This window comes from Centruroides vittatus, unplaced genomic scaffold, assembly GCF_030686945.1.
Source record: "Centruroides vittatus isolate TY-2023 unplaced genomic scaffold, ASM3068694v2 scaffold_1152, whole genome shotgun sequence".
Lineage (NCBI taxonomy): Eukaryota > Metazoa > Arthropoda > Arachnida > Scorpiones > Buthidae > Centruroides > Centruroides vittatus.
Window position 1 is genome coordinate 848,070 of NW_027122670.1, and position 121,896 is coordinate 969,965.

General features: G+C 29.9%; 2 protein-coding genes across 2 annotated transcripts; one reads left to right on the top strand and one right to left on the bottom strand.

Moving 5' to 3' along the window:
* Positions 1 to 7,330: 7,330 nt before the first annotated feature.
* LOC136986564 (vacuolar protein sorting-associated protein 26B-like) lies at positions 7,331 to 49,984 on the top strand. The gene is made up of 8 exons (XM_067284138.1): positions 7,331 to 7,417; positions 27,583 to 27,726; positions 30,517 to 30,592; positions 32,790 to 32,946; positions 39,558 to 39,722; positions 39,813 to 39,988; positions 43,340 to 43,482; positions 49,142 to 49,984. Exons 1-8 carry the CDS (start codon positions 7,415 to 7,417, stop codon positions 49,223 to 49,225), a joined length of 948 nt encoding a protein of 315 aa, XP_067140239.1. The 5' UTR covers positions 7,331 to 7,414; the 3' UTR covers positions 49,226 to 49,984.
* LOC136986557 (deubiquitinating protein VCPIP1-like) lies at positions 49,982 to 117,570 on the bottom strand. Its single transcript, XM_067284123.1, has 16 exons — positions 117,428 to 117,570; positions 106,223 to 106,876; positions 86,865 to 87,060; positions 84,543 to 84,674; positions 79,034 to 79,273; positions 75,775 to 75,984; positions 72,592 to 72,676; positions 70,320 to 70,472; positions 67,124 to 67,257; positions 66,225 to 66,388; positions 60,807 to 60,959; positions 59,834 to 59,965; positions 58,951 to 59,188; positions 56,640 to 56,836; positions 55,831 to 56,184; positions 49,982 to 50,475 (listed from the first exon to the last, which is right to left on the bottom strand). Exons 2-16 carry the CDS (start codon positions 106,865 to 106,867, stop codon positions 50,410 to 50,412), a joined length of 3,099 nt encoding a protein of 1,032 aa, XP_067140224.1. The 5' UTR covers positions 106,868 to 106,876; positions 117,428 to 117,570; the 3' UTR covers positions 49,982 to 50,409.
* Positions 117,571 to 121,896: the final 4,326 nt, after the last annotated feature.

Sequence of the window (121,896 nt, forward strand, 5' to 3'; positions counted from 1 at the left end):
TACAGAATGATGTAGATCCATTGAAATGTGCAAAAAATGATTAAAAAAAAGTATACACGGTCTGTCCGGAAAGTTCGTGAACTTTCAAAATTACGCACCAATCGATAATTGAATCTGAGTGCAGTTTGCACAGCTCTCTAGCGGCAAGTTTTTTGTACTATCTGCCGAAAACAGTTTGTTCTATCTTTATCTGTTGCGTTACGTTCATTTGTGTAAATACCTGTTGATTGTATTTTGCGATTTTTTTCAGTGAGTGCAACTGAGTGAAGAGCTTCTGGGATCGGCTAGGTTCGGTGAAAATTTCATGAAAAACATCATCACTGAGGATGAGACATGAGTCGATGAGCTACGACGTGGAAACAAATCACCAGAGTGGGTGAGAAAATCTTCACTGCGACCCAAAACTGCGCGACAAGTTCGGTCCAATGTGAAGATCAAGTGAATTGCTCACTGTTTTGTTCGATTCCGAAGGTGTCTTACCATGAATATTAACTGGATGTGATGAAACGTCTTCGTGAAGCAGTGGGAAAGAAAAGACCGACTGTTCGGAGAGAACGGCATCATGACAATGCACTGCTGATGACAGAATTTTTGGCCAAGAACTCGACGCCACTTGTTCCCACACCTTTACATTCATTGGACTAAGCCCCGGCATACTTAGTTTTGTTTCCCAAATTTCAGTTCTCAAATGTCGCCGTTTTGAATCCATTGACGTCATTAAGGAAAATTCGCTGAACGGAGTGCGCATCATCCCAAAAGAAGCGTTTCAGGAAGCGTTTTTTCGTGGCAGAAACGCTGGATTCGGTGCTTAGACTGAGGAGGAGACTACTTCGAAGGCGATAAACTGACTAGCTTCTAAGTAAATGCAAACAACTTCTATTTGCAAAGTTCGTGAACTTTCCGGACTCGTAAGTTCAGACATAATGAATGAACAATGTATATCTGAATATACGGTGTTATATTAAATTATTGATAATTGTCACCTAAATTTCTTCGGTCATAATTTTATTATTAATATACAGTACTTAATTTTCTACTATTGTTCCCCTTTTTTCTGGTTGTCGATTTGTTTTTCATTGAGCATTTCAAAATGTGATAACCTTAAGGAATTTTTATTAATTATAAATTCTTTTAATTATTTATTGTATATTTATTTACCTAATTGAATTTTAAAGAATGCATTTCAAATACTTAAAATTATTGTTGTTTCAGAAAAAATATTAATTTCTCAGATTCGTTTTGCTAAATAATTTTTTAATTATTACAAAAATTTCAACGTTTGACGTTATACCATTTTCAAAAATTCAGCAACGATTTGCTTAACATTCGCGGCTTCACCAGGAAAGTTTGCAACATGCTCCATTCGCCAAAACTTATGTTGCTTCGTATGTCGCCCATTCTTTGTAGAAAAATTTTCCAGAAGAAAATATGTAAAAGTGTAGTTAATCCTCTAAAAACCGGAAGCAGGCCCAGTGCCTAAAAATCGGTCACTGCTGAAACAATAGAACAAGTGTGGAACAAAGGAAGAAAGGAACAGAAGTTTCGAGAATGCAAGAAGAGAGAACCTCTAGTTAGCGACTGAATTCGAATAACGGAAAAATAAAAGTTTACAAAATATAAATCTACTAGATGCATATTTTTATTTAGTTTTTTAAAATTTTTTTGGCTAGTAATTATTTAAAATAAAATCATATGTGGCACCATATATTATGTAATTTAAAAAAATAAATGATATATTATTAATCATAAAAAGGCAACAAGCTTGATTTTGAGGATAAAAAAAAAAGAGTTTTTCAAGACATTGTAAATGCCAATAACGAGTAAAATTTTCATTAAGTCCAACTCCACTCGAAATATAACACAAGACCCCCTCTACCTCCTACCCTCTCGACCATTAGCCACCAAAATTTAATAGTATCAATGCTCCTTATATACAAGTTACCATGCCAAATTTCATTTTTTAATCTTTACCTCATCTAGAGATATTACACGAAATAGACACCAACACACGCGCGCACACATCCACGAAATTCCCCTCGTTTTTGACTTTTTGGGATTCAGAGGATCTCAAAATGTATATATATGCAAAATAAAAAAAAAAAAAAAAACCCGAAGGGTCAAATGATTCAAACATTTTCCATAACAGCCGGGAAGGTAAAGCAGATATTTAATTGTAAATATTTATATTTTTAATAATATTCTGGGATTATAAATCCAATTTTTAAAATAATTCAGATGTAAATCATTTCAATGGGTCTCCTCTTCGTATAACAAACCATAATATCTGTATTAAACTTTTTTAATCGCCTTACAAATTAATGAGACTCTTCAAATTAATGAGAAGCTTTGACTTGCATAAAATATATTTTAATTTTGTATTGATACAATCGAAGTTTCAGTTACTATTTACTTATAAATACATTTTTACGTTCTTAAGTATAACAGCATAGAAGGTCAATACTAATTAGTTATTAATAATAATAACCTCACATCTAAATGAATTGTAGTAGTGAATATAACAAAATATGTTGTAGATAAAAATTCATCTTAGAGTATAAATATTTTATTATCTAATTGTTGAAACTGTATAAAGAAAATCAATATTGATAGGTAAGCACTAGCGAGCTGAAAATATAAAAATAATGAAGATACATTCAAAAGGAAAAAACGATTTAATAAGAAAAATTACTTTGAATGCTGCTTCATTGTTCAATAATGTATTATTAATACACTCCCGCAAAGGTTTCTGGCATATGTGAAGACCACCATTTCCCCCCTTTCAAAAATATATTTATATATGGATTAAGGCTTTTATGTCCAACAGATGGCGCTAACTTCCGACGACCTAAGTTTGCTTTTCTGTCAGGCATTCTGCTTTTCTGTGAGAATGGACTGAAGCAGATCATTTTCTATCTATCTATATAAATAAAATATAACGTTCGTTTGTTCCTACCGATTCCTTTGAAATTTTGACACAACGTTGCATTCGAATACGCACGTGTTTTTATATAATACACATATCAAAATTCCCCCCACTGGGGGGAGATGGACAGGATTATGGCTTACCGTGAACAACTTGGCTTCTATTATACTATTTTACATGCGGTTTTTTGCGTTTTTAATTGTGTTTTAATAGGTTACGTCAACAGACTATATACTAAAAAGGGATTTTTCGATATTTCCTTGCGGGGGAGAGGAACAGGATTAAGGCTTACTGTGAAGAACTCTGCTTTTATTATACTATTTTAGATGCGTTTTTATAGGGTACGTCAAGATAATGTACTGTACACTAAGAAGGGATTTTTTGAAATTCACCCCACGGGGGTAATGTTATACATTTATAATAAATACATTTTGAGCCACAACAACGCGTGGCCGGGTCAGCTAGTCTGTTATAAAAATTTATTTATTAACAAATTAATTTTCATAATTTTCATTTATGAAATTAGTTTGAAATTTAACTTTGATGATTGAAAAATCTTAGATGACAATTTATTTTAGATAAAATGGTAACGAGACGATTACAATAAATTAATTCGTAATTTTGTAAATTGTGCCGGCGATTTTAAAAATCAATATTTAAGTTTCCATTGTAATTATTGATATAACTACTGTCGTAATATTTTTCTGCTTTAATGCAATATGAGGACTGTAAATTACAATTGATAATCCTTTCACAATCTTAAATATACAATAAACAGAAAATGTCGTTGTTTTATGCATTTAGTACAGAAAAAAATTTCACTAGAAAATTCTTCAAAGTGTATCTTTTTTGAAAGGAAGTGTGTCTTCCTATAAAACTTACACACATAACAAGTAGATAGAAAAACTGATTACATTCTTATTCCTAAAGGATTTTTAATTAGAGTGGAATGGCAAGGTAATAATTTATATGGCATATGTTAATATGTAGTAAAAACTCTTCTGGTGACTATACAAGTCGATATACGACGCGAATTGATGCAAAGAAATCCAATGTTGTCCTGTAACAGATTCTGCCCTTTATTCTGCAATTGTTGAGCTAATTCGCTCACATTCTTAATGTCTGCAACTGCCTGCATCGCATATTCGACACATATTTGTCAAGAGGTTTGAGACTTAGCTAGCCAGAGAAAGGTGTGAACCTCACAGAGACATTGTTCAAAGATTCTCGCAGTATGAGGTCTGGCTTTATCACACTTGAAAACAGCCCCAGGAAGTCTTTATTTCATAAGTAATACAATTGGCTGAAATCTCGTTTTTTACTCCTCGATTGCTCTATTGTTTAGCTGGCCGAAATCACGATGGGTTTTAATAAAACCTAAGTTTCCGCGGGTTGGAAAAAGTAAAAAATTAGCTGCAGGATGTTGTCAACATACTGTACCATATGGCTTTTCAGACTGTAATGTAATGTGCGATGGCGACCAGAGAGAAGTAAAATTTGTAACTTAACCTCTATATACTAGGTTTTCATTACATTAAAGAGTTTTCTTATATTTAACAGCATTCCCGACGATAATAGATATATATCATATTTTGTCTAAAACAATTCTTTTCACACAAGGGCCCATAAGTAGCCGAGTGAATAAAACTACTGAACAGTAATAAACGACGCTTTTAGCCTTCGACTATAAATTAGATAGAGTTAGATAACCTAATAAATGAGATTTAACAATTTGAAGGGCTTATCACACAAAAGCCGACAGAAAGAAGGACCAGATCTTTTACAAAAAAGTTAGTCTTTAATAATCACATTTCAAATTTAGGTAAGGATGCATTTCGGGTACAAGGACCCCTCACTGTATTTAGCACTGTATTTACAATTTTTAATGTAACCCATATACTAACGAACTAAAACTATCGAGCATAAAGTTTTTCAATACAATGACAATGTGATATATCATATTATTTGGGACCAGTAAATGTCTTATTTTCTCCCACATTTTCCAAATTCTGGTAGACTGTTCCACTATTAATAATAAATATTGTGAGTTTTCCTCCATTTTTGGTTTTTAATATACTTAACAATATTTATTATTAATAGTGGAACCATCTACCAGGATTTGGAAAATGTGGGAGAAAATAAGACATTTACTAGTCCCAAACAATATGATATATCACATTGTCATTGTTCAGTGGTGCCTCGTATAACGTACTGTACGTCTCGAATAACGGACGCTGCGAACAACAGACTTTCTGTTTAGCCGTTACGTGACTCGAGCAAAGGACTGGCTGCGAACAACGGACTTTCCAGCATAATTGGTGACTGTTTCATCGGTGCGTTCTTTAATAGCGATCGCTCTGCGTCTCCGCTACTACGGGAGTGCGCTGCTGTTTGTAGGCATTTAGGAACGACGGTGAAAGAAAGAAAGATGGCGACGCTCCCACTATCGATAATATCGTGATGGAGGAATCTATAATTCTAAAATATGAGCTTTAAAAGGCAAAAGAAGGGTCCCAACTGTAAAATTCAACCATAAAATGAATTATTTGTTGTAAAAGCATTCAAAATAGCCTCGAAAAACAAATTCGTAAAGACACTTACATCACCGCGTGCGCTAACTCGCGCTTTCACGATTTCTAAATTCTCACTCATAAAACTACATAATGGACCCGAAAAGGAAACTATCTGAGTCATGGAGGACGCCATGTTGCTTTCCACCGTAAACTACTGCTACAAGGGGCCGTTTTTGCCGTTCGACGGCGCGCGCTCCCACCGGAATTTAGGAACGCATTCCGCAGGAATTTTTAAACGGATGTCGCTCGCGCAGAGTTACGCGGAGGAATAAAAAACGCACCCCATGTTCATTTTTTTACGATACAGTACGGTTATTTTATGCTGCGGAACAAATTAGATATTTTAACATGTATTTCTATGGGAAAATGCGTTTCGTATAACGGACGTTTCACTTAACGGACGTGCACATGGAACGGATTAAGTACGTTATATGAGGCACCACTGTATTTAAAAACTTTATGCTCGATAGTTTTAGTTCTTTAGTATATGGGTTACATTAAAAATTGTAAACACAGCGCACTGTATATATTAGATATTCCTTTGTGTTGGTTAACTATTGATGTTATAATTATTATGTTGGTGCCATGTGTTTGTAAGCTGATGAGGGGTCCTTGAACCCGAAGTGCATCCTTACCTAAATTTGAAATGTGATTATTAAAGACTAACTTTTTTGTAAAAGATCTGGTCCTTCTTTCTGTCGGCCTTGGTGTGATAAGCCCTTCGAATTGTTAAATCCTATTTATTAGGTTTTCTAACTCTATCTAATTTACTGAATAGTAGTTGAACGTGGGTTTGCGTCTCACCAACGAACTGTGAATAATAAAATGCATTTAAACTCATTAAAATTAAATGTTTAACATACACCTTAAAATATAATACACGATAAATGTTAATATTTATTTACATTGATATCGTCACTTTATATCATTTAAAAATTTAGTTAATATTTATTCAAGCTATTTCCGGCATTATTATCTACGATGAAGTCTGTTTTATATTCTAAGATAAAGGTGAAAACATAAAACATTTATGCCGACATTTTACAAAGAACCGAATGATTATTGCTTAAAGCTTGAATATATGTTATTTTAAAATTAAAATAAAATATATTTAATTTTTTATAATCATTCAAAGCGAACAAGGAAAAAAGTACAAAAATACATATACTTTTCCAATTTTATTTATTTTTTCATTCTTATACTGTATATCTACAAAAAATCTGCCCGGACAAATACTTTGCTGTTTGTTTCATTGGTTTGCTTCATTTTTTTAAAACTCTTTCCGCCCTGTGAGAATTAAGAGGGCCTCTTGTAGCAAGCCCTTTATGGGTTCGGCCAAACCCACAATGGGGCGGCCGGGTGGTTAGGGACGGAAGCTGACATATCCAGTCGGACCAACCCCCAAAGAATTCCTGGGGATTTTTCGATCTCGGGTCTTTCAGAGCGGTAGATTGCCACCTTGACCGCTCGGCCATCCGGCTGTCCATTTGTTTGTTCCTTATTATATTGCGTTTTTTTGGGGGGGTTTGTTATTTGCAAATATGTGATCTCTTCCCTTTGGCATTGAGTATTGAAAAAAATAAAAATAAAAATAAAAACTTTACATTTAGTAAGAAGACATGTTCGGAGAAAAGAGGACATACGGTGACATACATGTAAAAAATTAAGAAAAATTTAAAAAAAAAGCACGGAGAAATTATTATCTGTAAAAATATTAATTAATTATATTTATTTTTATTTTATTTCAGCTTATTTACAGATGATATATTTTAAAATCAAACAATTATATTAAATAAAACTTATAAAAATAAAAATATTTTATATTTATAAATAGAAATAAGTGACATCTATTGGCGGTTTTCCATGCAGGAACTTGTGACTCGAAGTTGGCAGTAGAGTCTTCATTTCACTCACGAAAATGGTAAGAAAATGTCACTTTATAATACTTTACAATACGTTAATTACATTTTATAACGTTTATAATAAAACCTTCGGTCGTTTTATAAGAGTTTAGAAGAATTAAATAATATATATTTATACATATAATATATATATAAACATATATTAATTAATATAAGTATTAAAAATGCAACACGCCCACTTGGTTTATCCTAATTCATGTCAACCCTTTTAATGTTAGTGGATGATACATTTAAACATACGTTCTTATCAAATTTTCCCTTTCACTTTTGTTTAAATTGAATTATTACGCTTTAATTTTTTTATATGAGAATTTCTAATTCTTCCTGTTAAAATCTAGTGTTGGGTAGAAGTAACCTTTACATGTTTTGCATATAGATGTACACATAGAGAAATGACTTTGTATCCTTTATAGGTTTATAACTGAAATTAATTTACTGTGGATTGTTGATTACACGGTTTTCATATCACTTATTACATTATGATTAAAGAAATTGTTACATTTATATTATTAACACGAGTTTTTTTCAATAGGGTTTGTGGTGGTTCTCTTCTATATATATATATATATATATATATATAAAATTAAAATATTTTTATGAGAAAAATCCCTAACTATTCGATCCAAATGACTTTCGAGGATTAAAATACTAAGACGTTAAAATTCTCGACGAGGAGTTTTTATTTAGATTTTAAAACTTTAAAATATAATTTCCTAATGTGTTTTGCCTTGCGTGTTGAGGCCTCTCGGTGGAAAATACCGCCGTGACTTTGGCACTTTATACTGTTTTAATTTCCAAAACTTGGTATAGATTGAATGGTTTAGCTTGAGAGGGATTTTTCTTGTAAAAATTTATTATATGCAAATACATTATTTGAAAGATGATGAATCAAATGTATAAATGCAAAAGTTAACATTTTATAATTAAAATTGCATTTAAAAAAGAAATCTTGTACATCCTCTTTCTTGACTTGATAAAATAGAATTTGTAATTTATTATTATTGCTGGATAAATGTTACAAAATATAAACTATATTAATTCAATACAAAATTTTTATTAAAGATTCATGTAGAACTACTGCCAATATTTCATCATTTATATTTCATAAGAATTAATTTAAATATTAAGTGTGAATAATATATCGCTTGAATATTTATTTTTGTACCCTGTCGTATTTGAATTTTGTTATAAATAGCATATTCTAGAATGAAACATTGAAATTTTATGTATAGTTTTTGTAATTTAGATTTCTTTTTTATATCAATCATACTGTGTTAAGTTTTGGATTTTAATGTAAATTTAAAATTATTAGAGATTTGTAAATACGTATATTATGTTAAATATACTTTATCTATAAAAGAATAAAGTTTTTGTTCTTGAACATTTAACAGATATTTATATTGCATATCTTATTACTGATTATTAATAATTCTTATAAATAATAATCAGTAAACTTTATTCATTTGTAATTGATTACAGTGTGGATAAGAATTTTATAAGAAGCATATTCTATGGAATTTACTGATAGTTCATTTCTTTCAAAATCTGAATATATTATGTTATAATGTTACAGATAACATAATGAAAAATTTGTAGAGAAATGTAAGGTTAAAAATCATCAAATTAAAAGATTCAGAATGTCTTTATATTTGATATACTATGATTGCAGTAATTGATACTTTTGCAACACTTAAAAGTAAGAATATAAGAAGGATACAATTTATGACAATTTTCTAATTTGGCAAATACACTGATAGAAATAATAGTTTAGTTTTAAAGCCTCAAAGGCAATTAGTTATACTTTTTTATTACATGCATTCTTTCATATATTCTCCATTTTATTTTAAACAAAAAATGGAATTGTTTTTCTATATCTTATGTTCTAAATTAAAATTAAATAGAAAGTATAAAACACGATGAATTTATTCCCTACTGAGCAAATACCAAATTATTTTTTTTCTAAATTTTCAAGTTTTTTAACATGGGAACAATTCAAATAATAACAATTCTGGTGACTAGTCTTCCTGCAGTTGACATAGAATTGGATTGCATTATTACATCTTACAAACTTCTTAACATAGCCCAGAGTTGGCTAATCTTAGACTTATCACACCACACACCTTGTAGAATAAGTGGTGAAAGAGAGTCATAGATCAAGGAGAAAGTATAAGCATTTCTAATATCAATAAAATCTGTATCTTTTCACTTGATCTCTGACTGTTTTCCACCACATAATGTACAAAGTATGATAAGTCTGTAAAATTAGTTGACACTGTTAAGAATTACTTGTTAGTGGAAAGAAAATAAATATATGTGCAGAATATAAAGTGACAACACTGTAAACCCCAAAAACAAATGGATAAAGAGACAAAAGACATTGTCAGAAAACCTCTGTGTTTGACTACCAACATGTATACACGTGTGTTCATCTTGTCCTATAGTGTACCATAGTGTATATAGTCAAGTTAGTCTTAATGTTATAGACACACAAATATAACAGAAGATTGGAGACTTTCATCATTATTCTACCAACAACAACAGTTATGGGCCAGGAACTACAAACTAAATATTGAAGATTAAGGAAGATTGAAATATGAACTTTTCAACAAAGAGAAAGTACACATGCAAGATGGCCAATCAACTAGCAATATGAATCAAGCCATTGTGTAAAGAGAACTTCAATATATGGAAGATACACATAAAGTCACTACTGATTAAAAATGATTCCTGGGAATATGTCAGCAGATAAAAGAAGAAAACTAGAAATTATACCCGACAATGACAGTACACAAAAAGCAGCAGAACAAAGGGACTTGGCAGACTCGAAAGCAATGATGATATAATTCTCGCTATAAGCCCAGCAGAATTAAAACAGACAAAAGGATGTGAATTCTCAAACGAAATATGAAATAAGTTACATGTAATTTTTGGATTGAAAGGTTCTGCCAGGAAAGCTATGCTGCTAAAGAAATTAATACTCAAGAAAATGAGAGGAGGAGACTTTTGACTTAGTAGATAAGTTAAAGGAAATGGAAATTTTTCTAAACAAAGAGTTATTAACAGTGCTATTGCTATATAGTAGTCCGAACTTGTTCGACACAAAAGAAACTCCTTTCTCTGGATATGCTCAAAATAAAGCTAGCAGAAGAATATAAAGTGAGAAAATGAAATGACAGCACCAACGATTCAAAGACTTCCAGTACATTATATATAAGCAAACAAAAAGTAAAGCAATCAGAGAACAAAGGGCCACTTAAACTCAAATGCTATATTTGTGAAAAATTTGGTCATAAAGTGAGAGAGCATTGGGATAGAAATAAGCAAAAACCTATGCAGAGACAAGAATCATATAATGTGAACATCACAACAAAAGAATGGAGAGAAAACCAGAGATGGTGTTTAGATTCAGGTGCTTCTTCACATGTGTGCTATATGAAAGAGAGGTTTATCAACATTGAAACATTTTACACAAGAGACTTTAACTCTACCAACTCTTCTACACCAGAAATTAAGGGAAGAGGTAATGTAGTGATTGAGACAAAGGACAGATTTAAAGCAAAATTAGAGAACACACTTTTTATACTGGAGAAAAAAAACCTATTGTCAGTAGGAATGATAACTGATCATGGCTTTAGTGTATTATTCCAAAAGAATGAGGTGGCTATCATGGACTCAAAAACCAAGAAAATTCACATACAGAGATGGGCTATATTATATGAAAGAAAGGTGGGAAGAATCTAAATTTTCTAGAACAAATATTAGCCAAATGAAATTATGGCACTAATGTTTAGGTCACTTGAATGAAAGAGATGTATGGCACCTGGCTAATAACCTGAAGACTAATGGAGTAACCATTGATCAAAAAGGGCTTGATTCACGCAACAGACCAGATCACCATTCCAGAAAAAGAACAAGAAGAGTGTAAAGAAATATTGGAGCTCATATACACTGATATTTACAGACCAATGAGAACTGCATCATTAAATGTGTCAAAGTATTTTATTTATTCTATTGATGATTACTCTAGATGGTGTGAAATATTCTTAATGAAAAACAAAAGTGAGCTCTTGAAAAACTCAAAACATACCTAACCTTTACCAAAAAGATATGATGAAAAATTAAAGCTATAAGAAGTGACAATGGGAACGAATTTACAAGCAAAGAATTTGAAACCTTCCTAAAACAAAAGGGAATAAGACATGAAAAAAAAATTTGTTATACACCCCCAACAAAACAGCATTGCAGAGAGAAGAAACAACACTAGTGGAAATGGGAAGGTGCATGTTTCAGTCCAGGTAGGACAAAGAAAACTTTTGGGCAGAGGCAGTCTACACTGCATAGTACATTAGAAATAGATGCCCATTGAAGAGCCTAGAATAAAAAATACCCTTCGAACAATGGACAGGGAGAATGCCAGCTAAAAAATATTTCAAGACATTCAGTCAAGTAGTGTTGCTTTAGACAAGAAACCAGGAAAGGGAAAGTTTCATGAATAAAACTATCAAATGTATACTAATAGGATATTCAAGTGAGTTCAAGGTCTATTGTCCATGGCAGCAATTCTCGACCTTCTTAGCTCTGCGATCCCCAAATAGTAAACATAAATAAAATTAATATTTCGCAACCCCCACTCAATGGAATAATAACAGTAAGCCTTACTATTACTAATTGAATTTTGGCTGTAATTATAAATGTAAATTTTTTAAAATATTATATAATCACATTGCACTAATTTTATACATTAAGAAAATACCGACAGTATAAAAAATGTAATACAACTATTTCTATTATTTTATGTTGCTGTGTTTATAGCGACGGGTATGAACGTGCATGTATGACGTGTACATACATGAGCAATTTACAAGATCCAACTTGATGTGTACGTGCTCTTTGTAATTTGATCCACATATGGAGAAAATTTTAAATGAAAAGCAAATGCAACCATCGCATTAATTTCTTTTCTCTACATGTGTACTTATTGTAAATATAAAACGTTTATAAGTTTATAATAAATGATTTTTTCTCTTAAAATGATTTCATTATTGTCTTGCGACCCCCAGGTTGAGAAATGCTGGTCTATGGAATATGAGAGCAATAAGCAGAGTTGTAAAATCTATCAACAAATTCCCAAACGAAACAATGACATTAAAATAATCAAAAATGACCAAACCCACAAAAAAGAGAGAGGTGATTACAAAGAAATACATTTAGAAATCCCCGAAGCTGCCAAGGATGAAGTAGAACTTGAAGAACACACCTCATCCAAGAATGGAGATGAAACAAACAAAAAATGAGCAGATCAGAACTGACGAGCAAGACCGCAAAACACTCGGACCAGACGGGGAAGACCTACGAAGGAATATAGAATGAAATTATGGAAGAATCTGCCACACTCAGCAAAAAGAAAACAGGACAATATAGAACCTTCGACATACAATAGAGCCACGGAATAAAATGACTCAGCCAAATGGCAAGCAGCCTTGGAAGAGGAAATGGAATCTTTAAGAAAACATAAAGTATGGAACTTAATGGATCTACCCAAAGGCATAACACCTATCAAGTGCAAATGGGTTTACAAGGCTACAGAGAATAGGAAATACAAGACATGCATAGCTTAGGGCTTTTTGCAGCAAAGATTCTTCAACTATAATAAGATATGTCAAAATCTCATACAGAAGAGTATAAGACTACTAACAGCTGTAGCAATAAAGAATAATTGATTTTTGGACCAATATGATGTTAAATCAGCATACTTACACAGCAAACTGAATGAAGAAATGTATCTGGAGCAATCAGATGGATTTTGAAAGAAGGGTGAAGAGCATCTACATTGCAAACTTAATAAAGCAACCTATGGCCTAAAGCAGGGGTCCACAGGCCAAATTGGTCCAATCTGATTTTTGTATCTGACAGTAATATAATAAACAACTAAAGTGCCTTTGACCGATGTGCTTCTTCTCTCAGTAAATCGCAAACGTTTTCAAACCTTGTCGGGTTCTTCTTCAGGCATAACGGAATTCTGTGTTCTAAAAATTTAAATATCCCGTCGAAGTTTTAGAACACAGAATTCTGTTACGCCTGAAGAAGAACCCGACGGGGTTTGAAAATGTTTGCAATTTACTCAGAGAAGAAGCACACCGGTCAAAGGCACTTTAGTTGTTTATTTTAGTTGTTTTTTGCTCCGGTGTTTATCCTTTATACTTTAGTAATATATTTAGTAAAATCAGTGAAATAAAAAATTTGTCAATTTTTTGTGACATTGGATATCATAGTGCTTTTTGTGTAAGTACTTTTTCAATAAAGTTTCTAAGAAAAGCAATTATGAGCTTGCTGCAGCAATCATGCTTGTGCACTGGTAAATAAATATGTTGGTTGTCTTAATTTTTGTGTATTCAGTATACTGTATTGAACAACAAGGTTATGCAGCCCACGCTTGTCATTCTCTGTTATCTGGCTCGCTGTGAAGAAAGTTTGGTGACCCCTGGCCTAAAGCAAAGTGGGTGGTGCTGGAATAATTACTTAGAGAAGTGTTTAAATGAATCAAACTATTAGGACACGTTGCAAATGAAAAGTACAAAAATACATCATGCAAAATAAAGATATTTTATTAAAGTGTAACAGTTCTTTGGAATACCAGCTCTTCTCAGTCCCAGTATACAATTTTACAATATATGCTGTACAAATTTTGAGAGAGTAAACAATTATTAGTACTACTGTTGCAACACCAATAAACAATGAATATTTTTACAACAAATTTACGACTAAGCACTTACAACTAACTAAATCTAAGAAAGAAGGAAATTAGTAGATGGAAAAGAACAATAGAAGTAAGTATAGGTGAATGTGGGTATCCAATTTTTGATGGTAATCATGGGGTGATGAAAATTCTAGATTTTTTCCTTTCCTTGGGATGATGGATAAATTCTGGTTTTCACTTAATCTGCTTCAATGGTGGTTGGGAGTCTCTATGATTTCTCTTTACCAGCCTTGATTCTTGCTTAGGTCTCCTTTCATCTCTAGTCACTGCCAAAAATGACCTAGCATGCGCTCCAATCTCTCTGACATACCAGCAAAGAATGTTTGTTGTTTTCCTAACATAGCCCGCAGGGCTTCCTTCATCTCTCTTGTTCAAAGGATTAGTCATCACTACCCAAAAAGAAAGAGTTAAGAAAGAACATTCTGGAAAGGATAGATAATGAAACAAGGAAGAAAGAAAGAAAACTATACAAAATTATTAATAAAATATATATAAAATATGGCATATTGCCACAAAACTTTAAAAGAACTATGGCCAATCCCTGTGTACACTAATAAGAAATGAAAGGATGATGATAATGGCAGTATATATGGACGGCATCCTAGTCATCTCACAAAACAGAAATGTCACGTTAAAATCATTTACAAAATATAAAATAATGTAATTCACTATTTTGAAAGGAAAATTTTCATATATAAAATATTTTTTTAAAATTGTCTTTTGAGTCTAACTCTAATTCTTATAAATATGTAATAAGATCAAATATTGAAAATTTAAAATAAATAAATTACAACAGGGAAAGTCTTTTTAAGACTATAGATTTCCTCTTCCTAATTAACAGTAAAATACTGATTAAAATACATATAGTACAATGACTAAAGTACAACAAAACAAAATACAAGTATAAAGTATAAAATATAAAATAGGGACTGATGTTTAACTAACAATGTTATATTACAACAAGAAATTACAAAAAGTTACAAAATTAGTTTTCCATTCAAAGAACAGTAATTGCATCATTAACATACAGTATATCATCATGATTTTTAACAATTTTCCCTTCAGCAGATTGTGCAATTAAAAAATTGATTATTATTGATTCATTATTAGATTATTCAAGAGAGCAAGTCTAGATTAGTGTAGTAAAAATTATGTAGAATTTCTGCAAACTTTTGAATTTCATTTTAAAAAAAACAATTATTTTTTAATTTTTTCATAAAACTTACTTATTAACTAATTCAATATAAAATAATTTAAAAAATTATGCAGTATTTTGCATATGCTGATTGTTTTACTTATTATTTTTTTAATATATATATGACAAAGTTGATACATTGAGATTTTGTATCTATAAGTTAGTAAGTGACCTGAGTGATAGCTAAACTGCATGTATTATATATAATGTATTTTTTAAACTAATAGTTTTAATATTATTAATGAATAATAAATTTTGATTTAGATTGTTTAATTTTTATTGTGATGTAACAAATTTCTAAATGTATATTACAGTGGTGGCTACTATTAGTCAAACAAAACTGTAAAATGAGCTTGTCATTGATGATTCATTGCTTTTTGCTCAACAATTTTGACCACCTCAAAAACATCTTATTTTATGAATGATGTAGTTTCTAGAAAGCCTTAGAAGCTTGAGAGCTTTTTTGGCTTTCCTGTATGTAGGGGAAGCAGGATATTTGTCTTCAACAAGGTTTCTTCCCCTCATTGCTTATTTGTTGCATTTGGTTCTCTGCTTCAGCAATGATATTTGCTTCAGTTAGCCTAGATTTCAGGCAGCTAGGTCATTGTCACACATTGAGAAAATCTTTGAATGATATCTTTTCATCACTTGTAATGAAATAAGCTTAGTTGTTTTTTGATATAGTCAATGGATTTTGATGGAAATTCTGCTTTATTTTGAAGCATCAACAAATTGTTGATCAAAACCTGCTTTTGTAAAGCAATTTAAATGATGCTTTGTGAAACTTTATTCTAAGCTGTTAATCATTCACATTTTGTTTAGCAGGTACATTCGAACTTGTAATCCATCTTCAGTAACATATAACATTTTTTATATGAGCTTTCTGTTTCATATAACATTTTTTATATGAGCTTGTTGTTGAGTTAATTGTCAATATAAAGTTTTTTCAGTGTCTAAATTTCACCTTTACAATCTGATGTAATACAAATGATATTTTCAATGAAGACAAAAACGGGCTTATTTTGAAAATGTCTGATAGATGGCGTTCAAAGGTGGCTTGTATCATGGAGGAAAAAAGCAAAGAATTTGTAGCTCTTCTTTTGAAAGCAAGTATTGTCTCATTGAATTGAACATTGGCAATATGGTTCTGTAGGGCAAAAAATAGATGGTAGTCAGTTTGCAAAATCTGGGATGTAAAGTGGACAAAGCAGAATCCCCATCCCAGACTGACCAGCTTCTTTAAGGTTATGTTTGCTGTAGTTAGTATGTTGTGGTATTGGACTCTGTCAATTGTTGGATTGTTTGGAACACTCAAGTTGTGCTAATTCTCTGGTGTTCAACCATGGGTTTCCTTTTATCGATTGCAAGAGAACATTGTCATCAATGGTGGAATTGCTGCATGATGAGTTTCATCTCAAAACAAGAAATCTCCCTCCTTGAATTTCTTGATCCAATTATAGCAGGTTTTTCTGTTGACTATGTCTTTGCCAAATGTCTTGCAGATGAGATCATGAGCCTTTGTTGTTGTGTTGTTGATTTCTGCATTCATTCCTCCTCCACTTGCTACATATAATCCAAGATATGTAAATTTGGAATCTGTTGTTAACTTTTCACCCTAGAGATGTATATAACTTTCATTCCCTCCATCAAATGCCATATATACTGATTTTGCTCTACCAATCTTCATGCCTCTCTCCCCCAGCACTTTTTTCCATTCCTCCAGCTTCTTATCTACTTTATCTCATGTTTTTTGCACAGCTCAATTTTATCTTTAAACAGTATACTTTGAGGTGCTTTGCTCTCACATCTTTCACCAAATTGAACAGAAATGGGCTAAGATGCAGTCCAACTCTCACAGTGAATCTGAACTACTCTTTTCTTGGGTCATTGCTCCCTTATACATTTACTTTAAAAGTCTTGCATATTTTCTTGGTACAGTAGTGAACCGAAAATCGGAATCAATTGGAGACTGGGGTTGTTCAGATTAGGGATTTGTTTTGATTACGGATTATGTACGAAAAAATATATTAACCTGCCTGATGTTCAAATTTTTCTCCGTTGCGTGTCGCTTTGTGTTGAATTTTCGTCGATTTTAAGCCTAACGAAAATTTTTATAATAATAATCGAGGCTATCGTATCGTTAAAAATTATTTCTGCATTTTGTACAAACAAAATAAATATATTGAAGAATATAAAAACATGAAAATTATACTTTAGAAGTAAATTTAGTATCAAAAACGTTCGATTCAGCATGACACAGTCCGACTGAAAATCGTGCCGATTACCGGCGATTCCGATTACCGGGGTTCCGATTTACGAGTCTCTACTGTATTTCCTTTACCCTTATACATTTCCATATATCCTGTCATGCTTTCTACAGGGACTGTATTCTGGTCACTGTCTACATCACAAGCCAGTTGCTGATTGGCTAATCATTTGTTTACATCTTGAGATCTTTGCATCCTCTCCAAATGTGATTCTGGACAACTTTTTCTCTCAAAGATTCTCTCATCTCTTAGACACTAGCAGGTAGTTGTTCTTTCAACCAATCTTTCATCTGTTGCCTTGATTTTGATTTTGTTGTATCCAATATGGACAACTGGATGCTACTCGTGCTGTACAATTGTACTAGAGAATGTTCTCTATCTCCGGGAAGAATATTTCAGATAGAAAATGCTTCTGATTTTTTTTCGATGCCCACTCAGGAATGCCACTGATTCTGTCTTTTTTAATTATCTTACATCAAATACTGAATTATTGAATATGATGATGATCTTATTTGTTTCTCCAAAATTTTTTCCGGAATATTACCATCTAATTTCTTCTTAACTAAGTATGTACGCTTTTCTAACTTAGGTTATTAAAGTTTTTATCTGTTAAGGGACAATTTGAACATTACAATCTGTAAAAATGTTATAAAACAAAATTCATCTCTTTGTCAAAATTATGTGCTTTATTTGAACTCTTGCTTTCTTTACCACATCTATAATTACATACTCTGCATTTTTGAAAATTTTAGAATTTTATTGGTTAAAATTCTATATTGTGTTGCAAGTGCAGATACCCCAAACACATAAAATCAACCTAATAGAATCGTGGCGTCAACAACAAAAGATGAGATTACTGGCAGTCCTCTACTTACGAACATTTGGCTAACGAACTTTTGCAGTTACGAACAAAGCCAACAGATGGCGGGCTAAAGTGCAGTTGGTTATTTTTTATGTATAGTCAAGTTTATTTGTGAAGTTTTATGTTAAAACATTTACAGTACACACACATGTACATTTGTAGTTGTTTTAAATGAGTAATTTTAATAAATAATGTAGTGTACATGTGATTGATTTGAATTTATACTTCCCTTTAACAATCTTAATTCAACATTATTCAAGTAGCCTAAACATTACATAATTGTAAAAACAACGTTGTATTTGAGTTTTTGCGCCAAACATCGTCTTTTCAAGTTATGAACTTTTCAACTTGCAAACAACTGCTACAAACGGATTAAGTTCGTAAGTAGAGGACTTACTGTATTGCAATCGACCAGAATCGCCTCTATCTGAGAGATGAATTTTGTCTCTTGTTTGATGTCATTTGTCTTTGAAAGAAGAGATAAGTGACCAGAATATGGCCCCAGGTCTATGAATATCATATGCAGTTCTGCCTGCATCTCTCTGTACCTTTTCATCAGCTGCTTTAGAGAAAAGATTGTATCTATTGTTCCTCTTTGTGGCATGAAATCAAATGTTCCTCACTATACCTGTCTCTTGCCTTAACCTTACTTCCACAATTTTCTCCCAGGTCTTCATTGAGTGTGACATCAATTTAATTCCTTTGTAATTCTTATATTCCTGCACATCTTTTCCTTCATAAATTGGCACCAAAATACTTTTCCTCTACTTATCTGATATCCTGTTGATGCCACAGCTTTTTCATAAAATCCCATACAATATTAATGCCATCTTTGCCCAAACAACTCCATACCTCAGCTCCCTGTTACTTTCCTATTTTTCATTTTTCTAAATGCCCTTTCCACCACCACCTTACTTATATCTGCTGCCACTCCTTCATTTACCTCCCCATCCTCACATAATACTCTTGGATTTTCCTCATTTGGTAGCTTCCTAAAATAATTCTTCCATCTTTATCTTCTCTCAGTCTTGTAACACTACCATTCTCATCTTTTATCTGTTTTATTGATGTAAAATCCTTTGATGCTTTATCACTCACTCTCACAATTCTTATCAGCTGCCTATCCCCATCTTTTCTTTCCAGTTTCTCACAGGCCTTATCCACTGCCTTTGTTATTATCACAGCCCTTTCTGCCTTTTTGCTTATCATCTTATATGTTTCTTTACCTTCCCTATTACATGACATTTCCCATCTTTTCTTCATTTCCTTCTTTTGTTTTATTGCAAATTGTACCTCCTTGTTCCACCACCAAGCCTCTTCCATAGGATGACCCTTTTTCTGATATTTTCCCCAATACTTCCTCTCTAACTTGACTTATAATATGAATATTAAACTCCTACCATTCATGCACATCTTCCAGTAACTTTATTTTTAAGCACTTTTAAACTCTATGCAGGTTTCCCCCTTTCAATTTCCATCACTTTATCCTTTGTTCTTTCTTTCCTGGATGTCTTCAGATTTTTTGTCCACTGTTATTACCCAATCAACTACTACCAATCTGTGTTGTACAGTTACACTTTCTCCATTAATCACCTTACAATTCCTCATTTTTTTAAGATGTTTTCTACAATACATAAAATAGTCAATCTGGCTTGTTCTATCTCCACTCTTGTATGTTATAAGCTGATTCTCCTTCTTTTTGAAGTAAGTGTTGACTATTGCCATGTCAAATGCTACTGTGTATTCCACTATTCTATCTCCTCCTAATTCTCTCACCTATACTCCATCTATTATACACTCTTCTTTCCTCTCTTTACATCTTTACATATATCCATTTAAATCTTTCCCAATGATCAATCTTTCTCTCTCTGGTATTTCTATTATTATTTCATCTAATTCTGTCCAGAAATTATCATTTTTTTCTCTTCGAATCCTGTTTGGTGAGCATGTGCACACATTATTGTGGCAAAACTTCCTCCTATCTCCAGCTTAACACTCATAATCTCGTCACTTCTTCTAATTGTCTCACAAGTACCATTTCTTAACTCTTGTCAACTATAATACCTATTTTATAACTGCCTTTTTCACCTGCTTCTCCAGAGAACAGTTTATAGCTATGCCTAGCTCCCTTGCTTTACTTCCTTTTTATCTAGTTTCCTCTAGGCATAAGATCCTCAGCCTTATTTGTTGCATCAAGTCCACTAACTCTCTGCTCTTTCCAGTCATTGTCCCAATGTTTAACATTCCCATTCTAACATTAAAAACCCTCCTCTTTTCCATTCATTTGATTAACTTATTTAATCAAACCTGTCCTTGATACAATAGCCCAAACTTATTTCTTGCAGTTTTGAGTAATGTGACTTCACATCACTTGCAGAGTATGCAGTGGCGTAGCGTAGTGGGGGCGGCAGGGGTGGCCTGCCCCGGGCGGCACTTATAGGGAGCGGCAAATTTTCACAATAAATAATAATATCTTGTAAAAATAACTAAATAAGAGGGCGGCGAAATTTTCCTCCGCCCCGGGCGGCTGACACCCACGCTACGCCACTGAGAGTATGCCCAAATTCTTGTATATTCTCTTTTATCCCTTGTCTTGTTTGGTTTTGGCATAAGTTTTACAGTTGGATGCCCTTCCTGACATCAACCCTTACCATTTAGTGGGTTTACAACAGGCACCTAATGGGCTAGCTTGACTCTGTGACTGGTATTTAAAATAATTCATTGTTTTTTTTATTATAAGTTATATTACTCTTAAAGATGCATAAACCTTTTGATAAAGTAAGTTTATTTTCACTAATTACTATTTATTTTCTTGAAGAAAAGTGTAAATGCTTATTTTAATAGTTTGCATGTATAAAATTTAAAATTATTGTGTACTTACATTTTTTAAAACTGAAGAGATTTTGTAATAATTAATTTGAAAAAATCAAAACAATTATTTGGTTTTTTGAATTATAAATAGCCAATATGTCTGTCCAGAAAATATTAAATTGTAAACATTTAATCTATTATTTGATGTATTTAAAAATATGACTAGGACATCACATTCCAGATTAAATCAGTCTGTTGTAAAAAATATAATTTTAATTTTTTTGAATGAATAATAATTTTTCTTGGATATTTGTTTGTTGTTTTATCTATTTTTCTATATAATTAATTAAAATTAATGTTTCTTTTAAATGTTAAATTCATTTACTTGTTTTTAGCATTTGAAACAATTGTTAGTTACAACAGTTGATTTGATTAATTTTTTCACAGTTCTGTATAAAAGAATAGCTTAATACAGGGGTGGCAAACCTATGGCATGTAACATAAGATATAAGATTTCAATTTATCACCTGATAAGCCTTTTTTTCAATCACTTTCTTTACATTTACTCTAATTAAAGCATAATCATTTCGTTTATCTAAATATCATTATTCAAAGTCTAACACTTTGGCTCATATAAACATTTTTTATGATAAATATGCTTACATATGACATGTGGACAGACAAAGGCTCACCATCTCTGGTCTAATGTCTAGTAATGAAAGATAGTATAGACAATATACATCAGTTATCAATAAGGCCAGGACATCTAAGCACTGAAAATTATGTAAATAGTTGATTTTTAGTGCCTAGATGTTCTAGCCTTAGTTTTCAAGTACAACATAAAAGGAAATAATATACAGTTTATAGATGTGTATGTGTACATTAATAGGAAGAAAAGTATAAGATACATTTAAATGTGGAGTAGTAGGGAATAAGTTTAAAGTGTTTAAATGAATATTGAAGAATTATTATTTTTATAACAACAAAAATTATTATAATAAAGCTTACTATGGATATCCCTTGATTAACGTGGTTAATTAATCCTTCAATGCTGATGTGTGTATCAAAATTATCAAATACAGTGGTACATTGGTACTCAACCGAACAATCACCATCTGCTAGAACAAATTTTTATTTTAATAAATGAAAATAGAAAATTCACCAACACCTTATTTGCTGAGAAAAACATATCTATGTTAAGTAAAGACGGCAGTTAAAGCTGCATTAATTAAAATTTCTTCTGTGTATAAAAAGAGATTGCCACAATTAATTTTTGACGTTAGTCAAATTCCATGTTAAGCAAGGGATACCTGTATTTTAATTATTATATTTGAATTTGTAAAACTATGTGCTATAATAAGTAATGCAGTTCAAAAAGTTTTTATAAAAGAATAACCATCCTTCAGTAAATCTCTACGTAAACTTCACTAAACTTCTGTATACTTCCACTAGCTTGAAGAATATCAAGACAATAGCTAATTTTACTTCAAATTTTGTGACTGTAGCAACTGATTGTTAGAGGAGAATTTTTTATTGAGGAATTTATGATCATTTAAAACTTAATGTAATGATGCTCTATCTTGCTAAAAGAACACACATGGCTGCATTTTTTCTAATTTAGGAACAGTGTGTACAGTTCTAGTATACCAAAGTCAAAGTTTTTGTAGGGAAAAGGTGGTCCAATCATACGATTAAGATTCATACCAGATGTTTATGTTGCGACTGTCATGCTCATACTCTGGAAATGAAGACAATTTTCAGATTCTCATATCAGGAAATTGTGTTGTTAACTTTACTAAACAAATTGAATGTGTTTCAATAGTGAAAACAACATTATACAAAAAATGTTCACCTTGATAAAAACATTCAATAACTAAATGACAAATTGTTCATGTAGAAGGTTGTCATTAGATTTAATCTCTTGGATGATTGTACTTTGTAAATATAAACTTTCAATATTTTATGAATTACTTTCTGCAATATTGTTTATGGTATTTTCAATTCCAGGTTTACTCAACTGATATAGATGAATTGATCTTTTAAAATTTCTTTTGAATGCCTGTGTAATATTGCTTACTGTATGTACCGGAACATTAGATATATCTGCTTTCTGGTGTAGTATTCTATTGATTTCTTGAAACTGTTTCAGTCAACATTCATGCAATTTTTCTGTTGATGGATCTGTGTTAACATCATGCTGGAAAAGTCTGTATAATTAATAAATTCTGCTATCGGCCACAAGATAAAAAAAATTCTTCATACCGCATTATTAGTTGAAGTCGATATCATCTGTTATAGAAAAATTTAGTTGAACATTAAAATAGTCTTAAATTATTTATTTAATTATAATCTTAAAATATTTTATATTAATTCTGTTAACCCATAATTTTATTACAAATTAATACTACTAGAAAAGAAAAACATTCAATGAGAAGAAATATGAATAAATAAGAGAAAAAATTCTTAAAAATTTATTATGTTATATAATTATTACAAATTTAACAATAATCAAAATTTGCACTCAGAATAAATATTCAGATTATGATTTATATGAAATAAAGAACGTTTATATAAAGCATTTGAAGTGAAAAATTACTGAATAACTTAATTTTCTTATATTTCTCCTGTATTTTTGAAATTTCTAAAAAAAGCATTATCTGAAAGTGTACATTTTAACATCAAAAGTGCAATTACCTTATCAGGCTGTTGTGTTTAACTTTTCCAAATAGGTGGAATGTTAGTGTAAAATATTTTCTATGCAATGTTGTTGTGATGAATACATTCAAGTAACTAAACAACAGATCGTTCATATAGAAGCTTGTCATTAGGTTTCTTGCTCGATTTATGACATACATTTTATTGTTTGTTAGCTATACTTTGTTTATAACTGATAAAGGCATTCACTCTTTTGTCAGATACAAATAACTTTCATGTCGATTTTCAAATGAGATCAGCTGTTGTTTTAAAAAAATTGTTGAACTGCTTAACTAATCCAATCAGCTTTTAAATTGGTTTGATTCAAGTTTCTTTTTAGAAATGTGAAGATAATATGATAAACAACATAACATATATCTGTCCCTTAATATAATCACTAAATAAATTAAACAATTCACTCTGATTTGGATGTATCACTTCTGTTTTTTTATGATTGAAAATTTCAATAGAATTCAATGCAATACTTAATACACAGAGCAGGACTCAAACCTACAACCCTTTTCTCCCAGAAATCTAAATTAAAATTAACATGTGATGTCAGCTTAACTGCCTACCTGTATTCAAATTACTTAATATCTAATTATTAAATTAGGCTTTTAATAGTCCAATAATTTGGTAGATCATCTGGTTGTGATTACTTAAAATCAGGTTATAGAATTGTTGTTAATATACGTTATTTAATCTTTTTGTACTTTTTAACAAATGTTTGATTAAACATTTAATAATTTATTAAGCACATGTGATAGAAGTTTGACAAAAAAAATTTTCCTTTTAAATTTCATCCATTATTGTATTGATTATTGAATGAATAAACGAAACTTTATAATAATTTATTTATTTATTTAAGATTTTAGTAAATTTGATACAAGATATAATAATCATTATTAAGCTATAATAAAAATAAAATTCAAACTAAATAAATTTTAGAGACTGAATTACTTTGCTTTAAGTTAAGTTACTTTGGTTGCAAATATCAAAGCATTTGATAGTTATATTTGATTCTTTTTATTATTTGATATTTGATTTGATTCTATTTAATATTCATGCTTTTTCAACAAATAGAATTAATTTGTATGATTAAATTCTAATATAATTCATTAAAAAACTTCAAATAGTTAGCATATGTCATGTAACAAATTCTTTTCAATTGAATTAAATAATAATTAGGCCTATGACATAGTTCAGCATTTAAGTGAAAAAGTTTTTCTTATGAATCAAAAATATTAATGATCTGACATGGTATCTTAAAGATGATTCAGATAATTAACTTTAAATTTCTGAAATTTTCTATTATAATTCAGGAATATGAAATATCAAATAAAATTATGGAAAAGAATCATATACATGGTATAGTTTGTTGTATATGTTCTAAAACTTTTTGATTTTAATCTCTCTTGAAAGTGATGTATCTGTTTTATTAAATTATAGAGTTGCTCAATGTAAAATAAAATAAACTTATTGTTTGGATTTTAATGTTTTTAGTTTTAAATATGTATTCTATCTTATTTTAAATGAACATTCTAACATTACTTTTAAATATGTCATATCTTGCCTGAAAATGTCTTTCAGGCAAGATTTAATTTTTAAATTTAAATAAAATTTTTTTTCTTTAATTTAATGTTGAAAGTACTTGCTAATTTTGTCAGCAATAAAAGAATATTAACCAAAGACAGTATTGCTTTTTATGATTATTTGCATGAAGTGTATTTGTTTTTATTTATGCACAGTGTAACCAAAGTATAGCTATTATTCTGTACAAATGCATTTCATTGGTGTAAATTAGACTATATGTATGTAATATGTTCATTATCAGGGTACATTATATTGTTCATTTGTTTATGTACCTTATACCTACAATTCACAAATGCTGTACATGCTCAAATTATGAAGAATCTGATTTTAGGTGTGTTGTCTTCATATTAGTCTGTGAGGAAAATATACATGTCATACATATTACTGAACACATGCTAATTCTAACAAAGCAATGTTCATTCAGCTCAGTACAAAGTAGATTATGGAATCTTTTTTCTTACCACATGTTGAAACAAATTTTGATTTGTGGAATACTAGTGTGCCAGATTATTATTGGACAGTGGATTATCAGCTACAGTACTTTTCAGAGGATGCAAGATAAGCAAATTTTTTTTTCTAGTTACAAATCCTGAGTTAAAAATCTTCTTTCTATATGAATATATTATATACCAAAATCTATTGCTAGTATGAAAATAATATATATTATTTTGTATTTACAGTAGTGAACCGAAAATCAGAATCAATTGGGGACTGGGGTTGTTCAGATTAGGGATTTGTTCTGATTACGGTTTATGTATGAAAAAATATATTTACCTGTTCGATGTTCAAATTTTCTCCGTTGCGTGTCGCTTCGTGTTGAATTTTCGTCGATTTTAAGTTTAACGAAAATTTTTATAGTAATAATCGAGACTATCGTATCGTTAAAAATTATTTCTGCATTTTGTACAAACAAAATAAATATATTGAAGAATATAAAAACATGAAAATTATACTTTAGAAGTAAATCTTGTATCAAAAACGTTCGATTCAGCACGACACAGTCCGACTGAAAATCGTGCCGATTACCGGCGATTCCAATTACCGGGGTGCCGATTTACGAGTCTCTACTGTATTTATTTTTGATTGCGTATTATACAATTAAAACAAAGCTACTGTATATACTAAAACAAAAAATGCTAAAATATTAAGGAGTCAAGGTTTTCAAGGTTGAGTTGAAGATAAGTTAATCATGATTAAAATGTGCAAGGACTTCTTAATATTTTAGTTAGGTTAGTGTAATATTGTCGATGAAACTTTGAAAATTTTAACATTTAGTTAAAGTAAATATTGTTGTAAAATTGACATTGAATTTTTAAATCTCTTGGTGGTGAATGAAGATATAAATTGTGAAAAAGTAGAAATGCAAACTACGTTTTCTAGCCAAACCTTTTATTACATACACACATTTTCTGACTGTTTTTAGATCATCTGCTTTCTACAGAATTATGAAGGGGAAACTATTCTGTGGAAAGCTGGATCTGACCTAAAAACAGGCAACAATGTTTTTAATCCAGACCAATTCCAGTGATGATCACAGGTTTGAAAACAAACTCTTTGATGTACTGCCTTGAGACTGAACTTGCTAAAATTTGAGAGCTGTTTGTGCACTGTACCAAAATGGCTCTGAAACTTTGTCTAGGCTTAACATGTAATAAAAGATTTAGTAACTTGAAAAATCTTTTTTTTCTTTTGTTTTTTCTTATTATTATAAAAATGTATTGAGATTCAATCTCAAAAGTTTCAATAAATATATTTTTGCATTTTTATTTTTTTACATAAAGCTATAATATGGTATATTATTTATGAGATATATTTCGTTTATCACTTTTATTACTAATATGATAACTAAACTTCACAATAGCAAGATAATTTTTGAAAGCATTTTTTGATAGCTAAAAAGCTTTCGAAATGCTTCTTTATTTTTGTAAACATTCATTTTATTAAAATTTAATTAAAATATTTTTAACATCTTTCATTTAACTTAGAGTTTCTTTGGCTTGGGACAAACAGCAGATATTGATATAATATTAGATGGTGAAGACACACGAAAGTTGGCAGAAATTAAAACAGAAGATGGCAAAAAAGAAAAACACTACTTATATTATGATGGAGAAACTGTATCTGGAAAGGTAATGTATTTTGTTCTTATATAAAAATAATCAGACAGAGAAGTTTATTTTTCGAGTGAAAAATTAAACTTGAATGAAGAAATACCGGTTAAATTAACAAATCATTTGTTTTTTGATTTGAAAGAAATTTCCCGTAGTTTTTATATTGTAACAAATGAACTACATTGTGATAAGATCTATGGAATATGAAAATATTTAGATATTTATGATAAAATATAATTTTTAAAAAGTTAACATTTAATTATTTTGTGTTTTTTTTTTGTTCTTCACAATTTTATTTATTTTCATGTATTTTGTATTTTTCAAAATTACCTTAATATTTTTTGTATTACCACAGTAGCATGTAATATGCATCATTTGATATCAGCTTCTAATATTTATTAGTTTTACTCATATTAATATTGGTTTTAATATTGATGTTAATATGAATAAATTGAGATTAATATTTGATTAAAATAATGCTTTTTAGAAAATTTAGTTTACATTTTCTGCAAATAATAGTATGAAAATGATTTTTTTTTAAAATCAGCAAATATCATTGGATTTTAATCCAGCAGTATCATTTGTTTACTACTATATTGTTGCCAAATATATCACTCCAGCACAGCTGGGTCAATAAATTTATTATTTGGTAAGAAATTACATTGTAAGTTGTAACAGTTTTGCTTTAACTGAATGAACATAACCAATGAACCAGGTCAGCTTCCCTAGGCCAGAACACTGCTAGTTATATTGTATGTATGACATAGTCCTCATTAAGTTGCATTGCAACAATACTTTGTTTTATATATACTGTAATTGTATTTCAATGTATAATAAACTTCTGTTTTACATTAGAAAAATTTTAAATATTTTGAGAATAAATTATATTTATAAAATATAGTAAACATACAAAAATTCATATTTTATCATAAATGTCACATAATTTAACATGAAAATAAATACAATTCAATGATAGTTAAAAATAGTCTCTCTTCAGTAATTTAATTCTTATAATTTTTCTTTTTTTAATTTACTTGTGTAATCACAATTGTTTCTTAATAGTGAAGTATAATATGTATTTTAGTATTTATTTTTTAATATTTTGTTAAAATTTAAAATTAAATTGTAATAAAATAACATTAATAAATGGTATACAAATACAGCAGAATGTAGATTATCCAAGCCCAGTTAAGCTTCTACATTATCTGAGGTGAACTTTTAAATGTATACACTAGTTTTCTTTACTATAATTCATAAAAGAAAGTTTAAAATGATATGTATTACAAAATGATTTGTTTCTATTAAATTTTATCATTGAACTATTATTTAACACATTAAAAAGTAACTACAGTAATACACACTTTTATCTTTAAACTAATGTGTGTTTACTAGCTGTATAATGGTGTAAAAATTGTTGTTCTTATGTATGATTAAATTCAGTAAGCTATAAAAAGAGGCTTAAAAGTGATAATGTATAAATCTTACATTCATAATTTTTAATTTGAAATGGTTGTGGCCATAATATTTATCTAAATTTTCAGTTATCTGAAATAGCATTGCTCCACATTGTTGGATAATCAGGATTCTTTTGTATTAAAAATTTATCAAATTATGTATTTTTTAAATTGTGAATATTTAAGATTTTTACCATATTTTTATTTATAAAAAAAAATAGCTCTTATATATTAGTGGTATTGTACTATGAGAAAGATAAAACAACACTATAATATACATGTTTGCAAAAATAAATCTTTCAGTTAAACTGTTTAATTAATTGCTACCAATTTGATATAAATAATTTCTCATTACAAAAAACTCAAAAATACATTGCTCTATGACTGTTAACTATAACTTTTCTTATTCAATAATACTTATATATATATATATATATCATTATAATTTTAAAGCTATTAAATTATTTGAGAAATTATTATTGTGAAAATAATTTCAAAAAACTTATATATAATTATAATATTGCATTGTTAATAGAAACATTTTCTCAACAATGAATTTTAGTTTTTTTTTTCTTCTGCAAATGCTATTATTTGCATATTAATCTTCCAAAAAAGTAATTGGATTTTATGATAAAATTCAAGTTAATTTTTATTGATATAATATAAAATCAATAATTACTGCAGTTGAAATTGTCCTATACCAATGAGAATTCAAAGCAAATCTTTGTAATGTATTCAAAAACAAACCCTTGTTTTTTTAACCATTTATCTATCTGATTTGATATGTGATGCTTTGTGATATCATTATACAGATGGTAAAAAAGATATTTCTATTTTCATACTCTTATTTCATTCATCTTTGATTATTTTATCTTTATTATTTATAATTATGTTGTGTACACACATTTATTTTTACTTAAAAAAAATGTCAAATAATGAAAAATGAATACTTCCATCTTTATTATTACTATTTATTTTTATCAAAAGTGAAATTTTATGCAAACTTATCTTTTTATCAAATGAAAGTATTTATTTTTATATATCAATGTTGACTTTCAGTTAATATTTTATAAAATTTATGAGTATTGTAATTGAATTTCACATCCTGATTACTATAACTGTGTTGTAATAAGGATATGAAATTTAAACATTTTTCATGTAATTTAATAGAAGATTGCCAATATTTTTCAATTTTATTCTTACAAATTTATTTAGTCAAATGCTTTTTCTGATTATTGTATATTAATCTTTTAATATATATATAAATTTACAGTTCTTATATAGAATAACAATAAGTATTTATTTTTTGCTTTTCGTTATTTTCAAGTAATCGATACTTTTTATTCTAAAATAGGTTAACATTACCATGAGAAGACCTGGTACAAGACTTGAACATCAGGGTGTTAAAATAGAATTTATTGGTCAAATCGGTATGTAATATTGCTATTTTAATATAAAAGAAAATGATACAAATGAAATGGTATCATTTGTTTCTATAATATATCAATGCTGCTTTATGAATATTCTAATAAATTTTCTTAATCAATTATGCATAACTTTAGTAGAACAGTTCATTAATTTTCACAATACAAATGTAAATATTTAAATTTGAATTAAAAAGATTGTTTATAGATTTTATTTTTTCAGTTACCTCAAATTATGTAAATGAATTCATATTTTTAAATAACAGAGAACATAATTAGGCATTCAATATGCAACTTATAAAATACAATATACATATATCATTACTATATATATATCATTACTGTGTTTTCAATAATTTTCATAACATAACAATAGACAACAGAAACTGGTTTTGCAATCAGTTTTTAAGTGGTTACCTCTACATAAAGGACAGTTTTTGAAAGTAGCAATTTTTTTCCCCTATATTGACTTCAATGAAAATGCTTGAAAGTTAAATGGTCAACTGCTTGATGCAGCCAATGATATACTGCACATTACTTCAGTTATACAATAATTTAATGGTCAGTTAATATAAAGAGAAAATTTAAAATATAGCAAACTCCTGCTAACTTGGACAAACTTCACTACCTATTAATCCAAGTTTATGAAAGTTTAAGTTAGTGCAAGGTTTTTTGTGATGGCATGGAAAACAAGAAGATAGATATGCAGTAGAGTAATTTATTATGATCGGCTCTATATGGAGTTTTACTGATTTAGGCTATACTGTGGAATATATTACAGGAATAAGCTCAAAAATCTCATGACAGTATAGTATATGGCAATGTATAATCTTTAAAACCATGCATTAGATTACTACAGCAAGTTATCGTAAAGACTTAGAGATTAAACCAGTGGTCCCCAACCCTTTGCCCGCGGGCACCATGGCGCCCGCCAATCGTTTTACGTGTGCCCGCCACTGTGCGACCACGATAAAAATAAAAATATTTCGGTTTTCAATAAAATGCTATGTAAAAGTTTTTTCACTTTGAATGATTAACCATTCAAAAGTAGAAATGGCGTCCAACACAGATGAAAGCACAATATGAAATGCGACCGATCTCTTTTTTCCCTCCGCCAAATCTGCACCAATTCAATTTCCCATACCTGAAATGAAGTAAAACGGTTCGTTCTGAATACCGTAAAATCAAAGTAGGGAAACGTGTACGGCCCGTAACTTGGAGTGACCTAGAAATTTCAGCAGTCGTTAACTAAAAAAAAAAAAAAAAAAAAGTCAACAGCCCTCCGTGTGTCAGAAGTAATCTCCGCCACGATATCTCTCACACAATCTAGAAATATTCCTGGGTGACACCACGATATCCGTACTGGGTGTCACCCATGCTAATGTCACACTATATAAGATTTGTTTAGAAGCAACTTATTTAAATGGGGCCCCAATTTAAATTTTATCTAGGGCCCGCTAGAGACTTAATCCGGCGCTGTTAACTATGTCCAAATATAAATTCACCTTGAAAAAATAAATGGTGCCCGTCGTCCAGCCGGTATTCTGGAATGTGCTGTTAGGTACAAAAAGGTTGGGGACCCCTGGATTAAACCATTTGATTAACTTATTAAAATCAAAAATCTTACAATTTCATTATAATTACACTCTAATTATAATTTTTCTAGAAGTGGCTTTTATAGCTTTGTGGCGGGAAAATACGTCGTGATCAATTGTTGTAGGAGGTAAAAGTTATGGTAGCCGGTCTGGAGGTTAAAGGTGTTCCCAGGACCAAGGCAAAGTGACGAAATTGGATGTTAATTGTAAACTTTGTAAGTCTTGTAGTATGAGAATGAGTGCCTGGATAGGTGAATGTCTACATTCAAAAAGGAGGGTAAAAAATTTCCCAGCGATGATGTTTCCCTTTTGTTTTGAATTCTTTAGGCATTAGGAAGGGAAATAATTAGGGAAAAATCAATAAAAATTCCAGATCTTGCATTCACAAATGTACTTGTATCTTTCTTCAATAACATTAAGTGAAGTAAATAAAAGACAACACATGCTATATATCAATATATAGCATGTGTTGTCTATTATTTACTTCAAATACCAAAAATTTAATTCCTTAAAGCACTCTTTCTATTGGTTGAATAATTCGTAATTTACATATTTTAATTATTAAGAATTATATGATTAATTTAATGGAATAATAATTGTTTTTACAGAGCTTTATTATGATAGAGGGAATCATCATGAATTCATTTCACTTGTTAAAGATTTAGCAAGAGCAGGAGAATTAACTCAGAACACCAGTTACTCTTTTGAGTTCATGAATGTTGAAAAACCTTATGAATCTTATACTGGGGCCAATGTTAAACTCAGGTTTGTTTTTTTTAATTAAAAAATAAATTAAACATTTTATATACACACTTATATTTGTAAATGTTTATATTTATATATAAACATTTTATTTATATCATTATATCAATATCATGATATATATACATGTGATATTTTACATAAGTATTTGATTATCATTATTTTATTATCTTTTGCAAAATTAAACGAAAAGTTCTGATGTAAAAGATGATAAGCATCATAATGAAAGTTTAGTTAAGAAATACAATTCACATTCACACCCTTTAAATGTGAATTGTATTTCTGTTATTTATTGTCCAAATCAATATGTATCATTTAATTTTAATTTATTTTCAAAATATGGTTACTCTAAAATCTCCCAAAAAATCAATAGATATGAAATCAGTCAAGTTTGCAACCTTTTTGTTTTATGTGATAATTTTTATATCAGATTATACAAAAGTATTTAAAACTCGAAGTTGTTTCTCATTGTTTAAGAAAAATTAAAGTTCTTTAAAATCTGCTTTATTGGTGTTAATTTTAATAACAGCTTTTTCTAAAGTACTTTTAAATATTTCAAAGAAATACTAGGTCATTAGCATTTCAAAAAGGTTAGAAATAGAAGAAGTTACAAAAAAATTTGAATTTACCACTAATTGAATTAAGAATAGAATTTGTTTATTGTCACTATTGAATTTTAAGATAAATAACAATTCCATTTTACTATCTAAAATTAAGTAACATGGTAAAATTGACGTTCAGCTTCTAAATAGACTTCTGAGACTCATTTTATAGAAAGGAGGGAATTAGCAGAAACTTATCAGCTGTAAGACAAATTTAAGTAATCCATTGATATCAATTAAAACATGGATTGATGTATAAAGAATGCAAAACAACTTAAAGTGAAGCATAGGTATGTGCATTTTTGATAATTTCCAGAAAAATTGCAATGGAGAAATGAATATTTGCATCCTGTAAAACATATTTCACTAATTTTAAAAATGCTCTTAATCAATTTGTAGCCAAAATAAAAACTGATGACCATAATTAAGATCATAATTGTGGTCATAATTGTGATTATCTGTCAATTTTAAAATATATCTCTTTCAAATTGACTTTAAAACATAGTCCGTGAGTTATTTTGAAGAAAACTATAACAATTGATCCCTGTCTTCAGATAAAATTTTTTGGTTGTATAATAAAATGATAGCTAATATACATTTTCAGATCAAAAATTTGTGGTCAAAGTTTTCATTAAATTGAATCTTCTACATTAATTTACTTTTCTTTCAATATATCTGTATATTATTTAATTAGACAAAGAATCAGTTGCCTCGTGTAAGCATTTATTATAATAATGATTTTCATAAACTTTATATATTAATTGTATTTTATTACTTTTGCAAAAAATTGTAAAAAGAATTAAATATTTGTGTTTGTTATATATTTGTATCATAATGCCTAATCTTATTGTTAAGTTATAACTTTAAATAAACAAGATGTTTTAATTCTTATATGTTTTTAAACATTTTTAACACACTTCTAATACAATAGTTTAAATTTAATATAAATACATCATTTCTATGTAGACTCTGCTTATAATAATCATTGCTCAGTTATCAGTTGTCTAATGCTATCAAAATTAGCAGGTCCTAAAACAGAAGTTAAAATGCATTATAAAACAGAGCTCGGAAAGCTGGCAGCATTCCGAGCTCTTATCAGAAGATCCTTCATCTGTTGTGACAACGTTGTTGACAGAACTAAGGAAATCGACAGAATCATACAAATAGCCGAATCCTTGGGATATAAAAAAAGGCACAATAGCAGGAATAGTTAGAACGTATGAGAAGGGCACGGCAAGAAGTTCAAAACACGTTCCCAGTAAAGTCACAAAGTTTACTTACAACAAGAATTCAAAAGGCATTATGAAAGAAATTGCAAACCGCAAGGAGACCAGAATGGTTCTAAAAAGAGCTCTGAACCTATACACAATCTTACAAAATGATAAAGATCACATTAAAAAGGTAGAAAAAGCAGGAGTGTACAAAATCCCTTACGAGAACATGAACTAGGAATTGAAAAAGACTACATTGGAGTCACAACAAGAAACAGGTGATCCCCATGCATTGGCTGCAAATAGTTGTTGATTGGGCACACTCCTTTGTTGTGTGGCCATACTGGCAGCATCTAAAGCACTGCAGGACCGGACAGAAGTCCACAATCCTGCAACGCGACCAGTTTAGATTCACTTTTCCCAGGTCTCAGTGTTTTCCTAATGGAAGGGGAAACTTCTGCTGTCCAGTTTTTGAAGATAGTCTTTCTTACCCAGGTGAAATTTGATTTTTAATTGCCTTTCAAACTCTTCTTGTGTGTACTTCTCCTGTAGAATCTGATTTTGGGTATATATTTGGTACAGGAGATCCTCCCTGTCAATATCCTTGTGTATCGAGAATAAAACCACATCTGGCCATCTTCTTTTTGGAGCATGTGCTGTTAGTTCGGGGATATTAGCCTCAATACATTTTTCTAAGATGGCGGTATCCCCCTTGCCGCTCAACTCCACTGCCACACCACCACCACCTATCCTATGTACTCTTTTCACTCCAATATTTAGCTCTAAAGGCCTTATTTTATCCTGCATAATCCTGCGGGTTGAGTCACTATTACAGTCATCCTTATTTTTGCTGTAGACCAGCAAAACTTCGCGTGGGGCATTGGGTTTTGGAGCTACTTGGCATTCCCTAGTCTTTCCCCCGTTTTAACAATGGAGCTGTAAAGAGGAGCAGGAGGTGTTTGCTGTATTACTTTGTCTTCTAAGTTACCTAATTTATAAATTATATTAGAGACTGCTGCAGTGATATTCTCACTATTCTTCTCCATCGTATCTGCAAGGTCTTGCCTAAGCTCCTTTTCTATTTCCTTGGTGATTATCTGATCTTGTACCATCTTTCTTACATCCCAAATTTCCTCCTTAATTTCCCTTAGAGCTTCTGAGTTTCTATTTTCAAATGCCCAAAGTGTGCTTACAATATCCTCTATTGACGTCCTTGGAGACTGGTCTTTGTCGGACTTTTGAGTGGGCAAGATGTCCAGTATCGTTGTTTCTGCTAGGTTAATCACCCTAGTGAGCTGCTTTATAATGAGTGCTTTATTTGCCCTTGTGAACAGCTTACCTTCCTTATTAACATTAATGTATTGTTTGGTTTCTTCCACAATCTTATGAGACTCCTCCAATAATTTTTCCAGTACCACTCCTTTGTAGTCTTCCATGGTTGAGGGCGCAGACAGTTGTTTTGTTGTCATTGCACAATAATAACTATATCACTGTTGCCAAAACAACAAGAGTACAAACGTTTATAGTGATTAAACCGATATCTAAGTGTATAAACCCCAGTGTGTATGTTGAGTACCTATAGCCCCAAAGCTGAAGATGGTATTGAACAGAGGTAGCCTTGTACCAACAACTCTGCACCCTCAGGACAGCGCCTGACAATTCAGAGAGAAAAGAAAGATAGAAATCTAAAAATTAATTAAAAACTAGTTACAATAAATTAAACAGATGGCAAAGCATAGGTCAATAACATACAGTATTGTCCTAGAGTAGTTTCAAAATGTTTCACAATCAGAGTACTTTCAAGAGCGATGACGTCAGCTTCAACGTCAGTCCAGAAACCATTGGCAATGACTTCAACTGTTCAGTGGAGATATCTCTTCAATTTTAAACTTGCCGCCATTTAAATTCAAATTAGGCTATTGGCATGACAATTTGACACCGTGATGATGAAAGGGTCCGCTATCCAATGATGTACCCAAATTTCCTGATTGAAGTCGCAAAAGCCCTATGCAGGCCGTTGAGTGCCGCGCACAAGAAGTACCACCGTAGGAGAACGAGTGAATCAAAAGTTACCAAATTTGGGAGATTCACTCACTTATTCATGGTCGAGCGTCCACCATTTTCACTTCCGGAAAACAATCAGGAGAGTTCCAGAAAATCGGTCCAAAGTTGCGTTGACTTTACATTCCTGTATTTCCGAAAATTTTGGGTCCACCCTGCCAAAATTAGTGTCAGCAGGATCCTCTCTGATAGTTCTTACCAACCAAACACAAAATACCAGAACAAAACAAGTTATCCCAGCAAAAACGCACTAGACTTAGGAGCTTGATTTTGACACTATCAATCTGTCTTGATGAAACAACTCTCCGGTACTTTCACAGTTTGCGCAGACCCAAGGCTCAATAATTAAATGGGAAGAGGTGGTTATTGTCAAATTCTTGAGCTCCCCGACGTTAGCAAATACCGCTGAAAAAATTGAAATTTACAAAAGCAAGCTGGAAGAGACATGCATAAATGCAAGGGATGCAGACAGCCTACCGACAGCTTGGAAATTTGTAGCCAAGAAATTTAACACGACCTCGTAGGCTTGTCTTAGTTTATATTTACATCTTTCATCAATTATTCCTTAACAATTTGCTACTATGTTTGTATAGTGTATCACCAGTGGATTTATTTATTTATTTTATTTTTTACTTCTTATTTTCACTATTTTGATTTTGTTGTATATTTATATTTGTATATATTACCTTGTTCTTCCTTTTTTCCGTTACTGATGATTTGAATTTTTAAACAAATGTATTCTTTTAATGGAACGCCAATGTTCCGTTTTTGAAAGTTAAGCCTGATGATGGCCTATTGAGTAGACCGAAAACATTAGTCCGTTCAATAAAAACTACCTCAGCAACAAATAAAGGTGTAGTGTGGTGAATTAAACTAATTATTTGCTGAGCACATATCTGCTTTATGCATTATGAAACTTTATTTATTTTCAGGATTATTGATCATTATTTACCCAAAAGATGATTATTTACCCAAAAGATAATAACATCAATTATTGATGTCGTTATCTTTTGGTAAATAAGCCATTTTCTTTTCATGTCTGCCTCAGCATGTAGCTAATACATACAATTGTTATCAGTTTTAACCAGGCTTTAAATATTAATCACTTTGTTATTTGTTTGCAATACAATAGCTTAAATTGCTGATGTTACACTACCTGTTGTTAAAGTTGGTAAGCAGACTAGTAAAACTGGATGAATTATATATTAGTAATTGTTAAAACAATTAAAAATTTTATTAATTATAAAAATATGCCCTTTTAATGTTAAAATTAAGTGGAGTAAGTAAATAAGACCATCAATCAGTTATTTTTATCAGTTTTAGCAAATCTCGGTGATTATAATACTCATTGCCATAAAAATTAGCACACCAAGAAGTTGTCATATCACTGCAAAACTTGGCAAGCAGATATAGAAATGATTAGAGTTGTAGCATGATGGTTCATTATGTAATACTAGCAGAAGGCATTAAAGTGCATCCCTTGGCCTATAAAAAAGTGCACAAAGGTGTCCTGTAGTTTACCTGTTGCAGAGAGAGATGCTGTATCATCAGTGATTCTTTTATATTGCAATCAAAGGCCATATGAACATTAACCAAGTTAGAAAGGGGAAGGACCATTAGGTTGAGGGAAGCCAGATGGTCATCTTACAAAATAGCTTGTTACCTAGGCTGTTCTGACAACACTGTGAGGTGGGTGTTGGAACTACTAGACAAGAGAGAGTTCGCACACACGGCACCCAGGTTCAGGACGCCCTCAGCAGACCACTAGCTTGACCGTATTGTTGTCCATCCAGACACATTGCAGGCTACTATGTCTGTCTATACCATTTTGAGGCACCTGGGCGAGGAATATTTGGTATTGTGGCAGCCATTACATATGCTGTCATTTCAGTTTGAAGTGGTGTCACTCCAGACAAGATTGAACCACAACAGAATGGAACCAGATTGTCTACAGTAATGAATTCAGATTCAATTTAGGCACTAATGATGGTTGTGTTTGTGTCTAGAGGCTCCATGGTAAATGCCTCAATCTTGCTTGTACTTTGGAGTGGTGCACTGCCCTCAGAGCTGGTGTGATGGTCTGGGGTGCCATCATGTGACAGACCTCTAGTATTGATTCAACAGGCCATGACATCCCAGCAGTATTTTAGTGACATTCTGCAGCCACATGTGATGCCTGTCATAGCAGGGCTCCCAAGATTTATTTTCCAACAGGACAATGCTTGACCACACAGCAAGTGTGTCACTGGAGTGCCTCTACTATATTGCCACACTTCCCTGGCTTGCCCTGTCTCCTGATTTGTTACTGATCGAACATATCTGGGATCACCTGGGATGCCAAGTTGGACAGCCTATGAGTTTGGCTGAACTAGAGGACTGCTTGCAGCAACTGTTGGCCAAGATGCCAAAGGACACCATTTAGTACCTGTGTTCCTCCATGCCCACCTGTATCACATCACATATTCATGCTAGAGGTGACCCAACAGGGTACTAGAACCTCCTTTCATTTGTAGTTTTTCCTGCAATAAATGATCCTTTTGCTTACATTTTGTAAACACTTAAATCATTGTTACTCACATGTACAATTTCGTTTGATTCCAACAACTCTTCCTTAATGCACTAATTTTTATGGCAACGAGAGTAAGTAAAGTCTACCGTATTTAATATTTTTATTGTTAAAGAACTATTTTCTCTCCTGATTTGCTGTTAATACATTTTTAAATTTTAAATTATTTTTTAGGTACTTTTTACGTGTGACAATAATTCGTAGGTTATCTGATGTAATCAAAGAAATGGATATTATTGTCCATACTTTGTCTTCATATCCTGAAATGAATTCCTCAATAAAAATGGAAGTTGGAATTGAAGATTGTCTTCACATAGAGTTTGAATATAATAAATCTAAGTAAGTTTTTTTTTTTAACAACATATATTGAAAGTTAAACAACAATTAAGGCTCTTAAAAGAAATTAATTTAAATGATTTTTATTAACAGATATCATCTAAAGGATGTTATTGTGGGAAAAATATACTTTCTTCTTGTTCGAATCAAGATAAAACACATGGAGATAGCTATCATTAAACGTGAATCCACTGGAACAGGTCCAAACATGTTTAATGATAATGAAACAATTGCTAAGTATGAAATTATGGATGGAGCACCTGTCAGAGGTCAGTGGATAAAATTTACCTATATCTATTTAAAGTTTTTGCAAATACAGTAACATAGGGTATTTGAAAAATAACTCTGGAATTTTCCATTAAATTTATTTTGTTACATTTTGAAACAAAATGTATGTAGCATATATAGGTATCCCTTGTATAACACAGTGATTCTACAACATGGTTTGAAAATTGGGGATTCCCCGTACAACACTACTTCTGGTTTCACTCTAACATGGTTTTGAAAATTCTCCATACAAAATTTCACAATTTTTTTAAGTGTAAACATTTTTGATACTTTTTTTATTCAAGTAAGGACACTTGTTGTCTCAGATTTGCCCATGAATTGTAGAATATTGAAATTTTTAAATTATTTTGTGCTTTTTATCAGGTTTACTTTAATGAGAACTGATAGTGCAATTTTTTCATTCCTTGTTCTAACTTTCCTCTCAACCAGGTGTCATTGTCGTTGCTTTCAAACTTTAACCCTTAAGACTGTCACTGTGTTTTCTTTTTATAGATTAATCTTTGTATTTAGTATAGTTTATTTAAACATTTTTAGGTAAGTAGTGTTAAACTTTTTTTAACCATAGGTATTACTTACCTGTGAATGATTATTTCATTCGTAAAAATTACAAATGAAATACAGTGGTATCTCAGTATTCAAACACAAATTCTGGAAAAAGTCAGTTGGTACTCAACTGAACAAATGTGATCCAGTAAAACAAATTTTTGATTAATAACATATTTTTATTTTGTCATCCATAGAAATTTATGATAAAAATAAAAAATATATGAGCTGTTGATTTTGAAAGTGGGGCAAGTCCATTTTGTGAAAAAAGTAGTTAAAGCTAATTCTTATTACAAATTAACATATATAATTTATTTAAAAACTAAATTTATCATAATTAATCAATTCACAATAAATATCTTATAATATGAGTATAAATTTGTTACTAGTAATTTATATCATCAACAATATTTATTGTGAGTTAATTTTTGAAAGTGAGTCAAGTCCATGCTAAAGAAAATTATAAAGATATAATGGATTTATTATCCTATGTACCACCCATTTACCATGAAAACTTTAAAAATTTGCACCATCTACACTAAGAAATATAATTATATGCATGTCACTTATTACTGAATATTTTTTCCTATAAAATTAAATTTATTTTTTGTTTTATTGTAGCTTTACAAAAGAAATATGAAATGTTGAAATATAATAAATATAATAACAAAAAATTAAATATTTTATTTGTTTAGTTAACTGTGTTCTATTCAAAGAAAATGAATGTTTTCAACAAATTATTGTTTTTGAAAGTGAGGTAAGTCCATTGGCGCATACCGAAACCATGATTTTTTTTTACCTAACATGGATAACCATTATTGTATATTAAATTTACATTAAATAAGACCAAACAAATATAAATTAAGTCTATTACTGCTTACGAATATTTTTAAACTCATTCAAATGCAAACCATTAAATATCTAGCTATAATATAAAATGGACTTGCCCCCCTTTCAAAATCAACAGCTCAAATATTACTTTGGGTCGTCATCATATGGAAAATAATTTCTGATAAATCAAAAGATTAAAAATAATGAAAAGAAAAGTTTGGATGTTTTTGGTATACAAAAATCTATTTAATATATGATATAAAAATGTATTATATCCTAAAAATATATACTCCAGTGTAATTTTATTGAAAAAAAAAAATTAACAACAAAATTTTTCATGAGCAAAATTATATTATTACATATAAGATATAATGTGCGTTGCAAAAGTTTAGTCCGCTCTATTCAGTTAAGCAAACACAACTAATGAAACAACACATATATTTGTTTGTGTGGGTAGAAGAAACATGTAAAAATAATACATCATCATTAAACTAGCACATTATTAGATGACTGTAAATGTATAAACACACAAAGCGAGATAATCCATGTGTTGCAAAAGTTTAGTTTTACCATGTAAAATTATACATTATCATCCCAGAAACCTCCTTTTTGCACCCCAATGTTAAAAACACAATAAGGCATACTGTCTACAAGTTTGCTTGAGCATGTCTTGACTTATCTCATCCCATAAGAAATAATGGCTGTCTGCAGTTCTGCAACAGTTGAAAACTGATGTTCGTTGGCATACACCTTCCTAGTGAGGATTCCCCGGAGGTTCTCCATGGGTTTAAGGTCAGGGGAATTAGCAGTCCACTCCATTACATGCAAACCATTGTTTAAGAACCACTCCCATGTAGTGTCTGCTACATGGATTGGTGTGTTGTCCTGTTGGAAGGTCCAGAATGGTCCTCCAACCCTCTTTCCAAATGCCATGAGGTGCACATCCAGCAGTTCCTAGTAGTCCCCGGCCTTCATACGCCCATTTGGAAATGTGATGTTAGTCTTCCTGTTGTATCGAAGTCTGGCCCAGAACATTACTGATCCTCCTCCCATTTGGGTTTAGAAAAGATCATCTTGTCCTCTCTGATGTCATGCCAGTAGTAGCACCAGCTATCAGGGCTATCTAAATTAAATTTTTTTTGTTGCTGACTACTACCCATTTCATTCTGTACTCCAACTTGAATGTTCTCTAGCCCATTTCACCCATTCTATCTTATGGGCTGCTGTTAATCTTGCCTGATGTTTTTTCTTCTTGTACAGCAGTCGTCCATTATTCCTTACAGCTTTTGATAGGGTTGACTTATGAATGTTAACCCTTGGATCAAGTGCCAACTGTCTGAGTGATGATCCTGATTGTTTTAGGGTGTTTACAACCCGTCAAAGTTGACGTTTACTGAGTGCTTGCAGATGTCCTGAACAGGGTTTTGGTTGTAATCCTCTTGGTTACATACATAATTTTTCACCACATTATGTGACGTATTAATCCTTATTGCTATGTCCCTGTTGGACAGCCCTTGCTGCTTTAATGCATCAATCTTGCTCCTTTCATAGGCATATAAAACCATGCCATGGCCCATGTTTTCATAAATGTTATATCAAGCAAATCACACAACTCAAAGTTTCAGCAGTGTGACAATTTCACTCATAACACACATGAAATAGTTTGTAAGGTTTAACTTGCAGGTTCATATCATTATTTCTCCTGGAAATGTGGTGGAACTAAACTTTTGCAACACATGGATTATCTCACTTTGTGTGTTTATACATTTACAGTTGTCTAATAATGTGCTAGTTTAATGATGATGCATTATTTTTACATGTTTCTGCTACCCACACAAATAAATGTGTGTTGGTTTCATCAGTTGTTTGTGTTGTGTTTGCTTAACTGAATCAAGTGGACCTAAACTTTTGCAACGCACCTTAGTAATGATTCTTAAATCTTACATTATTATTTTCAGGAGAATCTATTCCAATAAGATTATTTTTGGCCGGATACGATCTTACTCCTACCATGAAAGATATCAATAAAAAATTTTCGGTTCGTTACTATTTGAATCTTGTTCTGGTTGATGAAGAAGAAAGGAGATATTTCAAACAACAGGTATTCAGATATCTTTATTATTAATCAGATGTAGGTAAGAAAACCTAGCTTCAAACAATATTATTTTCTTTGTAGGTAAGTGTTTCTCAAATAATATAATATATACAAGATGATGATATTTAAAGGATAACATATTTTCTCTCATTAACTATCGGAAAAATGTGTGACAAAAACAAAAGAATGGTGTTTGGACTAATGCCATAAGCATGCATGTTGTGAAATAGTTAATTCTCAAACTTTATTGCTATCTTTTTCTTTTCTAATAATAGGGTGAGAGAAAAAATCTGGACTGAGTTTAAAGTATTATAACTTTTGAACTCAATGATAATTTTAAAACCTTTGCACCAAAAATTGTCATTACACATGCTCAGTTATAGCACATGAGATTTTCAAACATTCATGAATAAGTTTGGAAAAATGGCTTCAAAAGAGGATATATTAAGAGAGTGTGTTGTTTAAATGTACAAAAATAAAGCAAACCACTCAAAAAAAATTGGCTAAAACTGCTCCACCACCAAAGGTCATAGCAAATCAGCTATATATAATATTTTGAAGCATGAAATATCTACATACAAAACACAACTCCGTGGAAGGTTATATCGAAATTTAAATACTTCTGGAAGTGAAGGCTGGTTTGGGGTCTGGGTGGCATAATTGGTAGTGCACTGCATGGCAAGCGGAGGCTGCAGGTTCAATCCCCTAGGTCAGTTATTTTCTTCCAGAATGTTCTAAATTATTTATTAAATTATTAAAATTATAATTATTAATTTAGATAAGAGATGGCACCTAATGCTTACCTCTAGTGCCAAATTTATTTCTATTAATTATTTGATCATAGCCATATTATAGCTCAAATATTTTGGCAATTGTTGGATTATTATATGTATAATGTGGAAAAGAAAGCCAGGAAGTGGAAGAAAGCTGGTTGTTACGAATGCTAAAAACTGAAGAGCATTGCAAAATATTTGATAACAAAGACAGTTGGCCTGATGGAGGCAGCTAAAAGGTTCAATTATCATCAAACATATGTAGATAAGACACTTAAGAAGACAGGCATAAAGAAAAGGAAGAAGAAAAGGGTCCCAGAATACACTGCTGAAAAGATTGCTGAAGTCTGAATGCAATGCAGATAGATGGTTCATAAGAAATTTTGAAAACAAAATATTGATTTTGGATGATGATAGGTAATTTTTTCTCTCCAGCATGCAAATGTTAGGAAATGAAATTTACTATGCAAGCAATGAAAATTGAACACCTCTCAAAGCAAAGTACAAATTTAAGAAGAAATTTGTATCAGAAGTCATGTTCACATTGTCATTTCATTCACTAGCAGGTGTTTTGAACCCATTTTTTTAAAGAAAGGATCCCTTAAAATCAATGTTCACACATACCAAAATGAATGTATAAAGAAAATTCTAATTCCTTTTCTTAAGGATCCTCAAAATGATGATTTCATCTTTTGGCCTGACAAAGCTTTATCTCACCATGCAAATTTGGCTGTGGAGTTCCTCAAAGCAAAAACATTCTGTTTTTACCCAAAGAACATAATTTGTCAAATCTGCCACAATGCTGGCCAGTTGAGGATTTTGTTGGATATTTGGCACAAGTAGTATATGAGAAAGATTGACCAGCAAAAAATATCACACAGTTGATCTGAAGAATCAGACTTTCACTTTAAAAGAATTGACGCAAAAGCCATTCAAAAGAATTGCAAGTCTGTCAAAGCAAACTTATGGCACATTGCCAACCATGAGCCATATCATTGTGTTCATTAATTCTATACTATTGTAAATAAAATCTTTTAAAATGATATATAATAGTTAGTTCAATTCTTTGATAAGTTATCTTATGATGATATACTTTAAAGCAGTTGGAACTTTTTTTCACCCCATTAATGAAAATGTGTAATTTTATAGAATAATTCAGTAATCTTACTTAAACAATATCTTTAAAAATTATAATAAGTAATAGAACCAAATTTACTAAATGGTAATGTGTTGATTATTGCACTTGATTTTTGCCAAATAGAAAAATCACATCTATAATAAACATGCTAATTATCTTACAGGAGAAAAGTTAACACTTCTCTCTAATTCTGTTCCTTGTCAGATGTAAATTGGTTTTATCAAGAAATGTTTTCTTAATTTGATTTAAAGCTATTTGTATAAGTCAACTGTTAATGTTTTAATTCAATAAATTAAGAATATTTTAAAAGATAGAACACCTGTTTATTTTGAAATATAGTTTAAAAATGTAAATAAAATATGACATGTTGATAAATTTATTTACAGTTATTTACTGAATAATGTTTTACGTTATGCAAAACCACTTTGTTAAAGATTATCTGAACTACTGTTTGATCTGTATAATTTAGTTACACCAGAAATTAATAATAGGAGATTGGCAGATCTTTAATTTGTTCTTGTAACTCTTGCTGGATACATGCAATGATATGGTTGAGCCTGGAGGCATACGATCAGCATAAGCTATCATGTGACAGATTTGCCTACAGATATTGCAACTGCTACTCCAGATCCCTTCCACTCATCAATGGCTAATCTTGTACCATTCAACAGTGAAGTTAGTCCTCACCTGAAGTCACCTTTGCTCTGATATGATGGTCATTCATTCCCAAACAGAACCAGACAATATGCTGCCAATCTGTAACAGTTCATGCTTCTCTATCACACCTTCCACTGCATATGAAGCCAATGATGTTGGCATGCTAATGGCAGGATGCTTAGTTACTTCAAATGACATGGAAAAAAGTGAGGCTTCTATCAGGCTGAAGATGGACAGAGGTGATGTTGCAGCTGTTTGGACTGTGATGTCTTACAATCATGGCCCCCACATCCTACAGTAGATCCCCAGACCAGGATCAATGGTGAGCCCCCTCTTTCCCTCCCCATCAAACCTGAGACCTTAGTGGTGTGAGGCAAGGGACTTATGTGGCCGCTTTGGGATATGATAAGGCATAAAAAAAATTACTATTTTCATTCACAAATTAAGCACACATTTACAAAATCATAGATTAGATTTAATAAAGAAAATAGAGGAATTACACAGACAAATTTCACAATAATGAACACGACATTAAAAACAAAAACAAGATAGGAACCAATACAAGAACAGAAAGAATGACAGAAATTGAAAAAAAGCACATAAACAAGACAAAACCCAAGAAACTATTAGTTAAATTATTTTGCAGTAAATTTTCTGGCTTTTGCTGAAGCAAATTTTTCAATCACGTCACTAAAATTTGTTTGTTTAGCTAAATCATTTTCAATGCACAAAAGTGCTAGGTTATTTAGACTGGCCATCTTCATACTGGGCCCCCTGACTAGGGTCCAGTTGGTGACTACCATGTGGGGGCCATGCATACAATCATCTTATTATCTGGTGATCTGTGTGGTACATCCAGACCTTTATGCTGTGTATGTGTATTCTCACATATCCACTGCCTTCAACACTGTCACATTCATGTTAGAATAATCCAGATGACAAGCAATTTAGTAAAATAACAATTCCACTTCCCTACTTTCTTAGTCTACCAGCTGTGTCTAATGTCTTTGACTGCATTGTATAGACATGCCTGGCATTCAAAGACCTCCAAACAAGATACACAGAAAACACTGAACCTCTGTGGGTCTATATAGGATACTGGGTAATAATTTTTAGAACATTCTCTGATGGCATTATCTGGCATGCAATCAGACTACTTCTATAATCATTTACATTCCTTTCTGAAACATAGAATTGTTTGATTACTACAAAACTTAGCACTTAATATCAATTTTAGAAATACAGACAGCATTTAATTAATAATAGTAGTAGTAGTAGTAATATAACCAGATAGCTAAAGCCAAACAATTGCTGAATTATAAGTAATTTGGCACTAGGGGCAGGCATTAGGCACCATCTCTTGCTAGATTTAATAGTTATAATTAAATTTATATTTTAATAATTAATTTAGAAGGTTCTGGAAGAAAAGAATCTGCCCAAAACAGGATTTGAACTCGCACGGTATGCAGATGTGCTGATTATTCTGTCATTTCCAAAATGCCTGTGAAGAAGCTGCTTCACTGGTGCTTGTGATGTGTACATGCCACGTTTAAGTAATTTGCATCTTTTGATACTACCAGTATGCATTACAGGTCCTCTAGTGGCAAATTTTTTAACTAGATTTTTTTCTTCAAACAAAATTCCATTGCTTCACGGCTATTCATGCAAAATGTCAAATCATTCTGACAAGTGGTTCTTATTTCAGACCATTGTGAAAAAATAGAACTTTAATCCATAACAGACCCAACTTCTTCATCAAGTAAACTTAATTCCTGTAATTCTTTTACTACATTCGTCGGGTTTAGTGCAACGAGTCAATTACAAGTCTAACCTCTTTGCCTTCCTTATGTATTTTTGCAAATGCAAAAATACATAAGGCACCCTGGCATTGGGTTATGAGATCCTTTAAGGAAAGTTAATATGGAGCTTAATGGTGCTCTTTCAAGTTTTCTAACCCTTCTGTCTACGTTCATAACAAAACAATTTTTTCATTGACCCGCTCACATTCCGTTCTTTTAATGTAACTTATAAGGATTTGTTGTAGTTTTGCCTTTTCATGATGACTTTGTGCTTGCTTTTGTCAGTTCATGTTAGGACCAAACCATTGTCAATTTAACCATTGTTTTGCATGCTTCAGCTGTTTCATTTCGATGCTTTTTGTTCTGCGGGTATGGTCTTTAAGAAACAGTCTTTCCATCTGAAGAAATCCCTTTCTAAATCATTGAATTCTGAGATTCCTCTTTCCAGTTCTGCCATTGAAAAAAAAATTGAAATTTATAAAAGTAAATTAAATGATGGTTTATTAATGCCAGGGATGTGGATGGACTAGCTTCTGCACGGAAACTCTATATTTTTTTGTTTTAATTTTTCTCTTATGTAAAGATTCATCCAAGTGTAAGGGCAGGTACTGACTAAGAGTTTTTATGTTTTATTTTATTTTATTACATTATTTATATCGTTATTGTTTTAGTTTGTTAAATTAACAAATAAATAAATAATAAAAATATATTAATCTAATATTTTTGTTTTAAATTTAAAACAAATTTTGATTAATGATGGAATATTCAAAATATTTCAACATTCTGTCATTAAAACGTTAAATTTTTAAATACGTTCAAATCCAGCTACACCTGAAGATGGCCTATTCTATTAGATCGAAAATGTTAGTGTTTGTTTAGTAAACTAAACATTTCTCGGCATCAGGTGTTTGATGATTCATTAAGTATTTTAAAGAGCTGAGTATGATATTTGGTTAGTAATATGATGGCACCAGCCAAGAATTATAAGCAGTGTAGGAAGTTGGCATTGAAGATTGTAAGGGCAAATAAATTCTAGTTTACTGTCTATCCGATGTTCATTTATAGAATCGGTGTTTCGTTTAAAGAAAAAATTAAAAGGATTGTAAGTCCATCAGATTGACAAAAAATAGAAAGTATGGAATGTTACAAGAACTCTTTTCATAAATTCTTGTTATATATTAAAACTATTATGGAATATTAAATAATTTTTTAAAAGAAATTTTGATTCTGCTTTGAAAAACAAAATTAGACATAAATTACTTTTCTAGTTGATACTAAATTTTGATAAATTGTTACAGGAAATAATTCTCTGGAGAAAAGGAGAAAAAACAAGGAAAGGCATTCAGCAGTCGCAACCCTCCACCGAAACCAAAGAAGGATAAAAATCACAAAATGAAAAAAATTCCATTCCATTCCATTGAACTTAAAATCATCACTCTTGACCCATTGTTGGAAATTTCTTCATCCCCATGCAGGCGGCGAAAGGAAAATTAAAGAAAATAACACGTTCGTTCCTCGCCCGTCACGTAAGAATATGGAACGAGGAAGCCTTCGCGAGTTTCGGCGGGGATGCACAGTCGCGAATCGCCACGGGGTGTCTTCCCGGAGACGTCTCGCGACCGCGACGTTAGATGGATCACCGTACCGACGAGGAAATAATCCCGTGTAAATTTTGTGCCTAAAATTGATATAGTTGTAAATAAACGTCGCCGGAACGTCGAGATTGGAAATTCCGATATTGCAACACGTATAGATGATGTCCGAGTTCGAAACCGAAAATTGCTATCTGTAAATTTTTTGTTATCTACTAAAGGATCTAGATTGTTTTGGTGACTTTAAATGTTAAATTTATGTAATACAGTAGATTATAATGTTTAGTGCTTTGACATTCATGCTAGTCACTTAATTGAAGTAAAATTTCTGATTGTAATTGTAGTGTTCTTTTCAGAATAATGTAAAAGTAATATTCATCTTAGTTCTTTTTAATACACATTTAGTGAATGGAAAAAAAATTTGATTTAAAAATCCCAGTATTTCATGTCACAAATCTGTGTAAGTGTGAATAAAATCTACAGATGTTTACTTTGTATTGCCGGCCAATGCATTTGTATCGTTTCTAAGTAAACAAATTTATAATCTTAGAGCAATTGATAAGTTTTATTAATTGTACTTTTAACAGAACATTAAAATTCACAGATCATTGTTATTAATAAAAAAAGTAATACAAAATTTTAATATATTTACTAAAGAAAAACATTTAGTCGTCTTTACAATGGAAATAGTGTAAAAATCAATAGAAGGTAGTAAATTATTTTTGAAACCTCCGTCGCGGTACGGGCGGCCACGCCGAATATTTCGATTTTATGTACAATTTAAAATTCGTTATTGTCCGAACTTAAAAAATTTTACATATATAAATATTTGAGGATGGACTTTTCGTTCTTATAATATTACACAAATGAAAAAACTGCATATTTATACAGATATTTCGGCTGTATAACTGTATATACATATACACATAGATGTACATTACTTTTTATCACAGAATTAAATTATTTCTTATTAATTACAGGTTGTCTGTCTCCATCGGTTCTGAAACTTCTTTACTACTATCTCTCGCCTCCTTGGTGTCCTGAAATCAAAAATTGAAAAATTACTCGTTTCAGGCAAGCATTATTATTTCTCTCGTGTTAAGTTCTAACATTCTTCATAATGTAGTAAAATAGTATCTTTGATCCATAATACTTCATTACAAACTTATTTAACATTACTACTAAATATTTTTTTAATGAAAATAAGCAATAATTGTTGTATAAATACACAAATCTTGAATGAGGTTTATTCCATTTTAAGATACATCTTATTAATGTTGTTAGTGATTACTGTATTGCAAATTACACTTTACAATGTGATCTGAAAACCAAATCACAAATATTTAGATAGATATTTTAAGGTCTAATGGACTCAATGTTTCTGCACTAGAAACAATCATATTTGTGAAATAATAATAATAAAATGTAAATTGTGCTGCTTATTATTATTATTATAAATGATGATTAGGACCCAATTCTTTGAAATGAAATTTCTATGCATTGCTGGTTTTCATAGTTTGCATTCAATTTTAATTCTCCCAAATTATTACTACTGTCCATAAAAAAAGTGAACAGTCTAATCATCATGTGAAATTCTGTCACTGTATACTAAAGTCAGAGGATAATCAGAAACTAAGTATGACTCCCGTTTAGGCCAAAGTGCCAGGTGATTGATTTTCCCAACAGTTAACATTTTTTTTCATTTAGAAAATGCTCTACTGAAACAATTAACATATACAACATATCTATAAGATTCTGTAATGGAGATGGGTAGTTCTGGGTTGGAACTGTTTCTTACTTTGATCTAACGAGGTTCTGGTCAGAAGTAATAATGCATTCTTCCTTTTGTATTTTTATGAAACAATGAACTTTGTTTTCATTTACTTCAAATCCAGATAAAATTCCACGAGATTTTAGGAATAAAATACTCAAAATAATTTCATTAATTACGAACTCAATAAAAAAAATAATAAAAATTTATAACTAGCATAGTTACTTTTTGAACAATGCCAGATGACAACTTAACCAAACTTTAGATGCTAAAATATCACAAAGCATTAAGGAGGTCAGGAGTAAAGATAAGATGCATAAATATTTTTGTTCTAGTTTCTATTGACACCCTGAAGAATAAGTATTGATCACAAAATAACATTTAGTTATGGCTAATACTTCTTTGTACAATTTGTCAAATAATTTTATAATTATTTACAAATGTTTTGTTGTTTTCAGCACTTTGCTGAGAAGAATTTACATCCTTTATAAAATAATTTATTTACATGAACAAGTTTAGCTTAAACATATATTAAATGGTCTATGAAATCTTTATATTCCATATTTAAAATTTATTGGATTGCTGTAATTAATTGAGCAAATAATTCTATAATTCAATTGTTTACAATAAAGAATTATGCTACTAATGAATAATTTAATATGTAAACACATAAATTATACACACTACTTGACATGACTAATTATATAATATATATATATATATAACAGTTTTCAATCAAATTTTGTGAAAAGTATAACAGATTATTACATCTCTAATTATATTTTGTATTTATATGCTAATATGCAGTTGCTGAAAAAAATTTAATTTTTATTCAAATTTTGAGACTGCAAAAGGTTAACACAATGATATACTGTATATTAATTACTTAGTCAATCTACACAAGCAGCTCTAGTCAATATAATTACTAATACAGACTGCTAATAACTTTAAATTGTCTGATTGGACAGATTACAAAAATAAAGTATAAATAACCCTTTACTATTCAAAGCAACATATTCTGTCTTCCAAAATAGATAATGCAATAATTTATAGTTCACAAAGGCTAGTCAATGACAATGTGTGATGCACTGGTTACAGCTTACAAATGTAATATGCCTTATAGACAGACTGTAAAAACTATTCTCACTAGATTGTCTAAAACTTATATATCGACAGTGGAGGCCAAAAATTTAGGATGGCTGTGCAATTTTTCTTGTATCTTTAATTTTTCAGTTAATGTGCTGCCATGTTAAATTTACAGCAGCACTATATCTGTATATGACAAAAATCAATATTCTGGACAAAAGTATAGGACCAAAACCTCTTGTAAGAGCTATCCATCTTCTTGACATAGAATCGACTAAACATTCACAATGTTCCTTTGGAATAAAGAACCAACAGCCTCGAACAATTCATTATTTTTATTTTTGTTCATGAATTGCAATTTTCACAACACTACATAATGTTTTGATGGAATTTAAATATACTTCAATGGCCTGCACAATCATCAGACTTAATAACTTTTGAAATCACTTTTTATCCAATTGGAATTTCCATGTTAAAAGTAATTTATCATCACCATAGAAAAGCATCACATTTTGTACTAAGGATCAACAGTACAAATCCACATTTCCATTTATATAATGGATAAAGCCAATTTCATGCTGCAAAAAGCATCATCACACATTGTTATTGCCATCTCCAAACTTCATGGTAGGCAGAATAATATTCCTCTCCTTTGCTGTGTCCTTTGCATTTTTCACAGGGAAAAATACAGTGGAACCTCGGTATACGTCCAATTTGGAATACGTCCTGCTTGGTATACCAACTTAATTCAATTATACACGCCATCTATGAACAAGTAGCACTATCGGTGTACTAGACCAGACTAGACGTTTGTGGTCCCACGGTTTATAACTTTGTTAAATTTCTTCTGATTTTCATTTGTAAGTAAAATTTTATTGTTTTTATTAACCATGAATTGCAAAAAGGCAAATGAAAAGCAACAGAAAACTAAAAAAATGACTAGAATCGCAATGGAACTGAAAAAAAGTGTGTTGAGAAATATGAAGGTGGCATGGGTGTTCAAGATTTAACTGTTGCATACCGTATTCAGAGAATGACGATATCGACAATCGTGAAAAATAAAGACGTTATTAAATCTGCTAACGTTGCAAAAGGGGTTTAATCAATTTCTAAACAGATTATTAGTATTAAGGAGAGTTTGATTTAAATAATATAATACAATATACTGTAATAAATTTATTTTTTTATTAAAGTTGTTATAGATTTTTAATGTGCTCAGTGTTTAAATTATTTTACAACCCCATTAATATATCATATCAAGAGGGTTTTTTTTTTACATGAGAACGGATTAATCATTTTTACATTACTTCTTATGGGAAAGGTTAGTTTGGTATAAGTCCAAACATCAGGAACGGATTAAGGTCGTATACAGAGGTTCCACTGTAGCTTCTTCCAATCTATGTCTAATAGTGTGTTGACCAATGATGAGCATATCACAATCAGCCATTTTTATTTGCAGGTCTCTCGATGTGCAATTTTGATTTTTTTTTACATTCGATGCAGCTTATGGTAAATAAGCTCGTTTTTGCGACTGTCTAGACTTTAATGAAATGGTGGGTTAATGAATTTTCCAGTTACACTACTCACACACACAAACTTTTGCTAAAATTCACTATTTTCTAAATTTTTAATGGCTCAATCTGTCTTGTTTCAGGACTCAAATTCTGCCTTTATGTAATTTTTGAAAATACAGGAAAATCACATTTTATACATTAACATGAAAATAACAGAGCACTTAATAGCTATATTTTAATTTGGTTTTTTAATTTCGTGGAGTTTTTCTGGTTTTTGGCCCTTATTCAGGTATTGCAAACATGGAGAAGTTTCCCTTACAAGACCTCCCGGAAGGAATTTCCCCTTGCATAACATTGCACACCAGAGAAGGCAACGGGGAACCACTCTAGTTGTAACTTCTCCAGGATACACCTTGGTGCCTTACTAACCACTTATTAACCTGTGCCAGGTGCTTGCCGACGTCAGGATTTCTGATATGGCACACAGAGAGAGAGATTAGTAATTTGTCTTAAACTTTTGACCAATGATGCACTAAATATACTGCATAAAAATACATAATTACATTATTTGATTACATATGAAAATTTTTATTTAGCAGATTTAGATGTAATTTTTAATTGGGAAGCAATTTGAATAAACTGTAGACCTATAAATTCCCACTATCGTCCGTCTTTCTTTCCTTAATCTCAAAAATGAAGTTAGGTAGATAAAGACGAGATCAGATATGGAAACTGCATGTAGGGTAGAGGGTGCCACTGCAATTTTGGCACGCTGACCAAATTTGGCTCTCAGATGCTGTCAAGGCGAGACATTTTTGTTCCGCGCCGACCTAACCTACTGTAAATACTTCTTAATTGTGAATGATACTACTGTATATATCTAGCAAACATGACGAATAAAGTAAGACACTTCGCAAGGATCAGTGTCTCCATTAATCCTCACAGATGAGCAAAGGACGTGCTGTCGAGATTGAAGCGATCATCATCCAAGGTAGGACGAAACTTAAACCAAATCTACCAAAACACGTCAATGGATTTTAGTCACATCGCTAAACGCGGTTGGAGGCCCTGATTAATTATATTATGATCTTTTGATGCAAACCTGAAGTTACATTATTTCAATTCAAAGCTTTTTCCCTGAAAGGAGTTGAATAGATGACAGGCATGACACTATTATTAAAGGAAAATAAATTAGTAGCGGCTTGCCCCTGTACATCAGAGGTGAAGAACCTATATTTTACATTAAAAAAATATATCACAATTATTTTGTTAATTTATTTAGATTAAAATTTTATTGTTGGTCCTAATTAAAATAAATAACCAAAAAAATCTATTTAAATTATTTTGACAATGCTATGAAAAAAGTTGACATTTCTGAGCTCAATTTTACATATGATCATTTCATGTGAGATTTTAACATGTATTTAAATTCTTGCAATTTTCATTAAATCAATCAAAGTAGTATAATTACTCATATTTAAATGTTACATTAAGTACATTTTTCTATTCAAAATTTTAAGATGGTTTCATTGAAGAAAATATGCATTTTGTACACATGAGAAATGGTTAAAAAAAAATCATTATCCTAGTCAAAATAATCTTAAAAAGGGCTTGTGAATAGTAATATAAATTTTTTCAAGGCCATACATATTGAACTCAATATTTTCAAATATTACAGTTCTGTACAAATAGTCTGCAAATTCTCAGACACAGAAATGGAGAAACAGAATGAAAGAGGTGTAAGTAGAGATGATGTATTTTTATGTAGTGAATGTAATTACTATTGATACTGTTATTGTCAATCTATTTTGGGAATGTGTTTTGTGAGTCAATTCAAATGATTATGATTCTAGACTTCTTCATGCAAAAAAGTATAATTTATAGAATTTCTCTGTGGAAATATAATCTTTAACCTGGATAGTTTAGTATAATAATAAATTATTGGTTTATCAATATTATAATAGTCCCATGCAATTACAAATATGTAAATTTCATAAGAATGACAAAAAATTGTTAATACTAACATTTTGTGAAGTATTTGACTCATCTGTTCTATCGGATGGCAACAGAGTAAGTGCAGAATTATCTCCAACTGTATCTTCTAGATTAGTTCCTATAATTTTTTCTTCTTCTTTTTCAGCTAAACCATCAATTGGAGCTCTAAGTATATGTCCCGTACCTTGAAAAGCTGTGGGAACGGTCGTTTGTTTAGATCCGACATTTATTACGCCGCTTGCAACAGATTTAAACATATCCCCGCCTTTTTTTTCAGTTTCAATCTTTTTAATGAGACTGTCTATCTTTTCTGTAACTGGAAAATGTCCATGTGGTTCTAAACATAATTCTAATCTGTCCTGAGCAGCATTATACCTGAAAGTCTAAAAGTTAAATTGTATTAAAATTTATTTCCATCAAATAAAAATGATAAAATACAAAAAGTATTGCAGTTTATATATATATATATATATATATATAAATCATTTTATTTTTACTAAACTTTGTTGTGGATGTTTAAAAATTATTTTACAACATTTATTACATAGAAAAATTATAAGATCTCTTAATACTGTGTAGGAATGAAAATTAATAAATGGATTTACAGGCTATTTTCAAATACAGCTCCTATTACATATATTGAATGGTTTTCTTATTCAAACCATCATTTCCATTTAGCTGGATAATCAAGACAACCCTATTATTTATATAATACTATGTCCTAATTTATTTTTAAAAATAACATAATAATTATAATAAAAATATTATATAAATATGTTATTTTAGTCAATACAATGAAAAATCATCTTGGGATGGTGTTATATAATAATTAATTTACCTTATTTGGAAGAAGTGGTAAATGACAATGCTTTCCATCTGATAAACCTAAATCCCGTTCGGCCTGACGATAAAAGAGTCCACCCGAATCAAAAAAATGAGGATGTTTCTGAACAAATTCCCAAACTGTACTTCCAGAAATATTAGCAGTTATTAACAATGAAAGTAATGCAGAATCTAAAGGATCTTGACTATTACCTATAAATTAAATAACAATGCTATATTTTATATATATATATATAACATAAAATACAGGTATTCCTCGCTTAACGACCACTCGCACTTATGACCAATCGAGTTTCGACCTGTAATTCGGGGAATCCCCTTTCTCAGCTTGAGTGTCTGTCAGTGGCAAAAGGTGACATTTGCACTAAGCGTACTATAATAGTCTTTTTATGAATAAATTTGAAGTTTGTTGCATAATTTTTATTAATTTTACAACGATCCTATATTCCCAGTGCAAGCTCCTCACTTAACGACTATGTTGTTGGAACGGAACTCAGTTGTAAAGTGAGGCATACCTGTAGTTAATTTAATAATTTAAATTCAGTAGACTGGGACTCACTTAAAATAAAAACATTAAACAGGGTAAATATAATTAGAGGAGATTTTAATGTTAGTAAATGAAACCAGAAAGGTTACATTAATGCAATTAAAATTAGTCTTCAAATTATACACTTTGAATTATTTATTAATTAATAATAATTTTAAACGAGTATTGTTTGTCTGCCATCAACTTAACAAAAACCACTAGTTAATGAGAGTAAATAACAATTAAAATTATTAACTTAAAGCACTAGTTGAAACCAATAACAACTAATAATAATTTCATATTACGTCTGCTAGCATGAAAAGACTTATTTACAATTTTTATCTTTATGAAAACTTCTCTTACTGTAATTATCAATGTATTGTATGTTTTGAGTTCTGCTAATTTTAATAACATTTCTTATTGTAATCATGATTATATAAAGGCTAATGTATTAACTCTTCAGTGAATATAATTTATTTATATAAAATAAATAAAACTCATTAAATATAGCTTCAGCCAACAAAAAAATTAAATTAGAAATAGCTAAAACTTTCTACTGAATTATGTTCATCGGAATTAAAATTTTTTTAATCTATGGCGCATAATAAACTTAAAGATTTGATTAAGTTTTTTGTTTCAAAAAGGTTCTTTGTATTATTTAAATATGATAAACACAGATTTAGAATATATTCTTTATTCTGACAAATTAATATTAGATTTTTTTTGTTCTACATAAAATTTTATAGCCATTACTATTTATCTCTCCATGTTTTAATGCACTTAATAATGAAATAATTCTATTAAATCGAACATTTTTGTCGATCTCACTCTCAAGTGGTTAATTAAATTATTTGACCACTTATACAAGAGAGTATAACTAATCTAACATTTGTACAAGAAGTGTGAATGCTAGATATCTATTTATTACAATACTGGGAGAAATTACTAATATACCCAATTTTCAAAAAGAGAATGCTCCAGTATATTCAAAAAATTCAACTTTTGAATGATTCTTAAAAGTGATGTTCAAGTTTTAGACTGGTTGGTTCACAAACCAATTGTAATACAATTGAAAATTTGCAAGGATATATTTTATTCTTTACCAAATTACAATGCAATTAAATAATAATTCATTTAATTAAAAAATTATCTTCCCCTTCAGCATTGATGATGAGTTTTAACAACAAATTGAGATTGGTTTTTAAAATCATGGTAGAAAAATTAGTTAAGTCATTTGGAAAAATTACAAAAAAATAATTTCATATGGATGAACTTTAAAATTTCCTCCTCCTTTTTAGTCCCTTTGTACACCAGCAGGAAAATAACAATTTCACAGCAAGTTGCCTTTATTTGGAGGCTCCTACCCCGCACACAAAACATTACAATTTATCCTCTGGTGGCAGCACAAAAGCTTATAAAAATTTTTTTTTTAATTAAATGTATAAGCCTCCAAATAAAGGTCAACTCTGCTGTGAAATTGTTATTTCCAGCTGGTGTGCAAAGGGACTAAAAAGAAGAACACTTTTAAAGTTCATCCATAGAAAATTATTTTTTTGTAATTTTTCCAAGTTTATACTTATTGTCATGGCAATAAATTTTTATTAAATAGTTAATGAATTATACACAAAAACATGTCTTATTGTTTTACATTTAAGTGCTGTTGTTTCATTATGTACCAGGTAGTGATTTCTATGTAAGATGATATAGCAAAATAATTTAAATTGGAACAATTTATTTATTTAATAGATCTATATTTATACAACAGACCATATATACTTACTTGTACTTTGTGCTGTATTTTTCTGTTCTTTGTTCTCAGGCAAAACTTCCACAATCATTCTCTCTCCATGTGACAAAATAATTCCTTTATCTTTCTGTCCATCGCTTGGAGGATGCAGTTCTTGAGGAGGAAATCCATATTTTATTCGTTGCTGAGCTGGTGGAATTAAAAATTCTTGCCTTATCCATTCTTGTAATTTTGAAAATGTGATTTTGTTTGAATCCAAAATTAGTTTTGACTGGAATATTAAAAGAGTTGTATTACCTATAGATGAAAAAAGAATAAGCTAATTTCCATTAAAAAAAAATATTTTTAGAATGTTAATCAGCTTGACACTTTTGGAAAAGTATACAAAATTTAAAATGAAAATAAGCCTTAAAAAAGTAAATTTTTTTTTGTTTTTGAAATAACTTTAAAGTATAAATTTTATTTTTCAAATAAAAGTTTCTTGTTAGTTTTATAAAGCAACAAATATGCTAATATTCATTACTTTATGATTTTTTAAATATAATTTCCTTGTGATACATCAGGCACATCACATCTTTTTTCTAGTTATGCTACTGACTGATAAGGCATAGGCAAAGACATCTGAAATTGAGTCAGCCATATAGCTGAATTTCAAATGCAGGTGGTATAATAGGTAAAATTTCATCTGCTATTTTTGTGTTTTTATTTCTTTATAATTTAGAATATTTAATTTTGAGACTCCTTTCTTTCAGATATGATCATGCAATTATTCATGTAAAGTGTAGTCTTCCATAGATGTATATTAATGTCGTCATTCTGAAATAACCCCCAAATATCCTTACAGACAGGACTACATTCACTACAATTTATCACACTTCTTTTTACTAATACTAGTCTATTAAAACAAATGACATACCTGGCGTCCATCAGATGTTACAACACGCACAAATTTAGCACCATGAGAGCTTGTTTTAAGAGAAGTACTAGGAGAGCATAATAGTGTATCAACAGAAGGAGGAGGAGTTGGTATATCTCTTCTAGGTACACTCTGATAATATAATTAAATGAAAAAGTAATTATTTTATTTAAAATTTAGGTTCAAATAAATATTTGTACAAAAGATTTACACAATTCATACTTTGAATCCAACACTATACTAAGATAAAATGATATAAGGAATGTTTTATAAATATGATGTACAACTGAAAATCTATTAGCAAACACAATCAATTCATCTAAACAAACGTTAATACAATATCTTATTAAGTGCTCTTTGTAAAATATAGTTCCACTTGCAAGTAATTTTTTTATTTTAACAACTAAAAATAAATTTTTATAAAACATATTAATGACAATTTTGTTTATTTTGTCTGGTGCATTTCCAGTTGTAAAATTAGCAAAAATTGTATCAAATTAGTAAAATTATGTTATATTTCAATATAAACTGTAATATTACTGATTTTTTTCAAAAGTTTCATCTTCCATGTAACAAATTTTAAGCATAAAAAATAAAATCAATATTTCCTAAATTCAAAAACAATTTTTATTTTACAATATAATTTTATATTTGTTATCTGCATCTATGATAAGTCAGATTTATAATTAGTAAAGAATTCACATAATTCTTTATTTCATTAACTGGAATAAAATTACTCAATTATGTCCAAGTACTCATTTCTTAAAATTGTTTCTTTAATTACTATTCTAAAATATTGAGTTTTTACTATAAATTTTTAAAATAACTCATCAGACATCTCATCTAATAATATTCTGCATAATTTTTTATACAAAAAAATGAATTCATTTTTTTGCACATAGTTTTCTATATTATTATTTTTTTTTGTGAAAAATTAAATTTAAGAAATTATATTCATTGAAATTTAACCTACTTTGGCTGGACTAGTTTTGGGTGAAATTTCATCAAGATCATGTTCACTCTTTTCAGATGATCTTTTCTTCTGAGTTGTAGAGGATAACTGTTCCATACGATGCATAATTTGCCTTTCAGTTTCACTTGCACCTAATTCTTCTTTATGTAATATCTATTCGTAGACAAAATAAAATTTAAAAATTTTTGAAAGCACATAATTGTTCCATTTTTAAACAGCTATTTATTATGTTTAAATATAAACATAAGCAAAGTAATTTTTATTTTGAAATTACTAAAGGATAAAAATTTTTTAAATTAATTATTTTTCATTTATAAGCCATATATGTTATATTGTTTATACACTCCTCAAAAGTGAAATTACAACACCATGAAGAAATGCACATAGTCACATGCAAATTGCAGGACCAGTAGAGGCGACAGAGATATGCAAATGATTAAGTTTGCATACACATCAAGTCATGTGGTACCTAGTTTTGGGCTATAAAGACCAGCAGCCAGCTCAGGCAGTAAATGCTATCGATAATGGTTTGTAGTGGCTGAATACCACCAGTCCATCGTGTCACCATCCAGCAATGTGTGACACGACAGATGCAGGAACATCTATGAACACACCAAAGAGGGAATGGATCACAACAGTGCACAGCCTGGCAAATTCATTGAATGTCCTATAGCAGGGCTTCTTAAACTTTTTTTATTCACAACCCCATTTATGATTGTGATATTTTCACAACCTCCCAAAATATATATATGTATATAAAATAAAGATATATAAATATTTTGTGATGATTTACTGATTAGGTAACAATATATATACACATGAAAAAATATAGTTTTAGAATTTGTTTAAAAACATACAAAAATATATTATAGTTACAAAAATTATATACCCTATTTTTCATCAAAACTGCATTTTTTTGCAATAACATAAATAAAAAAGAATATTGGGCAAAATATATTGTCGCTGGTATATATTTGAGCCCGGGCATTTTGGCCATCTTAGTTCGTTCGAATATATTTGAGTGCAGCCATAAACAAAAATTAAAGGAAAATTGTTTTTTAATGAGACAGATGTGCGTGCTTTTTACTGCACAACAAACTAAATCTTGGTGCAATGTTTGACACTGCTGAACTTAAAGTCTCTTCAACATTTTTTAGCAATGAAGGATTTTGAGATTTGATATATGTTAAAGCTGAAAAAGTAATTTCATATAAATATGTGGTGTTGAATGGCAGAAGAACATTTAATGCCATATTAGAGATTTCAGGAAATTCGGTTCTAGTTCTGATCCAGAATTCAGTCAAGGGCTTTTTTGAAAAATCTAGTTTTAAGTTTGAGTCACTCGAAAGCTCAGCAAATTCTTCTTGAGCTTTATATGGCAAGTGATCAATCTCACCCAAGCCAATCAAAAATTGTTTTTGAATCCAAGATAACCTTTTAAAATCAATATCTGATATAAAATATTTACGAAACTGTGTTTCTAGCACTTTTAAGTGACCTATAATAATTTTTGCGATAAAAGTTTTACAATGATTTTTCTCGGATATAAAATTGTTGATACTTGAAAACATTTGGAAGGAATTCTTTTCTACCCTACTTTGCCAAATTTTGATCTTTTTAATAAAACTTTCAATTTTATCATTTGAACTAAATATATTGCAATTTTTTCCTCGAAGAGACAAGTTAAGATCATTTAATTTCTCAAAAATATCTGACAGATAACACAACTTGGATAGCCATAGGTCATTTTGAAAAAAGTAGCAAGGTCACATTTTTGTTCAGTTAAAAATATTTCGATTTCATCCTTTAATAACAATAATCTTCTTAAGCTTTGACCTCTTGATATCCATCTTACTTCTACATGTAATAATAAATTTGTGTAGTGGGAATCCGTATCCTTACAGAGATTTGAAAATAAGTGGCTGTTAAGGGCATGGCTCTTAATAAAATTTATAATCTTAACAGCATCTTGATGCACATCGTTCAATTCTGGTGCTAATTTTTTTGCTGCAAGAGCCTCCCGATGAATAAGACAGTGAGTAAAAATTATATGATCATAATGAGCAGCTTGAAAAAATGGTTTAAAACCAATATTTTGGCCTGTCATCGCTTTTGCGCCATCTGTGCATACTCCACAGCAATTTTTCCATTCTAACTCTTCACTTTTTAAAAATTCGTTAACTTTACAATATATATCTTTCCCTCTAGTATGGTCTTTCAAAGGACGACAAAATAACATTTTCTTTATAAACATATCTGACATATACTAACAACTGAGCTAATTTGGTAATATCAGTTGTTTCAACCAACTGAATTGAAAATTTTGGGCTTTCTTTAATTCTTGTAACAAGCTGCCCTAATTGATCCTTGTTTATTTCAGAAATTCTATTCGCGACAGTGTCGTTTGACAAAAGAATTTTTTGAATATCATTGCCATATTTACTTCCATGTGGTATTTGTACCATTTTAATAGCAGCAGGTAATACAAGATCTTCTCCAATGGTGAAAGGCTTTTTATTTTTAGCAATACAGTATGAAACTTCATATGACGCGAGTAAATATTTTTCATTAACGGTCATAAAGTCTTCAAAAGATTTTATATCTTTATTTAAAGATTTTAACAATCTTTCAAAATATTCTTTTGGTTTATTGGCATATGAAGTATGCTTTGATTCAAGATGTCTTTTTAATTTCGATGGTTTCATACTCTCTGTAGCTAATAATTCATTGCAGATCAAACAAAGAGGTTGTTCATTACCATTATGATTTTTCAATGTAAAGCCAAATTGAAGAAAAGACTCATTATTGACAATGTATGAAAAAGAAAATATAATGAGTCCTGCTTGAGGAAACTTTGTAGCATTGTCTTCTGCATCATTACCTTTCTTACTTAAGTTCAGCCATTTATCCATGGCCAAAATGATTTTAATCCTAAAAAGATCAATAAATACATAAAAATAACATATTCCATTTAATAATTAATTACTGAATAAATAAAAAATTATATTATTCTAGCGAGGTTCTGTAGTGATAAGCATGTGGTGAGCGTGATATAACAAAGATATAGGCAAAATTACAAATAAAATGCTACCTTTATTTTCACCCATGGTTATTCACTTTACAGGATTCTAACAGATTCCGACACCCCTCATTAGTACTCAAGTACAATCAAAGCAACAAGTACAAAAGGCAGAACTGTTAGTTCTCGACACAAGGAAAAACTATAGCTAAAAACTAAAATTACTGACTACTTATACTAAAAGGGAAATAAGGAAAGGATAGACAAATAGGACAGATAGATATCTAGTACTAGTCAAGAATGGGTACCCAAGATAATTGATGACAACAAAACGACCTGGACAACTCCACCACTCTCCAACGTCCCAGCCAAAAATGGTCTCACATGTCTTATGTTTTGTCCTCTAACACAGTTACTCACCACCCACACTTGGAAGAAGTTTCTAGGAAGTTAAAAACAAAGAGAACAAGAACAAAGAAGAAAAGGAAAATATACATATATATTGAAGATATATACAAATTTGCAAAAACAATAATGGTGTACTACCACAGTTCACTCTTGTGTTACAATGGAACAGAGACAACTAAATACACTGAAAAGCGACAACACTACACTAGTTCACACTACAATCAGTGTTGCTGAATCGTTGTCTCGCTGCATCAGAAGTGACACAAAGCGCAACTCACGAAACCTACGGCACAAAGCGTGCCATTTTCAAACTCTCGCAAATTATTTTCAATATTTTGCATTAAAATCATAGTTTAAGAAGCTGTCCTACAGGGACCCATTTACCATGACATCTGACATCTGAAGCTGTCTGTCACTGTCAACAGGTGCATCTGTGTCCACCAAAACCATTCATAGTAGGTGGCATGAAGTAGGGATGCACGAAAGGCAACCCTACTTCATGGGGGTGCTATTAACCGTTCGACACAGGGATGAAAGCCTGGCATGATGTCATCGTCATTGCAACTGGACCACTGAATGGCATCGGGTAATGTTTACAGGTGAATTCTGCTTGTCTGTAGAGGAATGACGGTCATGGATGGGTGTGGTGGTATCAAAGGAAAAACTACGTGCCAGCTTTTTTCACTGAGTGTCACACTGTCATCATGGTTTGGGAAGGCATCATGTTTTATCAGCAGATAGCCCTGATGCACATTTCTAGTAATCTGACAGCAGACCAGTATGTAACATGAATTGTGGGTTTTGTGGTTTGGCCACTGGCACTACAATTCAATCACACATGACATGGTATTCCAGCAAGACATTGCTCAACCACATGTCACACAGTAAACTCTCACCAGCCTGAACAGAATCCACATCCTTTCAACAGTCAATAGCCTTGCTGGATCTCTCTCCCTCTTATGGGACCTCATTTGATGGTAGATGCAACAGGGACCACTGCACATACTGTAGATGACATGTGCCACAGTGGATGCAACTTGGCATGGAATACCTCAGGTAAATGAGTATTATTGTACATTGGAAGATTTCAAAGCTTTTTGGGATGCAATTTTCAAACTGCACACCTATCAAATCCCATTGGCATTTGTCTGTCCTTCCTTAATCTCAAGAATAGAGTTAGATAGATGAAAGTTGAGACCAGATATGGAAAGCTTAGAGGCAGGAGGCTCCAATTAACTATATATGAACTTACAGTTTGGATTAGAAGTCATGTTATTTCAATTTCTTCTGAACAGAGTTAGATAGCTATGCCAGTCATCTATGATTAACAGGAAAAGTATGATGTGTGGGGGCAAGGCACTACCAAAATTGGGAGTATATATTTTAAATAAATTAAAAATTGCAACCTGAAATTGTGACGATGTCACAATAAATAATTGCTCATATAATTATTATTTTAATATATTTTATTTTAAGATTAAGTCTCATATTAAGTAATAAAGTTAATATTACATATATATGATTACAGTTTTAAAGCTTGTAAAATATATGATGATTGTACTAAATACTCTTTATATTTCATAACTGTTTCTTTCTAACAAAATTCATAACAAATTAACTGCATTACATTACAGCAATGTACATAAAAATTTAATCAAGAAATAATATTTTAATAATAAAAAATAAATAAATATACAGTAGAACCCTGATTATTTAAGGTAAAAATGTGTATTATTGTAGTAACATTTTATTATGAATGATTTGTCTCATATTGAAGTTAAATAATAAAAGTTAACAGAAAGAAATCATTTTGTAATACATGTTGTTTTAAGCTTTTTTTTTTTTTTATAAATTACAGTGAAATTAAAAGTAATATATCCACACTTATAGGTTTGCCTTGGATAATATGAAACCTAAATTAATTGAAGCTTGAATAATTGGGATTCTACTGTAATTAAAAACATTACAAATAATTAAACAAAAAAGCTTACTTTAGTACCACAAATAATCATTTTTTGTGGAATAGATGCAGATGGTGATGACTGTTCATATGGTACTGGATTCTGAGCAGCAGTTACATCATCTGTTTGTTCTTTAGTTTGTTCAAGAATTTGATGTACAACCCTTTGAATTAACCTCTCACTTCCAAAAGCTCCTAAATAATATTTTATTGATTAATATTTAAACATATTAAATGTTATTCTTCAGTTTATAGAAAAAATTTCTTAATTAAACTAAAAATTATTTTTGATGACTTTGTTTTACTATATTATTTTATGTATAGTTATTTAATAAGTCATATATACTTTTCAAAATCAATAAAAAAAAATCTATATACATTTTTAGAAATATTTAAATGCTATTTTAAAAACTTAAGTTTAAAAAAATTAATTTATAATTACAAATACAAATGATTCTCAACTTTTAGACATTTGTCTTTCACACAATTTTTTGATATTTTTAACTCGCTTCTTGGAATATCAAATTCACACTTTTAAACATATTTTCAGTGGCAAAAATTTCAAAAGTATCAAAACTTTTTGCCACTTTTGATTCTGGCCATGATTGTAAATATAAACAATTTTCAATTTATATTAAAATTTGTAATCTGTTGATTATTACAACATAATGGCTATTTCAACAGCTATACAAATTCTAATAATTTCAGAAATTTTGCCTCATAATTTTAGAGATGGAGTGAATATATCTGTTTTCATTAAAAGAAGCTAATACGAAAGAGAATGTATGATATATTGCTATCATAAACAAACATTAAATTGTATTTATTTTTAAAAGTTTTATTGAAATTTTATATATGTAAAAAATATTCTATTTCAATAAATTCACATGCAAAAAGATGACAATTCAATAAACTCATAAATAAATTTACCTGGAAAATGTTTCTGTACCACTTCCGCAGCTACATCATATACGTTACTATTTAATGCTGGATCACTTTCATATTGAAACCAAGTTACAATCTCATGTATGACTTTATCGTTCCATTCTAATATTATAGGAAGTCTAAAAATTTTATAAAAAGTAATTTCTTTATTAAAATTTACATTAAATCAGAATTATTACTTTTTACTAAATAATTGCAAAAATTTTATTTATATGAATTTATGAAGTTTGTATTATTCAAATTCATTTAAATCACTCAAACTTTTTTATGATATTCAACAATTTAAATTTTATATAAAACTAGATGATATGTCTGGAACTACCAGAGCAAAGAGTGAGAACAACAAACATTAAAATAATAATCATATTAAGATTGGTTATTTTAGCCTACCATTGTCATGTTTATCATGAAATGTTAAATAAATTATAAGAAAAAGAAAATTAACAAAATAGAATAAAAAATCTACTTTGAAAAAGATAAATTTGGTTTATCTTGTTTAAATTAATTTAACAAATATAAAACAAATGAATAATCAGATTTGAGGCAAATAGACCAAAGAATTTTGAGGCAAATAGACCAAAGAATTTTGCTTGGCACTGCCTGGAAGATTCCCAAGTACATGTTTTATTCTTGCTAAGAATGTGATACTCAGATGGTATGGAATGGCACAACTTCATTGGTCAGGTAGATAGGAATTGATGTTTTTCAACAGAAAATAGCTGTTGACTTCATTCAAATCATCCAAATTATTTTTATTGTTAACTCTAACATACCATTCACAGCTTACTAAGAAACAGTAGTCAGTCAACCAATGAAATTTCACAAAAAATGGACCAAATATTTAAACTTTGCCCCATCAAAATCCCTAAAAACATACTTTATGCTCACTAATAAGTTTGTATTAAATAATTTTCCTACTCAAATGTCATCAATTCACTGATCAGATAAGGGGAGCCTATTGTGACAGAGATTGAAATTAATTAGACCAAATGTAGATTTCATCCTGGATGAGAGGATGGTCTTTCATTACATTTGCTCAAACCATGGTGAAATGTGTAGATTAACAATCTTTTTTTTTTTATATTTTAAATTTTATAATAATTTAACGTAGATCAAATAAAAAATATACAAAATGAAATTCAGATGTATTCAGAGTTTTAATCCTTTACTAAAACAACTGCAAATATAATTATGTTTATTAGCAAACATATAAATTCAATAATCAAAACTATGGATTGCATTATTCTATAATCTAATTCAATTATACATACACATGTACACATTGTTCCAAGAGTCAAGTTTTTCTAAACATTAATGACAACTTTTTATTTGCAAAAACTTGATTTTTATTCAATGCATAAACTATTCAATTTATGCAATTTATGGATTCATGGCCACAAGGAGCAACCACATTCAAAGGATTTAAAATCATATTGATATTTATAAAGATCTTCATGTAAAATTAACATGTATTTCTTTAATTAAGTAATTCACTTTAACCTATTTATAAAATTTAACTAATCCTGAGCAAAAGTGTTTCATTTTTGGGATTGCTAATGATGCAAATCCAAATTATAGTTAAACATATATAAATTTAACAATTATTCTTATTTAGAGTATATTTATTGCCCATTACAGTATTGCATTCAACATTTAGTTTTTGTTCCATGCTATTAATGTGTGTGATCAAATGTTTGACCTCAAAAATATTTTTTCACTACAGTAGTGTGTCAATTATCTGAATCAATTGGGGACTGGGGTTGTTCAGAAAATCGATTTTTCGGATAAGCAATTATGTATGAAAAAATACATTATTAATATAGTATATTCCAATAATAGCATATTAATATATCCCATGTTTAAATTTTTCTCCATTGTGTGTCACTTTGCATTGAATTTTTGCTATTGTATCATTAAAAATTATTTCTTTATTTTATACAAACAAAATAAATATATTGAAAAATATAAAACAAAAAAAATTATACTTTAGAAGTTAATCTAGTATCAAAAACGTTTAATTCAGCATGACACAGTCTGAATGGAAAGCTTTCGGCTAATTGACATTTCGGTTGATCAGCATTCGGATAATTGACACTACTGTATACCAGTTTCAGTTACTACTATATCAACAACTGATTATATATAATTCATGTTTTAAATAATATAGATTCAATTAAATTTCTATCAAAATTAGATTTTATTCTATTATTTTTGTAGAAAATACATTTATTGAGATGTTCACAAAATTGATAGTATGTCAATATGTTGTATTATTCTCACCTTTAAATTCATATGAATGATGTTTTGATGATGGTTTTTTTAAAAAAAACCAAGTCCCAAAAAACAAAAGAAGCAAGTATAATATTTATATAGGATAATTAAAAGAAGGAAATTTTAATAATATTGTATAGTAAATATTTTGAAAATTATCAATAATTATTATAAATTGTAATTAATCTTTCATATTATTTTTCAAATTTTTGTTAATAGTAGTACCAATTTTCTCTCAATAATTTTTATTATTTTTTTTATAACTCATAATTTTGATAAAATTACTGAATGTAATAAAAAGATATTTATAAGAAATTTTTGCAGAAATATTAGACTAGTCAAATTACACTTATGAAAATTTAAATGAATAAATTATTCATTATTGTAATTTCATTTTAAAATATTTATGCATGATAGATAATATACATATTTGAATATAATGTGTAATATATACTTTCTTTGTTATTACAAAAAATAAAACAAACTATTATTTCTTAATAATAAATTTATCACAAGAAGAGTACTTTTTGTGTTTAAATAAAAAATTAGTTTAACTGATTATAACTATAGTATTGAAATTACATATAATCAATTTATTAATTAGGGAACAACTGACTATCATGTATTTTTTCCTCGTTTTCAAAATTTTACTTCAGAGAAATTCATACAGTAGACAGCAGTAAAACATGAATTTCACTGTTATGTGTTAAAATTCTATCTCTTTCAGACATATCTGCTAAAAAATGAATAAAATGCAATAAGGAATTTTTCAAAATAGTTTTGAATTTATTTCATCTTATAAATCTAATTATTTTATTATTAAATTTAATTTAGCTTAAAATTATAGAGTTTAGTTTTAAAAAATAAATTAAATGTACAATACATGAAACATAAATTTTTCAAAACTTACTGTTGGGGTATGCTATCATATTCTTTTCCATTCCAATAATGCTTGTAACCACAACTACAATTTGAATGTTTTGTTGAACTTCTGGGTGTTTTAGTTCTATCACCATTTTTGTATTGTATAGAGCCATCTTTATTGACAAGCCTTAGTAGTTGACTAACAGAAAAATAAGTTCCTATTATTACTTTTTTCATTTCAATTAAAAGTTTATTCTACATAGATAACATAGATAAACAACAATTATAAATTTTTAATTATAATAAGAGTTTTACTTAAGATTACTTACTCCACTTATTTTATTTTACTTTATTCCACTTTTTATATAAAATGTGGAATAATAAAATTTTCTTACATTTAATATAAAATAACAGAAAATATTTAAAAAAAAACATTTCTGTTAAGAAATATAATTTCTTATCTTCACTTATGATAACTGTATTAAATCACAATACAATTCTCATAAGTAAAGATTGTGATAAATACACAATTATTAATTTTTTTAGTTATTATTATTCTTAAATTAAATGCTGCTCTTTTAAAATTTCAGTTTATGAGTTTATGAAACATAAAATATTATGCTAATTGTTTTGGATAGAACAATTGTTATCTATCAAAAACTGCAGAAATAAAGAGAAATTATTTTAATTCATAGCTACATCTGTCCTAAGTATGCTTCCCTGAAAATAATTCTACAATAATTCCAGACATAAAACAAAACTGTCTTTAATTTAATGAAATCAAAAATTTAATGTACTTAAAATTTGAAGAGAAATTTTCATTTCTTGATATATGTTATTACTATTTAACATTTGTACATATAGAAAAAGTGTACAATTCTGCTTCAGTTTGACAATCTATTGCTCAGGAAGAGCAATAGATTGTCTGAATTAACATGAAAAAATTTGCTAGTCTGCAAACAGAATATCAAATTATTTAAATTACATTATGATCTTCCAAGTATTTATATATTTTTATATTTATAAATTAAAGCAATTCTCTGCTCAAAATATTTGGTAATATAATAGAAAACAGATTCTCTTTTCATTGTATAAAAAAGCTTAATAAACAATAGATTTTCTGTAACCTAATACATTATCATATTAATTATTTATATATTCTTTAGAGCAATGGCTCTTAATCTGGGGTGCGTGCACCCTCAGGGGTGCGAGAGACATTTCAAAAATTAAAAAAAAAAGTAGCTGATGCACGTATGGAAATGGAATTTGAAAAACTAGACTTAGAACAGTTCTGGTGTAAACAGTTAGAAGCTTATCCACAACTGGCAAAAGCAGCACTAGAGACACTTTTACCATTTGCCACCACCTACTATTGTGAAATGGGATTTTCAGCACTTTTGCACATCAAAACAAAAGCCAGAAATCACTTAAATGCATCTGATGACTTACACATGGCTCTTTCAAAAAAGAGCTTCATTTTAATAGAATTATTATGAATAAACAACAACAACCTAGCCATTAAAATTTAAATATTGCTTTTTATGTTATATAGTAATATACAGTTGACACCCAGATAACTCGTCACCGTAGGTTAATTAGTCAATTTTCTGTGGTCCCGGCCAACTTACATAGGCAATAATGTTATTAATGTTAAAAAACTCAGTTTACTCAACATCGTTTAATTCGTCACCACTGGATAAATCAACATACTTTTTCTGTTTCACACTTTTTTGACGTCTGATAAGTTGACTCCCCTCCTGAAAAAATGAGTTCACACTGTACAATAAGCTGTATGGTGTGAACTCATTTTTCAGGGGAGGAGTAGACTTATCAGAATTCTAAAAAGCGTGAAACAGAAAAAGTATGTTGATTTATCCAGTGGTGACGAGTTAAACGATGTCAAGTAAACAGAGTTTTTTAAGGTTAACAACATTAATGCCTATGTAAGTCGGCCGTGACCACAAAATATTTACTATGTAACTGACGAGTGACGAGTTATCCAGGTGTAGACTTATGCGTAGTTGACTGTATATTGTAAATAAACACAGCATTTGTTTATGCAATAAATGTTTTTTTCTTAAATAAAAATATATACACATTTTTTAAGGGGGTGCAAGAGCTTATTTTCATATTCAAGGGGGTGCTGACCACTAAAAAGGTTAAGAACCGCTGCTTTAGAGTATAAAAGTAAGTCTAAGTGTTAAGGATATTAATCAAACTTTTCTTAATCCATCTATTCTTTATAAAATTACAGTATAAAATTTTAAATATTAGCATTTCAATTCTGAAAATTTTAATTTATTGTAGTTTTAACTTACCCATGACACCATAAACATTTATCTAAAGTTAAGGGAGTTTCTGGAACTAGTTCATCTTTCTCTTGATCATAGCGACAAACAATACCTAAAAACAAAAAAATTTTATCAAATAAATAACTAACTAGCACTCTACTGTTTATTAAAAAATAAAGTTAATAATTACATTAATTATCATTAATGAACTATATGCTATTAATCTCTCTCAGTAACACAGGATGAACAAACAAAATACATGTAAAAAATAAACTCGACAATTTATGCAAGATATTTTAAAATGTTATTCCTTGAATTTATACTATACAAATGTTAAACATTTAAGTATTTCTCATAACATGTAGCAGGGCAGTAAAAGCATAACCAATTCATAACATGACCAAGTCACCAAAAACTGTTTGTTTGTTACAGCAATGCAACATTTGGATGATCTGAATTGGGAGGATGCCTTCCAGTTATTCTGGAAGGTATCTCCCCCAATTCAGATCGCCTAAGTGTTGTACTTTAAGGGGAACTGGTCCCTATTTACGCATTAAAGATAGGGAGAAAACCCAGAAAACTCCACGTGGCCAGCCTGTCCTGGTGAGGCATGAATGCATGACCAAACTACCAGTGTTCAGAGAACAGAACTACTTGACCATTACCAAAAACCAGTATCTAAACTTAACATAGTGAAACTTTTCATTTGATCATCTGCTATAATCTCTATTAAAGATAATTAAAAGTTTTTTAATTTAAAGCAAAACCTACAAAACACTAACTGAATAATTTTGAAATTTATTAAAATTAGAATAAATATTTGTGTTATAATAAATATTAAAAATAAAAAAAATTCAGAAAGGAAATCAATTAATGTTTCTCATAATTCTGAAATCTGCCTTGCGTAATGAGCCTGGATATTTCTTTACTTTTTTATTTAAATAATTGATACCCTCTTCCATCATGCTAATAAACTTTTTCTTTAAAGCATTACCACTCTAATTTAAATGTATTGAAAAATAAGTGCAATATCATAAATTAAATATTTAATGTACTCTTACATTATAAAGCATATCATAATTTTGCCATGATAATTTACATTATAAAAACTAAACAATTTTTGTGTGCCATTTAAATTAAATTAGACATATCAAATATTTATTCCAATATATTTACTTTTCAGTTAATCATTTAACTAAAGAGTTACACAATATTTTAGTAAAAAAGTTTTTTATTTATTTGATGGAAGGACAAATTAAGCATTTAATTAAGTAGTAGTACACTTATTATGCACATATTCTGGTTTAACCATTTCCATACCAAAATGTTTGCACAATGATTTTTCTGATAATGAATGATGTAATTTTTATTATTTCCAAAACAAAGTCTGAAGGAACACAGACATTTAATATCAAGTTGCTTAGTTTCTATAACTAAGCCAGAGCTTATTCACAAAAACATCTAATAGTATGCATAAATGCAGATGACATGAATTGCTAGTTACAAGCATGCTTTACTCTGAAACTATCATAAATTAATTTACCATTTAATAAATCTTAGTCCAAGCAGGAAAAAAAATGCCTCTTTCAAAAATTATATTGTATTAATTAAAATATATTTCACTAATGTTTTCAGTTCTTTCAGTCTATATTCAAATTTTTTGATATTGCAATTACAAACATTTAAAATATTAATATTTGCATTACTACTTGTACTACTACTATTTGTACTAAATACTTGCAAATATAATTTGCATGGATTTATACAAAGAGATATTTATAGATTAAAATAAAATTTTATAATCCTCATTGGCTACGTATAAAAATAAATACAAATATCATCTAAATAAACACTATTTCTATCTGCTATTTATATTATTATTGGTATATAAAATATTACATTAAGCCTATTATTAAAACCATTCATTAACTAAAGTTATAAATAAGATCAGAATATTTATCATTTAATAACAATCAAATAAGAAAATCACTTCTAAAGGCAAATTAATTAACAGTAAAGGACTAATATTGGCTTGTTTCCAATATTGAATAATTTTATAGAAATTTTGTACTAGAGAGAGAAGATAATTCATAATTTAAAAAAAATCAGATAAATGTTTTAAAGCAAAACAATACGTTCTAATTGAGATAGAATGTAACGAAAAAAAATTGATGCAACAAGCATTAAAGAAATCAGTAGAAATTCTCTGAATATTGTAATGAACATTAAATTTTGCCAAGAGTAATTAAATTACAGGTCGTGTAATAAAAATACAAGACAAGAACAAAAGTAACAATCAGTATAAAATAATTCTCAATATAAATTATGAAAATACCAAAATGAATCTTAACAATTTCAATTATTATGAAAAAATAGTTGTTTTGCTCATAATTTATATTTTAAATAATTATATTTCCTCAAACAATATAGTAACTTCTACAATCATATTTAAATAAAATTTTAATCTCATTAAAAAATAAAACATATATTTTTCCTAAGAAAACTTTTGTATTAGTATTTTCAGAAATTATTTTCACATATTAAAGCTCAAAACTTTCTATTTAGATGAAAACATATTGAAATAGCATTAGTCTCCAAAATTAGAAATAAAACAAAGTAACTATATTTTTGAACAAAAATAATCATTTCCAGCAATTGTAAAGATTTGCTAATATGAGGGTAATCCCAAAAGTAAGGTCTATTTTTTTAAAAATACAAAGAAACGTTTATTTTCAATAATGTTCATATCATTTTAAAGCTTGAACATTTATCTATTTTTCTACCTAATCGCCATTTCGGTCGATGCATTTTTGTATGTGCTGTGGCAATTTTCGCATGCCCATGTCATACCAGCTAATAGTTAAAACAATTTATAAGATAATAAATAAATATCAAACAATGGGATCGGTTATTATAAATTTTAAAAGCAATAATCTCTAAAAAATTATAAATTTTTTAAAAATAAACGAGTTTAAAACAACTCTTTTTTATCCGACTTCGAAATGAGTTGAAAATAGAGACGGACACCTTAAAAATTAGCAAAAATAAAAATATTTGCTAATTTTTGCTTTTAAAATTTATAAGATGTTTTCTAAGAAAAGATATAGTTCACCAAAATAATCCCATTTTTCAATAATTATGATAACTAAATTTAAGACTAAACACACACATTTTTAAATATGTTTTAAAATCTTGAAACTTTTTCAATACCTCTATGACTAAAACAATAACGTTTGTTAGGTTGTAGAGGTCCATGTGAAGAAAGAGCAATTTTATACAAAGAGCCTCCTTTAACAAACCAATCATGAGAACATTGCTGTTCACAAATACCATCACATAATAAACAACGATATAGTCTTTTTTCTTGTACAGCTTGTTGTGTGGCTTGTATTACAACTTGTGGCTTTGCACCAACAATACCTGAAATACAAAGGTCATTAAATTTCTTTACTCATTATATTTTTAATAATTGATAAATGTTTTTATTTAATAATCATAATTAAGTCTTATCTATAGATATTTCTGACATTCAATTATAATAAAATTCAAAAATTCTAATTTAAAAAATTTTAATTTTTTTATATTCAATCGACAGTTATTACTTTGTCAATTAATTTCTCCAATAAAAGAAATTACTTTTTGATCAACATAAGAAAACTCGTAATAATTAATTTTTTTATATTGTATTCATTGAAATGCAATGTAAAGAAATTAATCATCATCATAAAAAGTATCTTTTTAAATAAGAATATTTCTATTAATTTCTTTAGAATGAATTATTGGCATGAGATATTTGTTTATGAACAAAAATAAATGATTAGAAAGCATTTCAAAACTAATTCTTAAAATATTTGCTGTATTATTTTTATATAGATATATTACTTCTTGTAATACATCTAATACAAATTCTTGATATATATTATTATTCAGATAATAATTGAAGCTTCTTACACTTACACACACACATACATACATACACATACACAATTTATATAAATTACAGTACCAGTACCAAGAACATGTCAAACTAGCTGGAAATTTGCATGATGGAGAGATCATGTTAGGGAATGAAAATGATTTAACAGCAGTACATTTATGCAAAATTTGTGCACAAGCCACATTCACTTAACTATCCTGGTGAAGATGTAACTATAAACAGCATAATTATGTCACTAATTCTCAGTGTGTTACATTGCTAGTGAATGCCACACTTTTTCTTGTAGAAAAACAGGATTGTGGAACTTCAATAAGATAGCTTATCCTTCTGCAATATTTCCACTCATGTTGGAAGATATGCAAGTGACAATGCTGCAAATATAGTGCCAGTGGAAAGAAGGTTGTATGAATAATATGAGGAGTCTGGAGCAAAGTGTTATGTAACACGAACAAGCTGAGCAGCACTTATATTCCAGAGCGTTGGAACATTAATGGACAATGGAGGACAGGAAATGTCTACAAGCTCTGTTCAACAGTATTTGTTGCAGATAGATTTTTCATTTATCATTCATCATTGCAATTTCTCTTAACATTATGCTATCATCATCAGTGATGCAGCAGTTTCCTAAAAAGAAACACTGGGAGAAATATAACATTTAACTGACACTGCATCATGTTTTCTGATAAATTGCAGTTTAGTCTGGAGCATCATTAGCCCTAGCATGGACTGTTATGGTGTGAAATGCTATTGAATTTAAACTCAGGCTTTTGTCTCATAAGCATTAGAAGCATTATTAGAATCTAAAATATGATTCACATCAACCATTAACTGGTGTGAATACAATTAGCAATGGTAAAAGAAATAATTTAAAAAATTCTCCTCTAGTACCATTTTAATTTTAGTTCTGTTTTACTTGCAGACTCCTTGGTACCATCTTTCAACAAGAAAATGTCTGTGATTCAGAAAATTTTGCATCTCGTGGGTGCAAGACATGTTTGAGGTCAAATGATTTATCATCACAGTCGATATCATTAAGTGTTCAGTATCATTCGCATTAGTTTCAGAAAAAATTAAACTCACATGTTACACTTTTCCTTTAGCTTGTGAGACCAATTTATTGCTTATTGAATGTCTAAAACACGACTGCTTGGCAACTTGTTTATTGTACCACATCAGTATCTATCAAGAATGATCTCTGGAGCTGAATGCAGATGTCATATTAAATAATACATTCAGATTTTAGTTATCAGATTAGTTAAGTGTGATGATAATGTATTTTGTGCTATTTATTTGTGATACATCAAAAACATAGCTAGAGTAATGTCTTGCTTTCCAAAGCTGATTAGAATCAAACAATGTAATTTGTGGCAACTACATAGACAGTATTATAGTGTCCAGGATTGCCTCAGGATTCACTTTATGGTATAGTTACTCAGTTTTTCTCATAACACACTACAATTTTAGGTTGGCATGATCAGGATCTGCTGCTGACCATGGCAAGCTAAAATTGTAGTGATTTAATATATGAGATGTTCATAGCTCTGTTTTATAAACTGATGAACTTATTATATTTCAATTTCTAATGAATTGTTAAAGTAAATTTTATCTTTATTTTCTTTGTCTGCAAAATTTTGTTCACTTTCTAGCTGTCCATCAATACCCCAAATACTGTCTGCTATTACCCTATATCACAGAGTAATACCAGACACTGCACAGTTATCTAGTTTTTTTTTTATTTTTTGGAGGAAAAAAAATAGAACAACTTTTTTTAATGTCTCATACTTTATAATAGCCAGTAGATTAGATCTTTTTTTATATCAATTAATATTCCAAATTTTCTCTAATGAGTCTTGTGATAGACTAAAATTTAACTTGGATTTGGGATTCTCTAAGTCTCTCTTCCAAACATCATATCTTCTGCTGTACCTAAAATTTTGTATTTATAATCACTAGACCTATCAAATATTAAGTATCAAGCATAATTACCACATAAATTTCACTTCACTGTCTAGTACTTTTGGGTTTTGCAATTTCTGTAAACAACTGTAAATATATGTTTGTGCATGTGTGTGCATCTGCAACAATTTTATGAAAACACAAAAACTATAATTGGATGTAAAAGAATTACTAATGTTATAAATTTGAGTAATTTTTTTCATAAACATTATCAAATATATTAATATATTTAATCCTTCAGCCATATCACTCAAATTATTAATCAGAGAGATACCATTCAACTGAATGTAAATTAAACACAATAAATCACAAATGAGGCTACTGAATTGCCACAACACACAAAAAAAAATATCTCTATTTGCAGACTACTAATGTAAGAGGACATCTTTGTTCTCTGACTTGCATGGTCATTATGCAACTTCCCTTGCATGCATACCCAAAAAATTGTGGGTAAAGTGTCCCACAAAATGTAAATGTAAAAATAAAAATATTTTTTGTTTACTATAACTATTATTTAAATATTAGAATTGTTATATAAAAATTTCTAAAAGTAATAACATTAAATAAAATAAATACCAGTTCTTTGATATGCATAATGATGTACATCTGCCACTAAAGCTGGATGAACATTGTATTTTTCCATAAAAACTTCTTCCATTGCAGAGGCTAATCTTAATATATATTGATCACCTAGAGTTCTTTCACCACCAATAATACAACAGCCACAATCATCAAATTCCATGTATTTATCAGTTAAATTTTGAGGAGCACCCCAAACTTTAGGAATCAAATGACGAGGTAATTTTGGAAGTATTTCTACAACAGAATAGATTATAGACATTTATATATCATCATTAAATAAAATAATATGTTTATATATATATATATAAATACATTATATTATTTTCAAACTGTAGTATAATGACTTTATATAAACTTAAAATATATTCAGTAGAATTTCTTTTAATATCAATTTTAACATTAAGTGAAGCATGCAATGCCATAACAGCTTATATTCAGCTTATATAACATTATATTACATTTTGATATTCCAGAGAATTTGTAACTTAGTAAGTTTTTTACTATTTTATTGTAAAATTAAAATGAATTCATTCACTAGAAAATGTTTTTTACCTCTCCTGAAAAGTTTCTTTTTTGGGAATTTACAACCTTATGGAATTGCACACTTCAAGTATTGAATTATTGAAAAAATTTCTAAAAATTTTCTAAAATTTCTGGTTTACATACTTTACTGTACTGTACAACAAAAAGTTGCAGTCAATTGTCATTTTAATTCCAATATATTATGTTCAGCCAATTAAATTATCTATGATATTATCCATAAATTTGTTAATATGTTTACTTCTATAAAATTTCTTTGAAAGAACTAAACACGTTTTATTTATTAATCATATTTTCCTGTCAGTTTTAAAAAATGACAGGAGACCACAGCTTTTTCTTGGATGTAATACTATATTAGTATTACATCCAATGGAACTTCATAAAAACTTTTAAAACATTAAAAGTTTTTATGAACAATTTTGTTTTCAAGTACCGTGTTTAAGTTTTTATATTATTATTTTCAACATTACTATTATTTAAGAAATAATTTAAAGTTAATAAATCTATTGAAAATCAGAAAGCCAATATGATGATAATTCTTAAAGTGTAATTTTTCCATCAGGCTTAAGAATTAATAGAATCATTTATTCATGATCAGAAGACAGTAAAAAAAGAAAATAGTGGATAGATGAAATAAATGAAATAATAAAAGTTTTACTAATACAGTGGAACCCTGGTTAATGAACTTCATCTGTTCCGCGAGTCCATTTGTTAACCGAATTGTTCGTTAACTGAAGCAATTTTTCCCATAGAAATCAATGCAAATACAATTAATCTGTTTTAGCCATCGGTATTTTTGAAGTTTTATTTGTAAAATGGGTTTTCTTTGATAAAAATATAAGGAAAACGCGCTCATAAACAGTTGATCTAGGTTAAATTTTCTAAAAAGGGGAAAGATTTGACGGGTATAAAAATGATGCTATCTGTCATTTTGGAACTTTAATGATCGCATGCGATCGTTAAAGTTCCAAAATGACAGATAGCAGAAACAATGGGCTAAATTATGAGCACAAGGCTTATAGGTTTATCAACAATCTCCTATCAGAATCAACAAACAGGTGTTAAATAAACGCCTCAGAACAAACCTTTCTCATGACTTGATCTGGTTTCGGTTTTCACCTGGAGACAAAGAAGAAAACAATTGGGAAGCGAGGAATGGGATGCAGGACTAATCATAACGTGAGATTCAAGGAAGAAATACTATAAAAATCCCAAATCTCAAGGTCAAAACACATCTCCTAAAAATTCTATGGCAATTAATCTGCATTGTCTTCATCTGGATTAAGCCTGAAGTCGTGCCCACTAAAATTTGTGTCATGTCTCGTGGACCTCTCCAGTCATTGCTGCTTCATCACCTACAATTGCTTCTGCGACCAAGTGAACCCATCTAGTCTGCTCTGGGGCTACAACTGATCAGCTTGCACTATCGTAGGACCAGTGATACGTCGCTCCTCAGTGCCTGGAGAAAATACTGTAGATAAACCATTTCCAACCACCTTAAATATGTAAGCATCTTTTCGTTCTAATAAACGATTTTCACTGTAAAATACTTGTCATCTCTGTCTCCTCCGCCACCACCAATGTATGAATGGACCCTAGACCATCACTGGTATACAATTAACTGATTCCCCCTAAAAGTCGGCAATCTTACAAATTTGACACAAAAAGTCATTAAGTTCGTTATCCGGGACAAAATTTTTGCAAAATAAAAGTTTATTAACCAATTTGGTTGTTAACCAGGACGTTCATTAACCAGGGTTCCACTGTATTAATTTTAGTGACAAAAATGAAGCTCAACAGATAACAAAAGATGGCCAGAAGCTCATAATTTTTAAAAAAGCAAAATCAGAACATATAGACTAGGTGGTGATGATAAACACAGAACTTTATGAGGAACATGAATCATAATGAATGAAAATCTGTTGATGGGAAAATAAAATTTATTAGTTTTATGTTTTATGTAACAGTAAAAAATATACAAATTACATGGGTAAAATAACTGGGTTATTGTAGAAAAAATGTTTAGATTTATTTATTCATTGACCTTTTGAATTTTCATAATCACTTTCTTTATAATATTTATGTTATGTAAAAAAAATGTAATTTAAAAAGATTTTGTACTTAAAATATGTCATATACATGTGATGTCACAAACTAAAAATATTAATTAACATTTCTGAAATGTCAAATTATTTGAAATAAAAAAAAAATAAAAAGATAAAATAATGAATTCTATTAATAAACCATGTCTCATTTAAAAAAAATTAGTTAAAATTCATTTTCATTCATAGTAAAATACTACAAATAAATTATTATGTTTAGATAGATTAGCTAATACCAAAGCATTAATCACAACTATCATTCCTTAATAGAGCTCGTGGAACTGAGTCGAGCACCACCTGTACGTAGGCAAAGAAAATTGCTTTGAGAAAACATGTGCATCTTTGGGTTGGATACATACTGAAATGTGGCATTTGTTTTCTTCCTGTGATAATGAACCACAGCTTTCTGCCACACAAAACTTCAAAAAATAACTGTCGTGTGGTCAGTTGTAGTGTTACCTATATTACTGCACTGCCAGGTACAAAGTTAACCAGTAATGTGCAATAGTATTTTTTTAAAAAATCAATATTAACATTGATAATACGACATACATGCAGAATCAAAGATAATACAACATACGTACATGCAGAATCAAAGATAATATGACATATGTACATGCAGAATTAATAAATTAAGTAAAAATGATCTACAGTCACTTCTCGAGTTATGACCACTTCAACTCACAACCATTCGCACTTACAATGAAAAAATTTCATAAAAAATTTTTAAAATGTATCAATTTTTTATAGTTTTCATCAAATATATATCATATACATATATATCTTGTGATTAATTGCGTCATCTTTAGTTTTGTTCTGCAGTTAGTTATCCTTCGCGTGTACTTGTGTAAGATGGCTAACTGTTTTGTTGTTAAGTACAGTCACTTCTTGGACTTACGACCATTTCGACTTATGTCCAAAGTTGCGGAACCGAACCCTGTCGTAAGTTGAGAAGTGATTGTATTGACTAATGCAGGCATTACTTTGACCGTAAACTGCTGAATGTATGTATATATTATATATTATTTTTAAATATATACTTATAAATAATATATAAATTTATAATTTATCAAATTTTTATTTATTAAAATATATATAGTGTTATATGTAACATACAAAATTCATATAGGATAAATTCATATATTGCAAGAATGCTATTATTCCTCAATAACAATCAAATGAACAAAATGTTGAAACAAAAGTAATGAACATGAAGTACTAAACTTTAAAATTATCACATTGAAAAATAACTGGTAAGACCATCATCATCAGAATCTTCCTCACTAGAATGTTTTTGTATGGTTGAAGATGACGGTTTTCAAGTGTAACATTTTGTCGTCGTTGCTTTTAAGTACCTCCATTGTTAATAACAGTGCTTCACAGGAATCAGTAAGAACTTGATTTTGTAGTTTAGTTTTTATTAAATTTAATTGCAAAAAAAATACGTTCAACTGCTGCACTTGAATGAGAAAGCAATAAAAACATCTATTTACTGCCAAAGTAAAGTAAAAAAATATAGAATAAAAATGAATGTTTTGAAAGGTACTAGGAAAATGATGTTGGTGTACCTTGGTACTAGAACAAGTACTTTTGTACTAAATTAGTACAAAAGTACTAGATGGAACGACACTGGTGCCGCCTTTGTGGCCCCAATTCTGTTACACAGCATTGCCACTAGAGGCACCTTGATCTAGTTTCGCCCTTCCTTCCACTAGCTCTATAATGAAAGTTTGCATAACGATATTTTAATACTTTCAGTGTCCTAACTGCTCTTAAAGAATGTATTTCACTTTGTTTCTTCTTTTCTTTAGAAATTGTAATGTATGCTGTTCTTTTTAACATTATTTTAGGTTATTGTTTTATGTTATTCTTAATTTTTTTTGTAGCAGATCCTGTTACTAAATCCAAAAATTTATAGTTTTTTTGTCCTTTCATAAAATAATAATAGAGTCTGAAGAAAATATAATTAGTGGATTAGTCAATTTGACTATTTTTTTAATCAATCATACTTATCTTATTTTGAAAAATATAAAAATATCACAAATATACAAGAAATTCTTTGTTTTCCTTTTCCGTAGTTTCAAACAAAAACAAAAGTTTTTGTATATTCATAATATTTTTATATTTTTTAAAATGTAAGCATGTTGGCCAAGTTTTAATTTTTTATACTTATCTTAGTTTATCCTGATTCAAGTATTCTTTAGTTTATAACTATCTCAACTAATAACCATTGCAAAGTTACACTTATAAATTTGATTTTACACAAAATACAAAGCTAACTTTGTAGTTTTATAAAGTTGTAAAATTTCTACACCACAGTTCAATAGAGAAAGGGAAAAAAGTTATCCCTGTTTGGGATACTTCCATTTCTGCAGAGCCAGAAATATGAAAGGTAGAAGGGAGGAATCCCCTTCAAATCACATCTGGTTTGAGGAAATTTTGGGTCCTGAAAATATTCTGCACCCCTATATTACTATATGTCAGGCTTATTTTATTTGTAATTATCTTTATGCAACAAATAAATTAGATCAAATCAACGTTTGAAACAAAACAAAAAAATACTCCTTAATAATTTCATCATTTAAATTTAAAATATATTATATAAATTCCTTTCTTTAATTTTATTTAAATTTAAGTTTTAAAACAATCTAAATAGTCGTTTCAACCTATAATCATTATAGAAAGTTATGTAATATTTATTCTATTAAACTGAAATAATTTTGAACAATAAATACAATTATTATTTCTGCTTTATCTTAAAAATGAAAATAAATTATCATATTAATATTCAATTATGTTTAAATATTTTTTAATTTATAAACATCTTTTTATCAATTATTAACTTTAATTTTGTTACTCACTTCCTTTAATTCCTACAAGAGGGATATAATGATTCCTTCCAGAACTGTTCCAAGCAATACAAAGAGGTTTATTTAAAACTTGATTTTTATCCCTACATTCTTCAGATTTTACTAAACTAGGAAGAAAGAGACCTGGAAAACAAATATTTCAATACATTTTTAAAATTATGTATTAATTAAAATATATTCTACATATGATTTTTTCATTATAAGAATAAAAATTGCATAATTAAATAAACAAACAAGAATTTACATAATAAAATTTACACAATATTGCCTTATTCTTTTCTATAGAATTTATTTCTTTTCAAAATATTTGAGAAAACAAAATTGATAATTTGTGATTAGTAATGATTAAGCTAAGTAACAAAATTATGCAAATTCAAATTAAAGTCTCCTCTCTATATTTCAGTAAAACCTCTTTAAGATAATCATCTCCAAAACTTAAAAAACTGATCATCTCAAGAGGTGATACTGTCAAATGGAGTGACAAATATACAATGAATACAGAATAGTACATAGCAGTATATATTACCATTCATTATGTAGTATGTATTAATGTATGAATTACATTTTCATGTATATCATATGTAATTCTGTATACTGTACAATACATGAAAATGTAATTTACACAGATTTAAATTAATATGAAATAGACATTTGCTTTCTCTGTTTTAACCTTTTTGATAACACTTTTATATCTCTCTTCTATTTGGTCAGTCTGCTCTTTCAGGTCAAATCAATTTCCAAACTCACTCAAATCCTGCCAGATTTGTCATCATCAATTACCACTTTATCCATCTCAATTAATAGAAAAGATTAAATTAATTGACTTTGTTATATATTATTTAGCTTAGTAAGAATAAAGTATAAGCTATTTTGTTGAAAATATTAAACAGAAAATTTATATGCTCTCTGCAATAAGACTGAGTATGAGAAAACAGAAGAGGTATATTTAGAAAAAACAAATTGAGAAGAATTTTTATACATACAACAGTGCAATATATCTAACATGTACAGTACATTGTTCACATTTTCTATTTTATCACCCCATCCAATATGATGAAACTGGTAACTTCAAAGAAGGTTCTTCACACAAAAGGATTATAAGTCCAAGATGTCAATAGTCAAGTAAAGGGAATAGTTTGCTTAAGGAGGATTAAAACCAATGAAAACTATGGAATAAAACGTCTATTCTAAGAAAATCTGGTCATAAGTCATCTTTCCAGATTTTCTTAGAACAGAAAAATGAGAGTATAAAAACCTGAAGAGGTTTTATACTCTCATTTTTAAACTTAAATACCAATTGGTCTAACTTTTATTCTAGTTATTGACAAATTCTAAATTAAATATCCAGAAACACCGGAATATAGTACACTACAAAGTTTACATAATCAATCAGTTATGACATTTTCTATAATTCAATCATCAGAAATATTAAGTTTCAAACTTTAGTTTAATAAAATAATTTTTTTTTTTTTTAAAATAAAAAGACTTAGTCGCGTCCAAAAAATTTTTGGTGGATCATCATTTATTTCCTTAAAATGTTCGAGAACAAAAACTTCGGGACGACCTGACCTTTCTTTTTAGGCTTCACGACTGCCCAGGAAACAATTCTTTAAAACATAGGAAAAACTCCAATTAAAATTATAAAAATTTCACAAAAATTGGAAGTGGTGATCTTACGACAATCTTGGTGATCTTCAAAAAATTTTTTGGAAGCAACTAAGTCTTTTTATTTTAAAAAAAAAAAAAAATTTCATCCAGCAAAATTCTAAAATTGAAAAATTTAATAATAATTCGCCGCCAGAGGGAGGACAAGACAATCTACATTTTACAGCACAAATTTCTAAGTGGATATAAGGTCCGAAACTCCCAAATGGAAGTCATGGATGCAACTGAAAATGTCGTAAGATCACCAATTCCAATTTTTGTGAAATTTTTATAATTTTAATTGGAGTTTTTCCTATGTTTTAAAGAATTGTTTCCTGGGCGGTCGTGAAGCCTAAAAAGAAAGGTTGGGTCGTCCCGAAGTTTTCATTCTCGAACATTTTAAGGAAATAAATGGTGATCCACCAAAAAATTTTGGAAGTGACTAAGTCTTTTTATCTTTTAAAAAAATTTTTTTCATCCATTGAAATTCTAAAATTGAAAAATAAAATTTTGCAATAAAATATTTATATTTAAAGTTCAGTCCAACTTGAATTTTAATTATTAGGTTAAAAAAATTCTCATTTTCATTATTATTCCATAACTGTTAATTTCTTTGTTTATTTTTAGTTAAAAATTATTGAAAATCTAAAATTGAAGAAATAAAATTACCTGAGTAATCTCCTAAGCTTTGCATTCCAGCTAAAGAATCTAATAATATAATTGGACGTTTAAGAACATTTGCTAATCCAAAAATGTGTATATTTCTTAATCCTAATAATTCTCCATCAGATGGTACAAAATCAGGGTCACACTCTGCTATAATAGCATCCCATTCTCTCTCATCTATAAACTCTTTTAACAGTTCCTAGAATATATAATTTATAAATAGATAAATATTTTGTATAAATTTGTATATTTTGTATAAATCTATAACTGAACTGAAGCTTTCAACACTCAAATATTATATTATTTTTATATTGTAATTTATATTCATACTAATGAATATGAATGCATTAATCTTCCCACAATAGCAAAACTATTGAGACAATAGCAAGGTTGAGGCCAAAGTTTTAAAATGTGAAAACGTGTATGTCAGACATTCAGCACCGCTTTCCTGTAAGCCTAGAAATTTGACAATGGTGTTTGAAAAGTCAGTGGAATCATACTCGACATTCCAAATTCCATTGTCAAACTTCTAGGCTTACAGGAAAACGGCATTGAATGTCCGACATACATGATTTGCATTTAAAACGTCGGCCTCAACCTCACTATTAATAAAAATACAAGGTATTTTTATTAATAAAAGCTGAAATATTAAATAAATTTATGAATTGTAAATACAAACATCAATCATGACACAAATCAGATGATAAAACTACATTTTTTCAGCAATAGAAAAATAAAATATTAAAGTAGAATTACATTAAACAACAATAGCAACAATCATTATTTTAGTTTGCTCACTGATTTTAATTTCATTTATAGATGAAAGAATATTTAGTACTTTTATATGATTGCTAAATTTATTGGGCTGTAATTTGAAAAAATTGTAGACCTATAAATTCCTATTGTCATCTAATTTCAAGAATGGTGTTAGATGAAACTTGAGACCCAGATGTGGAAAGCTTATGGCAGGAGACTCCAATTAACTGTAAATGAATTTCTGGTGTAGACTGGAAGTCATGTGATTTCAATTAAAAAATTCTCTCTGAAATGGAGTTACATAGATCAGTGTTTCACAACCTTTTTCTACTTGCGGCACACCAATGACTTAACATGGCACACCAAAATTTTATGCCCTTCAAAAACATATGTGATATGATACTATTAATAGAATTATGTAATGCCACTAAATTATTATTATTAAACAGACATTAACACCTGTGAGCAAATTTATTTTACATATAATTTCTTAGAATACATAAAAATGTGTGGCTTGTAATAAAGAATAAAGAAACATCATCTTATTTCATCAGTGCTGTGGAAGAGAATGAAATACAAGCATAAGAAGCACAACAACTGTGATAAAAATATATAAATAAAACTTGAAATTAACAGAATATGTAAAAGTTCACATCACACCTTTCACCATGTGACGGCACACCGGTTGCAGAACACTGACATAGATGACCAGCCTAACTCTATTGTTAAAAGAAAAGTATGATATACAGGAGCAAGACACTAATAATTTGAGATCCAGACTATATATTTTAAATTAAATAAATTAAAAATATGATTAAAAATTGCAGCACAATATTGTGATGTCAATAATTTTTGCTTGTTTATATTTTGAAAAATTTTTACAACTGTGGATCATTTCTTTAAAATTTAAAAGTTATCTTGATGTTTTATGATTCCTTCAAATAACATAATCCAAGAAAACGTCATTTGAAAAATTAAAATATTTTTTTAAAAATGTTTTTCAGACATGAAGCAGAGTTATGTAATGTATCTGTAATGTTTGCATTAAAGTGGAACTACTTTAAATTGCAGCCTAACTTCTGAAAAATACACACTAAATTACAGTAACACTAACAAAAAATAAACACAAGAAAATTCACAGTAATTTTATGCTTCCAATGTTATCATAAAATAATAATACCGTATTTACTCGAATATAAGGACAATCTCGCATATAGGATGAGGTGTGACTTTAAAGATCAAAATAAAGAAAATTAGATTCATTAATACAATTCTAATTTTATTTCATTTAATAACAAATAAAATATCAAATGCACATAAATGCACACATTGTCCTGCAATAATTACTGGCATTTTAAACTTCAAGGAAAAGTCTTGTAAAATCAACAATATAATTTGTTCATGTAAAGCTAGACAATCAAGAACCTTTTTTTGCCAATTCTTAACAGTCAAATCCATTCTTTGTCGATTACACTTACGAGTTGCTTCAAATTTTGATTTCCAAATAATCACCTGTTTCAAAATGGGAATGAATTAAAACTTATATCGGGCTCCCGTGTAATTTTGGAATTGAATTCAATTCAAAAGCTTTGCTTTTCCTATTGCTATTCATATTTACTCCTGACAATACACAAGAACGATTCAAATGACCCAGATAAAAATATTATTGTTTTTAAACACCAGAAGGTGAGAATCCAGTAAAAAATGCAAATACACAGTTTACAAAAATTATACAAAAACAAAAGGAATCCTTTGCTCGCATGTATAGGACGACCTAGGTTTTTGAAGCAGTGAAAAATTGATAAAATCCTCGTCTTATATGCAAGTAAATACGGTAATTAAGAATCTAATTAATTCATCACAAGTGTTAAAACATTGATAAGGTTCTCAAAAATTGATAGTTTATATCCATCACTGATAGTTGTCATTTTTTTCATTTGTAATATTTTAAAATTATAATTTAAAATAAAATCATTTGCTAGTTTCTCTCTTTATTCTTTAAATTATTATTACAAAAGTGAGAAAAAATATTAATATTAATCTTTGGAAAAAACTACAATTTACACATTGTACAAATTCTATCAGTGAGTGAGTGAAACTAATATAGATTATATAAACTATATTAAACTCACTAAAATGAAATAAAAGCAGGGGGAAAAAAAGTGGAAAAAAAATCAAACTACATTATCAAAAAAATCTAAGTATTTCTGAGGCATCAAAGTTTAATGCTAGATTCTCCTAGTACAAAATAGCATGTAAATGGTACATCTTAAGTGCCATCTACCTAATTTTAAAAAGTTTATAATAATTAATTTATTTGTATTATTTCATATCACACTGTTTTCTTACATCTTATTATCAATTACTTTGACGAAAACAAAAGTCACCTTTATAACCCCAGCAACATATTTATTAAAAATAAGAATATTTTCAATCAGTTTGACTGACCTTCCTCAGTTAATAGAAATGTCAAAAAAAAAGAATACAGTTTAAAAATAGAATACAATAAATGTATAATAATATACAGGTATCTCTCATACAACACGGTTTAAAAATTGGGAATATCCTCCATACAACACAACTTTCAGTTTTGCTCTAAGACGATTTTGAAATCCTCCGTACAAAATTTCACAATTTTTAAGTGTAAACTTCATTATTCAAAATTTTTTTTATTCAAGTAAGCAGAACCAGAAGAAGAAGAAGAATGCATGTTGTCTCAAATTTGCCCATGAATTTTAGAATATTGAAATTTTCAAGTTATTTTATGCTTTTCATAAAGCTTATTTTAATGAAAACTGATAGGACAAGGAAGAAAAAATTGCAATAACGTTTCTATCAACCAGGTGTCATACTCATTTATTTCAGACTTTAGTCCTTAAGACTGTCTCTATGTTTTCTTTTTATAGATCAGTGATTTTCAACCAGTGTATCTTGAGAGGATCATAGGTGTGCCATGAAAATTTCTGAAGGTAATTAAATAAATTATTTTTAAAAGAAGACCAAAGAACAATAAGTGTACATGTCAAAATTAAAATCTCTTTAAATTGATTATATAAGATTTTCATTGTTATAATAAACATATACATAATGTAGTACATAATGTAAAAATATACATTCATAAGTAAAAATTATGTGCATAACACCAGGTTATTTTATTTAAAATAAATTTTCTTTATATCAAAAACATATCTATAATTGTCCATATTTAGTTCACATTATTTTAACTTAGAAATAGTGAGACATTGGGCAGATTTCTAAAGACAATTATCATATGACTTTTAAATGCAAATTAAGACTTAAAATTATAATTTAAAATACTAATTGCTTTTCTTATGCAAATAAAAATGATTAATTTAAATAACTATTATTATAACCTGCTGCTATTTTAAGGAACAACAATACTGTTTTATTTAATTCACAAAAAATACAGACAAAAAGGATTAGATTAAGTGGGAAGTAATATGGTAACAGAATGTTTACAAATGCAACTTTAAAATCATGTGATTTTTTCTGCATAAATTTGTGCCACAAAATTTAATTATAAGTTCAAGTGTGCCATGATATAAAAAAGATTGAAAATGCTGTTATAGATTAATCTTTGTATTTAGTAAAATTTATTTAAACATTTTTAGGTAAGTTCTATTAAACTTTTTTAACCATAGGTATTACTTACCTATGAATGATTACTTCATTCATAAAAATGATGAGCAAAATACGGCAGTATCTCTGTACTTGAACAATTCAGTATTCGAACACAAATTCTGGGAAAAAGTCACTCACTACTCAACTGAATGAACATGACCCACTAAAAAAAATTTCTATTAATAACATATTTTTATTTTGTCATCCATAAAAATTTATGATAAAAATAAAAAGAATGAAAATGTCGCTGTTACATATGATCAAGATCAACAAAAAAGCTGAGATGATGACAATACTTTGTAAAAAGAAAACCCCCTCATTTAATTAAAAATAATATTAACAGTACTTTTTAAATTGTGATTATTAGTTAATTATTGATTGGAAAGAAATTATCGATTACTTTCATAAACATATTTCTCTTACTGGTTTTGTTGTGGATTTTAAAGAATTAAAAGTTATTGGCTTTTTTTCAGTAACATCATACAAGGAACATTTGTTGATATAGGTTTTATTGGAGGAAATGCATTTCTGCCCACCTCTACCTTATATAACATTAAATACTTAGTTTACTCTTTTGATGTTTCAAACACCACCCATCTCTTATCTTCTACCCATCTACATTAACCCATGTAAACAGATTCTACCCAGTCAATTACCCAATATTTTCTTTAATGTCAATTTGTAACCAATAATCAACCATTCTAAGGACTGGAGAGGGGTCATTAAGACCTGAAATAAATTTCCTCCAATAAAACCTATATCAACAAATGCTCCTTGTATGTGTTACTGAAAAAGTCAATATTTCTTTTAGTAACAAAAAAGAATAGTATACTTTTGCTAACTTCTGGAACATAACCCTATGTTTGCATTAGTCCTTCATTTCATATAGCATGGATTCTGCATAACATGGCACTTTTTTGGATTATAACTACTGTATTATATAAAGTTCACTCAACTGAACACTTCTAGTAATACTAATAATCATAGTTTTCACTATACTCACATTAACTGGCAATTATTCCACAACACCTTAAATAACATTTGGGCGTACCCCTGACCACAAACACTATACTCAGGACACCTTAGATCAGCTTGTCACCAAGCTTACAAATACAATCACTAACTCTTATTTTATTGCCTCTGAGCTCAAACATTGTAAACACAAAAAGGTTCCTTGGTGGACCACTAAGCTAGAAAACAAGAAAAAAGTACTTAAAAGATTAAGGAGGCAATTTAGGAATGAACAGAACCCGGACATTAAAGCCACACTTAGAGATCAGTACAGGCATGAACACAACGCTTACAAAACCCTTATAAATAAAACAAGGACAAACACTTGGAAGGGTTTCTGTACCAACACTTGCAGTCACAATCCCTGGTCAGAACTGTACTAAGCTTGTAAGGAAAAATGCCAGCTCCAAACCCCCTCCACTATCCAGCTCCCCTAAGGTCGCTACACTAACAAAATGGAGGATCCTATCAAGCACATTCTCACTAGTCTTTACCCTTCGGAGGACCCACAGCAGAATGACAGTATACAAGTGGTCATCAGAAGTTCTACACTCACTCTGCCTAACACAGACATTGACAACTTCATCTACATTGAGGTTTTGAATGCCATCTGCTCACATCTGATCTCTTTGATCACGCCTGGTGGCCTTCTATCCTGCACACATTACATGCTCATCACTGCCCTCAAAATCTTTACAAACTTCTTCAGTCCTATCTTAGCAACAGGAGTGCAGGTGTTTATACAACACAAAATAACATAATCATACCTATAACTCAGGGTTGTCCTCAGGTATCCAGGTCTGGTCCTGGTCTCTGGAACAAAACTCTATCCTGCACTTAAACGACACCCTGTCTCCTGGCATGACAGGGCTATGCAGATGACAATTATCCTAGCTTCATACAGGAAGAGTGAATGCTTACAGGACCTATGCAACAACATTCTCAATAACATTCACTAGTAGAGTATAAAGCATAGGAAACCTATTAACACAGACAAATGCAAAAGAATGATAGTTGGTAGGAATGCGCCACTCATCAGAAAGCTTACCCTTCGAATAGGTGCTCACAGAATAAAGCAAACAACGGAAATTAAATATTTAGGTGTTATTCTTGACGAGCAACTTGACTTCACACCCACATCAAATACATCACAGACAAAGCTAAAAAGACGGCCAATGTTCTCATTAGTATTGCTAGAAACACATGGGCCCTATATGTTCCTAGCAATACTAAATTCCTAGTTCCTACTAAGCTTATTTACAGGGTGTAATTCAGCTAGCACTCCTCTATGCCATACAGGTCTGAGGCCACGTGAAAGCCAAAGTCCATAACTGTATAAAACTGTTATCTGTTCAAAGGATTGCAACTCTCCACATTTGTAAGGCTTATAGGACCACATCCACTAGTAATGTCAGGACTGACCCTTATCGACTTAGAAATTAAATGCATTATTTGGCAGGAAAATCTTGTTGAGATTATAGCAACTCAGATGTCAACAATGATAATTGTTGACAACTCAGATGTCAAAATGATTAGAGTAGGTAAGATTCCCCCAGTCTGACCTTGATCAATGATATCATAAAATCTAACATCGACAAAAATACCTCCCAAGTTACGATTACCACTCCTAACAGATTGCCCCTGACATTTACTTCGAAGATCCAGGTCCAGCTGATCATCTCATGTTTAGGATTTACACTGATGGTTTCAAGATGGGTGACAATGTTAGTGCTGCTTTTGTAGTTTACTCTGGCTTAGGCCGCAAGCTTCATAACGCTTGCTTCCGTCTAGGTACATACTGCTCAATAGCTCAGGCAGAAACTTTAGCTATTTATAAGCTTAATTCACATTAGGCATAGGAAAGACAAAAGACACTACTTACACTATTGCATTTATTCTGACAGTAGGGTAGCTTTACACAGAATTGCAAAGTCTGATAGCCACTTTAAACTTGTCCATCTCATACACTACATTCTCAGACAACAACATTAGAACAGATTTCCAATGGGTCCCGGGTCATGAGGGATTCTCAGCAACAAGATCGCTGACCGTCTTGCCAAACAAGCTGCAAAATCTTCAGTCACTAGTACTTTCAGTTGCATTCCTACCTTGTACATCAACACTCATGTCAAGAAGCAAATTTTCATTCTCTGGCAAGACAGCAGGGGCGTCCATGACACCACTGGAGGCTCACCTACACTTTCATCCCCAAGGTTGACACTACTACGATTCTTCGCCACTTCTACCTTAGTTACACCCTCACTCAGCTACTTACAGCAGTGTTATGCAACTGGTGTGCTGTCACAAGGTGAAAGGTGTGATGTGAACTTTTACATATTCTATTAATTTCAAGTTTTATTTATATATTTTTATCACCCTTACTGTGTTTTTTATGCTTGTATTTCATTCTCTGCCACAGCACTGATGAAATAAGATGATGTTAAAGCAATAAACCCATATGTCATCCCAGTAAAGCAAGATTAACTCTTCCACCTAAAGATGGCCTGATCAACATACCATAGTTAACCTCCACTACAAACAAATCCAGACACTGCGAGAGTTTTTCTACAAAAATAAGAAACATCACAGTTACATAAAGCAGTAACTCTAGCAGACTCGAATAACACACCATTAAATTTACACTCACAACATATAAATAGCATAGAAACCATTAAGCAATCATGGGTGAGAAAGGCACTCCATGGCAGACATTCCTATGACCTGGCCCAGAATTTTGTTGACAAAACTGCATCAAACAGCTGGTTAGCTCGGGAATGCCTCTTTGAGATGGAAGGATTCATCATTGCCAAACAGGATCAGGTCATAAATACTAAAAATCTACAGAAAACATACACTCAAAGATAACACAATCACAAATGGCACATGCAGAAAATGTCACATCATGCCAGAAACCATACACACATCACTTCTGGTGCAAGCTCTTGCCACAGACAGATTATTTACATAGACATAATCAAGTAGCAAATGCACCAAGAGCTTGCAAAGAAACAAACACAAATTAGTAGACATCCACGAACCATACTACAAATACATTCCACAGACAGTATTGGAAAACAACACACACAAAATGTACTACAATAGAGCCATAATCACAGATAAAACAATTTACCACAACAGACTAGACATCACACTCATTGACAAACACAATAAAATCACATACATTATAGACATATCCATTCCAAACACTCACAATATACAAAACACATGCACTGAAAAAACCAGCAAGTACACAGAACTCGCCCAGGAAATAAGGCATCTGTGGAAGATGGATAGGGTGCTTATTGTACCTGTCATTCTCCCCTCTACAGGTGTCATACCACACATGCTACACAAAAGCCTGGAAACATTAAAAATTGAATAGAAACACGTACATCACACTACAAAAGGCCACTATATTGAATACATGTCATATTGTTATGAAATTCCTGAATACAGACACACACTGATACACTACTTAATTTTTGTCTTGTTTTGAAGTTACTGTGGTCCGGCATAGTACACAGCCATCGATGTCAACTGAGTATAACTCACAAAACCCAACCCAACATAATAATAATAATAGGTTTATGGCATTACGAAATTCTATCAATAGTATCATATCATACGTTTTTGAGGGGAAAAACATTTTGATGTGCCGTGTTGAGTCATGTTGAGTCATAGGTGTGTGACGAATAGAAAAAGGTTGTGGAACACTGATTTGCAGGACTCGGTAACTTTAAGCAATATTTGAATAGATTTAATCTTGGGAACAATCCACAATGTGATTGTGGTATTCAGGAGGACCAAACACCACTTCACTTAGTTTTTAGCTGCAATAGGTACAGTACAATCACATCAGGGATAGTTTAATGAGAGCTGCTATTCTTGAAGGGTACAACTGGACAACTCATTCACACGCGCCAAGGGTGCCATCCAAACCCATTCATATCCCTTAGTGGGGCTCTTGAGAATACTCACTCTGAGGGCACAAATGGCAATTAGCTTTCCTTTGCTTTGTTACAACTGTTGGTATATAGCTGCCTTTCAACTTTGTATTTTAATTCTTATTTTCTGTCTTCTTTTTCAGTCTAAATTTGGTTAGTCATAGTAGTAAGTTAGATTAGGGACTCTTAGTTTGGTTTCCGGTTAGGTTAAATTAGATTAGAGTTTGTTAGCTTTAATCATCTGGTTAAGTTTGATCTAAATTATGGTAGGTTGGTATAGTTAGTGAGTAAGTTAATGTAAAAAATAATAATAATAATAATAATAATAATAAACTCTCCCGTGGTCACCACCTGGTCGTGGTGGGAGAGCCCAGTAATTTTACTGATCCATAGGGCAATGCAGGCTGGAGCATAAGCTCCTGGTAGGGACACCCATGCCAGTAAGGTCTATGGGGAGAAATGAAGCTAAGAGTGACCACACCCACATTCTGTGGAGATATTTATTATGGTAATAACTAGATCAAAGTGTGATACCGGCTCGGACGTCGCCCGGGTTAACAAGGTCCGCGTTCGTGGGTTAGGCAGAGGCTCACGTTCGAAAAATAGGCCACAGTCTCCCTTGGTTACCGGTGGCGAAAGCAGCACCGGCCCAAGCATGGCTACTGCAATGCCCTCAACAGATGTGAGGAACAAACCCAGCCTTGGTGTTTCTGTGGCAATGCATCCACAGACCACAAAGGCTGGAAAACCACGCCAACGGATGAAATGGACAGTAGAAATGAACAAGTTTATCATCCGTAGTTACTACACCATCACAAAACTCGAAACAAACATGACAGCATACAGACAACAACTACACCATAGATTCACACAACAGTATCCTCACCTCACTGTCACCGAACAAAGGGTTGTTGATCAAAAAAGAACAATTATACACAACAACCTTATTCCACAAACAACACTTGAACTTATCAAACAACAGGTTGCTGATCAAATACATCAACAGACAGAAACATCTAACATTAATGAAGATCATGTAACCTGTCAGGATAATCCAGCAACAAGCATTGATAATAACACACATACAACAATTACCACTAATGATACTACAGACATTTCCTCATCCATCACTGATAACATAGACATGGATTTAGTTAATACACTCTCACATATATTTCAGGAAACACTCACTAAATATACAGGCACAGATCCCACACAACGACCACGAATACCAAAAATCAACACGTCAAAGGAAGTAGGAAAAACACTAAATTACGTAAACACTCACTTACTACCACACTACATTCATTCAATTTCTACACTCGCAGACATTCATACATTAGTTTATGCTGGAGCAGTCACAGTAGTGACACACCATGGGCTGAAAGTACAATCACAGACAAACACACAGAAAACAAAATTCTATCACAAGCCTGCCTGGCAGAGAAGAATAGAAATACAAATAAATGACATTAGACAGCAATTAGGCAAGCTGACACAATACGCTAAAAACAACATAACACCCAAATTAAGGAAACAGCTCAAAAACATTTTCAAGAAAATAAAAACACACACAAAACATGAACGTCACAACACACACATTACAGAATACATTGATACACTAAAACAAAAACTTGCTGCCAAAGCACGTAGACTCAAACGATACAAAACATGTACACTACGAAAACAACAAAATAAATTATTTACAAACAATGAAAAACTCTTTTACAGACAAATCAATAACAAAGCAAACACTGTTACACAGCACAGTGGCACACCAACAGAAGAAGAACTCACAACATATTGGTCTTCTCTTTGGTCCAGTGCTGTCACGCACAATGCTGATGCAGGCTGGATCGAGGAGGAGAACAGAAACTTGCACAACATACCAACTATGCCCTGTGTTGAAATAAGCATACATGATTTCCAATACACTGTTAACAGAACACACAACTGGAAGACACCTGGTGTAGACAACATTCACAATTTCTGGTACAAAAAGTTTACATCACTGCACCAGGAACTAGCTAAACATCTAACACACATCATCATCAATCCACAAGACATGCCAAATTTTCTTACTCAGGGCATCACCTACATGAAACCTAAAAACAACAATACCACAGACCCCACACAATACAGACCAATTACATGTCTTCCAACACTCTACAAATTATTGACATCCTGTATCGCAAACAAAATATACAAACACGTTGAAGAACACGACATTCTAACAGAACAGCAAAAAGGTTGTCGTAGAAACCACATGGGATGCAAAGAACAGTTACTCATAGATTCAGTCATTCTACGGCAAGCACACAAACAACACAGAAACATACACATGGCATATATAGACTACAGAAAAGCATTCGACAGTGTTCCACACAGTTGGCTGCTACATATTCTACACATGTACAAAATACATCCATCACTCATTGCATTCTTTCAAAACACTATGCAGCACTGGAGAACAACACTACATCTCAGGGTTAGTAACACTTCCATACAAACAAACCAAATTTTTATTAGGCGAGGAATATTTCAAGGAGATTCCTTGAGTCCTCTCTGGTTCTGCTTAGCCCTGAACCCATTATCCAACATGTTAAACAACACGCAATATGGTTACAATATCAGACACGAAAAAACAACACAGTTTACACTGTCACATCTCATGTACATGGATGACATAAAACTTTATGCATCCACACAAAAACAACTTCATCAACTCCTACAAATCACACATTCATACACCAAGGACATACAAATGGAATTTGGCCTAGATAAATGCAAAACACTTCACATAGAAAAAGGAATCCTGAAGAAAGAAGATTTTGCACTTGGAAATGGAGACATTATTGAATCCATGGAAGAGGGCGAGTTCTACAAGTATTTAGGATTCCAACAGGCCAAACTAACAGAACATACACAAATAAAGCAAAGATTAATTAAAGAATACCAAAGTAGGTTAAATGCTATTCTCAGAACAGAGTTAAATGCAAAACACACAGTTAAAGCAATAAACACATATGTCATCCCAGTACTCACATATTCTTTTGGAGTTATACATTGGACTCACACAGATCTTGAGCAACTCCAAAGGAAAACAAGAACAACACTTACTAAGCATAAACAACATCATCCTAAATCCGCCACAGAAAGATTAACCCTTCCACGTAAAGATGGCGGACGTGGCCTGATTGACATAGTTAACCTTCACTACAAACAAATACAGTCACTGCGAGAGTTTTTCTACAAAAAACAAGAAACATCACAATTACATAAAGCAGTAACTCTAGCAGACTCGAATAACACACCATTAAACTTACACTCACATCATATGAACACAACACAACATATAAAAAGCATAGACACCATTAAGCAATCGTGGGCTCGAAAGGCACTCCATGGCAGGCATCCTTACGATCTGGCCCAGGATTTTGTTGACAAAACTGCGTCAAACAGCTGGTTAGCTCGGGGATGCCTCTTTGGGGAGACGGAAGGATTCATGATTGCCATACAGGATCAGGTCATAAATACTAAAAACTACAGAAAACACATACTCAAAGATGCAACACTCACAAATGACACATGCAGAAAATGTCACGTCATGCCAGAAACTATACAACATATCACCTCTGGTTGCAAGCTCTTGGCACAGACAGATTATTTACACAGACATAATCAAGTAGCAAATATAATACACCAAGAGCTTGCAAAGAAACACAAATTATTAGACATCCACGAACCATACTACAAATACATCCCACAGACAGTATTGGAAAACAACACGCACAAAATGTACTACGACAGAGCCATAATCACAGATAAAACAATTTACCACAACAGACCAGACATCACACTCATTGACAAACACAATAAAATCACATACATTATAGACATATCCATTCCAAACACTCACAATATACAAAACGCATGCACTGAAAAAATTAGCAAGTACACAGAACTCGCCCAGGAAATAAGGCATCTGTGGAGGATGGATAGGGTGCTTATTGTACCTGTTGTTCTCTCCTCTACAGGTGTCATACCACACACACTACACAAAAGCCTGGGCACATTACAATTGAATAGAAACACATACATCACACTACAGAAAGCCACTATATTGAATACATGTCATATTGTGAGAAAATTCCTGAATACAGACACACACACTGATACACTTCTTTAATTTCTGTTTTGGTTACTATGCCTTGACTTTGGTCCGGCATAGTACACAGCCACTGGTGTTAACCAAGTATATCTCACTTAACCCAACATAATAATAATAATAAAAATTGGGGTCTTGCTCATTTGTCTTCTGTTGGTCCGTTCATCTCGGTCTAGTTTGTCATTGTGCTTGTTTGTTTTTCATACTGCCTATCTAGCTGTTAAATAGTATTAAGATTTGTGCTTGTGTTCAGCTTTATTAGTATTAAGATGTAAGTCTTCCTACTAACAGCCACTTGGCACTAACTTCTACACTTAGCTATTCGTAGTGCACTCAATCATTGGAGTTCAATATATACTCAGGTTTCTTTAGACCCTTTGGGGGACTATGGCCTTGCAGCCTAAAAAGCGCATGCCAACATCAAACAGAGGATACTGTAGCCATACATACACCGTTCAGAGGGATCCTACCTTTCTCTACTGTTTCTCCTCTCCCTCTTTCTTCCCCCCTTTCCCTTACCATCTTCTCTGCCAGCAAACACCTCGTGTACAGCCAAAGTCTTTCTTGTATGTATGTGTTATACAAAGAATACCTGTATTTATATTATATATAGTTATTGTTTTTTTTGTGTTATTTTAAATTTCTTTTTTCTATTTTAATTCAAACATTACATTCTATTTTTAAATTGTATTATTTTATTTGAAGTTTCTGTTAACTGAAGGAGATCAGTCAAACTAATTGAAAACATTCTTACTTTTAATAAATATATTGCTTGGATTACAAGGATAATTTTTGTTTGCATCAACAGTTTTCCTATTTGAATACCACTTTTTTGGACATCAATTACATAAATAGTGATAGTTCATATTATTTAATGAATAAGGTCTGGTTCAGATGAGTTGAATTCCTATCGAACGGTAGCAGCATTGTTACCACATGGTGTACTGTTTTATCTACAGACATTTGCATTTAGTAACCATTATCTGAGAACACCAATGAAAACTATCTCACATAATACAAATCCAACTATTTTTGTACTTCTCCTTACTGCAAGAAGTCGCTATAACGTTTTTGTATCGTTTGGCAACGGCGGGATTTATAGTGTGATAGAAGTATTAGAGATTTCCTTAGAAATAAACAATGGCCGAACTTGTAGATGACAGTATGGAATTGTTACAAGATATATCGAAATTGAAAGATGTTTTAGATGATAGTGACGACGAAGAGGAGATGAGGAGGAGGAAGAGGAAGGGGAGGATGAAGATGACGAAGATGGGGAGAGTTCTAAAAATGATTATTACCGTGAGGAGGATTGGATTCCTGAAGGAAATGATTCTTTGGGATTGAATAATGATGGTCCAATTGGAAATACATCTAACAAGAAGGATTATTTGTCAATCCTACAGAGTGATTTGAATTTTATGGCTCTAGAACCCAATAATGATCTCAGGATGTGTCTTTTAATGAATCAATGTTATCAGAACGCATTAATGGATAAAATTTCACAGTTGGAAATAATTTTGGAAAGTAATTTAGAGCATCAGAAAAACTTGGTAGAAGAAATTGGTGTTAATGATACTGCAAGAAGTCTGAAACTCAATAACACAAGTTATGAAGTTTAGTGGATTTCTGTTTATGTTTCTCCTATTTCAGAGCTACTATAAGACAATGATCATTCAAGAGGTCTTTTGTGATATGTTAGATTTGACGATAAAATAATATATACAATCGTAGTGCCATAAAAAAGACAATACGCTGTTCTAGTGAAGAAGAATCACAAAATAAAAAATGGTGCTTTATGTGCCCTATAAACAAGTCTCAAATGAAAAACATTTTGATGTATGAAACAATACTTTATGCATTCAACATTCAGTAGAGTTATATGCCTACATGTAAAAATAAGTTCAAATAAAATTTATTTGATTAACGTAATTCAAAGGATTAATAAAAAACATGTTTTGTACTAATAATGTAGCTCAGAATAACAATAGTATGAAAGAAACGTGTATAATTCCAAAAAATTAAGGCAGAGTCAATTGGACTCACCTTATCCGTTTGTGTTATAAAAATGCTTATTTGGACAAGGGTTAATAATGTTTGTGAAAAGACTTCAAATGAAGTAAATGAATTTTGGAAGAATGTGTATTCTGCATTATTTCAAAACATACTAAGGTAGGAAACACAAACTACATTAAATAAGATAATTAAATTGATAGAAGCTTGTTTAGATTGAAATTTCATAATTTAAGATTACCGAAGAAACATATGCTTGAACAAATAAGGAATTTTTGAAATATGATATTAAGGCAATGAAAAATGGTCAAGAACAATTGAATATTGTCAACAACCTTATTTTCAATATATAACATTTTAATGAATTATAGCACAAATGCTATCTACTATTCTTGCTATCTATTATTCTTGCAAGTTTATAGTCTAATGTTGAATATAAACTTGCAAGAATAATTGAAAGTAACAAAGCACAAACTTACTAATCTGTTATTACCCTTATCTCCAGAAATTTGCTGTTCCAATTATTAATGAATATTACACATGTTAAACACAGTAGAGTTGAACATGTAAAATGCAATCATTATTGGTAAAACAGAAAAGTTTGTCAGAGAGGACTTCACTGCCAACACAACATTCATTCTCCTTTCCACTTTTCACTAGTAATATGCTTTAAATAAAAACTAAACTTAAAATTAAGATATTTAAATTTCTTTTCTGTTTAATTTTTCCAAGTTAATTTTAAGACATATTATTATTTGATAAGCAAAGAAAATGAAATGTGATAAAAAGAAAACTTTTGTCTTTAGTCTCATTCAAAAAAAATGTGCTTTCTTAAATGGGAAAGACTTGATGGACTATAATGGTCAAGCCATCCAAAATATTACAAAGATTCCATTTAGTTCATCCAATGACTTTAGAAAATAACAGTAAAATAAATTTTTATGTAATGTTTTCAACTTGATAGTTATTTAGTGTTTTAAATTTTATATCAATGCCACTTTAATATAAAACAAATTTATGCACTAGAATTTAAAAAATGAAACAAACAAAAATTGTAATGACACCAGCAAAATTCTGTTTTATATAAACCAGTAATTCCCCAATGGGAGGATCATGACTCCAAATGGGATTTCCAATCTTATGGGGTTGCATAAACTCCTTTTATTAAACATTATTCTCATTTAAAAATCTTTTTATAATCAATTCCTAACAAGAAACAAAATGAATGCAATAAATTTTGTACAAAATTGCAATATCAGCAATGACTAACATCAATAATACTAATTATGCTAGTAATAGCTGTTTTTCATTTTGTATCAGAAAATTATGCAGAGTTATTATATCTAGATGATCTTTATAAAATGCAAAATTGAATGCAATTATATGACGACTGAGAATGACAGTTTTTGATGATCCCTAAATAATTATTAATGTAATCACATTATACACACCAAAATATTAAATTATTATGTGCACTTCTTTTAGCTTTTATAACTTGTGCATATCTAACTGATCTATATACTTTAACTTATCTACAGATATTTATCAATAAATATTGGAACAGAATATTTTTGAAAATATTTATAAATGTAATAAATGAAAATGCATAAATTTGATTGGTGTAAATCTAGTTTCATCTGTATTGCTGCTCTACATGCATGTAATAATAAAGATTTTTAACTATATTAAGTAGCAAAAAAATAGTAGTTTTTGTGATAAGGAAAGTATATAACATTTATGTTATCATCTTATCTAGAAATGTAGACCAATAAATTATTAAAAACTCAACAGAATTAAAAATCTGTACCATTCACAAACAAAACCAATACAGAAAAATACATTACTAATATCAGAAATATGTTAAAAATAATAACTAAATTATCCAAAAAGTCAACAACTGTAATAAAAGAAAAATTACTGAAGAATTTCTAAAATATGGATTTTTATGTAAGAAAATGAATGAACATCAACCATTTTGTATAATTTGTAGTGGAAGCTAGAGCTTGAAACAACTCATTCAAAGTACATTGAAAAACCTATTACATCTTTCAAAGAAATCTGGTTAACTATGTCATAAGATAGTTGGCCAAGTTTCTGTTTGAAAAATTGAACTTCAATTTAATAAACTTTGTGATAAAATGCAAGACCATTTAAAATAACTGAATTAAGTGAATCAAGTGATTTTTTAATTTAATTTGTCTTTTATCATTACCAAAGCCTTTGATTCCATCATACCAATTATACTGCTTAAAAAATTATCTTTTGAATTTGATATTGATAATCATATTTTGTCTTGGCTTAATAATTATTTCATAATGCACACATGTAAAATAAAAATTTCAGATTTCTTTTTCCAGCAATTTTCCCCTTTGATTGATATTTCTCAAAGTTCTATTCTTAGTAATCTATTTTTCATTGCATATTTAAACAGCTCCCTTTTCCTTATACTTTCCTTATTTATCAATGCCTACACTAATGACATTAAAATCACTAATAGCTGTCAGATTACATTACAATCTGACATCCTAACTCTTCACAAATCTTTAAAATTGCTGAACCATTTATTAAATACTGAAAAAAGTAAAATCATGATAGTCTTGTCAGATCTATTAACATTAATTTTTGTATTGAAACTCAGCCATTAAACTTTGTGGATTCTGTACTTGATCTTGGCATTACATTTGACCCTAAAGTTAACTTTTAATTGCATACTGATAATCTGATCAAAAAAGTATCCATATGCCAAAGAATGCTTTGGTGTAATCTCAAAAATGTATCTGGTAAAAACACCTTACATGTATTTTTTGCCAACATTCAGTTGTTAATCAATTACACATCACTGTTTTGGGCTTTGGCCTCCCATACCCTTTTAATCAAACTCAACAATAAAATTGGTAAGATTTTCATTCTTCTCAATAAATTATCACACTTTTCATTTACTCATTCTCCTGAAGTTACTCAATCCTGTTTAGGTTTACATGATTTTTTTAAGTGTATAGACTATTTCAATCATATTTTTACTTACAAATATTTTAATGGTTTACTTTCTTCTCATCACTTTAACATCTATACACCCTTCGTTAATACAAGTCAACTTTCATGTATTTCTACTTCTTTTTGCTGCCATAATGTTACAATAAAATTATTTGTTTTTCATTATCATAAAGCAGCTAAAGCAATTGAAGATAAACTATATCTCAATTTTATCAGTTAGAAATCTCATTGCAAAAAAATTTTATATTTTTATTGAATATTTTGTATTTTATTGAATGTATATTACCTTTTATGATTATATTTTAATGGATTTTGTAATAATTTTGTTATAAGGGAGTTTTGACAATAATGGCTGCCATTATTGTAAAAAGACATCGCCTATAATTTTGTTATATAAAGAATAAAGAATTTTTATGTTAATTATTTTTGAACAAAAAGGTTAGAAATAAAATGTAAAATAAAAATTTTTTCACATAAATCCTTATGTATAGATTCAATGTTAAGGCTGTGAAAATTCATTAATGTTTAAATGGAATTATGGAAAAAAGACTAGGAACCACTGCTATCTTGGTAGCATAACTGCCTACCTTTCAGTTAAATTATTCTCTTTGGTCATTAATAAGCCATAATGTAATCTGATAATAGTTATTTAGATTTATTGAATTATTTCGGTTGTTTGAATGTATTTAGATAAAAATTTATCATCTAAAAAGTTTTTTGTTCAATTTTTTATAAATAAGCATAATTTTATATTATGCTTACTTACAAAAAAAATCTTTATCTTTAAACTAATCTTTATTTATTTATAATGTTTATTGAAATAATATATTTACCTTATATTTTTGTAAGTTTTCTTCAAAATGCCTCTTTAAATTGCATCTCAATGGATGCCAGAAAAGTTCTCTTCCAATTAAAGCCCTAGATATTGCATGAACTAAACAATGTCCATCTCCATCAGCATGAACTGGAATCAATCTTTCTTCTCCGTCATTATAATCTTTAACCAATTCCAAAGTTCCAGACAAATACTGAACACTTCCTGAAATATCTCTTCCATAACCAACAATAGATATGTGTTCTGGATCAATTAGAAATGTTCTATTTCCTAAAACACTACAATCAAAATATTTTCCTTGATTCATATCACTAAGTAGTTTTGCTTTTCCAGTACTTTTATTCATTCCATATACTGTTAACAAAGGTGATAAAAGTTTACAATGATAATTTGAGAGTCCTAATACTTTAACCATTTCAGCACCTTTCTTAGGTACAGTACTAACAATTACATTTTTTAACATCCTTTGCAAAGCAATTTCTGGATTTGAAACTTCTTGAACTTCTTGTAATACAGATCGTTCATGATGCTGACCACACTGTGTACATTCTATACTTGAAGCATAAAGAGGAAAAAATAATTTTGTCTGGCACTGTTTATCAGGGCATATTCCACTTAACATATATCCATCTTTTGATGCCATTATTTAATCCTTTAAAACAGATACAAAAATAAAAATTAATAGTTTATATTAGTACTATATTTGAATATTAATAATTAATCTATATCATCATATTTTTATATATACATTGCAAAATTGTATGAATTAATTAATTATAATTAACAAACTAATTGCAATTAAAAATTATAATTATTACATGTATATATTATTAATGCATCTTGTACAGAATTCAAATTCATGCTCAAATTCTCAAAATGTTTTTGAAACAAACTTTGCATTTGTTCTGTCTTCTTAAAATTACATATTAAATTTTCTCATAATTCCATACATATCTTGAGAATGAGGCCAGGATAATTCAAAACTGTTAACTGAAGGACAAATAAAAAGGCTTCTACACTTTTAACTGTTTTCCTCTTTAATATTGAAAATAGTAAGAAACTAAATTGAAACATTTCATTTTACATTTATAATAATGTTAGTTATAACAATGCTTAAAAATAAAACTAATGCTTTGAAAACTACTTTTTTTCATTATGTTCTTATAGCATATTTATTTATTTAATGTTAATTTATTATTTTCAAAATATTTGAATATTTGTCATCACTTCATATTCAGTCAAATTGTTCTTTTTCATTATATCAGAAAATGCAAAATTAGCTGAAAACATATATATATATATATAAATCATAGAAAATATATATAAATAAAGCAAAAATTTTAATACATAGCATATGTTTATGTATGTATGTATGTATAACATATATAAACATATTGCTATTTATTAAAATTTCTGAACTAAAAAACTGGCTACTAATTTAAACCTTTAATTATTGTAATAAATTGATGATGATGATGATTATTATTTTTTATTTAAAAAAAACTTGTAATAAATTGTGAAGCTAACGAGCTGTAAGAAGACAAAGAGTCGAAAATAAGAGAAACAAAATACGATAAATTTTATTTTCTTCGCTCGTTAATAAACAGGATACAGAGGATACCAACAAACACCTTTCCCACCAACAATACACAAGAGCAAATACCGAATCTTGTACAACAAATTTTCCCGACAATATCACTTAAAATATAAAATTAAAACTAGTATACAAAACAAAGAAATAGCAAGAAAGAGGGAATATCAAGAATGGACAGGAAAGAGGGTATCCACGACTAGATGACAAATCTACCGGCCAGGATGTCACGGTGAAACAGGAATTGACGAATACTTTCACTTTTTCTCACTTTCTAAAACACAGTTCAGCTTGTTCTTGTCTTTATCGTTTGGCCCTATGCGTACTTGGGAAGCTCCACTAACACTCCTTCCAACTCGAGGTCCCGCTCCAGACTAACCCACGTGTTCCTCTCTCTCCCCTCAGGGCTGCACTCCCTCTTTTGTTTTCAGGGGCGAGTCAAAAATGTGACTCAAAAATGTGTTTCTGCAAAAGTAAAGCCATATTGACCAGATTAGAGTTGTTCTTGGTCTATTGTTCTCTTATACCATGGAGGCACTTCAATCTAAATAAGCAAGTTAACAGTTATATCACAGTTAGAACAGAATTTTCCCTTCAAATTTTGAAGCAGCTGTATTTCAAACTAACCAAATTCCTTAACGTATAAATCTCAATATCCTGAACCAGAACAAAAGTACAGTTAACTGGATTTTGAGCTATCCAAGTTCAAATTAACAAGGATTTCCTGTATGTTTCTCAGCTGTACATGTTTTTGCAATTATACATTAAATATTTTCCATGCAATTTTTTCTCCATTACAAAGCACTTCCATTATAGTTTACTGCTTTTGTCAAAAGCCAGTTTTTAAATATCAGATACCAAACCAGTTTGAATTCAATAGAATTAATGTATCATCATCACATTTAATAATAATATTAGCCAAGAGTCAAGAATATGCCTGTAATCCTATTTTTCTCAGTTCCCCTGAAAAGTATGTAAATGAGATTTGACTGTATTTAGGATGTTTGAAATGTTAGTGGTCCGACAGAACTGGTGTTTTAATCAACACATTGTTTTGGCATTTAAAGTCTTCATCTTTAGTATGAATACATGTAAAAATTTTATAATCCTTGGCCAAACAGTTCTTGTTTGGTAGACCAACAAAGTAAACATATCAAAAGCAAGCTTGTTTAAAAAAAAAATAAAAATAAAATATTGGGCAACCTGTCATCATCAAATATCTTGTAAAAGAGAATGATTTTAATCAAAGTAAAATTGCTATGGATAATACTTTAGGTAAATCTGCTCCACTGCTTTTGATGATAAAAAGTGAGAACTGAAGAGAGCTGAAAGACAATCCTTAAAATGAATACCTATCAACAGCAACAAATGAAGAAACCAGCAAGAAAATCTACATACTGTTGAACAAACTGAATTAAAGGCATAGAGTGCATAAAAATATACAAAATTAAAAAAGATTTGAGACAGAAACACAGGAATAGCCAAGAAAAAAAATTCTGTTTCATCAAACTCATATAGCAATAATTGTGATGCCCAAACTTCACTTCAAACTGCAACCATATGTTCCAAATTTGTATTTCAAATTTCTTGAGTGGAAAGAAATTTTCGTCAAATGAAAAAGCTTTTACTGCGGCAGACGACTTTTTGCAATTCCCAAGGAATTGATTTATAGAGGATGTAATAGTATTGTGACACTGTCAAACCAAATCTATTAGTCTTAAAGATTGTTTTGAAATCTTTGAAATCATTTTTATTTTCAATATAAATTTCTTGTTTCTATGTGAGGCCTTAAACTTTTCAAACATTCTGCCTATTAACACTATTCATTATTATAAAATGCTAGCAGAGATACCCAGAACTGCCCAAGCTAAAAATTCACCAAACTTTTAATATTTCCAGTGCTTAATAAAGACACACAAAAACTGACTAAATAGATCTGTACTTATGAATGTGTAGTAAGAGATTTTTAGAAATATACAGTACATGCACATAATTAGGAATGATTAACATTATTACTGAACATCTCAGTGTACACATGTTGCAGGTCTTTCCAGTAAAAGAAAAAAAAATTATAAGAATTTCCCACTCTTGATCCTATCCTATATATAGTTATTCATGGAAAAAGAAACACTCCTCTAGTTGTAAGTTAGCATGCAATGTCTCATGTCAATTAATAAATTTAAGGACAAATATATTGATAAACAAGTCTACAGATAACATTAGTTGGTGTATCCAAAAAGCAAATTAATGAAAGTTTTGATTTGCATTTAAATCTAGATACTGCTAAAACTTGAAACTCACAAAAACAATTTAATTCATTTAACTGTACAAATTTATCAAAATTGTATATGCCAGTTTAATGAGCCATTTATCCATAAAACAGTAAAATATGTTTATAAAACTTTTATTTATTACAAAAATACTTATTGGCAAAGGCTGAATAATAACGCAAGAAATTTATTGTGACATTGTCACAATACCCAGCTGCAATTTAATTTTAAAATATATGCTCTCAATTTTACTGTCTTGCCCCTGTATATCATACTTTTCCTGTACTGTACATAACAGTCATGCTGGTCATCTAACTCACTACATTCTGGAAAAAAGTTTAAATTAAAATAATGTGACTTCTGGTCCAAACTGGGAGTTTGTATATACAAGGGCGGTTTCTTTTTCAACTTCCAATGGTTACTTTTTCACATAATCACTGTGAAGGTTGAGGGATTTATCTATCTGTGGACGAGCTTTGAAATCTCCTCTTCATAGAATGTTGCCACCAGTGACTTGAGATGGGCCTTAATGTTGTTTTGAAGATCGTCATTAGTCTCAAACCTCTGCCCTCCTAGCCATGATTTTAGTTCAAGAAAGTTGTAGAAGTCACTCTGTGCTAATCAGAGCTGTACACTGGGTATTTAAAAAGTTCCAAGCTAGGTGGAAGTCTGAAAGGTGACTTTCACCTCTTTCCTGAACTGAAAACAATTTGTTAAGCGAAACAATTTTTCCCATATAAATTAATGTAAAATACGATAATGTATTCCATGCAGAAAAAAATACTTAAATATTTTATGTATAATGTTTACTCAAAGAAAATTATACAATATACATTGTTAAGGAGTGTGAATCATCATCTTTTCTTCTAGCATGGAATGAACCAACCTGGAATTCAAATTCAATTGACAGAAAACAAATTTCCTCTAGCGCTGTGGCACTGCAACACACTCTCCCTCCCTGCCAACCTAACTGTAGACATACTTTAATGTACTACTTTATGTAAGGTATGTATTTGTAAGACGTGCGATACAAAATATATACAGTACAGTTTTGTGTTTAATATATTTTTCATAAATGATCAATTATCTGAACAACCCCAGTCCGGAATTATTTTGGATAATCGATGCTTTACTGTACTTTAGGGCTCCTCCTGTATGCTAAGGTTAGGTTGTCAATCTTTCCAATCTCCTAGAAGGTAGTTACTATAGCCTATGTTATAAACTTAAAATTGCATTCTACACCCCTTTTTCACTATGCAATGTGGGTATTCCTTAATTAGCCTTTTGATAATGCCAGGTTGGTATCTATGGTGTACCACTACTCTGATAATATATTTCAATTCTTCCTTCCTACTTTTGTAGCCCAATGAATATGCACACACTCTTCTTATCAAAGCACTGAAATGTGCTAGTTTAAACAAGTACCAATTGTGCAAGAAAAAAGGGAAAAATAATTGGATGATATGTCAGTTACAAGGTCTGTTCAAAAAATAATTGAACTTTTTCAACTGGGCAAAAACAGAGTGTCCTAGTGATGTGAAGTTGACAACACTATGCTATGTTCATGATAACCTACTGAGTAAACTGCTATTTTCAGATTGTTGATATCTCATTTCGTTCCTGCTTTATTCTTTTTTGAGTGAAAGGTGTTTCAGTGTTTATGGCGATTTTTGCAATGTGCAATTTACGGGAGTAATAATGCAACATGAAGTTTGGGGGAAAACTTTTACAGAAACATTTCAATTTTTGAATCAAGCTTATGGAGGCAATGCTCTAGGTCATGTACACTGTTATGAGTGGTTTACCCTATTCAAAAGTGGTCGTCAATTAGTTGAAGATAACCTTAATTTGCCAGTTTTTTGCCAAAAATCAAATGACTGTCCTCCCCAGCCTCCCTACTCACCAGACCTGGCTCTTTACAATTTTTTCTTGTTTCCAAAATTAAAATCAGTGCTGAAAGGTTGCCATTTAACACAATTGATGACATTAAAACAAATTTGTCACAAGCATTAAAGGACAGTCCGAAACAAGCTTACCAGGACTGCTTTGCAAAGTGGAAACACCATTGGGATAAGTGTGTGAATAGGGGAGGGGAATACTTTGAAGGGGACAGGACCAATAATCTGTAAATTGAAAAATAAAAATTAAAAAAATAAAGTTTGGTTATTTTTTTAAACAGACTTCATATGATATACAGAGGTGGTGTTCCTTGGAAGGATGTTCCTGCTCCAGGCATAGGTTGAGACTAAAAGGAGGTTTACTTTTCCAAATAATTAAAATGTCATCAGTATACCTAGAGTATAATGGGGTAGATGTTATGTTTGAAAGTAAACAGGGTCTTCTTTTCTAGTTTTTGGATGACCAGCTTACATAGACTGCCTGAAAGGGGGATTCCCATAGGAACTCCCTGCCTTGAAGTAAATAGTAGTGGTGTATTCAAGATTTAATCTTCAGGGAAGCAGAGTTGAATAATAATAACAATTTTAATGTGAATTCAATAAAATTCCCACCTTATGTGACCATTTATTCATATATAATATAGATATAGAAAACACTACATAATATAAATAAAAAACTGAGTTTTAATTAGAAAAAGATTTTTTAAAAATTTACTAGTATTTTCTATCCTTTTATTTGGGAGTGCCAGGGCACCTAGGTCTCCCTCTGGGTGCACCACTGGTATAGAGAACTCTCAAATTGAAACAACAACAAATGGAATGTTAAATTGGCAAGGTTTAAAATATCCTTATATTGTTTAACAGGCACACTTATGTGGATGAAAATCACAAAGTTCATGAAAACAAAAGTTCTATTCTTACAGAAGGGTATGAAGATTTGAAATTGCAAACAGTAATGTATAGTACATATCCATCCCCATTTGCATATTGTGTAAAAGCTCTGTAAAAGGAATGGAATTTTTAACTATATGATGATAGGTGCCCATGTTGTTGTTGATAAACAGATTAAGTACTCTTACAATACAAATTGTATGTGTTGACTTGTCTATGACTGGATGGATTAAATTGCCTTGTTTGTGTACTCTGGGAAAGCAAATATTCTCAGCATGACAGGCTTTTTCATATGTAGAATTCATGGCAAAAGTGACTGAGTGAACCAGATGACTCTTTTATGCAGCTTCTGAAGATATTACAGAGCTGCTGTAGTGCATTCTGTATCTTTAACATAACTAAATAAACCTTGCCCGTAAGTAGATCTTTTAATAACCACAAGATCTTTTGTTTTATCCACCCTGGTTATGACAATGTCATTATCCTTCATTCAAGCCTTATAAGGCCTGCAGGAATGTTTTAGCTATTAATTACAAAGATGATAATACATTGTCAAAAGCCTGGAGAGCTTCTGACAATAAAATTTGAAATCCAACAAAAACACTATCACCACTATCCAATCATAGGGTGACCTTCTGTAACTTAAAATATTCTATTCAATTTAGCTTTCACCTTTCAAATGTTTTATGTAATCTGATGATGGTTGTTTATCAAAAACATTTGTTTTAAATTAAATTTTAAGTTTTTGTGTTAGATTTTTAGTTTTTGTATGTGAATACTTGACATCCAATCTTCTGTAGCTGTTAAGTCAATCCAAAAAATGCTATTCTACTTTTTAATAAAATAGCATCTTTTTAATCTTCAATGTTTAGTAAAAAATTAAAAAGATTAATTTTATATGAGCTTAGATGGTAATTAGTTAACATAACAAATAGTTTTAACTGTCAATATTTTGAGACTAAAGAGAACACGATCCCTTTAAAATTTTTAAAAGGAATACATTAGAATTCTTACACAAAGCTCTGAAACCATTTATATACAGCAAACATATTAATGAAAGAATATTTTGCAAAACTAAAATGAGATCAAGCTATCCTCTTCCAAGACTAAGAGAATACTGAGACATTCCTTACTGAGACCAAGATTTTGAGACATCATTTCCCAAAACCAAGATGAGACCAAGACATTTTCTCCCAATACCAAGACAAAGCCAATACTTCTATTACTATCAAATATTTCACATCCAAAATTTTTAAGATTTAGATAGAATACTGAATTTAAAACTAAAAAAATACTAAATTTGAGAAAATTATTATATAACATAGCTAATTACAAAAGCTAATTATTAAAACAACAAAACTGAATTACAAATAATGAAATAAGCTTCAAATTTAGAATGTTATTAGCATTACGATGCATTTACATTTATCTTACAAGCATGCCTAAAAAGTGTCATGAAATATAGAATTATGTCTATTTTGTAAAAAAGTATTGGCCTTTATTACATTTTAAAAAGGTCTTTATTACATAAAAAGAAGGTCTTTATTACATTTTAAAAAATCCAGCAACAAGTTGCACAACTTTCCTGGCAAAAGCATTTAAAATTTCATGTGGCACCATATTTTATTTAAAAACCTTTTTATATTAATATTTATTATAAAATGGCAAAAAGCTTAATTTGCAGGTAGAAATGAATCTTATAAAAAATTTTAAATGTTAATAACAAGTAAAATCTTCATTAAGTCTGGCCCTACTCAAGATATGACACACAACCCCCCTATATCTTTCCCATCTCCTTGACCTTTAACCACCAAAATTTAATAGCATGAATCACCTAATACACAAACCTCCCTGCAAAACTTCAGAAATTTTCAACAAAAAGCACAGGAGTTATTAAGCTTCAAAGTGGTGAACAAAATCCTTCCCCCACACATACACGAAAAACACCCCAAATTTTTTGTATTTCTTGACATTTCAAGGTTCCATGTCCAAAAATGTAAAAATCTTAAGGGAGTCATTTTTTGACTGATCATCATACATTTCCTCTATTATATATAACAAGCAGAAAAGTAAAAACTAATAACTTTAATAATAAATCTGTCCTTCTGGCATGTCAAGAGGGCATAATAAAGTCACTTTGAGAAAAAAAAATTCCTCAACAGAAGTTGAAGTTGCTGTGATGCAAAATACATAAGAAAAAGTATTCTTCTCACACGCTCAGTACAATTCAGAACTAGCATCTATGTCATCTTGTCAGAATACTTTTAGCACTGATCTCACATGTGATATAAATAATTATATAAATATATTAATAATTTTATTATTTTAATTTTCCAAAAGCTTTTACTTTCCAAAATCAAGATTAGACTGACATTTCATTTTGATCACAAGACTACACAATACTGTGAAGTCAGTGCACTATTTATATATGCATAAAATTTCAGTTTTTAATCATTGTCTTGTTTACTTTTTAATTTAATTACAGTGCTATCATCATGTAATGAGAAAAACTGTACTCATTGTTTTTTTCTTTGGTTTACTTTTTACTTTCCTGACTACTGTATATAACAGGGGAAAAGTATGGCAATTGATCAAAAAATGATTCCTGAAAATGTTCACATTTTTTGACTCAGGACCCTGAAATGTCAAGAAATGCAAAGTTGAGGTTCTTCTGTATTTATGGATGTTAGTGTGTATGTGGGGAACAGGAGACTTGTGCATTAGGGGTATTGACACCATTAAATGTGTCACAAGTGAGGTCAGACTTAATGAAAATTTTACTTGTTATTAGCATTTAAAATTTTTTATAAAATTCATCTCTACCCTCAAAATTAATCTTTTTGCCATTTTATAATAATTAATTATATAAAAAGTTGTTTTAATAAAATCTCATAACAGATGATGCCCCACACAATTTTAACTATTTTGCCAGAAAAATTACACAATCTCTGGATTTTCTTTTAAATGTCTGCCAGACAAAACAGTGATGTTAAAAGGTGACATAAAAAACTAGAGATCTTTCTCAGATTCACAAATAAAAAATTATTTTATTATAGTGATTTAAATATAAAATGATTATAGTCTCTTCTTTTATGATATTATAAAAAATAGTATGTAAGAATCTAGAAAATCTATTCATTTCATATCATTGTTAACAAAAGCTTTGGATGGTAAAAACTTCAGAGTGCAATACTGCAATATTCTGAATACTTTTTCCCCTCACATATAGTTAAATAGTGGATTTTAGTATATATTTATATATAGAATGATTAATTTTCAGTAATCAGCCAATATAATACGATATCAATAAAACTAATTTTTACACTTTTATTTAAACTTTTTCTTACAATCACATTTACTTTTAATAGTGAATATCACTCTAGTCATTTCTGAACTCTCAAAACAAATGAAACTAAAATACATATATATTTTAGGTTCATTTGTGTATAAAACTGGGTGTGTCTGATTGTCTGTTTATGACTTACAAATATTACTATTTTGAGTATAATTCAAATCTCAACATCTATACAATATTTTATTAGATTAAATAGATAGTAGTAATATATTAATTGATAGCAACTGTCATAAAGTATGTCATTAAGAATATTGATGGCTACATAAGGAAGAAATGTCAAAGTATGTTAAATCTGTGTCTGCATATTACTACTAGTTCTGGTACATTAAAGCAACCGACGTTATTTATCGTCAATAAACTACTACCAATTTTTCCGCATTATTTACGTTTGCAATTTGCAGTAATTCTATTTTATCATTAACGAGCTATTCAACAGGAGATATCAAGCTGCTACACATTTTACATTTTTGACACATCCAAACATAATCTACGTTCTCTTGTGTATACTTTTTCAGAGAAAAGTAAAAACCATAACCAAAAGAAGCTAAAAGATTATAAACATCTTTTGTAATAGTAGCAAGGTTGCGGCCGAAGTTTTCGTCTCTAAAACGTGAATGTCGAGCGGCACATTCGCATTTTAGAGAGAAAAACTTTGGCCACAACCTCACTATTACTTTCTGGACAAAAATTACAAAAGCAAATGAAATTCACAACGGAATCATCTGATCTTTACAAACATTCACGCAAGCACTCCTTCAAGAGAAAATAAATGTCACTTTTACAGAACATCTCCAACTTATGCAATTGCCTTACATTAATTACGACAGGAGTACAGTATAAACAAACCAATAAACATTCCAAATTTATCAACGTCAAACCGTGTATAACGCGCACAAATTAAATGCCATTTTATAAATATTTATTGAAAAATTACTCTTTGTAAAAATGACGCAATCTTCCAAAATAGTGTAATTACGAATTTAAAAACCTTTCAAACTCAAAAGTAAATAAAGTATCAAATTGTTCCTTGTTATAATGCGTATTGCTTTTATTATCAATCGTAATCGTGTCAATTTCCTTCTATTGTGTCGTTTCTTTCTATTATGACGTCCGTCTTTATTTAATTTATTCAAAAATGTATATACGTAAGACATTCGTTAAGACAAATCTGCGAGAGATACTTCTAGTTTATTCTCACCTTGCCGGCACCACCTTCTGGGTCAAGAGTCTTGTTTCTGTTTACTGAGACGAGAGTCTCCACTTCGGAGACTGTACGGTACCGAGATTAAATTTAGCATGGTTCGTGTCATACGTAATTCGTTTGACGTGATGATAAATTTGTTTAATAATATCAGTTTTTATGTAATAAATTTTATATTTTCTCTCTTCGAATTAATCTAAGAGTTAATTATTGTTAATAGATTACCTGGAAAATTGATCAAATTTTTAAATTCAAACCATGTTTATCGTTTTAAAATGTCACGTGGCTTTTGGTATTTGTTGATGTTTTGAAATAGATCAATTTTTTTTTTTTTTTTAGTGTTCGGTCCATGTGTTTCGAGTAATGATAAAGTTGGAAATTGTCGTGTTTTTCGATTGAATTTTTATACACTTATAGAACAGGTGAATTACATGAAAACGGTTTTATTTAAATAATAATACCGTTAAATTTATGAATTCCTTCATATTTTATTAAACCAAAGTGCATTTTTACACTAAAATATGCGATAAAACTTGACAAATTTTTATAATTATCGTCCATTTATTCTTGATAACTATTACAAATAAGTTGTCTGATTTAAATTTCTCAACAGAATTCTTGTTGCATTATTACTATGTTCTATATAGAGCCAATTTGATTAGATATAAGAAATGTTATGCAGAATAAATTTCTCATATTTCAGTAAAATCTTAAGTTGTTAATTCATATCTGTATAAAATAACTAAGTCTATAAATTTTTATAGAAGTTGAATGAAAGTGGGAAATTTGAGAAAAAATAACTTTAAGAGATCAAATTTACATGAAATTGAATATAGACTACAAGCTTAAGATTTTATTGAAAAATGATATATTTACTTCATATGGAATTTCATATTTCTAATTAAAATTCTTTTGTAAAACATACAGTGTATAACAAAATGGTTAATAAATTTAATAAATAATAAAATTGTTACTTGCTATTTAGTTCACAATCATAAACATTAATTTTTATTCTCTAATATTATTCTTTTTCTTAACCTTTTTCTGTAAAAATAACAGAAAAAGACTATAATGAAATAAATTGTTTTTATTTTGTGGGAAAAAAAATAAAATTGTTTTGTGATTTGAAAATCAAATGTGAAAATGGAAGCATTTAAAATTTAAAAAAATGTTTTTAAAAACATTCCTGTACTAAAGAGGATAAACAAATAGATTCTCTCAATCTATGTAATTTGTATTTATTCGCTTTTGTTAATCTCTTTCCAACATTAGATTTAATTCACAACTCCTTTCTATATTGATATAAAACAAAAATAAATTAGAAATAGAATGAATAAAAAAATAAGTATTATTTAATTTGTCTTTTCTTTAGTAAAATTTAAAAATATATTATTACTATATATAAACTTTGTCCACCAACCTAAAACAGTCTCTAATAATTTATTACTCCCAGGTAAATCAACTAAGTCCTTGGAGACACTAGTGATCAGCTTAAGATAGATTTTAAGTGGATTTTTTGCAAATTTATGCCATCTAATTTTATTGTATATTATTTTACTGTTTTAATATTAAGTAAGGTTGTTACATTATTATTAATCAACATTTTAAATGATCTTTATTAATTTTTTGTTTTAATTTTAGATAGTTTATTTTAACTAAAAAATTTTTCCTCTGACATCTAAAGATTTTATTCATGTAGATTATATTAATTTATATAAATTGGACTAATTGGTGTTCTTTATAACCATCCAATATCTTTAATGTTAAATTTACCCTCATAAATTTTTTAATATATCTGAAACATTGCTTTTTAAGTTCTAAAAATGTTTTAAAATCTAACATATGATATGGTAATTGTATAATTAAATTCATCTTCATAAAAATATTCAAAACTATAGAGTAATATAAGAATTATTGTAACTGGATAAGTATCTGAACAAATAAACAGTAAACCTTGAATAACTCCAGCAATAAATTTTAATAGGCCGAAACATTTTTTATACTGTCGGTTTTTTAATGTATAAAATTAGTGCAATGTGATTATATAATATTTTAAAAAATTTACATTTATAATTACAGTCAAAATTCAATTAGTAATAGTAAGGCATACTGTTATTATTCCTTTGGGTGGGGTCGTGAAATATTAATTTTATTTATATTTACTATTTGGGAGGGTCACAGAGCTAAGAAAATTGAGAATCGCTGCTCTATAGAAAGGTTATCTCTGCAGTGGAAGATAGTTGTTCCTGGTGATTGGACATGATGAAAAAGTGAAGACATTTTAGTCTCTGTTACGTTTTATTAAATATTTATCACAGAATTTTCATTCAGAACTATCCACTAGTATTTGTGTGTGATCTGCTTTAGAAGAATTATCAACATAATAGAAGAAGCTACAGGTATATTTCAATTTGAAAATCATGATGATTATGATAAACAGTAAATGTGATCAAAGTTATCTCTGTCTTGTTTCAAAAGAAAATCCATCAAAAACAGAATACATAAACAAAAGAAACAAAATTATGATTCATTATAATCCAGATAGCAATAGTGACAATGCTGAAAATAAATTTCCCAATAAAAACGAGGACACAGAATTACCAACATTTACCAACTGAAATGTTTCAGCATTTGATAAAGGAACTGAGGTCAACATAGTCATGTTCTTCTCTTGACATTTCAGTCAAAATAATTTAATAGACTCACAAATGAAGCTGTAAAACTGATTGTGAATCAAACAAATCTGTACATGTCACAAAAGGAAGTCAACTATCTTATTGGAAAGACGTGACTGAGAAGATAGCTTGGATAGGAGTAATAATGTAGTAAAAAGTCAAAATATCTACAAGAATTGACTAATACTTGTCCAGTGATTGATTCTTCTTTTTTTTTCTTGTCAATCAGTAGCTCTGAACTCAAAACAGATGATTCTAATAAACTCTAAGTTACAATAATTGATGTACTGAATATTTTCATGAAAATGTGAGACATTTGATCAAATATAGTCAATGAAGCAATAATTTCTTTCAAAGATCACAAAACAATAAAATAGTACATCTGTGAAACCAATGAGGGTATAAAGTCTTGGCAATCTGTAAGTATAAAACTGAATATTATACTCTTAAATTATCAATAGAAAATTCAGAAGGTGAAATAAATGTTGAGTTATTTAAATTTGTTTAAAATGTCTTTGTAAGAATCTATGCTTAATTTCAAATTGGTCATTGAAATTCTACAAAAAAGTAAATAAGTGCAGATTTCATTTTTTCTACAATACATATAACTGAATATGTTTTGTATAATGTATTCTATTTTTTTAAATATAATGCAGGTTTTAAAAAGTAAAGGGTAAAATATCACTTATAAATAAAACATAAGAAAAAAATATCAAATTAATGCATAAGAAAGTACAAAAATTATTATAATTACCAGTAATTATCATATATTAACATGACAATTTGCTTTTTAATTACTTAGTTAAATCTTAAACTCACTGAATATTAATTATATTTAACATTTTGTTTTAGCCTTTTTTATGTAAGCTAATTATAGGCCATCCACTTAGATTAGGTCAGCAATCTTTTTACTACAACTTTTTTTAATTTGGATAGAAACCAAAGAACTAACAGCCATAGCATATGTAAATGAAAAATATGATCAAAACAGATTACAGTTGCAGGCTTATTGGCATCAATTTTTTAAAGGGCAATCTTAGTAAGCTACTTGACTTTAATGATCATTTTTAAGAACGGAGAAACAAACAAGTGCTTGGAATGAGATATCATTCGGTAAAAATATGAAGACTTTTTAAAAACTTCTTTAAATTTTTCATTATGCCATAACGGCATAGTTGGCAATGAATCTCCATTGCCAACTTTGCCGCTTTGATGTAGATATAATTTTTATCTTTTCAATTACCACTGCTTTCCTTTATTTATTTATTTTTCAATTTGTTCCCGTCGTCGTTCTACTTATTTTCATATTTTCTTCTTATCTTCTCGTATTTTATTTATTTTATCTTTGTAGGACAGAGTTATCTTATTACAATCTCATTTAAAACTAATTCCGTTAAAAGTTAGCTAAACTGCCAAGCTACATTCTCGTGTATCATAAACTTTCACTTTCTCTTCCATTATGTCACATTTGCGCATCTACCGGGTGTAGGATTTAAAAACACCTACAATATGAAGGTTTTACGCTGGTAATGACTATGTACGATGGAATAAAGAACTTTTTTTCCGAAGGAAACATCTTAAAATTTTCTATAAAATCTGTAGTGAAAGCACTGTACATAACGTGGTTGAAAAGTTTGCCAGAAATTGGAGCCTGTGGCCGTTGGCCATATTAATGTATATTTTGTATTTTATAAATTTATAAATTTAAGTTAGGTTTAAGATTTCTTTTGTTTCTTTCCCTTTCCTGTTGACAAAAAAAGACTTCCTTCTTAATCACTTTACTATCTAATT

Excerpts from the sequence above, each read along its gene's own strand:
- LOC136986557 (XM_067284123.1), bottom strand. The coding sequence starts at position 106,867 with ATGGCATCAAAAGATGGATATATGTTAAGTGGAATATGCCCTGATAAA. Across the intron at positions 72,677-75,774 it reads TTATTGTTTTAGTCATAGAG|GTATTGTTTGTCGCTATGAT; the intron begins GTATTGAAAAAG and ends TTTTGTTTTTAG. Across the intron at positions 56,185-56,639 it reads TACCACTTCTTCCAAATAAG|ACTTTCAGGTATAATGCTGC; the intron begins GTAAATTAATTA and ends TTTAACTTTTAG.
- LOC136986564 (XM_067284138.1), top strand. Across the intron at positions 30,593-32,789 it reads AGAATTTATTGGTCAAATCG|AGCTTTATTATGATAGAGGG; the intron begins GTATGTAATATT and ends TTGTTTTTACAG. Across the intron at positions 32,947-39,557 it reads GGGGCCAATGTTAAACTCAG|GTACTTTTTACGTGTGACAA; the intron begins GTTTGTTTTTTT and ends ATTATTTTTTAG.